At 42.2% G+C, this 144,179-nt stretch overlaps 1 protein-coding gene and 1 long non-coding RNA gene across 3 annotated transcripts; one reads left to right on the top strand and one right to left on the bottom strand.

The window, feature by feature from the left end:
* Positions 1 to 29,932: 29,932 nt before the first annotated feature.
* Positions 29,933 to 47,436, bottom strand: LOC112233189 (sal-like protein 3). Its single transcript, XM_024400645.2, has 4 exons — positions 46,026 to 47,436; positions 32,329 to 35,493; positions 31,793 to 32,136; positions 29,933 to 31,632 (listed from the first exon to the last, which is right to left on the bottom strand). The coding sequence occupies exons 1-4, from the start codon at positions 46,105 to 46,107 to the stop codon at positions 31,192 to 31,194; spliced, it is 4,032 nt and encodes a 1,343-aa protein (XP_024256413.1). The 5' UTR covers positions 46,108 to 47,436; the 3' UTR covers positions 29,933 to 31,191.
* Positions 47,437 to 50,198: 2,762 nt separating this feature from the next.
* LOC112245121 lies at positions 50,199 to 136,905 on the top strand. 2 transcript variants are annotated; one of them, XR_002952686.1, is made up of 4 exons: positions 50,199 to 50,289; positions 50,391 to 50,457; positions 136,000 to 136,047; positions 136,497 to 136,905. It is a non-coding gene; the product is annotated as an uncharacterized LOC112245121 (long non-coding RNA). The 2 variants fall into 2 exon arrangements; XR_002952685.1 differs by having other exon boundaries at positions 136,000 to 136,125.
* The last annotated feature ends 7,274 nt before the right edge of the window (positions 136,906 to 144,179 follow it).

Here is a 144,179-nt window from a genome sequence, read left to right as displayed (position 1 = left end):
GCAGAAATGTTTTGGTAGCCCTTCCCCAGATCTGTGCCTCAACACAATTCTGTCTCGGAGCTCTACAGATGTTAATGCGAGTGTAGCGAAATGCTTGTGCTTCTAGTTCCGACAATGCAGTAATAACCAACGAGTAATCTAACCTAACAATTCCAAAACTACTACCTTATACACACAAGTGTAAAGGGATAAAGAATATGTACATAAAGATATATGAATGAGTGATGGTACAGGCAAGATGCAGTAGATGGTATCGAGTACAGTATCTACGTATGATATGAGTAATGTAGGGTATGTAAACAAAGTTGCAAAGTTTAAAGTGGCTAGTGATACATGTATTACATAAAGATGCAGTAGATTATATAGAGTACAGTATATACAGATACATATGAGATGAGTAATGTAGGGTATGTAAAAATGATATTAATTAAAGTGGTTAGTGATATATTTTACATCAATTTCCATCAATTCCCCTCTGGAGAGCCTTACGGTTGTGGGTGGAGCAGTTGCCGTACCAGGCGGTGACACAACCTGACAGGATGCTCTCGATTGTGCATCTGTAGAAGTTTGTGAGTGCTTTTGGTGACAAGCCGAATTTCTTCAGCCTCCTGAGGTTGAGGAGGCGCTACTGCGCCTTCTTCACAACGCTGGCTGTGTGGGTGGACCAATTCAGTTTGTCCGTGATGTGTACGCCGAGGAACTTAAAACTTACTACCCTCTCCACTACTGTCCCATCGATGTGGATAGGGGGGATGCTCCCTCTGCTGTTTCCTGAAGTCCACAATCATCTCGTTTGTTTTGTTGACGTTGAGTGTGAGGTTATTTTCCTGACACCACACTCCAAGGGCCCTCACATCCTCCCTGTAGGCCATCTCGTCGTTGTTGGTAATCAAGCCTACCACTGTAGTGTCGTCCGCAAACTTGATGATTGAGTTGGAGAACAGGGAGTACAGGAGAGGGCTCAGAACCCACCCTTGTGGGGCCCCAGTGTTGAGGATCAGCGGGGTGGAGATGTTGTTTCCTACCCTCACCACCTGGGGGCGGCCCGTCAGGAAGTCCAGTACCCAGTTGCACAGGGCGGGGTCGAGACAAAGGGTCTCGAGCTTGATGACGAGTTTGGAGGGTACTATGGTGTTAAATGCTGAGTTGTAGTCGATGAACAGCATTCTCACATAGGTATCCCTCTTGTCCAGATGGGTTAGAGCAGTGTGCAGTGTGGTTGCGATTGCGTCGTCTGGGGACCTATTTGGGCGGTAAGCAAATTGGAGTGGGTCTAGGGTGTCAGGTAGGGTGGAGGTGATATGGTCCTTGACTAGTCTCTCAAAGCACTACATGATGATGGAAGTGAGTGCTACGGGGCGGTAGTCGTTTAGCTCAGTTACCTTAGCTTTCTTGGGAACAGGGATAATGGTGGCCCTCTTGAAGCATATGGGAACAGCAGACTGGGATAAGGATTGATTGAATATGTCCGTAAACACACCAGCCAGCTGGTCTGCGCATGCTCTGGGGACGCGGCTGGGGATGCCGTCTGGGCCTGCAGCCCTGCGAGGGTTAACACTTTTAAATGTTTTACTCACGTGGGCTGCAGTGAAGGAGAGTCCACAGGATTTTGGTTGCGGGCCGTGTCAGTGGCACTGTATTGTCCTCAAAGCGGGCATTAAGTTATTTAGTCTGTCTGGGAGCAAGACATCCTGGTCCGTGACGGGACTGGTTTTCTTTTTGTAATCCGTGATTGACAGTAGACCCTGCCACATACCTCTTGTGTCTGAGCCGTTGAATTGCGAATCTACTTTGTCTCTATACTGATGCTTAGCTTGTTTGATTGCGGAGGGAATATCTACACTGTTTGTATTTGGTCATGTTTCCGGTCACCTTGCCCTGGTTAAAAGCAGTGGTTCGCGCTTTCAGTTTCACGCGAATGCTGCCATCAATCCACCGTTTCTGGTTTTGGAATCTTTTAATCGTTGCTATGGGAACGACATTGTCAATGCACTTTCTAATGAACTCGCTCACCGAATCAGCGTATTCGTCAATGTTGTTGTTGGAAGCAATGCGGAACATATCCCAATCCACATGATTGAAGCAGTCTTGAAGCGTGGAATCAGATTGGTCGGACCAGCTTTGAACAGACCTGAGCGCGGGAGCTTCTTGTTTTAGTTTCTGTCTGTAGGAGTCGTGGTCAGCTTTTCCGTAAGGAGGGCGCGGGAGGGCCTTATATGTGTCACAGAAGTTAGAATAGCAATGATCCAGGATTTTACCAGCCCTGGTTGCGCAATCGATATGCTGATACAATTTAGGGAGTCTTGTTTTCAGATTAGCCTTGTTGAAATCCCCAGCTACAATGAATGCAGCCTCAGGATATGTGGTTTCCAGTTTGCAAAGAGTCAAATAAAGTTTGTTCAGGGCCATCGATGTGTCTGCTTGGGGGAATATATACGGCTGTGATTATAATCGAAGAGAATTCCCTTGGTAGATAATGTGGTCGACATTTGATTGTGAGGAATTCTAAGTCAGGTGAACAGAAGAACTTGAGTTCCTGTATGTTGTTATGATCACACCACATCTCGTTAATCATAAGGCATACCCCTCGCCCTTCTTCTTACCAGAAATATGGTTGTTTCTGTCGGCGCGATGCGTGAAGAAACCAGTTGGCTGCACCGACTCCGTTAGCGTCTCTCGAGTGAGCCATGTTTCCGTGAAGCAAAGAACGTTACAGTCTCTGATGTCTCTCTGGAATGCTACCCTTGCTCGGATTTCATCAACCTTGTTGTCAAGAGACTGGAAATTGGCGAGTAGTATGCTAGGGAGTGGCGCACGATGTGCCCGTCTCCGGAGCCTGACCAGAAGACCGCTTCGTTTGCCTCTTTTACAACGTCGTTGTTTTGGGTCGCCGGCTGGGATCCATTCCGTTGTCCTGGGTGGAAGGCAGAACACAGGATCCGCTTCGCGAAAGTCATATTCCTGGTCGTAATGATGGTTAGTTGACGCTGCTCTTATATTCAGTAGTTCTTCCCGACTGTATGTAATGAAACCTAAGATTACCTGGGGTACCAATGTAAGAAATAACACGTAAAAAAAACAAATACTGCATAGTTTCTTAGGAACGCGAAGCAAGGCGGCCATTTCTGTTGGCGCCGGAAGTTCTAGCAAAGGGTCTGAATACACTGTAAATAAGTTATTTCTGTTCTTAAATTTTCTACATTTGAAAAAATGTCTGAAAATCTGTTTTTGCTTTGTTATTATGGGATATTGTGTGCAGATTGACGAGGGAAAATTTGTAGAATAAGGAAGGCTGTAAACGTAACAAAATGTGAAAAATGGAAGTGGTCTGAATATTTTCCCAATGCACTGTATGTATTCCCAGTCGTGAAATCTATAGATTAGGGCCTAATGAATGTATTTCAGTTGACTGATTTCATTATATGAACTGTGACTTGGTAATATCTTTGAAATTGTTGCATGTTGCGTTTATATTTTTGTTCAGCTAGTCCCTCCCTAAACCAGATACATATAGAGTTGTCAATATGCTTTATATGTAGAATTCTCTAAATATAGATGGACACTACCCTCATCAGAAACAATTATCAAGTGACTCAGACACGTCGTGTCAGAATAAAACTGTAGAACATGTCAATAAAAACTAGGTGACCCTGATTTAACCCTAAAGGTTCATCTATTTGCAGGCCCTGTCAATTCCCCCTATTCCACCCCATCTAGCCCTCCTTTTGCCAGCAGACCATCTGCCCAAAACATGATCATATGCAATATGCCCACCCAGGCTGGCACTGATTCACCAGTGCTAGACTCCAATTACACTACCAACATCATGCCAACAAACCAGCAGAAAATGCAAAAGCATCAAGACAGGGCCCACCTGTGCAGGGGTGGAGCAAATGGGGGGTCGTTCTGTATCCAGATGCCACACGTTTCACATGATAACGTACACAGAGTTACACATGTATACATTAACCTACACTACTAGAAAGCCCAGCTCATCCAGCTAGTCCCTGCAGCATGTTGTAACACTGAGGTCAGCTCGCCTCAAATCATCATTCTACATCGTCACACAAATGGATTAGGATTAGGAAATGGATTTTTCACTAACATCCATGCACCATTGCACTTATAGAAAAGGGCTAACGAGGAAAGCTCAAGCAGTTGTTAATGCAACCAAATACAGGCTACGCTAGGCCTTCGCAAATTGAAGAGGCCTGTGTCTTCCAAAGTAGAATACCTCAAAGTGATTGAGCTGGTAGCAGTTAACACTTTCTCCCGTATCTCACTTTTCTCAAAGATTCAATAACTGAGAATCAAACAACATGGCAAAAAAGAGAAAGAGTTATGTGCATGTTGAATAATCAGAGACAAGAGCACATGATGTTTTGGCCCTCATCAGATATTAAGCCTATCAGCTCTCCTGGCTCAACCCTGATCTATCTCCTGGCCGTGTTCCCTTTCTTCATTTTAATTTCTCCTTCTCCTCACTCATGTTAATTCATCCCCCCTCTCCTGTATGAGCGCTGGTCTGGAGGCAGACGAGGTCACTGTCAATTATATCCATTTAATACCCACTTATGTCTGCAACGACATTTTCTTGCCGGGGTCACGGATATCAGTCGAGAGGATTCGCCCTGCACTTTATCCAATAATCTCAGCGAATATGGGCCGGGATATTGTGAAAGATCAATGTCATTAATGAGGCTACGTAGAATGCATTTGATTATGGGAATAATTAAGGTTAAGGCAGGCATGATCCAGGCCTCGTTCCTCTCCGTGCCCAAAGAGCCTAAACCAGATAACCTAAAGAAACTGCTGTGACTTTATGTTAATTCTTCCACAGATGGCCACCACAGTAATAGCTATATACATTTCCTTCCTGTAAGAATTTATGAAAAAGAGAAGACATTTATTTTGATCACATCTCTAAGTCAGACCTAATTCTATGTTTCTGAAATAAGAGTGCATTTTGACAAAGGGAAAGGCGCATGCATTATCTGAATAGACACCTATCAGCCCGGGCAGTCTACTTACCTGTGGCAAAAATAGCAGGCGATCTCATTGGCTGTAGTGTGTGTCTGAGGGCCTGTGAAACGTGACACCGGGGAGACTGCATTAAGAGAATGAGCTTTTAATAATTCTAAGACAGGGTCCGGGGAATATCAGACTGGGGTCACTTTACAGCCCAGCCAAAGACCTTGCTGATGACGTTATCTCTGAGCCATCAGATCACTTTTTCCCCCCAATAGAAACCTGTTAAACTTTTCGAATCGCCGGACACTTTAGGAGGGATATTGTCTACCTGTGATATCTTGCCTAATACATGGTAGGGAGGTCATATGAACCAAACATCATAGTGGTAATAATGGGATGAGTATTCTGTTTTTACCCAATGACCGCTTTTAAAGAGGCTACGGAACTTTGCCTCTGGGAGTGCTCTTGAGCCAAAAGGGGTCCACTGAACGGACAGAGATATTGCCCAGAAATGCCCTCATTGGACAGAAAGGTGGACACCTCCCCATGCCCACAAGAAAAAGCATATAATAAATTGTTATCTTAAAACTAAGGATCATTCCTAATACCAGCATTTGAGGTCAACAATTAGCAACTAAACCTTAATACAGCCCCTTTGATTGCTCACAGAATTAGTCATTTTGAACCAAACCGTGTTTTTATGGTATGCTGGAGAGGAAGTTTGAGTAAATTATTATATGGTTTCAGGAATATACAGGTAATACAAACCTCTTCCCTGGGACCAGTGTCCTTGGAAACCTGTTACGAGGGTTGTGACAAGAACAGCCGAAATGACATGACTGAGGAGCATTTCTGTGGCTTGTATTGGATTGCAGTGCCCTGAAACACAAGCCGTTTGGTAACAGGGTACAGCCACTTAAGATGGCCGGATAGCCACTATGATGGACAGTTACATTTTTTATATACAGTTTTTGACAATTGCTTACACATGTTTTCTGAGCGTATGGCTCCTTTTCTCTACACACAAAACACACACATAGCATGCAAAACGTCACATATCTCTTACAAAACCAAACACTTAATTCAAAACTAATTTAACTCTTCTCAAAATTGTGCTTTTAACTCTATACACAAACCAAACGATTATCTCTTATACATGCCAACTACACACGGATGTGACAATGTAAAACACTACTATCTTGTGTCTTTTGCATGTTCAGTGTGCAGTGGAGTCCACGGCAGTTTGTCATAGCACTCACACGTACATGTATGTGCACAAATATATACAGTATGTATGCATATTCAGTGTACAGTGGCAAGAAAAAGTACGAAAACCCTTTGGAATTACATGGATTTCTGCATAAATCGGTCATCAAATTTATCTGACATTCATCTAAGTCACAACAAGACAATGACAATGTGCTTAATCTAATAACACACAAATTGTATGTTTCTTGTCTATATTGAATACATCACGTAAACATTCACAGTGTAGGTTGGAAAAAGTATGTGAACCTCTAGGCTAATGACTTCTCCAAAAGCTCATTGGAGTCAGGAGTTAGCTAACCTGGAGTCCAATCAATGAGACGAGATTGGAGATGTTGGTAGAGCTGGTTTGACCTATAAAAAACACACAAAATTTGAGTTTGCTATTCACAAGAAGCATTGCCTGATGTGAACCATACCTCGAACAAAAGAGATCTCAGAAAAACCAGGAAAAACATTCAGGAAGATAAAGAGTTTTCTGTACAAAAATAAATAAATAAAAGTGGCTCATTCTTTCAAAACTCTAAACACAAAAAGACAAAAACACATGCAAAATGTAAGAAAAAGACATTAGGCTGCATTCTGCCTCCTATTTGGGTCTGGCGAAAGCACCTCATCTACATCACAAGCGATGTTCTCCCTGGCTAAACAGCGGGGAAAGAATCTTCTGGAGTGACGGATCCAGCCACCAAAAGCCCCCACATCAACTTCACCACATGCATCCTCCATTGCCTGGAGAAGAGGCATGCGTGCGAGGGGAAACTAAAAAAACAAAAATCCTGAACTTGGGGTTTAGGAATGGGGAATATGGTGGGAGGTATAGAACAATATATTGTGGGTGGTCGATGAACCAGTTGCGGACCAGAGCAGCCCGGTGGAAACTCACGCTGTCCCAGATGACAACATACCTGGGCTGCTCTGGTCCACCCCTCTGCTCGGCTGGAATGAGGATGCCATGTAGTGTGTCCAGGAATGTGATGAGGAGGGCGGTGTTGTAGGGACCAAGGTTGGCATAGTGATGGAGGACGCCTTGCTGGCTAATGGCTGCGCACATCGTGATTTTCCAGCTAAGCTGTCCAGGGACATTCACAATGGCACGGTGGCCAATATCGTTCCGTCCCAGTCACCTTCTTTTGGCTAGGTTGAAGCCTCATCAATGTAAGTATAAACGTGCTGAATTGCAGCGGCATCCAGCTCCAAGACTCTCTGAAACAGACAGCAAGATAATATGTGACATAGACCTAGAGCAGTCAATATGGTGAGGCACAATACACTGGGTTAAGGTACTGTGTCTATACAGTGCTGATATGATAGTAAATTCACAGTCTAGTATTTACTTGCACATATTACAGTTTTTTCCAACTGCTTACATACAAAATCTTTTCATGTCACACGATTTTTGAAACCTCTCACTCAAAGTGCAAAACTACACACCAAATGTGAAAAACCACAAGCTATTTCTCAGCCTTTGACTCAGTTGTCAATTGCATGAAACACTTTTTTCAAAATACTACACAAAATTCTCAACCTAAAACACAAAAATCGAACACGAAGTGACTTGCTTTCCTTTTCCAAACACAACCAATCAAAATACTACACTTATTCACCAGGTCACACACACACTCCTCACATGTGCAAACACTAATAGCTTAACTGATCACTAACCAATCACTGCTTTACTGTAGTATAGGCCTATAAATAGGTCAAAGGACAGATTACCTGTTTTGAACAATGGATGCCAACAATGGACAGAGAGCAAGAGGAGTAGGAGGGAGAGGAAGAGGACGAGGGCAAAGAAGAGAAGGAAGGAGAGGCATCTCTAATGAGATTAGGGCAAAATTTGTTGATCATGTGATCAACCACGGTTTGACCATGAGAGAGGCTGGACTGAGAGTCCAGCCCAATTTGAGTCGATTTACAGTGGCGTCCATAATTCGAACCTTCAGAAATGAGAACAGGTATGCAACTATCTAATGACTATTTTAGCATTACAGTAATGTACTATAAAATACGTATGACTTCATAGTATTGCATAAACATTTGTAACTCTAAGCCATCCATTTACTGCACTGCATTGAATGAATAAGGTTGGTTATCATGCTGTACTACATTTTTTTGTACATTGTTTACAGTTCCTATGCTGAACACATACTGTGTTTGAATTCTGTATAGAGTGAAAAGGCAAAGACATCATGGAGGACGAGGATGCTTGTTTACAGATGTACAAGAGACTGCAATTATAAATATGGTCTATGTGGGGACATAGAGGTTGCCTCTGTCCAAGGTTGGATACGCCATGCTAGGAGATTCTTCCCTCGATGTTTGGCAAGAGAAAACCTATCTTGTGATGTGGACGAAGTATCGTGGCCAGACCCAGGCCGGAGAAGAGATGAAGCGTAGCTTAGCACTGGTGACTGCCCCCCCCATACCAATTCCTGGACTGCCCCCGGGACCCTACACACAATTGTGTTCTTTACTGTATTCTAAAGAATATACTTTTGGTTTACATATGTTTATGGTTTTGTTGTATGCTACTGTAATGTTTGGCCTAATAAATATTTTCTGTTTCTACATTGCATTGGTGTTTACAGTGTACTTGTTACCCCTCTCAGCAGATTACTTTCACTGTAGAACATTGTACTGAAATGTAGATATAAGCCTATGAAAGACCAAAGAGCTTTAGATTTAGAACAAAAGTGTTTACATAGTATATCCAAAAATGTACTATTATGAAAGCAGTGTTGGCCATTTGATGCAAACGCTTCATTCTGACATGTGTTTATGGCATTTTGAACGCAGTGTTACATTTTGAAGGAGATGTGAGGCATTTTGCATTTTTTGAAAAAAGGAGACAGTTCTGAAAACGTGTGTAAGCAGTTGGAAAAAACTGCAGTTTAAGCAGACTGTCTATTGTTGTGACCTAGATGAAGATCAGATAACATTTCATGATCAATTTATGCAGAAATCTAGGTATTTCCAAAGGGTTCACATACTTTTTCTTGCCACTGTATATTTACACAATAAACAGAAATGCAAGCGGGGAAAAAATAAAAAGTATTTCTTTCTCAAAACATTGTATTTTCACCCAGATTTCAGGATGAACAGTAACAGACTAAACAAATACAGTAGAAGATAAACAAACAGGCTTGTTACTATCAAGACAAAAAATAGTTAGGGTGCGTCCTGTCTCCTATTTGGGTCTGGCCACAGCACCTCATCAACATCACAAGCGATGTTCTCGCTGGCTAAGCAGCGCATGAAGTAGCGTCGGGAGTGGCGTATCCAACCGTGGCATGCCTCCTCTTCCTTGTCCTCTCACACCCCTTCCTCTAACTCTCTATCCAAAATGGGCCTCCGTTGTTGTCCAAACCAAGAAAGTCAACCTGAAGCCTATTTATACTGCTCAAGCTTTGATTTCTAAGTGAAGAAATGAGCCACAAGTGCTTTCACGCGTGTGTGTGCACTGGGTGTAGGTAATCGGTAAATGAGTGTGGCATTTTGAATGGCAGTGTTTTCCAAAAGAAACACAAGACCTGTTAGTTTTGAATGATGTGTCTAATGTAGAGAACTGTGTTTAGTGTTTTGCAAAAAAATGTGTTTTACAATTGCAAACTGAGTGTAAAGCAGATAATGGGCTTGCAGTTTTGCAGACTTGGTCTGAACATGAGGTACATGAGTTAATGGTTTCACTGAGTGTGCCCAAAGTACCACCTGTGGTGTGTAAGCAATTGTAAAAAACTGTAATCTTTGGGTCATACCATTCATCAGGGGGGAAAGGGGAGATGCAGAGGTCTGAGAACTAGCAATAGAACTTTGTTCTTGAAAAACATTTTGAGACAGAATGAGAAGATCCACTTGATTTGCTCTTACTGAATACATGCCAGGTACAAAGGTAATTAAAAATCTCTACAGCGGTACACATGGTTTGGCACAGTCGGTAACAGTGTCAGACATGAGCTCGTGGAACTGATCATTGTTACAAGTTTTGGTTTTCCCATTTCTGTTTTGAGGTTGGACTTTAGCACGTATAGCACGTTAGCATGTTGGGTGCACCGATTGGTGTCACTTCATTAGTCAGTATGTGTTACACCTGTGCTGGCTTGTCCATCTCATATGTCGGAAGACGTTTCACCCGTGTTGGCCCAGGTGATATTTAATAGTGGCTGGACCGGTGCTCCAGTTATCTTGAGAGAGGTGGAGGATCAACACTTTTAGTTGATTTCTAGAAAAACATTCCTTTATCTGATCTTCCCTGTTTTTGTTTTGCTCCAGTTTTTGGTTTGCTTCCTGGTTCGGGTTTTTCTTTTGTTTGCCACTTAGTGGGAACATTTTGCGGGCACTCATGGTGGCTGTCTTTTAGGTTTCAGTTGCTGTTGCTAGTCAACTTTCAGTGGACACCCCCAGGAGCGTCTTTCAGAACCCCTCCTAAAACTCCACCTGTTTAGTTTTGGTTGTTGTCAGCGACTCTTTGTTATTTTCCCCTTCTGTTTGAGCGACAATATTTGGTCTTCTTGCTGGGGAACATAACATGCCTTGATGTTGCAGTCAGTTGTAACACTAACCAGGTGCACAGATAATGATAGACTCCTGTGTTTGCAAACATTGCCGCACGAGGGCGATGTGCGCAAGTTTTGTGGCAGAACACGGGGGAGTTCTTATAGAATACCAGCAAAAAAAAGAATATTTACATGTTGCTCATGTATCACGTTTCAGGTAAGACCCAGATGCAGACGTCAAAAGAACAGTTTATTATTCAAACAGGGGCAGGCAAAAATCAAGTCAGGAGAAGGCAGAGGTCGGTAATCCAGATAGGTGGGGCAAAGGTCCTGGATGGCAGGCAGGCAGGCTCAGGGCAGGCAGAATGGTCAACCCCGGGAAAACAGGAACAATCGATAGACAGGAGCAGAGGGGAAACACTGGTAGGCTTGACGAAACAAAACAAACTGGCAACAGATAAACAGAGAACACAGGTATAAATACACAGGGGATAATGGGGAATATGGGTGACACCTTGAGGGGTGTGGTGACAATCACAAAGACAGGTGAAACAGATCAGGGTGTGACATGAGTGCATTTCACACTAATTCTGGATTATAATTGGATTTTAAGGTTCGTATGAATGCAGGACTTAATGTTTTCATCATCATTGCAAGTTAAAAAAAACACTTCAACCAGTAAAATGTCTCTTTGGCTAGCTTTTCCTACAGCCTATATCAATGAGTGTTAGCATTCTAGCTAACAACTGCTGTATCCAAAATAGTTATTTTGCAAAGATCACAACCAAAACATAGCGACTGTTCAAACAAGAATCAAAACATCATTGTAAGCGTATGAGATCCCCAAAAAGTGATGATGTTTAGAAGTAATAAAAACATAAGTCTAGGCTATGTTGAATGGGCGCAGATGGTGATGGCTTTTTTACTGCCGCCACATCTGTGCGTGACGTCTGTGTGTCCTGTACTGGAAAGGGCTCTATAGCCATTACACATTTAGACAGAATGCATTTGAAATTTCACTCACAGTAAAACTTGTGTATGACTTAATACAATTATTTTATAGTAGCGGGATAGAAGTTGCTCGTGCATGATAAGCGCTCCCCAGGCAGCATTAACGATAAGTAATAAAATAAAGATGGCACTTCAACAAGCCTATTTCACACCCATAGCCTGACGAATTTTCTAAGTAACTTTTCTTTCATTTTGTTTTCGGCACAAATTGAAAATGTGGCACTGACTCGCCCATGCATTGATGTTTCAGCATTGCCTCAATGACGATTTCAACGATCCTCGATGCCACGTGTGACATGTATGCGCAGTTACAAGCCTGCAAAAGTTAGCGGCAGGCGGATGAGAAATATCCACCGTATACCCCTCTCGATAGTAGGTTGAGACCCCGACTAAGTTCTTAAAAAAAAAAACATCCAGGGGCCCTAAGCGACCGCTTATGTCGCTAAAGCCTGGAACTGGCTCTGGTTTCATCAAATCCTTTCAAGTATTCTTTTTTTATTCAATTGAAGTCCATATGTTCCTTGTAGATTACAGTAATGGAGAAACACACTTGATGGAAAAATGCAGCGAAAAAAAGTGCCTCATAATGTGTAACTGATTTTAGTTTTATTGCAGATTACCAAACCACAGTAAATGAACACGTTGAGACCCATCTCTGTTACCCATCAAGCTGCTGCATAGCCGCTATGTTAAATGTAGGTGGTAAGCTCATATATCTAATTATACAATAGCCAAAGATTTTTTTGTTAATGAAATGGAAGGAGTGTAATTGAAAACTTCAACATAATTATTGCTCGGCTGGCGCTGACTTTGGAAAATTGCACGTGTAGGAAGGTTTCCCAGCAGGGTACCAATGACTTATGAATCACAGCATTTAAAAAATGTTAAACTACACACACACACCAGAGTGGAGACAAACAGAACAGCACATGAGAGAGTAAAGCCTCCTTTTGTTTATGACAGACCCCATAGGCAAAATATATTCCAGTAGGCCACAAAGCCAAGTTTATAGGTGGTATTCTTAAAATAAACCATATTAAAATGTGATCTCAATGTGCTTTCACAACGCAATTGCTCGGACTTAATACAATGTTACTTCAGTTATTACTGTGTGGCTACATAGGTTTAAATGTCAATTTAAGCAAAAGCCTATTAAGTTTTATTTAGCCTCAAGAAGAAAATCAAACACACGTGGAAAAGGGTAAAGAAATAGTGAGGACATGAAATATAACCTGGGCCATCCTCGAGTCCCTTTGTAAAAGCAAATAGAGCAGTATAGACATGTTATACGCCAGGTCCAGTACACGGCAGCACGGCTAACAATGTTTGTCACAACTCCACTGTTTCCAGCCCGAGCCCAAATGAGAGGAAGTCAGAGAAATATGGGATTACCATGAGTTATTTATGACACTGAAAGCTTTCTTTATGAAATCATCTCGGATTGATGGGGTATTCTTTTTTTTCCCCGCCGCGGTGCATCTGATATCACTTCAAATGGGTTAAACATCAAAGTCAACTGTGTAATGTATGAGCAGTGGTGCACACGTTCAATCACAATAGAGATCTGTATCTTGCATCACACTGATTGACATGAGCGGATTGTTGTGTAACAGATACAGAGGCTGTCGTGGTCGTTATGGATTTTTTTTCTGTTTAAGTAGCAAGATTTTTTTTTGATGACGTCACTGCCAGAGGAAATGTGACGGACTGTGAACGTGTGGGCTCAAATTTAAATGGAAAAAAATGGCGCTTGAGAAGGAGAACACTTTCACATTACGCTTGAATACTGTAGTTTCTCAAAGCACAGTGCATGGACAGTGCATGGACACAATATCAATACAAAATATCATGTTTGTCAGAGCTTTTGTTTCTAAGGAGGGACGAGAGAGACTCCATGAGAGGGAATGCTGTTAATTACTAGAATTTTTGTCAAGAAAAATAATCTTATGGAAAAATAAGACTCGTACTTTATATTTTTTTATAAAGCAATAAGCACACTTCTCCCCTCCACCCCTTTCCCATTCTAATGCTAGTCTTGGTATTGCAGAAGGTGTACACCCTATAATCAGTGTGGAAAGCCTACACCAAGCACAGAGACATACAGGGGGATGCAATCAATGGCACTCCATAGTTAATGAACTTTCTGACCTTTAGGAAAATGTACACTGCTTAACCAGATTCGGTGTATTTAATAATTCAGTTGGAGGGAGAGGAGCAACACTGGGCTCAATAAAGTGAAGAATATTCGTCTTGCTAAAGGCGTGCATGTTTGACATTTTATTGCTTTAACCAAAACATTTATATATTTTTTTTATCATTACGGACCCATCTGCTTTAGTGCATTTTAATAAAAAAGACAAAGTGGAACTTGCTTAGCATTAGACTAATGGTAAAAATCTTAGTAGAAAATTAAAACCCCAACGAGGGTCCTGCACATAAGAGAGCATTTCGGATTGTTAGTATGTGGGCCGTGACAAGCTCCCAGAATCTCCAAGTGTGAGAATTACTACTATTGCTACACTTAAACAACAGTCAGAAACATACGGCGTTGCACCACGCTCGATCTGCCATTGAGATCTTCGGAAATGGGAGATCATAGAGTGCATTATTGATGAGTTTCAGTTTTGAGTTGCATCTCTAGAGGAACTGATAAGGTGTAATGCAATGGCCTGCTGTGATCATGGATGGCCGTGTGCCCGGCTCACACACAGGCTGCCAAGCTGCTATCGTGGCTAACTGTTGCTGCTCATACATTCGGAATGACTTTATTTAGACGGTTGTGGTGAGATCAGTACTCAATTTGCAGGCCTCCACCACTACCCATGCTCTGGCCAAAGTCTTCTGTCATTTCATTAAGCTCCACCTATTGCGTGTGGGCAGCAGGTAAACCTACTCTTCAGTTTGTGGTTTCCACGGAAGCAGAGGACGGTTAAAAGGAGGAGCCGCTGTTTTCCCCTGGTGGCGCCAATGTCATGTTACTCGAAGATTATGATGGAGAAAATGAAAAACTGGGCAAACAGCAAAACACTTTAGACCTATGTCAGACACAGTGTATTTGACTGTACCCTAACAAATTCAATCTTTTGTTTTTCTTTCCCATACAGTACACCCCATTTCCTCAAATTGACAAGAAAATATTTCAGAATTGAAATAGCACATCACGCCATTGGTTTGTTGTTATTACACAGTGCTTACATGTTTCTTGGCTGCACGTAGAATCCAAATCTGGAGGCAATTTTAAGCGTGATCAGTTATTATTGCCTGACAGGGGGCTTCTGCATTGATTCCCTCATCATGTCAATCATTGACAGTGACTCTGACATTTCCAGACATCAGGAAGTAATGTGCAATCATTCGGGGAGTGCATTTAGAGCAGTGTGGATTTAAACATAGCAGGTAAACTATAGGAAATACAATGCCATGTCAGGTTGGGGCAACATATTGGTGGTAGATGTGGTGTTATCCAAATACACTGAAAAATGCTGTATGACCCAGTGAAAAACACTCTAAATGCAATTCCTTCTTCATTCAGTCATCTGAAGAAATCAGTCTTTTATCAGGTCTTTACAACCTCAGCACAGGTCAATAAGACCCTTCCTCTTAAAAAGAAAGAGAAAAAAGGAGAAAAAAAAGAAGGAAAAAAAGGAAAACATGAAGTGGTGTTTGTATTGGCCTCCCTAGCACTCCCTTGCCATGTGCCAAATGTTGGCTACTTCCTGAGTCATGGGAGAGATTATTTGCACAAATGAAAATATGTTTAAATAATGGAAATTGGGATCAACGAGTCATTCTGCTTGAATGATTTCTTGTTTTTAATCCCTAAAAACTAAGCACACGGAAAGTAGTGGAAAGCATTAAATTGGTTGGCTGTGAAAAATCCAATTTGTTCATTAGAGGCGAAATCAATATGGCGTTTCATGTGGAGATACTACTGTGATAGTCAAATTGTGGTGAGGCTATTATGCCAATATCATAGTCTAAAGCATTCATTATCAAACCAGTGCATAGGAATAACAAAGACGTGTTAAATGGGAGTTGGATACAAAATATGGAATACATAGCCGGAGTTTGATGATATTACAAAGAACCAGTAGATTTCCAACACATACCGTATGAACTCAAATAGATCAACAACAAAAAATTAGCTTATAGCCATCAAGACATGCAATTACTGGGAACTCTATAGTCCAATACAAACATAACACGGCTAAACTGGCCGATAAAAACTGAGATGAATCGATATGTATCATTCTCTAACTCGATTGTAAAACTCAATTTTCTCATAATGGCCCCTGCTAATGAGGAAGCTCCAGCAGGTCATGTGACTAGAGTGGGCCCTAATCATTGGAGTGTTACAGTAAGTCATGACAGTTTATTGGCGTACAATTCCATAATGGCACCAATCAATAGCCACCGAGGAGGCTTTCACGCCAGCTCCCGGATTTGACATATTTGAATAACTACCACAGAGGGGAGAATAAAGGACGCTATTGAGGTTCATCATCTGTGAGAAAAGAGACGATAGCATCTGATGTGATATTCATGCTCTACCTGCCTGTAGATAGGGCAAAAACAGCTTGAAGTTGACAAATTATGGACTGACATGGGTGAAAGACTTGGACTGAAATCACGAATAAAACAAGAACTGTGACTCCTATTTAGTGTCAAATATAGGTGACCTCTTGAGCCACCTGTACTTATACACCAAGGATTTGTCAGTTTCATCATGAGACAAAAAAACAATGAAGGAATGGAGATTTAATTTCTTCAGGTACAGTACATCTTTTGCATAGTGCCGTTTTTCTAAAGTTTTGTCACGCCGTGACCTTAGTTATCTATGTTTTCTGTATTATTTTGGTCAGGTCAGGGTGTGATGAGGGTGGATATATGTGTTTTTTCCCCTGTCTAGGGGTTTTGTATGTTTATGGGGTTTTTCTGGTCTAGGTGTTTATATGTCTATGGTTGCCTAGATTGGTTCTCAATCAGAGGCAGCTGTTTATCGTTGTCACTGATTGGGGACCATATTTAGGTAGCCATATTCATTGGGTACTTTTGGGGGGTTATTGTCTATGTGTAGTTGCCTGTCAGTACTTGTGTCTCATAGCTTCACGGTCATTTTGTTGTTTTGTGTAGTTTGTTCAGTGTTTATTCTTCATTAAAAGAAGACTGTATTCTTATCACGCTGCGCCTTGGTCTCATCATTACGACGAACGTGACAAGTTTGGGATGCCCATATCACCTTGATGCCCAATGGAGATGGACCATAGACCGAAAGGTTGGGAGAATAACTGATACAATCAAGGTCCCTAACCCCCTCCCTGAGAACCACGAGATCTGTGTGTAGGGAATAATGTAGGGCTGGAGGGAGCCGGTGTGGGAGATAAAAGGCCACATCAGAATGATGATCTCTATTGATCGGCAACCTTGGGCCCGCAGAGGAGGTCCAGCATTCGTCACGTCGAAGCTGAACCCAATAGCTGATCCACGCCGCCTCTGATGGATGGAGCCTGCTCTCCAAGTTTGTTTAATTGATGACATGTTTCTTTTGAGGTGGATCACCACTATGTTCTACTCATTCCATTGATTTTCCAAAACACTTTTTTTCTCTCTTTTCTCACTTTTTTTTCATGACCCAACTGCACAAGATAAACTCCCCACTTTGACAAGCGCCCACACCAAGTGGTGTATCCTTCAAGAGGCCCACGACCAGCCGGTTAGATCCTTGAGCAGCACTGATGAATGTACCTCTTTGTTAGTGCAGAGGCCTGCTCGGTGTTTCGACTTCAAAGTATTATGAGAACTGATTAAAAAGAAAAAAGTTTCCCTCTTCTCATATCGCTATCCCCCAAACATGGATAACTGAGTCACTGATGGTGGGGCACAAGGCTGAGTTGAGATTAATCTGAAGAGTAAACTCACACGCATGCACATGCCACATGTTGCCCTCCCTTGTATTTTCCCTTTGGTTTGCAGTGATCTTTAAGATATTGAGTGCCTTATTTGATACTTTTACATGATTTTCTATGTGTTGCTGTGTTTCTCCCTCTTGTATTCCTATTTGATTTATTGTAGACTCATCTCCCTTGGCTGGTCTCCATGGCCATCTTAACTACCCTGCAGCAGCATGGATGATCTCTGCAACTAAACGTATGGTTGGTGTTAGCCAGACAGTGTTGGGGAGTCGTGAACTACATGTAGTTCAACTAGTAATTTAACTACGTTATGCAGTAGCTTATAGGTAGTTGAACTAAATGAACATCTTGACAGTGTTTTCAGTAGTCAATACATTTAGTGGTGTAGCTTTTGGGGCGTCAGACCTGCCTAATTGTCACTTGAAACGTTGTTTTTGTGTTTAATAGTTTCAATTGCACATTCTGATTCCAGAGTGATCTGTTAATGCAATTTTAAGTCTGACATTTCAGATTTAGATATGATAATATATCACAAAGTAGTTTTTGATGGAGTAACTTTAGTTAGTTTTCTTAAGGGTAGCTTTTGGTGTAGCTTTACTTCTTCCAGTGTGAAGTAATTGGTAGCTTGGTAACCAGACTTCCTTACAGCTGCACTGTGGTCAGACAGGCTTCCTGTTTAGATTAAGACACAGTGGAGCTGGCACGAGATATGGCTCAGAAAACGTACCTCTACCCAGGGATGAGAAACGCATTTCACCACAAATTGTCCTATTATCCCAACTGCTACACCGAGAAGATTGAACGACTGCTCGCTTTGAAGTAAACCGTGGTTTTCGTCCTCATGCTAGCTAGCAGTACCCACAGCAGCCATTATGGAATGACACTTTACGTTGAACATCAAAGGAGCTGAATGGCTGATACTGCCATTCCAAAAGGGCTGCTGTGGCTTCTGCTATCTAGCCCAAAGACAAAAAAGTATGTTTCTGAGCCATATCTCACACCGGCTCCGCTGTGTCTTAATCTAAACAGGAAGTCTGTCCGACCCCAGTGCAGGTGTGAGTCAGCGTAGGGTCGGAATCTAGTATTGCTAAGTTGGTGTGAATGTGTGTGAATGGTTTCCGCTACCCGGGCGGAAAAAAACCTGGACCATTTTTACTCTAACTTCCGCGACGCATACAAAGCCCTGCCCCGCCCTCCTTTTGTAAAATCTGACCACGACTCCATTTTGTTGCTCCCAGCCTATAGACCGAGACTAAAACAGGAAATGCCCGTGCTCAGGTCTGTTCAATGCTGGTCCGACCAATCTGATTCCACGCTTCAAGATTGCTTCGATCACGTGGACTGGGATATGTTCCGTATAGCGTCAGACAATAACATTGACAAATACGCTGATTCGGTGAGCGAGTTTATTAGCAAGTGCATCTGTGATGTTGTACCCACAGCAACTTTTAAAACCTTCCCCAACCAGATGGCACCATTCGTGATAAACTGAAAGCGCGAACCACTGCTTTTAATCAGGGCAAGGCGACCGGAAACATGACCGAATACAAACAGTGTAGCTATTCCCTCCGCAAGGCAATCAAACAAGTTAAGCATCAGTATAGAGACAAAGTAGAGTCGCAATTCAACGGCTCAGACACGAGAGGTATGTGGCAGGGTCTACAGTCAATCACGGACTACAAAAATAAAACCAGCCCCGTCACGGACCACTATGTCCTGCTCCCAGACAGACTAAAAAAACTTCTTTGCTCGCTTTAAGGACAATACAGTGCCAAAGACATGGCTCGCCACCAAAACCTGCTGGCTCTCCTTCACCGCAGCCAACGTGTGTAAAGCATTTAAATGTGTTAACACTGCCGGCCCATCCCTAGCCACGTCCTCAGAGCATGAGCAGACCAGCTGGATGGTGTGTTTACGGACATATTCAATCAATGCTTATCCCAGGCTGCTGTTCCCACATGCTTCAAGAGGTCCACCATTGTTGCAGTTCCCAAGAAAGCTAAGGTAACTGAGCTAAATGACTATCGCCCTGTAGCACTCACCGCCGTCATCATGAAGTGCTTTGAGAAACTAGTCAAGGATCATATCACCTCCACCCTACCTGACACACTAGATCGACTCCAATTTGCTTACCGCCCCAATAGGTCCACAGACGACAAAATCGCAATCACACTGCCTTAACCCATCTGGACAAGAGGAATACCTATGTAAGAATGCTGTTCTACAGCTCAGCATTTAACACCATAGTACCCTCCAAACTCATCATTAAGCTCGAGACCTTTTGGTCTCGACCCCCGCCCTGTCGAACTGGGTCCTGGACTTCCTGACGTGCCGCCCCCAGGTGGTGAGGGTAGGAAACATCATCTCCACCCAGCTGATCCTCAGCACTGGGGCCCCACAAGTGTGCGTTCTCAGCCCTCTCCTGTACACCTGGTTCACCCATGACTGCGTGGCGATGCACCTATCCAACTCATTCATCAAGTTTGCAGACGACACTACAGTGGCAGGATTGATTACCGACAACGACGAGATGGCCTACAGGGAGGAGGTGAGGGCCCTTGGAGTGTGGTGTCAGGAAAATAACCTCACACTCAAAGTCAACAAAACAAAGGAGATGATCGTGGACTTCAGGAAACAGCCCTATTCACATCGACGGGACAGTAGTGGAAAAGGTGGAAAGTTTTTAAGTTCCTCCATACACATCACAGACAAATTGAAATGGTCCACCCACACAGACAGTGTGGTGAAGGCGCAACAGTGCCTCTTCAACCTCAGGAGGTTGAAGAAATTTGTTTTGTCACCGAAAACACTCACAAACTTTTACAGATGCGCAATCGAGTGCATCCTGTCGGGCTGTATCACCGCCTGGTAGGGCAACTGCTCCACCCACAACCATAAGGCTCTCCAGAGGGTAGTGAGGTCTGCACAACGTATCACCAAGGGCAAACTACCTGCTCTCCAGGACACCTACACCACCCGATGTCACAGGAAGGGCAAAAAGATCATCAAGGACAACAACCACCCGAGCCACTGCCTGTTCACCCCGCTATCAACTGGGACCGAGAGACTGAATAACAGCTTCTATCTCAAGGCCATCAACATTGAGTGGCTGTTGCCAAAATACTGACTCAATCTCTAGCCACTTTAATAACTAAAAATTGGATGTAATAAATGAATCACTAGCCACTTTAAACTATGCCAATTTATATAATGTTTACATACCCTACACTACTCATCTCATATGTATATACTGTACTCTATACCATCTACTGCGTCCTGCCTATGCCGTTCGGCCAATGCTCATCCATGTATATTTCTACGTACATATTATTATTTATTCTTTTACACTTGTGTGTATAAGGTAGTTGTTGCTATGAAATTGTTAGATTACTTGTTAGATATTACTGCATGGTTGGAACTAGAAGCACAAGCATTTCGCTACACTCGCATTAATATCTGCTAACCATGTGTATGTGACAAATAAAATGTTGATTTGATAATTAAAAGCCTTTTGAAACCTGTATAACCTTTACTATGTGGTGGCCTGGGATCTCAGAACCAGTTTTTTACACACACACACACACACACACATATACACACACATACACAGTCCCTGTGGAGTATCAGTTTCAGGTGGGGAATACCTCAGCGCAGTGATCGGCAAAAACATGAACTGTTATATTTACACAAAAACTCTCTAATTTGTTCCATTTTAATTCCAAGTATATTTTCCTTTTGAAATAAGGTAATTTACAAACGTATATGTGAAAAGTGTCAATTTCTCAAGCCTTTGAGGCCTCTTGTCCTCCAGCTAGAGTTGAATACTGTTGATTTGTCCACCACAATGAAGGTAAATTAAAGGAGAAGACTTGGTGAAAAAACACCATCACATTATGCTACAGTAAATATGGACATGGTGGACAGAATCTAACCCTTGTGTGATGAAGTAATCCTTACCTGAACACATCGCTGACCACTGTGTAAGTAGACTATGCTATGTGCTCAAAAACGTAAACATTCAAGTGGGAGCAGGTATTAAACAAAACAGTGAATTGTGTTGTGAAACTCCAGAGCAGTTGTCCATCAACTGTTTGGACAGAGAACCCAATATGAGCAGCTAATGTATTGGACCTGTTCAAGAGGCTAAAGTGTAGCCATGCCTAAGAGGTTCTTAACAATCCACACAGGAAAGCATTTGAATTGGTAAACCACACAATCCTATACCAGGGGATCTGGAGTGCGTAACTTTGTCATCTCGAGGGCCGCTGTGAAAACTAACACTTACTGAAGCAGCCAAGCGACCAGTCAAGCGGCAGCCTTTGGCCTTCAGAGGGAAATTCCAGCCTCAGGGGGAGATTCAGAGTTTCCAGAATATTATTCAATGGCATCGTCAGAGAAGGGTAACATTCCCTGGGCAACAATGCCAACCAGAGAGAGAGGGTGGTCTCTGTTTCTGTTGGAACAGGTGATGCAGGCTGATTCAGGCAAATCTAACCATCATTATATCCTCCTGATTTTCTGTTTACAAGCTAAAACTAAAACAGGAAGTACCAGTGGCTCGCTCAATACGGAAGTGGTCAGATGATGCGGATGCTACGCTACAGGACTATTTCGCTGGCACAGACTGGAATAGGTTCTGGGATTCATCCAATGGCATTGAGAAGTATACCACCTCAGTCACCGGCTTCATCAATAGGTGCATCGACAACATTGTCCCCACAGTGACCGTATGTACATATCCCAACCAGAAGCCATGGATTACAGGCAACATCTGCACCAAGCTAAAGGCTAGAGCTGCCGCTTTCAAGGAGCGGTGATGTCTTGCGAGGACCTGCCTTACAACAGGCCTACAAGCCCTCAGTCCAGCCTCTCTCAGCCTATTGCGGACAGTCTGAGCACTGATTGAGGGATTGTGCAGTTGTTGTTGCCATCCTGTACCTGTCCCGCAGGTGTGATGTTTGGCTGTATCGATCCTGTGCAGGTGTTGTTACACGTGGTCTGCCACTGCGAGGACAATCCGCTGTTTGTCCTGTCTCCCTGTAGCGCTGTCTTAGGCGTCTCACAGTATGGATATTGCAATTCATTGCCCTGGCCACATCTACAGTCCTCATGCCTCCTTGCATCATGGCTAAGGCACGTTTACGCAGATGAGCAGGGACCCTGGGCATCTTCCTTTTGGTGTTTTTCAGAGTCAGTAGAAAGGCCTCTTTAGTGTCCAAAGTTTTCATAACTGTGACCTTAATTGCCTACCGTCTGTAAGATGTTAGTGTCTTAACGACCGTTCCACAGGTGCATGTTCATTAATTGTTTATGGTTCATTGAACAAGCATGGGAAACTGCATTTAAACCCTTTACAATGAAGATCTGTGAAGTTATTTGGATTTTTACAAATTATCTTTGAAAGACAGCGTCCTGAAAAAGGAACATTTCTTTTTTAGTTGAGTTTAGTTGTTAAATCTGTGTAACATGTCCAGTGTTGCGAAACCGATTAACTAGCCTACTAATATTGTTGCACTCACAAAGTCTAGGGGTCTTAGGCCTAGTTAACTGGTCTGTAACCTGATTATAAACATGCATCGACGTGAGAAATCAATGTATGTACCTAGGTGTTGAATATACCTAGGGATACAGCAACCGTACCTTGTTCCAGGGTCAGCTCTGTCTTGACCTCTTGGTCAGCCATCTAAGCTGATTATTATTTGTTCAGATGGAGACGACACATAAATATGTACAAAAAGGAAAATACAGAAGGCATGCCCAAACTAAACACTCAAAAACATAATGAAATGTCTCTTGGCCCCCAAACAAAACCAGCCGCCTCATGGCTTGCATACTGGGACACTGACTGACGATCACCTTACCCATGAGGGTCTATGCCCTGTCTAAGTCGTGGGGTTTCTCCTAAGCTATATGGAATTGTTTTAAGAAGGTCATACCAATGATCATTTTTCTATTTGATTTTGAATTTAAAAACCCCTTGAAGGTTAATCTGCTATTAGCCCATCCAAACACATTGAATAACATTTTCACTACACGGAACAATAGACCCCCCTCAAAAAAAAAAAACATTGAAAGGAAGTTTGTTTTGAAGTATCTGTCCTATATCTGAGAGACATCAGGAAAAACATTTTTTTTTTTTTACATGCATTTAACCCCTTATTTGTGTCACTGAACAGTCTCCATAGATACTTCCATATTTTTTTTTGATTGGTACCGGGTGACCTTATGACCTTATGAGGCCTGTGGGCGTTCTTGAGGAAAAACGATATGTACGTGTTCATGAGAGTCTCACCTTTACACAGAGGTGTCATATTAGTGTGTAGCCGAAATTGTTCAGACATGACGGACAAAAGTTGGCAGAATGGCTGTACCGACCTCGGATGAGACGCTTGTCTCATCGTGTTCATGAGAGTCTCGTCTTTCCATAAAGGGGTCATAATAGTTTGTAGGCCAAACCGTTCGGACGCTACAGATGATTTTGTGAGAAGATGTTCTGTCTCGTGTTCTGACCAACATTGACCTTAGGGGGTTAATTGGCAGCACCTGATGTGCTTATCAAATAGGCTCAACACCTCGACCAGTTTGCTGCTGCCCCCTGGGGGAATGGAGTGTGGAAGTGTATCCTAGATAATGTGTTTGCCTATGCCCTGACACGAACTTTGCCCCCATGTCATAACAGCAGTAAAAATCAATTTTAAAAAACAGTCATACTACGAGGGCAAATGGGTTCCCGACTAGGGTTTGGCATCAACAACAAAAGGAAGGGAAATTGTGCAAAACTAAACACACACTTTTTTTCTCTCAATTTAAAGCACCTATCTAAGATCCAAGGGCCCTGAGAATAGGATTGGATTACTGTCGGGCAGATTTACTCGCTTAGCTCTCAACCACTGCATCATCGTAGGGCCCCCTGCCTCTGGATCAATAGGGATATTTACTGCACCTGTTTCAGGGAGACTTTCACAGTGGGCAGGGCATTAAACAAACACAAGACAGGACTCGTCCCAATGACAGGACTGTCTGTCTAATTGTCTGTCTGTCTGTTCTTCTGTCTGTCTACACTGTGTCACGCCCAAAATGTCACGCGCATTCACTTAAACGGGTATTAGACCAGCAGGCCGGAGATGGGAGGGCTCTAGGCTATTATTCCAACACGAGACAGTCGGAAAGAAACAGAGAGCGTTTCACTAATAAAGCAGGCGCATTTCACTCATACCCGCGGACTGATAGAGCGGTCTGTAGCACGGGCGGCTATGGTTTCACTCCACAGTTTGTTCAGGATTTGGTCAAATTGCAGATCGTTTGAGGAGAACCTTATTCTAAAGTGTGATGAACATAGTGACAATAGTGCCATTCTGACACACATTTGCCTAAAACAGTTGTACAGTAACAATGATCGTTTGTTTGTTAACATCAAGTAGTAGCTGGAAAACATTAGGCACAACCAAGTGAAAATGTCCTCTACACATAATGTCACGTTTAGTAAACACTTCTCACTGCGATGACATAGACTTAGATGCATTACCTTAGTAAATCATGTTATGATATTGGGTTTACGGAAGTATCAAATGTATACCGAATTGCCTATTGTGTGTTATCAACCTCTGCCCTGAATCCCTATGTAACCTCCTGCTCTGCAGGCTGGTGCACCATAATTGAAATCACTTGAGGTAAAACGGCCTTCCTTCACAAAGTGCTTTTTATGAAGGTTAAAGCGGCAATCAGCAGTTCAAACCGTAACTGAGCCACTACCCCATCACTGTTTTGGTAAAAAGCTGAGGGATGGGGCTGGAGAAATATAACCACTCTCAAATTCCTTGACCTCTCTCTGGATGCAAGGACTGGCCATCCATGATAATCAAAAATATCGTTTTAACCATATTTTGAGGCTATACTGTGTTTGTTTACATGTACCTTGTCTATAGACTTTGTAGTAAAATGAGCTTATATGTTGGCTTCTGTTCTACAGTTCTAAGTTATATTCTTGAAGAATCAATGGGTATATATCATTCATTTACAAGTTTAAAAAAATGCATGTATCAATCGCAGACTGCGTCTTTAAGCTACAGGCTATTGAATTATATTATAAAATGCCACACAACTGCTACTCCCCAAGAGTTGAACAAAAGTCTTTATATTTTTATGTCCTGTCTGGAAAATGTAGAATTTTCACTTGGTAATTGCCAGCACATGAGCTCAAGGATGTGTGGAATGCTGTACTCAAAAATAAGCACAGCAAAAATGAAATTGTATTAATTTGCCAAGGAATTACTTGAGAAAGCCTCGGTAAGGACACATCTGATTGCAGTGACACAAATTGCAGCTGAGAAATACTTTGTGGCATACATTTCCACATCAGCACCGAAGTGCACCTCAGGGCAAACTCATCTGACAGTCACAAACCGTTGTGTAATACCCCAGTACAACAAATAAGTAAAGTTGAAAAGAAATCCTATTACGTGTAGTAATTATTGTCACGTTGAATGTGGTTGAACTCCTTGTTAACGTGAGGGCTCTGGGTAAGCAGGCTCTCAGCCCCTATACTGTCACTCATCACTAGAGACAAAATATTGCATCCAGTCTCCAAAGGCTGATGTGCTGATTTGTGAACTTGTTTTACAATAGGTAAAAAGAATGTGGGATACCTAGTCAGTTGTACAACTGAATGCATTCAACTGAAATGTGTCTTCCGCATTTAACCCAACCCCTCTGAATCAGAGAGGTGCGGGGGGCTACAATAATCGACATCCATGTCTTCGGCGCCAGGGAACAGTGGGTTAACTGCCTTGCTCAGTGGCAGAAAGACAGATTTGACCTTGTCAGCTCAGGGATTTGATCCAGCAACCTTTTGGTTACTGGCCCAACACTCTAGCCACTAGGCTACCTGCCACTGTAGGTGTTCTACTGTGCTCTGTCCTCACATATTACTTTTTATATGATTACATACATTTTTCTGCCCTGAGGCCCTCTGATTGGATCAAGTCATTATCATGTCTGCAGCTCCGTAGTCATAGCCATCAGCTGCTTAGAGAGAGAGGATGCTGGTAAGGGGGAAGAGACAATTATGGCCAAGACATTAACTTCATTTTCATGGACACTGTGGTGTATACATGAGGGACAATAAAAAAAAAGCTGAAATCAAATAATCATATTTGTCTTTTGGAGCAACTTCAGCGGGTTTTATTTTGGTCTCATGCATCATTTCTTTTCATGTTAAATTGAAAGACGTTCTTTAATAAACCGCAATGGAAAATGTGTTTAAAATAGTGTTAACAATTCACCTAATATTGTATTAAGGAATCAAATATCAAAGGCTACATCATCGTCCATCATATCTGCATGTCCTATTGGCAGAGACAAGGCTATGACAGAGGAACATTTGTTTCTCTTGACATAAGTGCAAATGGAATTTGCTGTTTACAGGTTTAATTCACCAAAAAAATGTTTTATCTAAATGCTCTGTCTGCAAGTGCATGATAATGTTGGGTTTAATTGTATCTCAAATGAGAAAAACATGATAATAAAGTGTTCATGATTGCACATAAGGAAAATAACACCCAGCCTTACCTACAACACAGACATAACTGGATAGGAGGGGTATTTAAAATGAATTAACAACAAAAGTATCTCAACACGGGAGATTCAATCTCACACCAGCACAGGAAATGTTAATTCTTACCAGATGGCCTTTCTGTGTGAACATCAGCAGTGTGTTTGTGCGTGCATCTCTGTGCGTTCGTGTGTCTGTGCATGCATGCAGACCATGTGGGAGGTTTTGTGTGACACTCCAGGGGCGATGCTGGGCGGCCGATCACCAGTGCTCGCTTTCTCTGTCACACACACACACACACACACACACACACACACACACACACACACACACACACACACACACACACACACACACACACACCCACCCCACGGCAATATGAAGGATTGCATCTTGAATGTGATCAAGTAGAGAACTTGTCACTACACTGCTGGTGATAGAGGAACATCATCTTCACATGCAGAATCTTTCCCTCTGGTACAAACAGGGTTTAAATTTTTTTTTTTTAATCACATCTGCCATCGATCATGTGACTTGTCATTGCTGTCATTCCACACTAACGAAGGTATATCCTCTGTGACACAGTGTAATATGTCTGTGAGACGAATCCTCTTTTGGGGCCATGTCATTACTAAAGGGACATGAATCAGTGTCCCACTCCAGCTACATTTGCTAAGGAAGCAGACAATATGCTGTCTGCCAACAGAACTTGCTCAAACAAATCAAATCATTTCTAATGGAAATGATTCAACAACAAAAAATTTGAAACAAGTGTAATATGGAAAATGTTTATATTATTATTATTACCATATATGTGTACCAGAAATACTTTTTTGAGTATTCACTGCAGTACTTTGAAACTTAAAAGTACCTTTTTTATTTGAAAGACTCGAAGTTGCAAAGTACACTACCATGTCTCGTTTCAGTAGTACAGCAAGAACAAAATTGTATTACCTCGTGTCATTGGTAAACCAAACAAGGCACCATCTTTACTTATGATAGGCTACCCCATAATCTAAAGCTATACTAAGTGGGTCATGAGCCAATATCATTTCAAAAATGTTTTTGTACATACTACTGGCTGCACTAAAAGCTCTGAAGGATATTTGCCAACACTAGTGTTAGAAATAAAGTGGATCGGATTTGTAAATATTATAACTTTTCTGCTACATATCATCAGCATGGAACACTGTAGATGTAAACCTGCATTGTATACACATATCCTAACTTCATTTTCCCATTTCCATGAAGTGAGCAGTAGGACAAGCAGTACTTACTATTCCTCAGGTTTGAATAACGTCTATCTTCTAATAGTCACACACACGCACACATACACACTCTGTGATTTGTGACTAAATCATCATAGATATGTTGCCCATGTTATCAAGTGATATAAACAAACCTTTACATCACCAATCTATTATGTTAAGATCCGATCATATCTGTGCAGTGTAAGTGTTCTTTTTTTCCTTCCAGATACAAGACATCCTAGTCAAGGGAAGCTGGGGGACAGATGCTTGCTAATTATGTTCTTTCATTAGATTTTGTCTTTTTTTTTACTCTTCAAGGGAAAAAGAAATGTTCCCAAATTGAACATGTTCCCTCTCAGCCTCTGTCAGGATTCATATATGTGTTATTCGCCATCAATGTCTGGGAATCCAGCTCTTAACTGCTATTCTTCCCCAGAAGGACACTACTATTTATTTTATGTTCCCAAAATAAAGGGGCCATTTCAAAGGGGCCATCAGGAAAATGCTTTTACATAAAACAGAAGTCTTTTTTTTTTTAAAACATCACCTCAAAGCAGAAGTTCTGTATTTTTACTGGGCCTATTGATTTCACAACCGATGCCTTGGGGATGACAACCTACATTAGGGGGAGAATACCTTTGATACTTGTAATGATGTTGGAAAAGCTACATTAACTATTCACTACCCTTACATACCATATTTGGCCTATGCTATTACAATTCAATAACGTGTCTTTTGTTTCTCAAAAGTTAATGTCGGCAGCATAAAGGAAAGAAATCATAGCTGCTGATGAGCATTATTTAAACTCAAAGAAAATATTACAGGAATTACATTTGGAAGCATTTCCTACGACGGCTACTGTGGTTGTTTTGATATGTTGATTGGCTGTGAACAAATAGAGATTAAAGATAGGGGTCTGTTGGGTACACTCCTAGGGGAAAAAAGGTGCTATCTAGAACTTAAAAGGGTTCTTCGGCTGTCTTGTATGTAGAACCCTTTCCACAGAGGGTTTTACATGGAAACCAAAATAGTTCTACCTGGAACCAAAAAGGGTTCTCCTATGGGGACAGCAGCTTCCCCTATGGAGACAGTAATGCTACATGTTTATTACTTTTAAACTTTTAGAAACTTTTTCTGCATCTTTGGGTTTTATAAAAACATTCAGCACCAAACTGTAAATATAAATTGTTGAACTTGAGGTATTGGGCTTCTCTCGAACCCCATGTGACATAAAATGCCCAAACAAGAATTAGGACATTCCTAACTGCTTATTTTGAATGTTATTTCAAATATGTCTTTCTAAGTAAATATACAGTAGAATGAGAAAGAGGTTAAAAAAAAATCACATTTAAAAAAAAGACCTAGACTATACACTTAATATTTTACTTCTTATAATCTCATCACAACCTTCTATCCCCCTTTGAAAGAAACCAGGAATCCAGCCTGAAATTAAATAAATAATAACAACAGCAAATGTAGAGAAGGAGACCAGTCAAACACAAGTGACCTGTTCTCTCTTTTTTTTTATTGGAGAAGGATTTGATTGAGTGGATGAGGTTGTACTCTGATGAGTAGCATAAGATACCGTACCAGAGGGCCAACTCTGCAAATAGTAGGAGTGGTACGCTGAAAACAATCAAAACTACACGTGATAGACAGCTCAGTCAAAGGTTAACGATAAGTCACGGACAAAACGTCTTGTTTAAAAAGTGCATTCACAAACATGACAAATACTCTCAAAGGATGTCTATTTTCATGTGATACAAAATATGCATACCTGTTTTAGAGTTGTCTGTATTTCTATACATATGTATTTCTTTAAAATGACATTTTCCCCCATCTTAAAAAAAAAGAAGGTTAAAATCAGGTTTGTGATAATAGCAGCTTCAGATATCTCAACTTCTTCACTGTGCACCAGACATGTTACACATAGTCTTGGCTAGATATCCAAATAAAACCTTCACAATGTGTCTCTGTCGTACAACTGAAATGACATGTTGTCTTTATTGAAAGAGATATTTATAAGTGAAGTCTGCAGTTTAGAAAAAAAAGGATCAATAAAATGCTGGGGCTATTAAATATATTTTCGTATACCCGCTTTTTTTTGTTGTCAATATCATAAATACTAAAGACACAGGACAATATTATAAGACAATGCTGGGAGACTTAATGTAAAGATTAAAATAGTTTAAACATTTTTTCAAGTGTTCTACTTCATGAGAAAAAAATTGTAGGCGAGCACAGTAACACCATAATTCCAATTTACTTCAGTCCATTGCTCTTTATCTCAGAGCAAACATAAACATCAGCCAAACAGCAGCTAGTCAGTCTATGCACATATAAGAGTTCGCTCAGCTTCATTTTAGTCCTTTCACAATAAGAGGCTTGCCCGTCACAATTGAGTCAAGATATTACTTTTCAAAAATAATCCTTAAAAGCAGTCAAACATACTGATAGAAACCAATAAGTACCATGCAAATCTTGCAAGACGGCATATTCTCAAACAAGAGACAAAGTATTCTTCGTATGAGCGAAATATCAATGAGGAGGGGTGAAAGGGCGAAAGTCAAGACCTCTAATGAATACTAAATATTATATTTCCAAAAACAAACCAAAAAAAAAATGTTTTCTGTACATAATATAGTACATAAGAGTTCAAACTGGATTAGCAGTTTCTTTCCTTTTCGTAAGACTCTTGTCTTTCCTCAGTCGTTTCCTTACTAATAATAAAGTAGTTAATTGATCCCAATCTCTTTATTTTCCTCCATAAATCGAGCGAAGGGGCGTCTAGCCCCAACCTCCAGACCTGTCTTATCCATCCCAGTCATGGGAGGACTGCTGCTGGCATTCACCCGGTTCATATGGTCCATACCTCCAGACATGGCCCTTAGCGAGGTCATACCTCCTCCACCCAGGCTGACAGGCAACTGGGGGATGCCTCCATTCTGGATGACGGAGATCTCGTTGTTCTTCATGGCCAGGCCGTTGGTGATGGCGGCAGCATACTGGTTCCAGAAGCCAGGGTCTACGTTCATGGCCCTCGCCGCCAAGTCCTTCTGAAACATCTCGCTAAACTTCATGGCATCCCCGCCCAGCAAGGCCATGGGGTTCTCCACGGAGAGACGGCGTCCACGACGGGCTGGCGCATTGTTCCACATGTGGGTGCCCATGTGCACCTGCATTCAGTCAACAGGAAACACAAGGAACAGACATTATTATTCAAGAGCCTCTGGTCTTTTTTTCATGTTCTTTATATAACTTTCTTTTTCAGGCAGACAAATGTACCCCTTTTCCTATACTTTTATATGCATTTTATTATTATATTCTCTCTCATACCTTCAGGTTGCCTTTAGTGGTGAAGGCTCTTCCACAGATCGAGCAGCCAAATGGTTTCTCTCCTGTGTGTGTGCGCTCATGGATCTGCAGGGCACTAGCTGAGGAGAAGTTCTTCCCACAGTTGTGGCAGTTGTGCTGCTTGGGTGTGCGACGGGGAGTTGGCGGTGCCAGCATGGGGGTGATACTGGGGCTCATGTTGGTCTGGGGTGCAGAAGCGGGCACTTGGATGCCCACAGGCATGTAAGGACCGTCATTCAGGGACATGGGCTTTCTGTGCCTGTGCCCATTCATCTCCATTTTGATCATGTTGGATGCTGTGTTTAGCAAGCTAGAGTTGCTCAGACCTAGAGAGAAAAAAAGAGGATATGTTTAGTTGGGAGAACGGAGACGTGTGTTATTCAAATGACACGTGGAACACAATGATTTTAGACATTTCAGATATCATTCACGTAAATTGTGATTTGTATTTATTAATTTTCCTAGGAAACAAATTAACAATAAATGAACCATATCAAAGTCAGGATCATTGAATATACCTCTATCTCTGCCCAGGAACATCATGTTGAAGTGGTTCTCCTCCTTGATGAAGTGCCTGCTAGGCTGGGTTATGCTAGCAGTCAGGTCCAATGCCACATTACCTTCAGACACAGGTGCCGGGGATGGGGTGTCTGACTTCTCAGACTTCACTGTAGCCATCCCGTTGTTCTCCTGCCCCTCTGCTGCAGTGCTGCTGCTATGGTTGAGTGTGGCTGGGGACTTGGATCGATGACTCTCAGGGTGACTGTGAGCAGGGGAGAGGGGCTGCATGGACCCTGAGGATTCCGATAGTGCTGGGCTTCCAACACTCTGGCCTTCCAGGTCCCCCGAGGCATACAGCGAGTCATTGTTGAAGAAGTCATTCTCCCCTCCAAACCCGCCACCATTCTGCATGGGCTTCAGCCCAAACGAGCGACTCATATTGACAGAGGAGTCGATCATCTTCATCTGGTTCTCCAGAGCAGCAATGCTGGAGATGACAGAGGTAGGTGGGGAGCGACCAGGGGACATTCCTGAATATGGATGGAGAGGTTTGGATGGGTCCATCATCATCTCTCCTTCTTTCAGCTCTGCTTCGTCCTCCATAGCTGCCTCCATCTCATCCAGTAGCTCGTCATCGTAGTTGCTCATGGCGTCTAAGCTCTTCTCGTCAAAGGAGAGGTCGGTGTCCATCTCCTGAAGACTCTCAGGCAGGGGGGTGTTGGGGATCTGGCCCCCCATGTGCATGCGGATGTGCTGTTGCAGGACTACAGCGTTCGTGAACTTCTTCTGGCAGATGGGGCAGGAGTGTTGGACCCGGAGAGGGGGCTTGGAACGATGGACCCCAAAGTGTGTTTTCAGATTGCCCTTGGTGGTGAACGCTCGGCCGCAGACCTTACATTTGAAAGGCCTTTCCCCTGTGTGAATGCGGTAGTGCATCTTGAGGGCGCTCTGGCAGCTGAGCACACGGTGACAGATGACACACTGGTTGGGGTCGGTCATCTTCTTGTCGATGTTCTCCACCAGCTGCTGCAGCTTTGAGGTCTCGGACGTTTGCATAGAGTCCAGGAGGCCGCCGAACGGAAACTTGGCCTTGAACTGATCAGAGATCATGGGAAGGATTGGATGGGAAACCGAGGAGGGGGCAATGATGGGTTCAGTATAGCTGTTAGTGGATGTGGTCGCGGTGACCGTGGTGGCGAGGACCACTTGAGTAACGGTGGTGGTGGTGGTCGTGTTCTCACCAGGCCTGGAAGTGGGTAGGTTTGGGGGCAGGTGGATGCCCTCTGGTTTAAGAATGGGAGGCATGTCACCCCCTAAGTTGGGCTGTGGAGACTGTGAGGTGGTGATCATGCCTGCTTCAGTGAAGAGGTTAGGTGACCGAGAGGCACACTCACTGGAGGGTGGGGAGGGCCTCTGGGGTGATCTGCTAAGGGGAGTGAGGCTCGGGGAATCACCGTAGCCTCCCATCATGCTGGGGAGAGTTGTGGGGAACTGGAGCCCGACTGAGGTGGGGACTGTGGGGAGAACAGGTTTGCTGTCCAGCCAGGTGGTCACCGGCTTCTCTGGGGGGAAGGACATACCATACGGTATGCCTGAGCTGGTCGGCACGTTATCCAGGTATTCTGGCACGGGATAAGGGTTCATCTGGACGTGCGGGTACTTCTCCTTGTGCCTCTGGAAGTGGACCTTCAGATTGCCCTTGGTGGAGAACCGGTTTCCGCAGATGTTGCACTTGAAGGGCCGTTCGCCGGTGTGAGAGCGCAGGTGGATCTGCAGGGCACTGTCACTGCCAAACACCTTGGCACAGAACCTACACTTATGCTTGAAGAAGGGGTCCTCGGAGCTGGGCTTGGTGTCGAAGACAGACACGTTGGGGGGCTTTCCCTTGCGGTGCCTCATCAGAGCGGAGAGTGGGTCAAGTGCATTGGCCGTGGCAGCTATACTGGCTAGCGGGTTTGGGAAGATGACACTGCTAGATGAACTGTGAGGTATCAGCGGTAGATTGGAGGGACTGGTGCTCAGGAGGCTGCTGTGGCCTAGTGAAAGGGGGCTGCTGGAATTCCTTGGCAGAGCTGTACTGCTGCTGCTCATGCCTCCTCCACCTGTGGATTCAGCTCCACTGCTGCTGCTGTGTGTGATTGAAGCCATGCAGGGAGGCAGTAGAGACGACAGCACATTACCACTGGATGGAGGGAAAGAAGAGTTTGCTGAGGTGGTGTTGGGCATCGAAACATTTGACTGCTGATTGCTACTCTGCTGGGTATGGGAGAAGAGGGGCCCATCTATAGCAGAGGTGAGGGAGGAGGAGGAGGAGCCCAGGCTGTTTAGCGGTGAGGGCAACCTGATGGGTAGCTGGTGGACAGGGGGAGTGATGAAGTTGTGTAACTGCTGGAGTTGACTGGGCACGGCAGGCAGGCTGGAGGATGACGGCCCCTGGGAGCCAGCAACTGTGCTGTGGTGGTGGCGGTGATGGTTCTGGGTTGGCTGGGTGACGGAGGGCTGCCTTTGCATCAACGCCACCTGACTGCGGATCTGTTCGATCAGTTGGAGTTGGTGGATCTGTTGCTGCTGCAGCGCCATCAGCTGGTCCAGGATCATGGGGATGGCCAATGGGGAGACCCCGCTACCGGCCACCGCGGCATGGACACTCTGGGAGAACTGAGCCACTGCCACGCTGGTGCTGTGTAGCGTCTCCAGGGTGACGTTGGTGCTCGGCATGCTGTAGCTCTTCACAGAGGATGGGGCAGGATCGCAAAGCTGAGGTAGAGCACCATCTGGCTGTGGGGAGGTGTCACTCTCTTCGAGGTCCACCGGTTTCTCAAGAGACAGCTCCATGGGCTCGTCCTCCTTGTCCAGGGCACTCATACCCTCCAGGACTATCTCTGCGCCCTCATCGTCCTCACCGGGGCTGTGGCTGCTGCCCTCTCCAGCGTCCTCGCTGTCTGCCTGGTCACTACGACAGCTTGGCGAGGGCGATGGCTCTGCAGGATACTCCCGGGAGGGTTCAGTCTCGTTTTCGTTTACTATGAGCACCAGGGGGTTCTTGATGCAGCTCGTCAGGTGTTCACAGAAATCAGACCACTTGAAGAACTCGGCACAACACTTCTCACACACATGGGTCTCCTCGCTCCCACTGCGGCTCTCATTCCCACTGTCTGCGTCATCCAGCACTTCTCCTGTGGCTGAGGATAGAAGGGGATGGAAGGGGGAGGGAGAAAGACAGAAGGATGGGAGGGAGACAAAAAATGAGAATTAATGAATAAATAATCAATAGAATTTCAACACATATTCTGCAGAGCAGCTCTGCAAAGATTTAACCTTTAATTATTTTTTTCTTTCTTTTAACTTGACCAAAATCAATATTCTTTTCTTTTTTTTTAGTCTGAACAAATTGCCCTAGTTCACCAATTCTCAAGACCCAGTTTTGCGCATTCGAGCCCTCTCAATAGAGCCAGGCTAATAATTTTCTTTGTGCAATCCATCAAATTATGAGGGCCTATCAATTGTGGATACTGCCGCTTAATGAAATTCCATAGAAGCTATTGATTTCCAATATTTCATGCAATTCACAGCTGCCACATCTGTTGGGTACAAATCAGGTCTTTGATGGGCCCATTATGATTCTCCTATGCTATCAAGCCCCGCCATTTCCACCTGAATTTCAAATGCTTGAGCCTCTTCATTTAGCATTGCTAAGGTAATACATAAGCCCTGCATCTAAAGTGAATAAGTGAATAAATAAATTCAACCTTCAGCAACTGCTTGTGACTAGCTGCAATGCAATACGGAGGCCCAGTGTATTCTACTTTGAGAGATATTTATAGAATATGTTTCAAATTAAAATGGTTGAGACTTGTTGTTGCTAATGTTGTTGCTTATTTCTCCCAGAATGTCCTGGGAAATTTGACCCATAATGTAAATGAGGATGTGAGCCCAAAATATATGAATTACCGAAAATTGTGCCCTTATGACAGTACATCTTTTGAAATGAGAACCATTCTCTTTTTAAATTAGTAACATGCAGCTTTTGTTACTCAGTTAGGTTTGTTCATCTTTCCTCCTCTCTCTCCCTTTTTGAAATGAGACTCAACAAATGACATGCTAGTGCCATGGCAGCAGTCTCTGATTAGTTACACATGTTTAATCACAGTTGTAAGAAGCCACTTCCTCTTCCACATACTGCCATCAAGTGCCAAGAAAGCAAGTAGGTTCATCCGAACATGGTCCTAATTCACACCTGATCAAACCATGAATACATGCTCCGTTTATTTTATCTCATGTTCAAGTGGATGCATGGCTGAGTCTTTGTGCGCGTGCGTGTGTGTGTGTGTGTGCGCGTGTGTGGACCATGTGTTAATTATTCCCATAGTGAGAGCTTGCTACTCCTACTCTCCTACATGAAAAACTGCATGACTGCTTTACTTCAGAGACCCCAGCCACTATGACTTGACACCCATAGACGCGTTTTCTAGCTCCTCGGAAACATAATTTGCTTGTTTTGAAGTGCTTAACCTGTGTGTAAATAAAAAATCACAAGGAGAGAAATAGTGGGGGTCGACGTGAAACCTTTGAAAATGGTCAAATGTAAAGACATGGATCACCTTTTAGGTTACTATGGTTCAGTAGTTTCTTTCAGCCTGAAAATGCATTTCAAGACTATTTATTACCAATTAGTATATTATCTCAATCAGTGAATTATGTAATAATTTTATATATATATATATATATATATATATATATATATATATATATATATATATATATATATATGTATATGTATGTGTGTGAAAATAATAATATAACTTTAAATAGTAACATGAATTTTAACTCACTCAAAATAAAAAACATTTTGAATTGTATGATCATTTGCTAAAGAAAATAAATCCAACAGATCCACTAAAAATACTTTTCCACCCAGTACCAGAGAGTGAAGATATTAAGTAGTATTCCCACACTAACCCTAACCCTAGTGCAAGTGTTTTAAAACCTAATTCAAAATGCCATCCCAGGTAGTCATGTTTATATGTGTGTGTGTGTGTGTGTGTGTGTGTGTGTGTGTGTGTGTGTGTGTGTGTGTGTGTGTGTGTGTGTGTGTGTGTGTGTGTGTGTGTGTGTGTGTGTGTGTGTGTGTGTGTGTGTGTGTGTGTGTGTGTGTGTGTGAGAGAGAGATAATAGGGTATTGTAGGTGTTTATGTATGAGCATGTTTGCCTGTGGGGGCAAAGGAACAAACACAGGTGAAACAAAAATCAAAGCAAAACCAAACATGGCACTTCTCCAGGGAACCACTCAGCCACAAGTCAACAAATGGGAGGAACGTACCAGGACACATGCGGTGTTGATGCTTGCAGTTAAGGGTTACATTTAGACTAGTGTGGAGTCTGGTTCGGGTGGCTTTTTGTTGTTGTTGTTGTTCAAATGTACTCTCAAAATGTCAGAACACACATACAACTGTCTTCCACCCCCAATACACCCTCCTTTTTACTATTTAGACAAAAGTGGTGGATGAGGGTGTACTATACAGGTGTACTGGAACACACACACACACACATCAACAACAGGAATACCTTCTCATTTCCATAAATTAATCAATCCAAACGTTTTACATTTTACAGACTACAGTGGTTCATTCAACACGCAGAAAACAGTGAGGGAACGTACGTTGCTCTATGCTTCAGTTCATTTCGAAGGGCACGACATCGCCGACCTGTATCACGGCCTTTGTGACTCCTACGTGTCAGTTTAATGAGTCATTAGTGAAATAATTCATCACTCTTCTTGTAATTTCTGGCCAAGGGGACGACGACACTACACCATCAGGGTCCGGTGTCTTTAACTTAATTAATAATCAACCGAAAGGCCTTCGGAAATGCTATCCGTTCATACCCAGGAACACACTGGGGGCAGAGTGACGCCAGTTGCAGGCATTGTTTGATTTCTTCCTGTGTGGTGTGACACAATGGCATAAATTTAAAATATACAAAATGAAGTTAACGATATGACAACAAACATGACGCACAGTGGGAGCCAGGCATGAAAGAATTGCGTACCATTCAAACAGTATTTTTCATATATTGTGTCTTTAGTGGTGTACATAAAGTAATTTTAGTGGTATAGGCCACACAGCTTCCATTTGCACAAATGTACCTATGTATGCTTCGTGTGAAATGAGTTATTGACTTCACAAGACACCAATACAAAACTATGAAAAGAGCAAGTTATTGGAAATAGAAACGCCATGTGATTGAAGGCAGAAATCCCCTTAGCCGATCAACAGACACAGGGGCTCATTTCCATAATTCAGGGTGAAAGGTCAATAATCTCAATGAGTAGGCATTGTTATAAACCGATTTGTTATTAGCATTTATTATAGCAGTTATTATTGTCAATCTCTAATTTCATTCATACAATTTGCTTTGTAAGTGAGTGCTTTTGTTGGCCTATAAACATTGATCAATTGTGATTTGAGTATTTTAATATCTGTTATCTAGATCTAAGCATTTTGGGGATTTTGCATGTTCAAGATGAATACAAATGAATCTATTGAGAATTCTCACTATAGTGAGATTACTGTAAGTGATTGAATTTGAAGGGCAATTATTTGAGGATGTGTATATCACATACTGTACATTTCATTGCATTCCAACAGAGTTAAGTTGAGGCCCCAATTCTGGCCATGTCCTACTGTTCAGAACATTTATATGAACAAGAATTTGAAATTGAGGTATCACCGCTTTTCAACAATCCCTTTCTTTGCTAAAATGTGTTGGTCCACATACATGTGTCATAGAAACGTATCACCACAATCGTTTATTTACTTAATTGACTTTGTGAACTGATTGAGATCATATGTGAATCATCCATATCCCTATCGCTAAAATAAAAGCAGACGACAGTAGTATAATGCAAATATTCAATATATATATATATATATATATATATATATATTTTGTTTAGTATGCCTACAATCTGGAAGGTACAGTTTGTTACATAGGAATATAATTTCAGGACTAACATTGGGAAGGTTATCGCTGTCTTATTGAGACAACTAGAGACTTCTTTCTGGGAAGATAAGCATTTGATTACGGGGTTGATTTTCTCATTCTGGTGCAAATCTCTGCAAATAAAACAAATACGTGGTAAATGAAACACATTCTTTTTTTTTGAGATGATACAAATGAACTACCTTTTCTAGAGGAAGTATAATACACCAGACAGGTTGTTCTTTAGGTTCTATGCGACTGAGGCTAGATCTTGTTTCGTGTGAATGTGACTTTGTGTGTGTGTGTGTGTGTGAGGGGGGGGGGGTTGTATTGATTCTCTTATAGCATGAGAAAGGAAGGCATTGGAAAATCCAATGTGGTTTTAATTTCTTTAAGAGTCTTCCTTTACTCAAATGCAAATATGAAGCTCAACACAATCAATAGGGGGATTGTAAGACGTTGTATCGTTGTATCCACTATCTTGCTCAGCAATCTTCGGCATGCTAACGGAAACCGCTAATCTCACATGTTACCTCAAAAGAGGTATTCATGCTCTCTACTGATTATGTGACAGCCACTGAGCAATGTATTTAGCAAATTATTAAGCAATTACAAAGTCTCCATTCTTAAAGGTCCAATGTAGCCATTTTTATCTTAACATTGAAGCATTTCTGGGTAACACTTAAGTACCTCACTGTGATTGTTTTCAATAAGAATGGTCAAATATAAACTAAAATAGATTCTTAGCAAAGAGCTATTTTCCAAGCAAGAATTGTTCTAGGACTGTCTGAGTGGTTTGAGTGGGAGGGGAAAACTGAAAACGAGCTGATATTGGCAGAGAGGTTAGGAACTCTCTTTCTTATTGGACGTAACTAATGTACTGCCTGGTGATGTCACCAGGCAGGCCAAATCTCCATCCCACCAAAACAGCCTGAAATTTCAGGTGGTCTTTTCAAAACAGCTCTTACACTAAAAGGGCATTATCACAGTATTATTCCAACCTCATAGTGTGGGAAAATATATACAATCATGTTTTTGACTGCACTGGGCCTTTAACAATTTCCAGATTCACAAACAGCAGGGTAAACGCACACACCACCCCTACACCCCAAACACACACACAGAGATGTGTGAGGTACAGTCATACATGCAAGCACACACACACACACACACACACACACACACTTGCAAGTCATATAAACTCTATAATCATACAAAATAAATAGAAAGCACCCAAAATGTTAGAAAATAATTATTTTATTACACAAGTTACAAAAGCTTTTTACCCGGGAAAATTACATGATTTAATTTAAAAGCTTCTCTTTTGCCTAAACAAACATTGTTTCTTATATCTCATGCTTGATGACATGATAGCATGGCCTGAACCCTCTACCAAACACTTCCACTTAGGTCCGAGTTCAGCCTCAATCACACATCCCCGGGACTCGCCAACTCCTCTTCCCCTTTAAAAAGCATTTTTTCCCTCCAGCATTTAGGAGAGCTTAGGATCCTTAAAAGAGAGATGAATCGCTATAGGTCCAGCCCAAGCTGTGAGAGAGGGGGGTGAGGAGGAGGGATAATAAGGATGCCTGCAGGGTTCAACAATGTTAAAATTCCTGTACAAATTACTTTTTTCCACTGCATTATTTTTCTCACTATCTCCCCCAATTTCCCTGTGTTGCTTTTACATTTCGACTACCCTTTTGTACGACAACCGTCCCGTCAAGATGGCTAAGGAGCAGAGGACATTCCCAAAATGCCACCTCTCCAACACACACACACACAGCGGTGACTATCCCTGCTGCCTCCCTCCAAGACAGAGCCGCTGGTGATGATGTACGTACGCCACGTCTCAAACAGCTCCTCTCTCTCGGATCTCCCCACCAGGACCATCACGCACATCCCCATCCGCACCTGCAGAGCAGTCCCCCACCAGGCAGAGCTCTCTATTTCACAGGCCTGGCCCTCACGCATAGTGGTACAGTAATATCCTATCCTCTCTGACAGAGGGGTCTTTGTCACTGCATGCAGATGTGGCCCCAGCCCAAACATTAGCGATTTGTTTGCCTAAGCGTATGCAATACAGTATTCAATGACAGCCTTCTCTCTGGATGATTGTTTGTCACGACGCTGGCGAGTCCTCTTCATCAAGGGGAATGATAGTTATTGTGTGTTTTTAAGCTCTAGGGGTTGTAATTAAAAGACAGCCATATTGGGGTGCCTTCTTCTTGGAAACATATTTGGCATGGCTGTGTGGGTGGTCCAGAGTCTTCCACTGAAATGATGAGAGAGGATTAAAACAAATGCCAAACAAAGCCTCACTGAATGGCAAGTGGGGTTACAGCCCATGTTGTCACTGCTATCAGGACGTTCCCTCACTATATATCATCTCTCCTTTATCCCTTTTTTAATTCCATCCATCCACTTCAATATGTTTTCCCTCTCTTGCTTCGCTCGTTCACTTGCAAATGTTTCCTAAGTGTTAGCAGACACCCGAACACTGCGTCACTTAAAGAGGTTTGCCATTATGAACGGCTGGAGAGGATTCACTTTAAATAGTTGTATTTTCAGGTGTGTGTGTGTGTGTGTGTGTGTGTGTGTGTGTGTGTGTGTGTGTGTGTGTGTTCTCCCTCACCCCTGGGAAAAGAGCTCTAAAGGGACCTGATGCAGAGGAAGCAGCAGTGAGATGAAAGCTTGTCGCTGTTAACACTGTCTAGGACACGGGTAAGCCGCGCTGCCAAGGTCAATGGCACAGCTGTTCTAATTGTATTATGAGCTTGACATCTAGCCGCAGCCCCTGGCAGGGTGAGGTGGGCAAAGGTTAAGTCAGCCAGCTCTATCATAGCTTTTCTAACCAGCCAACTTCAGGGCAAGTGGCTTGGAGGCCTGGGGGGTGGGAGTAAGGGGGAGTAAGGGAGGGGGGCGAGAGACGCTTGTTGGCACTGCATGCGATTCCACTTTTTCAGGGCCACCACACAATAGGGCCCTAAAGTGCTACATTGGACAACAACGTAAACTCCCCACAAAAGCCCTAAGCACAAAAAAAAGGTCAAATCAAGGCGGGATTGAAATAACTGATAAATCCCAATTAGACGCAGGCAGGAGGTGTAACGCAGCCGAGAGCAACAGCATGATATCAGAATTGCAGAACCCGGAACCCCGAAAAGATATGATATGAAAATAGAAGTCTGAATTCATCCAATAACATTTAGAAAAACGTCTACTATGGTATAGGTATAGCAACTCGTTTCTGTAGGCCTCTGTTCCCTTGCTGTGTCGTGACTGGGAGGTTACACACAATCAGCCAGGTCGGCGACTAACAGAATGGATAATAAGTCCTAACAGTGTACTGAAAGAGAATTGGACCCTCTGAATTCCTTCGTACAACATACGCCATTTTGACTTCAGGCAGAGTAATCAATAGTGTTGTCAGTAGCTGTACTACGGCAGTACGTAAACGGATCACAGTTACATCATACGTTTTGTCTGACATAAAGTGGTATGGTTACTTCAGGTCGTATCGGTGGAAATACGGCATTGTAGGGTATCTTATCGAATGGTCTATCACTGTCTTTTGTCCAAGGCGTGTGAAGGCTTCTCTCAGTGAAGCACAGTCTGTTCTGACAACAAACAAGTCAGTGCATTCTTTCAACATCTGAAAGGATCCTCCGTAGCAATCGACATCAACTTATTAAAATGCTAAGCAGTATGGCGTTGGTAGTTCTCACACAGCCATCTAGTATGGCGTGTGTGTGTGTGTGTGTGTGTGTGTGTGTGTGTGTGTGTGTGTGTGTGTGTGTGTGTGTGTGTGTGTGTGTCTGCATACACATGTCTATGAGTGAGTGTAGCCGTGTGTGCAGACAGGTCACCCGTGACACAAGTCAGTATTGAAATTAGATGTTTGAAAGAACGTCTAACTCTGACGTGAGACTCTGAGAGCTGGTAGCAGCGTGATCCACCGACTACGTTCATCTTCATCTCTTTTCATAAGTCAAGACGTAGAAGACAGAAGGAGAGAGGCATTCCACTCAGATCTATTTGCCTTAAGATGAAAATATCCAAACCAACAGAACTGAAGAGGGCTTTCTCATTGACACAGCTGTTTGATATTTTGATATGAGAGAAGGAGATGTGACTTTTTCTTGAACAGGCCCATGACAGTAGGCTCTTAAGAATGCGTCACATAGAGCACTTCTTTTCTCATATTATTGAATTCATTGGGAAAATATGGATCTCCTTCCTCCTCCTACTCACGTAAAACGCCCTTATAGTTAACGAGGATCATCTTTAAATGAATGCTTTCCTTTATAAGGTCATTATTACCCTCTAAAACACAATAGATGGCATATGACAATCATAACCACGCTGTTTTCAGCATATATGCCTGTAACTAATAGATATATGCCATTTCACTATCCATGGTTCTTGATATATACAAGAGAATGTATTTCTAGCCTGTTATACAGATGATACTTTAACCCAGGCTTTACTCTTGCAATTCATGGCTATAATCAACCTACAAGCAAGGCAAGTGTGATGTATTGTCCAATCAGCTTAGCTAGTTACATGACATTTTTGGGGGGACACTGACTGCCCTATTCATGTGTTACGTCTGGTATGATAAGACAACGCGTAAATAAATGAATCACAACCCATGCTCAGCATTGTGACTCGGTCACCCTAAAATGTTCACAAGGAAATAAGACTGTTATTTGTCCCTAGGGATGACATCACACTTTTATTTTTTTTTTACAGGATCAGTACAAAGGATGTGCAGTGTGTGCTGGTCAGCGATGGTTCAAGATAATGACAGTTGTTTTGTCGAGAATACCACGTAAGCTGTATGGATAGTCAATAAGAAATGCTGACTAACACATGACACTCTTTCTCGATCTAAAGAAGGAAAATAACGTGTTGGTAATTTCAGAATGCTGTTAAAATGACTTGAAAAATCCTTAGGATTGCAATATACATTTTGGAGAGGAAAAACAAAGAGGTATTGTGAAGGTTTTAAATGATAAAATATCGCACTAAACTTAAATATATTTATATTATTTTTAAGGTATATAGGAACTTTTGCAAGCTGCAGATACTTAAATTGTTTTTACAAATAATTATGTAGTTTGATCACGATTCCTGAAATATAAAATAAATAACAAACAAACAATGTAATTAAAATATTGAACGAATCTTTACTCAATAATAAATCGTGCATAATTACCCATGTATGAGTTTACATGTGCATTAAACTACATTATAGACAAATCACCGGGACCTGATGTAAAACGCCATCGAAGATTTGTATTCGATAAAAAAAGGTTTTTCAACATTAATATATGGAGGAATTTTTTAAATCTTTATTTAAAAAAAACGTCCGGATAGGCTATAAAACCAAACTGAGATGCATTTTCGTGTCGTGTGCTTTGGGTGAAGATTTCACTTTAGTTTTCTAATTAAAAGGTTTTACACTCTTCAGGCGCATGCAGCACATATTTTTTAGAAAAGAGTGACCCCTTTCACACGGCTAACCCTGTCAACTGACCGTGTAGACATAGGGAACTACACGAAAACAAACCAAGTGTGATACATGTATGTGAGGGAGTAAACAAAAACATTTCCATGACAAAACATGCTCTGCACTTAATCTGTCGCAGAATATGCAATCCGCTCCTTTGAATGCCAGGATAGGCATCGACACTGGAAAATAACCTACCGTATGCCGAGATAAATAAATCAAAACGACTATGTATTGTCCTCTTTTAGGAAGAAAATGTTATGCAATGTATTGATGTAAATACTTTCTCAAAGTCCGAAGGCATAAATATGATGTAGAGCGTGGTATGTTCAACATAATTACATTGCTCGGTATTTCAAATGTTTACATCTTGCGTGCTGTGTGCTGTGTGCTGTGCTGTGCTGTGTGTGTGTGTGTGTGTGTGTGTGTGTGTGTGTGTGTGTGTGTGAGAGATAGAGAGAGAGAGCCACACCAACTGATGAGGTTGCGTTTAAAGAAAAAACATGTTTGATTAATATAAAATTTGAACTCATATTAAAATAGTTTCAAACTGTTTAGTTTCTTGATACGAAAACTATCGGAGTTTCTTATGAACCATACTCTGAAACAGAGAGCTCACTTGCACTCGTATAACGCAGTAGGAGATCTATTTGCATGTAAAAACTTAGACAGGTATGAAATTGTTGTGGGAGTTATCGAATTAAAACTGTTAAATACCGACTTGAGGCCATTGCATTTGCTTGTGTTATGTTGCTTTGTTACCTAAAAGCACAACCAACAACGGTAGGCTATTAAAAGTGACTTCAAAAGTGTTTTTGATAGTACCTTAAAACGTGCTCTGAATAAAGCTTGAAATGTCACCAAATGACTTTCTTGTAATAAAACAGGTAGGCTAGTTATTGGAGTAAGTAAATAAAGAGTTCCCATCTCATTTGGAGGTTGCGTTGGGTTTCACAACATGATGAAACCGGTGGAAGCGACAAGGAGATCTATGCGTAAAACCATAAGCAAAGTTTCGCAGGGACCGCGACATATAGATACACATTCTATTTTAAGTCATATGACCGATATTTTAAAGTCACTTCTACATAAATACATAGCCTTTCCAACACAAATGATGTCCCGGAAAAGCTTGCATTCGGAGAAAACAATAGGTTTTGTAGACTTGGACATGCGTTTAAAAAGATTGTCCCAACCGCAGATAGAAGCATAACTTACCATTTTCGGATACCACCCCGGCTATTGTGGAATCCTCGTCCGACTTGAGGTGCTGTGGCTTCGCTTGCTTGCGACGGGACATGCTGCTGATACGCTGCGAGATGTTTCTGCTTTTTGCAGATACATCAGCAGCGACCGAATGAAAAAAAAAAATCACAAATAGTCTGGTTGCAAAAATTACGGGAATTAGCTAGTGTTGCTGTTGCGTGGATTGCGCATGTCGGTATATAATTATGATAGTGAATAATGCATTACGATTAATGGTACTGTGTGAGAGGGATTGGCTGAAGTCCAGCGGACACACACTGGATATGGTAATGAGGGACAGACTAAGCAATTAGCTGCTTCACTCTCAGACTATCTGTCTCTCTTCTCTCGCTATCCACCTCCTCCAACAACACACAAAATCTCGCTTGTTACGCCCAGCATTCACGGGGGTCTACGTCGCGGAAGGTCAGCTTTTCTCCTTTTCTGTGGAGCTTTCTTTCACTGGTGCTGGAGATTCATTGATGCAATTCTTTTCTTGCGTGTATCCAATACTTCAGCCATGCTTTTAAGTAGTATTTTCCACTTGGGTTGTGAACTTCTGATAATTTAGATGACGGAATTCGAACAGTTTGTCTCAATGCTCATACTTTCCATCCATCTTTTCTTCCATCTTATTTAGACTAGATAACTTTTGTCCCACGACTGAGTACTTCCTGTGAATGTGGCTGTGTGCATCTGAAAGTGTTTTTAATGTCCCTGAAGTGGTTCAGTCTTTTTTTTTTAAAATCTTCATATAATTGACAGCATCCTCATTCAAATAACCTCCTTGCCGTTGGACATCAGTCGCCGACACCCGCTAGAAGCGGAGGGGACGAATAAAGTTTTTGAGGATGGTTGTGAGTTGTTCCCAGTGCGCCTTGATGATGCAATTCCGTTGTAAAGGGGAATTATAAAAGTTCGGTTTGATTGCCAGCGGACAAGCAAGGAACATACTCGTTCGAATTGCCACTCAAAGTTTGTTTTGCGTCTTCTCAGAATCGGCGCGCCTTGTCGCAGTTATGAAGTATGAAATAGTTCCTTGTCTCTATACGCACCTAATCGTTTGTATAATGAGCGTTTATAAAAAAAATACAAAAATACACCCCAACTGGCGCTGGGTGGCTAGATGTGCTCTTCCCCCTCGTGGTGCTTTGCTCCCGGCTGCGCGTTTGTCTCGAGCTGCTCTCCAAAGTCCTCTCTCTTCCGTCAGTTGCTCGCCAAAGACCCCGGTCCTTTCAAAGGAGCTTTAGAATTTTTTCCGGATCGATCTACGTTCTCATATGTCGAACATGAAAGTCGTCTTCGACTTCACTTGAGGGTTTGTAACAGGAGCACTGCTTGGGAGGTTTGATGTAGCCGTTGTTGCCCTCGCCTTTAGCTCGGTGTGTGGGGACTGTGTTGTGTGTGAGAGAGTTAAACCTTGGGCTAGGTTCAGCCCATTGCGTTGAGCGACCGCTAGGATGTACCACACCGTTACTGTTTAAGTCATAAGCTTCACACTAGGCTCTGGATTCCACGACGAAGCGTATTTGATACCATATAGACATATATTTCCAAATATCAACCATCGGAATAATCAGTTTGTCTAAAGTGTAGTAAATAAATGTATCCAAAAATGGGTCTGTGACTTTATGTATATCTAATTAGATTACGTTTCCCTATAGCTTCCAACATTAATTTATTGCGAACGATGTGCTCTATATTTTATCATATAGCCCTAATTTAAAATTTTGTACATAATGTGGAAGAAAAGATTGGAAACAAAAGTGTTGACACAAAGAGTTCATTTGTATTTCATTGTACATTTGACTTTGGTGATGCTGTGCTGGAGGCCTACTTCACCCCCTTTCGATGCAATATTAATTTTAAAAAGAGCGTTATTATCCACAAAGAGCGTTTATTTGCAGCAGTCAACAATTACATTTTTAGTGTGCAACGTGTTTTAGCTCAGTTTCAGTTCAAGATAGGCTATAACAAACAACCCATAATGTATTTTCATCTGTGAAATAATATGAATGTGTGTTTTTTCTCTTCCTCGGTGTTCTCCTGTGTTAAATAAACATGCCCTGGCTACATTTTCTTGCAAATGGTGATTTACATTGTAGCCTAGTAGCCTAGTTTGCAAGGGTGGGACTTGGGACGATTGGGAGGGGTTCATTCGGGGTTGGACTGTATGAGTGACAAACACCTGTGTTGCCATATTTTGTCAATCCCTGCATGGTTTACGTCAAGCATTTTTTTTTTTTTTTTTTAAAGTCAGATTGTGTTAACCACATAGAAAACGGTAAGTAATAATTAATTTAGTTATTTTTCATATCATAGTAGACTATCAATTTGTTTCTCTTCCCTGATGCAGAAACGAACAGGAATGAGCGTTTCCCCGTCCGTGTATGGATACTATTCTAACACTTGAATATGTCCTTATTGTGAAATTCTGTATAGCCCTTTAAATATATCCCACCCCACCCAAAAAATGAAATGTAATCTTTCAAAAAAATTACATAAATAAAAGTGCACTTTTCCTATTGTCCCCAAATCAAACAGCAGCTTATCAACCAAATGTACATTATCTGATAATGTAGGTTAATACCTTAACATATGTCAGTTAACCTAAGAAATACGATTATAAATTACATTCTTAGTTTATGTTGTTTTATTTCCTATAGTGCACCTTGTTAGAGGATCCTCTGTGTTTGCTATCAAGAGAGGCCTACAGCTGAGTATTTTTCATTGCATTAGGCTGGGTCTTTTCCTCTGTGTCTAACATGTGGTGAGACACATTTTCATTGACAACAAGGTCATCCAATGAGCAAACTTTTTAAAAATTCCATCATCCCCCTAGAAGTTATGTCCAGAAGGATGTTATTATCTGGTATTAATAGATGCAGCCCAGGGAAGACAAAATCAGCTATTGATAATTGCAAGGAGTATACCGCAGCTACTGTATCGATCGGCGTGTCCTCCATTCCCCTGGTATAGAGAGATAAGAAGACAGACTCTTTAGAGCAATATAATTTCTTTTGACCTATCTGCTTGCTACAGACTTATGATGAATAGCTAGAGTGGCTAAAGTCCTTTATCACGAAAGTTACCCCTTGATATAATATTGATTCTTTATAACTAGCTCGCCACACAAAAATCAAACTGTCCACTTGGCCATCATCATCATCAATATCATCACAAAGGCAGAGAAATGAAGATCCCCTGTGCCTTCTAAAGGGAGCTCTCACAATCTCCTCTCTAATCTTTACTTCGCTGATGATGAAAGGAAAAGAAAAGATACAAAATGCCATTTAATCCTGTACACACACACCTTGTGTGAAAGGAAGACACAATTGGATCAGTAGTATTGTCGACTGGAGAGGCTTATGTTGAAATTGTTAATTAATTTGACGTGCTCTTTTTGATGTAGCCTGTGGGCGCACGCGTCTCCATAAACGTCAATCTCCGAAGATTAAAAAAAAAAACTTTATTTAACTAGGCAAGCCGAATAAGAACAAAATCATTTTTACAATAACGGCCTACCGAGGAACAGTGGGTTAACTGCCTTGTTCAGGGGCAGAAGGACAGATTTTTACCTTGTCAGCTCGGGGATTCGATTCAGCAACCTTTTGGTTACTGGCCCAACTCTCTAACCAGTAGGCTACATGCCGCTCCTAAAGATGATAACACTGTTCTAGTTCAAACCTACCGTAACGTTCACCTGCGCGAAACTGGCACTATGGGAGCCACTCATTCATCACGTTAAAATAGTCTTCATACCCTGTTCCTCCCGCCCACTCCTTCACCCAAAACGCCATTCCTGTCACCATTCTTATGATGCAGTTGTGGACAGTTATGGCGTTTTCTTTGGAGTTTGAGTTGGATATTTATTTTAATGGAAAATTAGGATTTGTAAATTAGTAGTTTTGTTGGCATTGGATTAAAAACATATGCAGATTATCAATAACTCGAATAGCCTACCAAACACATGCATAAAATATACGTATAACTATTTTGTGAACCTGATACGGAAATACAACTATTCTGCCTTTTAACACTGTTAGCCTAATGATGACTGTATTAGGCTTACAATAAAATGTTTGTTGCATCTATGCTATTAACCGTGCACTCTGTCTGTATCCGCTCCTTGAGGGAGAGTGCGCTGGTAAAGGGAGGGGGGGAATGAGGCAAACAAGAAACATGTAATCACCCAAACAACCGTTTTAGTCCTTTCCCTCTGGATTTGTGTCGTAAGGTAAGAACAGGGCACTTCTACTGCTAGTACTGTATTGTTAACATAACATGTACCGGCTGACTTGTATTCCATACTCTTTCCAAACACCCTGCGATGAACAGATAGCCTACAGTATCTACTTCAAAGGATACACAGGGGGCCGCGAGACTGTTACAATGGGACTTGAAGGTAAAGTGTTGCTTTTACAGTCCTAGTCGTTGTAAAGGGGATGTAGCCTATTGCATGCATAGGGACGAATAAGCAAATTAAAGTAATCTTCGTCATTTATCCTATGTAGCTGTGTTATAACAGAAACGTGTATGTGTGGGGTGGTCATTTATCTGTTGGAGGTAATACATCATCATTCATCACAGTATTTTGAGGGGAATATCCGCAGTAGTCAATGTTTCGTTATTCATGTCTCAAATTTGCTAAAACACAGAGAGAGTTCCCGTTGCTGCGACTTGTGCTATTGTGATTTCTAATCCGATAGGATGCGTTTTACAAGCCACCTCCCTCACCAATGCGCATAGTTTTGTCTGGGGCTAAACATTTCATCATAGGCCACTGCTCTGAAGTATATTGTCTTGCTGGGCTTTGTTGATTAAATATACTACGAAATCCAGTACATAGATTACCCCAGTGGTCTATTTTATCAAATTATTTTGTATTGGTTTGTCATAGCCCAAAGTCAGGACTAAACCAACAGTGGGTCACATCTCAGAGCAGATGTATTATATAACAGACACACACCAGTTTATGTCATGGAACTCGGAATCTATTTGCTTGATATATTTAAATCTATGGTTATTGTTTCAATTTCAGGACACCACACCACAACCCCAGCTCTCACAGGCACAGCATTAGACATCCATCCCCATGTTTCTCAAAAGTCAAATTTCGAAGTGTTTAAGGTTAAGTTCAGGAATTAAATTCTTAAGGTTCGGCATTTAACTCCGAATGGTGAAGGTAAGGGTCAAGGTTTGGGATAGGGCTTAAAACTAAAATATTTAAAACTAGGTCCTAATCAGAGGCAGATGCTTACACTCACCCACCAACCCCATCCACAAAGCCCTAGCAAAACCAAAATTTACTTGATGGTAACAGTGCTCACTGTTGCCCCTAGGGACCACTTTCCACATCCCCTCCCGAAATGGATGGAAGTCAAATACTTACTTGTAACAAGGGTGACCTGGCTGTGCATGCAAGCGTACACGGACACCGACCCACACATATATACACTAACCGTCAAAGGTTTTAGAACACCTACTTATTCAAGGGTTTTCTTTATTATTTTTTAAACTATTTTCTACATTGTAGAATAATGGTGAAGACATCAAAACTATGAAGTAAGCAAAAAAGTCTTGAACAAATCAAAATATATTTTATATTCTTCAAAGTAGCCACCCTTTGCCTTGATGACAGCTTTGCACACTCTTGGCATTCTCTCAACCAGCTTCTTCTAGCGTCTTGAAGGAGTTCCCACATATGCTGAGCACTTGTTGGCTGCTTTTCCTTCACCCTGTGGTCCAACTCATCCCAAACCATCTCAATTTGATTGAGGTCGGGTGATTGTGGAGACCAGGTCATCTGATGCAGCACTTCATCACTCTCCTTGGTAAAATAGCCCTTACACAGCCTGGAGGTGTGATAGGTCAATGTCCTGTTGAAAAACAAATGATAGTCCCACTAAGCCCAAACCAGATGGGACGGTATATCGCTGGAGAATGCTGTGGTAGCCATTCTGGTTATGTGTGCCTTGAATTCTAAATAAATCACAGACAGTGTAGCCAGCAAAGCACCCCCACACCATAACACCACCTCCTCCATGCTTTACGGTGGGAAATACACATGCAGAGATCATCAGTTCACCCACACCGCATCTCACAAAGACATGACGGTTGGAACCAAAAATCTCCAATTTGGACTCCAGACCAAAGGACAAATTTCCACCGTTCTAATGTCCATTGCTTGTGTTTCTTGGCCCAAGCAAGTCTCTTCTTCTTATTGGAGTACTTTAGTTGTGGTTTCTTTGCAGAAATTTGACCCTGAAGGCCTGATTCACGCAGTCTCCTCTAAACAGTTGATGTTGAGATGTCTGTTACTTGAACTCTGTGAAGCATTTATTTGGGCTGCAATTTCTGAGGCTGGTAAGTCAAATGAACTTGTCCTCTGCAGCAGAGGTAACTCTGGGTCTTTCCAGATTGACTGACCTTCATGTCTTAAAGTAATTATGAACTGTCATTTCTCTTTGCTTATTTGAGCTGTTACCATATAGGTCTATCTTCTGTATCCCACCCCTACTTTGTCACAACACAACTGATTGGCTCAAACGCATTCGAAGGAAAGAAATTCCACACATTTTCTTTTAACAAGGCACACCTGTTAATTGAAATGCATTCCGGGTGACTACCTCAACAAGTTGGTTGAGAGAATGCCAAGAGTGTGCAAAGCTGTCAAAGGCAAAGGGTGGCTAATTTGAAGAATCTAAAATATTTAGTTTAACACTTTTTTGGTTACTATATGATTCCTTATGTGTTATTTCATAGTTTTGAAGTCTTCAGTATTATTCTATATTAGTAAAAATAAAGAAAAAACCCTGGAATGAGTATGTGTGTCAACTTTTGACTGGTACTGTATATATTACACACACACACACACACACACACACACACACACACACACACACACACACACACACACACACACACACACACACACACACACACACACACACACCTGTTGCCAGATCCTTGCAATAGTGTGCAACTGCAGCACGCAATTTGGAGCGTTCCTGTGTCCCCGAGCATCCCATTGGTTCCTGCATGAACCCCCACGAGCAACACATCTGCATGCCTGTGTGACACTTTTTAGTGTGCCCGACAAACGGGGGTGAAGGACATTGTGTACCGGTTGCCCCCGCCTCACTCTAGCACAGCAGGCGGGAAGCTGGTGTGACACTGTGTGCTGGCTAACTAGCTAGCTTGCTAGTTAGCAACACTGTGTGCTAGCTTGCTAGGTATTTGGCTGTATATTTATACTAACAATACTGTCTGATTTACCTATCAGATGTCATAGCATAATCAATATTAAGTGATTTGACACAAAATTGCACGTTGAGTTTATGTTTACACTGTTTCAAATTAGGCAAGATTAACTAAAAAGGAAACAAAGGTCTTGTACCGGAGATGAGTAAAATTTGATCTGACTAGCCCAATCAAGCCTTATTAAAATGAATTGAGTTGACCAATTTAATCTGCTACTGTAATTAAATTTGTAGCTTGGGTGTAATTGGACATTGAGTTGGCACGGGAGACGCAGTGAAATGTTCATCGTTTTCAAGATAGAACAACGTGTCAAATTGGTCGTGATAGGCAGTGTACCAAATGCAACTGGACGCATTGACAGGACCCCTGTGTTACCAGCTCAGCACACAAACAAAACATATTTGGTGGATCTGTCAGTGTCAGACAATATTGTGGCACGTGTGGAGAAACAAGAGATGATCGCCCCTGAAGACAGATACAGTATGAATGAGTTGGCAAAATATCGTTTTTTTTGGGGGGGGTGAAAAGGTTATACTGGACTCTTGCCGTTGTTCTTCCTGTGGCATGTAATGTCACGTAACGCAATGTGTCAGTTTCATCATAGTGTGATTCTGATCCTTGTCCCAGGGGTCAGGGCTATGGCAGATTATAATCGGACCAGGGTTGGTATCTATTCCATTTCAGTTCCAGTCAATTCGGAAGTACACAGAAATTCCAATTCTCTTCAATGCTTTTCAACGAGGAACATTTAGAATTTGAATTTGGCGTACTTTCTGAATTGACCTGAAATGGAATTGACCCCAATCCTGACTCGGACTATACTCTTGACTGAGAAATGGGAGTCGTCAAAGTTCGCTTAGTCAGTGCTAAACTTGAATTAATCCTCCTGGGAGTAGAATGATGGGCCCTACTAGAATCTCTTAGACCTATCTTTACACTCAAAATCATCTTGGATGAACCAATACAGAGCCTGTACCATACTTTAACCTTTCACACTCCAGAACGTTTTGCCATCCTAGTGAACACTGCTCCCTGCTACTGTAGTCTGGATCACTTAGGCCCTATATCCTGTATATTTTCACCACATTCAGAGTGTCATAGATGTGTTCTTATTCTTTCATAATGTAGTTATTTTTATTGCTAAGTTGTACATGTCAAATTCTGGCATTGCTACAGAAAAAAAGATTTCAGTGACGAGTGACTGAATATGAAATAATGCTGTGAGTTTCGCAGGTATGACATCAGGAGCATCTCTTTGAAGATAAAGCAGTTTGTGTATGTGAGAGCGTGTGTTGGGGCAGCTATCTGTGCTCGTGATGTGAAGAGATAACTGTATCAACACGTGTGCACGTGTGTGTGTGTGTGTGTGCATGTGTGCTCATGGACACACGCGCACACACACACACACACACACACACACACGTTCATCCAGGTCCCCATCGGGAGATTACGTGAATAATGGCCATTAGGGGCAAAACATATATAAAAACACTCTAGCAAGCCACGAGTATACATTGCTAGGCACTCATGTTTAGTTTTCTTGTTGTAAAACCTATTCCAAACCAAAGCACTTAACTTACAGGTCACAGGCAAAGGTTTCCCTGTTTTTCCAAACCTTTCTACATACAACATCTAGATACATCATAAAAATGATCTGCAGTAATATAATTGTCAAGGTAGATGTTGTATCCTTGATATAACACACAAAGAGGGACGGCTACCTGTCAACATGCTCTTTTGGAATTGTCACGGCCGTCTTCCTGGAAGGAATAAGTGGACCAAAGTGCAGCTCATAACGAGCGTACATATTCATTTTATTTATAGAAATGTAGCCAATAAAACAAGGCCACGACCGTGAAGCTTAACTTCGGCTATAATGCCTGTAACAAAGTCAACTATCCACAAAACAACAGGGAAAGAAGGCTTCCTAAGTATGATTCCCAATCAGAGACAACGATAGACAGCTGTCCCTGATTGAAAACCATACCTGGCCAAAACAAAGAAATACAAAAACATAGAAAATAGAACATAGAATGCCCACCCAAATCACACCCTGACCAAACCAAAATAGAGACATAAAAAGGCTCTCTAAGTTCAGGGCGTGACAGGAATGCTTGAAAATGATGGTTCAAAGTTATCGGATTTTAGTGCACAATCTGCTCACCTGTTGGATATTGTACTGTTGATAAACAAAATTGGAACTCTATTTCACATTGGACCAGCTATTCCAGTCAGGAATTAATCCGGTGCCAGGATATCAAAATAGTTTTCAATTTTCACTAGTGCTGCACTGTGACATTCTTGTCGGTCGGGTTTATGCAAATTCACCAGGGAAGATCAAGATCATGGATGTTCTTGACTAGCTAAGCCACAGTTGGGATAGCTAATGTTGGGTCCACAGTACACAGAACCTGTCAGAAAGGGACTAGCTAGCTATATATGGTCAAATTTGCTGAATTATTTCCATGTGGTAGTTAGCCATATTTTGGTTAGCTAGTTAGCTTGCTGGCTGCAGCACCAATGGCTAGATGGTTTACTTAGTGGGAAACAATATTTCTAGCTAGCTAGCTAACATTCATTGTACACTGAACAAAATCTGAAGACAACATGCAACAATTTCAAGGATTTTATTGAGTTACAGTTCAAATATGTAAATCAGTCAATTTAAATAAATTCAGTAGGCCCGAATCTATGGATTTCACATGACTGTTAATACAGATATGCATCTGTTAGTCACAGATACCTAAAAAGAAAGGTAGGGCAGTGGATTAAAAAAACTGTCAGTATGTGGTGTGAGCACCATTTGCCTCATGCAGCACGACACACCTCCTTCACATAGAGTTGATCAGGTTGTTGATTGTGGCTTGTGTAATGTTGTCCCACTCCTCTTCAATGGCTGTGCGAAGTTGCTGGATATTTGCGGGAACTGGAACACGCTGTCGTACACGTCGATCCAGAGCATCCCAAACATGCTCTATGGATGACATGTCTGGTGGCAATGCAGGGCAAGGAAGAACTGGGATATTTTCAGCTTCCAGGAATTGTGTACAGATCATTGCGATATGGGGCCGTGCATTATCATGCAGAAACATGAGGTGATGGCGGTGGATGAATGGCACGACAATGGACCTCAGGATCTCGTCGCGGTATCTCCATGAATTCAAATTGCTATCGATAAAATGCAATTGTGTTCATTGTCCGTAGCTTATGCCTGCCCATACCATAACCCCACCGCCACCATGGGAACTCTGTTCACAACGTTGACATCAGCAACCGCTCACCCACACGACATTATACACACTGTCTGCCATTTGTCCGGTCAATTTGAAACTGGAATTCATCTGTGAAGAGCACATTTCTCCAATGTGCAAGTGATCATCGAAGGTGAGCATTTGCCAACTGAAGTCGGTTACAATGCCGATCTGCAGTCAGGTCAAGACCCTGATGAGGACGATGAGTTGACAGGAAAGCTTATCAAGAAGCTGATTAAACAGCATGATCACTACACAGGTGCACCTTGTGGTGGGGACAATAAAAGGCCATTCTAAAATGTGCAGTTTTGTCACACAACACAATGCCACAGATGTCTCAAGTTTTGAGGGAGCACGGAATTGTCATGCTGACTGCAGGAATGTCAACCAGAGCTGTTGCCAGGTCATTGAATGTTCATTTCTCTTACGTAATCATCATTGTTTCAGAGAATTTGGCAGTACGTCCAAATGGCCTCACAACCGCAGACCACGTGTAATCACGTCAGCCCAGGACCTCCACATCCAGTTTTTTTCACCTGCAGGATCTTCTGAGACCAGCCACCCAGGCAGCTGATGAAACTGTGGGTTTGCACAACAGAATAATTATTGCACAAACTGTCAAAAACCGTCATAGGGAGGTGGATGGATTACCTTGGCAAAGGAGAAATGCTCAAAAACAGGGATGTAAAGAAATCTGTGCACGAAATTTGAGAGAAACAAAGCTTTTTGTGCATATGGAACATTTCTGGGACCATTTATTTCAACTCATGAAACATGCGACCAACACTTTACATATTGCGTTTATATTTTAGTTCAGTGTACATCTGTTGTGTTAAAATACACTGTCTGGCTATCAGCTATCTAACTAGCTTGATCATATCTCATTATTTGCAGATGAGTCATTATTATTGACGTACATGTTTATTTCCCAGATATACAAGTGTCTTCTCACATCATATCAGTATCATTTCTTATCCATAAAATGACTCATAAAAGCCTTGTCTGTAGCTTGTGCTCCTTGCAGTAAGCCATTATTCTTTTATTTTTTGCCCTCAAACGATGTAATCCTTGCATTCTATGGCTAGAAAATCTTCACCAAAAAGCAGAAAGTACACCTAAAATGTAGTCAAAGACAAAAATGTTGTTGAGACCTATTTAATGAAGCCTAAATTAGCATTATTATGTAGTGTTGTGTTTTTTTTGTTTTTGTGGAGACCTTTTCCTGCCTTCCGTTAACCATTCAGAAGTCATGCTTAAACTTAACAGTCAAGTCGTTTCTGTTTCAACCCTATCCCAAACCTTAGGCCTTAACTTAACCAGTTAGGGAAAAGACACTAGTGCATAACTGAATTTAATAACTATTTTTCAGCGATTCTCATAATGCATTATCATGAGTTTTTGTGTGTGTGTGTGTGTGTGTGTGTGTGTGCGTGCGTGCGTGCAAGTGGGTGCTTGCATGTGTGTGTACACATCTGTGCGTGTGTGCGTGCGTACGTGTGTATGGAGTATATGTGTGTGGTAGAGGTGGCCGTTAGATATATCCAGCGTTGAGGGAACGTAGCCGGTGTGGAGGAGAGATTGTACAGCAATTACTTTGAGGCCTTGGTCTGGTCAGCTGTGACTCTAATGCCATTTCCAAGAACAATGAGCAGAAAAGGGCTAAAGCCTCAATGATGACACTTAATCGCATTGGAATTCCTTGCCAGGCCTGACCTTGGAAAGATATTAACCACTCGACAAGTGACACCCGGTGCGCGCGTGTGCTTATGTGTGTCTCCCTGCATCTTCGTCTGTGTGTGTCTCTTTCTGTGCGTGCTTTTGTGCGTGCACATGCATCTAAAATAGTTTTGCGCATTTCAGTCTATAATATGTAAGTGTGTTTCAGAAAAAAATGGCACGGACATTGTAAATAATTTTACGTTTGTTTTGTTTAATCGATATTAAGAGATGTGAACTAGTGAAGAGGGCCTTGCGGAAAATGACAGTTGATGCTTTATACACCAACATTCCGCATAGTTTTTAATTTTTTTAAAATTTTACCTTTATTTAACCAGGTAGGCAAGTTGAGAACAAGTTCTCATTCACAATTGCGACCTGGCCAAGATAAAGCAAAGCAGTTCGACAGATACAACGACACAGAGTTACACATGGAGTAAAACAAACATACAGTCAATAATACAGTATAAACAAGTCTATATACAATGTGAGCAAATGAGGTGAGAAGGGAGGTAAAGGCAAAAAAGGCCATGGTGGCAAAGTAAATACAATATAGCAAGTAAAACACTGGAATGGTAGTTTTGCAATGGAAGAATGTGCAAAGTAGAAATAAAAATAATGGGGTGCAAAGGAGCAAAATAAATAAATTCATTAAAATTAAATACAGTTGGGAAAGAGGTAGTTGTTTGGGCTAAATTATAGGTGGGCTATGCACAGGTGCAGTAATAGTGACAATTCCCTGTTCATAATTGTAACGTAAAGTTCACATACAGTATGTGATGCTAAACGTACCCAATTTAAATCGGAGGCGTCTAGAGCGAGAGAGGCATGTTAGCATAAGACATGCACTTAAAGTGGTCGAAGATCGTGAGACAGAGACTGTCTGTGTTGGACAGGAGGCAGACCATTGGGGGATCTGAGGTCTCTAGACCAGTGGTATGTGTGCCACATTGTCTGTTCAATAGAGGCCTTTGAATTTTTAAACAGCATCAGTTACCCCGGACTGTCATTGTTTTGGCACCCTTGGCCTTGGTAAGTGCATATCTGACAGTGTCGGGAGGGACGGATAGTGCTCAGGTGACTTAACTAACCGTGTGTTTTATTAGAAATGAATATCACAACATTAAGGCATTGTTTGTAGAGGGTATGGGCTAACAACGTGTATGTGTGCACACGCTTGCGTGCGTGCGTGCGTGCGTGCGTGCATGCGTGCGTGCATGCACTCGTGGTGTCTGAGAAAGAGTGCGAAAGAGAGAATGAAGGAGAGCGATTGCCCACATAGTTTCTTCACGCATGAGTAGTTAGTTCTTGTTGTAATGAATGCACCAATCCGATAAGGTGGAAAATGTGTGTTTCTGCGAGCTCTCCTCCAATGACTGTTTCCTTTCAATCCACATTACCTTATCCTGCATCAGCCATGTTTAATTGAACTCCCTTGGTCTCTACCACGGAGGTGGGTTTCAATGCGAACAAGTAGGGTCTATTGAAATGCTCGAAACCTCGGCAGCCCTTGGGTGCCCTAAAAGCAGAAGCAAAAAGTCACTTAAGCTGATACTCCTCAATGTGAACAAATGTGTTGTCTGGAAGTTGTCTGGAAGCCACTGAATAGAGAGAGAAAAGGGTGTTGCTCACCAAAGTTAAATGCTAAAGGCCATGGGACTAATCCACATAAATCATTGAACACTGCAATGATCTTAGATGGAGAAAATTGGTAGTTCATTTAAAAAAAATGTTTTTTAATGTAACCTTTATTTAACTAGGCATGTCAGTTAAGAACTAATTCTTATTTACATTGACAGCCTACCAGGGAACAGTGGGTTAACTGCCTTGTTCAGGGGTAGAACAACATATTTTTTACCTTGTCAGCTCAGGAATTTGATCCAGCGACATTTTGGTTTTTGGCTCAACACTCTAACCACTAGGCTACCTGCCGCCCCAAGTTTAACAGAATTTGTTTCTTCAATTTCTCCTTTTTACTGATTTGCATCTACCTCTCCCAGAGTCAGATCCAACCGAGAAAAATGAAATAGTTGTAGTCAGTACAAGCATGAGACAGCATAATTATCGAGTATAATATAATATAATACAAAAAAAGAAACCGAGCTGGATTCAGAAATCTCACAGAGAGAACAAAACTGTCTCTTTTCAAAAAAGCGCCCCCTCTAATATGGACAGTTGTGTGTCTGACATTCATATGGGCAGCATGCAATAACAAAAAACAACAACTAAAAAGAGCCGCAGACAGCACTGTGGGTTCTGCATGTGAAAAGGCAGAGTAGAGCATTACCATGATAAAGAGACAGCATCAATTAGAACAACGTGGTGTATATGAATCAAAAGGCTTATTAAAATGATGGCGCTAAAGCCCAGGTCACTGAGGCTACAGCTGGAAACAGCTTTGTGTAAGTAGTCCTTGACTTGTTGAATTCATGTCTGGGTTTGCCAGGTCCCCAGTCTGCTATCTCTCTGTCTCTCTCTCTCTGTCTCTCTCTCTCTCTTTCTCTCTCTCTCTCTCTCTCCTTACACTTGGCTGTGGAATCCTCGTCTTTCGAATCTATAGTAACGTTAATTCCTCACGGAAGCGTGCAGCGTTTGCCATTTTGTTTTCTAAGAACGTAGAGACACCGGTCTCGTATTTCACAGGGACACTTCACAATGTCATGAGATATTCTGACAAGTTAGAACACTGACATGGAAATGTATCAATCGCATCCGAGGGTGTTTCAGAAACAGGGTTACTCATGCAGTGTATGTGTCGGTGTGTTAATGTTCCATGTTCCTATCTGTCTGCCTTGTGTTTTGGAGGCCTGCCAGATTGAAGAGGAAGAGCACCTATTTTGCTGAGAGGTAATTGCTACACAGAAGCCTCTGATTGCCAGGATCTTTCACTGGGAACAGTCCCCGGCTCCCCTTTCCACCTACACCCACCAACAACCTGATTACAAATCAACTTATTGATTTGATGAGTGCAAGATGTTTGCTAATAACTGCTCTCATACCATCTGTTAATCTTTGTTGTGATTAAAGAGGTAATCCCAATACCCATTATTCCCAATGACAGAGGCCAGGATCTTTCTCTTACGCAAGGGAGAGCAGCTCCAAGGATATCGGTGATCTCCGACTGCGATTGAGAAATCGTCTCCCGCCTCCCACACAACAAATGTGATACAAACAAGAATTACAACCCTCACTAAAAGTCCATTACCTCTTATAATCACACAAAATGATTTTTCTTAAATATGATAATAAATCACAGGGCGGATCAATAGCCCGAGGACCAACTGCTATGCACTGATAACGTATCAATCAATATTTAGTATTTCGATTTGAATTAATACCCGACCAGCGTCTAGAGGCCTGTTAACAGAGACAAAATATTATCTCTATAACGAGAGACAATAAATAAATAGATGAAAAGAATAGAACCCTGTTAGCATGCTCAAGTTGCTCCTCATATCTGTCATGGATCAGTTAGTGGCTTAGCTGTGGTTAAGGTGCTAGGAAATTATTTAAAAGAGTGGTTGTGTGTATGTGTGTGTGTGTGTGTGTGTGTGTGTGTGTGTGTGTGTGTGTGTGTGTGTGTGTGTGTGTGTGTGGTGGGAGGGGACAGGCAATGTCAGCATCTACAGAGGGCCATGTCTCCAGAGCATGCTGGGTATTGATGAGGGAAAAGCATCACTAAACTCCTGCAGCCAGGATACAAAAACATCCCTACACACACACACACACACACACACACACACACACACACACACACACACACACACACACACACACACACACATTCTAAAACATCCTTCTTATTGATAGGATTACTATAATCAAATGTACACATGGAAAACCTGTCTTTTTTATGAACACATTAGCATCCAGTAAGATCATGGATCACATTGTATTCCAGTTCTTGAGTCTAGTCATTCACATAATTAACATACAACATATATTGCTGAGCCATTCAATTGAGTTCATTATAGTTATACTTAATTTACAGTATACTCCACAGTCTAAATCACACAGACCTAAGGCTTGTCTAAATCACACAGACCTAAGGCTTAGCATTAATTGAAGTTCATTTCCTGAACTGCTTTGCACCGTACAGTAAAACCCACAATTAATTTGCCATCGCATGTCTGTACAGAAACACTTAAGGAAATAGTTTCAGAGGATTTAGTCATTACATCCTGAGCATGTTGCATGCACGCTTTAAAGAAGGGGTGAACGGGGTAATCTTTCCTTAAGGTTTTAACTGGTAAATCACTGCTTAAACATAGGACTGCCAACTGTTTTCAATTGGATTGCCACCACTGACATTTGCAATTGCAATCCTTTTTCTTGATAAAGAGATTCAAATAGATAAATATTGTACAGCGTTGAGCGTGGTGTATGGTTGCCACAGGCTGAATATACAGTGGATTCGGAAAGTATTCAGACCCCTTCCCTTTTTCCACATTTTGTTATGTTACAGCCTTAATCTAAAATGGATTATATTCCAAAAAAAATCCTCATCAATCTACACACAACATCCTATGATGACAAATAGAAAACCATTTTTTATACAGAAAAAAACAGAAACCTTATTTACATAAGAATTCAGACCCTTTGTTATGAATGAGACTTGAAAATTTGCTCAGGTGCATCCTGTTTCCAATGATCATCCTTGAGATGTTTCGACAACTTGATTGAAGTCCACATGTGGTAAATTCAATTGATTGGACATGATTTGGAAAGCTACACACCTGTCTATATAAGGTCCTACAGTTGACTGTGCACGTCAGAGAAAAAAACCAAGCCATGAGGTCGAAGGAATTGCTCGTAGAGCTCCGAGACAGGATGGTGTCGAGGCACAGATCTGGGGAAGGGTACCAAAAAATGTCTGCAGCATTGAAGTTTGGAACCACCGAGATTCTTCCTAGAGCTGGTCTCCTGGACAAACTGAGAAATCGTGGTAGAAGGGCCTTGATCAGGGAGGTGACCAAGAACCCTATGGTCACTCTGACAGAGCTCCAGAGTTCCTCTGTGGAGATGGGAGAACCTTCTAGAAGGACAACTGTCTCTGCAGCACTCCACCAATCAGGCCTTTATGGTAGAGTGGCCAGACGGAAGCCATTCCTCAGTAAAAGGCACATGACAGCTTGCTTGCCAAAAGGTACCTAAAGGACTCTGTGTCACACCCTGACCTTAGAGCTATTTATGTCTCTATTTTGGTTTGGTCAGGGTGTGATTTGGGTGGGCATTCTATGTTATTTTTTCTATGTTTTTGTATTTCTTTGTTTTGGCTGTGTATGGTTCTCAATCAGGGACAGCTGTCTATCATTGTCTCTGATTGGGAACCATACTTAGGTAGCTTTTTACCACATGGTTTTTGTGGGTAGTTAATTTCTGTTTAGTGTTTTGCACCTTACAGGACTGTTTCGGCTTCGGTTATTCTCTTTGTTATTTTTGTTATAGTGTTCAGTTAAAATAAAAAGCATGAACACTTACCACGCTGCGCTTTGGTCCGATGATTCCTCTTCCTCTTCTTCAGACGACGAAAACCGTGACACTCAGACCATGAGAAACAAGATTCTCTGTTCTGATGAAACCAAGATTGAACTCTTTGTCCTGAACGCTCTGTGTCATGTCTGGAGGAAACCTGGCACCATCCCTACGGTGAAGCCTGGCGGTGGCAGCATCATGCTGTTGGAATGTTTTTTTAGTGGCAAGGACTGGGAGACTAGTCAGGATTGAGGGAAAGATGAACAGAGCAACGTACAGAGAGATCCTTGAAGAAAACCTGCTCCAGAGTGGTCAGGACCTCAGACTGGGTCAAAGGTTCACCTTCCAACAGGACAACGACCCAAAGCACACAGCGAAGGCAACGCCAAAGTGGATTCGGGACAAGTCTCTGAATGTCCTTAAGTGGCCGACCCAGAGCCCGGACTTGATCCCAATCAAACATCTCTGGAGAGACCTGAAAATAGTTGTGCAGTGACGCTCCCCATCCAACCTTATATAAGAATGGGAGAAACTCCCCAAATAGAGGTGTGCCAAGCTTGTAGCATCATATCCGAGAAGAATCAAGGCTGTAATCACTGCAAAGGTGCTTCAACAAAGTACTGAGTAAATGGTATTTACTTATGTAAATCCAATATTTCCGTTTTAGTTTCTTAATAACATTTCTGAAAACCTGTTTTTGCTTTGTAATTTCAAGGTATTGTGTTACAATTGATTTAATCAATTTTAGAATAAGGCTGTAACCTAACAAAATGTGGAAAAAGTTAAGGGATCCAAATACTTTCCAAATGCACTGTAAGAGCTACTGAAGGACAACATTTGTCTGAAGCTGGCTATATACAGTACCAGCAAAAGTTTGGACACACCTACTGGTTCCATTCCATTTAAAAAAAACTATTTTCTATGTTGTAGAAGAATAGTGAAGACATCAAAACTATGAAATAACACATATGGAATCATGTAGTAACCAAAAAATTGTTAAACAAATCTTCAAAGTAGCCAACATTTGCCATAAATCTTCTTCAGGATTGATGTGTCCTCTGCTGGATGGTTGAGGTAACGTAGGCTAATGCGATTAGCATGAGGTTGTAAGTACCAAAAACGTTTCCCAGGACATAGACATATCTGATATTGTCAGAAAGCTTAAATTATTGTTAATCTAACTGCACTGTCCAGTTTACAGTAGCTATTACAGTGAAATCATACCATGCTATTGTTTGAGGAGAGTGCACAGTTTTGAACATGAAAATGTATTAATAAACAAATTAGGCACATTTGGGCAGTCTTGATACAAAATTTGGAACAGAAATGCAATGATTCATTGGATCACACTAATACTTTGCACGTACACTGCTGCCATCTAGTGGTCACTATCTAAATTGCACCTGGGTTGGAATAATACGTTATGGCCTTTCTCTTGCATTTCAAAGATGATGGGACAAATAAAATACAAATAAATGGTTGGTTTTTTCTTTGTATTATCTTTATCCAGGTCGAATGTGCTATATTCTCCTACATTCCTTTCACATTTCCACAAACTCAAAGTGTTTCCTTTCAAATGGTACCAAGAAAATGCATATCCTTGCTTCAGGGCCTGAGCAACAGGCAGTTCGATTTGGGTATGTCATTTTAGGAGAACATTTACAAAAGGGGCCAATCCTTAAGAGGCAGTTTTTCACATTCTTGGCATTCTCTCAACCAGCTTCATGGGGTAGTCACCTGGAATGCATTTCAATGCATTTCAATTAGCAGGTGTGCATGTTAATTTGTGGAATTTCTTTCCTTCTTAATGCGTTTGAGCCAGTCAGTTGTTTTGTGACAAGGTAGGGGTGGATAGCCCTATTTGGTAAAACACTAAGTCAATATTATGGCAAGAACAGCTCAAATAAGCAAAGAGAAACGACAGTCCATCATTACTTTAACCTCTCTGGGATAGGGGGCAGTATTTTCACATCCGGAAGAAAAGCGTTCCCAAAGTAAACTGCTTGCTACTCAGGCCCAAAAGCTAGTATATGCATAGTATTAGTAGATTTGCATAGAAAACACTGAAGTTTGGGTAATGTCTGTGGGTATAACAGAACTGATTTGGCAGGCGAAACTCAGAGCACAATCCATCCAGGGAAATCTGTTTTCCATTAGATTTCTATGGCAAGCCCATTTTAATAGAAATATGCTTGCAGTTCCTATGGCTTCCACTAGATGTCAACAGTCTATAGAAATTGGTTGATGTTTTTCATTTGAGTATTGAAGAAGTAGCCCTTTCCTTTCTGGTAGTCGAGCCAAGTGGACTCTTGTTTGGGGCGCGCGACCTGAAGCTCGCTCCACTTTGATTTTATCCGCTATTGAACACCGTTTATCCCATCTTAAATTTGATCGATTATTTACATTTTAAAATACCTAAAGATGGATTAGGAAAGTTGTTTGAAATGTTTGGACCGGAGTTGGAACCGGTGTTTTACTGAATCAAATGTGCCAAGTAAATGGACATTTTGGGAATATAACGACGGAATTAATCGAACAAAAGGACCATTTGTGATGTTTATTGGACATATTGGAGTGCCAACAGAAGAAGATCTTCAAAGGTAAGGCATGAATTATATCATTATTTCTGACTTCCTGGCGGATTGAAATATGATTGTCATGTGTTTGTTTTATGGGGTGCTGTCCTCAGATAATAGCATGGTTTGCTTTCGCCGTAAAGCCTTTTTGAAATCTAACATGGTGGCTGGATTAACAAGAAGTTACGCTTTATTTTGGTGTATTGCACTTGTGATTGTATGAAAGTTAAATATTTCTAATAATTTAATTTGAATTTGGCGCTCTGCCATTTAACCGGAATTTGTCAAATCGATCCCGTTAACGGGATTTGATCCATAAGAAGTTTTTAAGACGTGAAGGTCAGTCAATCTGGAAAATGTCAAGAACTTTAAAAGGTTCTTCCAGTGCAGTCACAAAAACCATCAAGCGCTATGATTAAACTGGCTCTCAAGAGGACCAACACATGAAGATTCTCAAATATAACATATTTTTGGATCTGATTAAAACTTTTTGGGTTATTACATGATTCCATATGTGTTATTTTGTGTTTTTCATGTCTTCACTATTATTATACAATGTAGAAAATAGTAAAAATAAAGAAAAACCTTTGGATGACTTGGTGTCCAAACTTTTGACTGGTACTGTATGTCTGGGCTTCCTTGGATTTATTTTATGTTTTTTTATGTAGACTTAAAAAAAATGTTTTACAGTTTTATTCTGACATTAATGACACATGGCATGTCTGAGTAATTTGTGTTTCTGATGAGTGTAGTGTCAATCTACACTACCGTTCAAATGTTTGGGGTCACTTAGAAATGTCCTTGTTTTTGAAAGAAAAGCTCATTTGTTGTCCATTAAAATAACATCAATTTGATCAGAAATACAGTGTAGACATTGTTACTATTGTAGCTGGAAACGGCAGATTTTTAAAGACTTTCTTTTAAAATTCGTCAGTCTATTCTTGTTCTGAGAAATGAAGGCTATTCCATGCGAGAAATTGCCAAGAAACTGAAGATTTTGTACAGCGCTGTATACTACTCCCTTCACAGAACAGCACAAACTGTCTCTAACTAGAATAGAAAGAGGAGTGGGAGGCCCCGGTGCACAACTGACGCCTCCCTGGTCCTCAACTGGCAGCTTCATTAAATAGTACCCACAAAACACCAGTCTCAATATCAACAGTGAAGAGGAAACTCCGGGATGCTGGCCTACTAGGCAGAGTTGCAAAGAAAAAGCCATATTTCAGACTGGCCAATAAAAAGAAAAGATTAAGATGGACAAAAGAACGCAGACACTGGACAGAGGAACTTTGCCTAGTAGGCCAGCATCCCGGAGTCGCCTCTTCACTGTTGATGTTGAGACTGGTGTTTTGTGGGAATTGCCAATTGAGGACCAGTGAGGCGTCTGTTTCCATATGGACAATGTCTGGGATGTTTTATTATAGCTCATTAAATGCGGGGCCAACACTTTATATGTTGTGTTGTCATTTTTGTTCAGTAAATATTTAATTTTATTTCTGTATAGCAGCAATTAATATTTTACACTGTAAATGAAATGTAAATCAGTGTGCAAATTATAGGCTAAATATGATAAACTAATTATTCAATTTAAATGATACAAATTCCAACATGCCAGGGCATTAAACAATTGACATTGTTTATTAAACACTTTTTTAAAACAACATTATAAAGTAAAATAACATATTGTACAGTCACACTTTATTTGGATAGTCCGGATAGTCCGTCTATGCTCTGTCATACTATCAACACACTATCTGTTGATAAGCAACTGCTTTCTAAGATTATGGTTAGGTTTAGGGTTAGGTTTAGAGTAAGGGTTAGAGTAGGGGTTAAAGTTAGGGTTAGGGCTAGGATTAGTGTTAATAGATAGTTAATTTAAATGTTACTGATAGTCTGTAGACTACAGATGGACAATCCAAAATAAGTGCTATTGTCACATATTGAGTGATGTGTATTGAGAGATCACAGCAGAGTTGTGAGTTAGAGGTGTTCAGATGTGGACAGAGGAGCCGGGTTGGTGGCTGGGTGGGTGTGTGGGGACTGGAGCTGGGGGCTGTAGGAGTGGCAGCTTGGCCAGGACATGACCCCTCTCCCTGGGAAGGCAGGGAGGTTGGTCTGGGCTAAGCGGAGAGACTGCAGGGCGCTTGGGGTTACCGCTGGGTTTAAGCGTCTCAAGGCTGTCTGACCTTTTGTAGGTCAGCTGGCTATTAGGCCATAACTAGTGCAGGCTGCACACACACACACACACACACCAAAGCACGCAACCACCAAGGCACACACACACACACAGACACCCTCTCTCTCTCTCCCCCTACCCCACAGTCCTAACACCCAAGTAGGGGCAGTAAAGGGTAATCTACAAACAGGCCTCCACATCACAGCTCACGATCATCAAAACATAGATGAAGGCGATCAAAAGTACACAACATGTTATGTGGAATCGTATAGCCTGAACATGGCGCCTACTACTAAAAACGACTTGGAATAATATGGGTTGTTGCTGTTGAGAGACAAAGAAGGAGCACAGCCACTGTGTTTTCTTGTAAAGCTCCATCACCTAGAGACTAGAGCTGATTGGTCAATCCTTATTAATCCCTACTCACTATTCTCAGGACAGAATGCCAAGGGTCGCTGCAAGGGGTTGGCCTCCTTAGCCTTATGAGTCAGCTGTCTACAGCATTACTGTAATTGATTAATTGCATTTTGTAAGACAACTCATGAAAGCCCAGCGCACTATTCAGTTATGCTAAAAAAAATATTGAATCAATTTTAGAATAAGACTGTAACGTAACAAAATGTGGAAAAAGTTAAGGAATCTGAATACTTTCCAAATGTACTTTCATTTAAGAGCTACTGAAGGCCACCATTTGTCCAAAGCTGGCAATATACAGTACCAGTCAAAAGTATGGACACACCTACTGGTTCCATTCCATTAAAAAAAATATATTTTCTACATTGTAGAAGAGTAGTGAAGACATCAAAACTATGAAATAACACATGGAATCATGTAGTAACCAAAAAATTGTTAAACAAATCAAAATATAGTTAATATTTGAGATTCTTCAAAGTAGCCACATTTTGCCTTAATGATAGCTTTGCACACTATTGGCATTCTCTCAACCAGCTTCATGAGGTAGTCACCTGGAATGCATTTCAATTAGCAGGTGGGCCTGTTAATTGGTGGAATTTCTTTCCTTTTTAATGTGTTTGAGCCAGTCAGTTGTGTTAAGATGGGTGGTATACAGAAGATAGCCCTATTTGATAAAAGACCAAGTCAATATTATGGCAAGAACATCTCAAATAAGCAAAGAGGACGACAGTCCATCATTACTTTAAGACATGAAGGTCAGTCAATCTGGAAAATGTCAAGAACTTTGAAAGTTTCTTCAAGTGTAGTCACAAAAATGATCAAGCGCTATGATGATACTGGCTCTCATGAGGACCGCCACAGGAAAGGAAGTTATCCCCAGAGTTATCTCTACTGCAGAGGATAAGTGCATTAGAGTTACCAGCCTCAGAAATTGCAGCCCAAGTAATGCTTCAAAGAGGAGACTGCGTGAATCAGGCATTCATTGTCAAATCAAGTCAAATCAAATTGTATTCGTCACATGCGCCGAATACAACAGGTATAGACCTTACAGTGAAATGCTTACTTACAAGCCCTTTAAAAAAAAGTTTTATTTAACCCCTCCACCGCCACTCTTTGAAGGACAAATATCTTAGTTTTTTTTACAGATTTTTTGCTACATATACAGCACATACATATTACCTACAGTGAGGGAAAAAAGTATTTGATCCCCTGCTGATTTTGTACGTTTGCCCACTGAAAAAGAAATGATCAATCTATAATTTTAATTGTAGGTTTATTTGAACAGTGAGAGACAGAATAACAACAAAAAAATCCAGAAAAACGCATGTCAAAAATGTTATAAATTGATTTGCATTTTTATGAGGGAAATAAGTATTTGACCTCCTCTCAATCAGAAAGATTTCTGGCTCCCAGGTGTCTTTTATACAGGTAACGAGCTGAGATTAGGAGCACACTCTTAAAGGGAGTGCTCCTAATCTCAGTTTGTTACCTGTATAAAAGACACCTGTCCACAGAAGCAATCAATCAATCAGATTCCAAACTCTCCATCATGGCCAAGACCAAAGAGCTCTCTAAGGATGTCAGGGACAAGATTGTAGACCTGCACAAGGCTGGAATGGGCTACAAGACCATCACAAGCAGCTTGGTGAGAAGGTGACAACAGTTGGTGCGATTATTCATAAATGGAAGAAACACAAAAGAACTGTCAATCTTCCTCAGCCTTGGGCTCCATTCAAGATCTCACCTCGTGGAGTTGCAATGATCAGGAGAACGGTGAGGAATCAGCCCAGAACTACACGGGAGGATCTTGTCAATGATCTCAAGGCAGCTGGGGACCATAGTAACCAAGCAAACAATTGGTAACACAATACGCCATGAAGGACTGAAATCCTGCAGTGCCCGCAAGGTCCCCCTGCTCAAGAAAGCACATATACACGCCCGTCTGAAGTTTGCCAATCAACATCTGAATGATTCAGAGGACAACTGGGTGAAAGTGTTGTGGTCAGATGAGACCAAAATGGAGCTCTTTGGCATCAACTCAACCGTGTTTGGAGGAGGAGGAATGCTGCCTATGACCCCAAGAATACCATCCCCAACGTCAAACATGGACTTTGACTAGGACCTTCCAAGACATTTAAATGTTTCCCCTTAAACAACTGGAGTGTTGCTTTAGCAGTATGTTTAGGGTCACTGTCCTGCTGGAAGGTAAAACTCCGTCCCAGTCTCAAATCTCTTGAAGACTTAAACAGGTTTCCCTCAAGAATTTCCCTGTATTTAGCGCCATCCATCATTCCTTCAATTCTGACCAGTTTCCCAGTCCCTGCCTAGGAAAAACATACCCACAACATGATGCTGCCACTATCATGCTTCACTGTGGGGATGTTGTTCTCGGGGTGATGAGAGGTGTTGAGTTTGCACTAGACATAGAGTTTTCCTTGATGGCCAAAAGCTCAATTTTAGTCTCATCTAACCAGAGTACCTTCTTCCATATGTTTGGGGAGTCTCCAACATGCCTTTTGGCAAACACCAAATGTGTTTGCTTATTTTTTTCCTTTAAGCAATGGCTTTTTTTCTGGCCACTTCTGTAAAGCCCAGCTCTGTGGAGTGTACAGCATAAAGTGGTCCGCTGTGGAGCTTTGCTGGTCCTTCAGGTTTATCTTTGGTCTCTTTGTTGCCTCTCTGATTAATGCCCTCCTTGCCTGATCTGTGAGTTTTGATGGGCGGCCCACTCTTGGCAGGTTTGTTGTGGTGCCACATTCTTTCTATTATTTAATAATGGATTTAATGGTGCTCCGTGGGATGTTCAAAATGTCTGATCTTTTTTTATAACCCATCCCTGATCTGTACATCTCCAGAACTTCAGAACGCGTCTCCTTCCTGAGCGGTATGACGGCTGCGTGGTCCCATGGTGTTTATACTTGCGTACTATTGTTTGTACATATGAACATGGTACCTTCAGGTGTTTTGAAATTGCTCCCAAGCATGAACCCGACTTGTGGAGGTCTACAATTGTTTTGCTTGGCTGATTTCTTTTGATTATCCCATGTTGTCAAGCAATGTCAAGCACTGAGTTTGAAGGTAGGCCTTGAAATGCATCCACAGGTACACCGCCAATTGACTCAAATGATGTCAATTAGCCTATCAGAAGATTCTAAAGCCATGACATAATTTTCTGGAATTTTCCAAGCTGTTTAAAGGCACAGTCAACTTGGTGTATGTAAACCTCTGACCCACTGGAATTGTGAATCGGTGAAATAATCTGTCTGTAAACAATTGTTGAAAAAATTACTTGTGTCATGTACAAAGTAGATATCCTAACCAACTTGCAAAAAATATAGTTTATTAACAAGAAATTTGTGGAGTGGTTGAAAAATGAGTTTTAATGACGCCAACCTAAGTGTATGTAAACTTCTGACTTCAACTGTAGGTGTTCCTTTTGTCCAGGTGGGAAAGGGCAGTGTTGAGTGCAATAGAGATTGCATCACCTGTGGATCTGTTGTGTCGGTGTGCAAATTGGAGTGGGTCTTGGGTTTCTGGGATAATGGTGTTGATATGAGTCATGACAAGCCTTTCAAAGCGCTTGGCGGCTACAGATATGAGTGCTACAGGTCGGTAGTCATTTAGGCAGGTTACCTCAGTGTTCTTGGGCACAGGGACTATGGTGGTCTGCTTAAAACATTTTGGTATTACAGACTCAGACAGGAAGAGGTTGAAAATGTCAGTGAAGACACTTGCCAGTCGGTCAGCGCATGCTCAGAGTACACATACTGGTAAGCAGTCTGGCCCCGCGGACTTGTGAATTTCGACCTGTTTAAAGGTCTTGCTCACATCAGCTAAAGAGAGCTTGATCACACAGTCATCTGGAACAGCTGATGCTCTCATGCATGCTTCGGTGTTTCTTGCCTTGAAGTGAGCATAGAAGTAATTTAGCTCGTCTGGTAGTTTCGAGTCGCTGGGCAACTCACGGCTGTACTTCCCTTTTGTAGTCTGTAATAGTTCTCAAGCCCTGCCACATCCGACGAGCCTCGGAGCCGGTGTAGTACAATTCAATCTTAGTCCTATATTGACACTTAGCCTGTTTGATGGTTCATCGGAGGGCATAGCAGGGTTTCTTATCAGCGTCCGGGTTAGAGTCCCACTCCTTGAATGCGGCAGCTCTACCCTTTAGCTCAGTGCGGATGTTGCCTGTAATCCATGGCTTCTGGTTGGGGTATGTACGTACGGTCACAGTGGGGACATCACCGATGCACTTGTTGATGAAGCCAGTGACTGATATGGTGTACTCCTCAATGACTTCGGAAGAATCCTGGAACATATTCCAGTCTCTACTTGCAAAACAGTCCTGTAGCTTAGCATAAATCGGATTTAAGTTTCCCTACATTAAAGTCCATGGCCAGTAGAAGTGCCACCCCTGGATGAGCATTTTCCTGTTTGCTTATAGCCATATACAGCTCATTGAGTGCAGACTTCGTGCCAGCATCGGTTTGTGGTGGTAAAAAGACATCTACGAAAAATATAGATTAAAATTCCCTTGGTTAATAATGTGGTCTACATCTTATCATGAGATACTCTACCTCAGGCGAGCAAAACCTTGAGACTTCCTTACTATTAGATTTCGTGCACCAGCTGTGATTTACAAATATACATAGACCGCCACCTCTTGTCTTACTGGAGGCAGCTGTTCTATCTTGCCGATGCAGCATAAAACCCACCAACTTTATTTTATCCATGTCGTCATTCAGCCACGACTCGGTGAAATGTAAGATATTACAGTTTTTAATGTCCTGTTGGTAGGATATTCGTGATCGTAGCTCGTCTATTTTGTTATCCTGTTAATGTATGTTGGCTAATAGTACTGATGGTAGAGGCAGATTAACCATTCGCCGTCAGATCCTTACAAGACATCCCGGCCTCCTTCCCCGATATCTCTGTCTCTTTCTCCTGCGAATGACTGGGATGTTGTCCTTGTCGGGTGTCTGAAGTATATTGTTTGTCCGACTCATTAAAGAAAACATCTTCTTCCAATACGAGGTGGGTCGCTGTCCTGATATCCAGAAGCTCTTTTCAGTCATTAGAGACAGAGGCAGAAAGATTATGTACAAAATCAGTTACAAATAACAAAGAAAAAAAACCACACACAATAGCACAATTGGTTAAGAGACCGTAAAACGGCAGCCGGTGCCATTCAAAAAAAAAATGCTGCAAAGAAGCCACTACCAAAGGACACCAATAAGAAAAAGACTTACTTGGGCCAAGAAACACGAGCAATGGACATTAGACCGGTGGAAATCTGTCCTTTGGTCTGATGAGTCCAAAGATTTTTGGTTCCAACAGCCGTGTCTTTGTGAGATGCAGAGTAGGGGAACGGATGATCTCTGCATGTGGGGTTCCCACTGTGAAACAAGGAGGAGGAGGTGTTATGGTGTGGGGGTGCATTGCTCGTGACACTGTCTGTGAAATCATTTTGAATTCAAGGCACACCTAACCAGCATGGCTTCCACAGCATTCTGCAGCGATACGCCATCCCATCTTGGTTGCGCTTAGTGGGACTATCATTTGTTTTTCAACAGGATGTAGAAAATAGTACAAATAAAGAAAAAGCCTTGAATGAGTAGGTGTGGTCAAACTTTTGACTGATACTGTATATGGGTCAGGGTTAGGGTCATGCCTCTGTTTGAGGATTTTACATATTTTGTACATACATAACATTTACTTAGTCAGTCACCTGGACAAAAAAGAATTTGCTAGGATTGTTATACTTCTGCTTTCACGTCCATATTGGGAGGAGAATGTAGCCATGGTTGCTGAAACAATTTGGGACTATAAATCATTGAAATCTTCAGGAAATGCCAACTTTTTTTCTACAAAATCTATTCATGTGAACCATTACGGTACATGTTCTTTGTAAGTGTTGTGCTTTCAAAAATAGTTCTTCAGATAAGTGCTTTTACAGTGGGTGTGTCATCTTTTCCCAAACACTATGGAGAATCTGTTGTTTTGTGAAGGTCAAATACTATCATATGATCCAAGCATAGCTCCTCTCTGAGAACATGGCACTGGCTTTGGACACTGTCCATGTCAGGCTACTGTAGGTCAAAGAAATCAAATACATTCATGGAACGGGCCAGGTAACACCTCACTTCCAAACCCACAGCTCTTAAAGGGAAATCACACCCAACCAGCACTCTCATGAAACTAATACCTGTTTGTGGTGTGTGTGTGTGTGTGTGCACGTGTGCGTTTGTGTATCTGTGTGTGTGCCTGTGTATGTGTGTGCATGCTTGTATACGTGTGTGAAGGCACCTGCCACCATGAATACTCAGGAGCCAAAAGGCTAAGACACTGCTAAAATTGAAATACAGTAAGGGGTGGAAGGAAAGAGAGAGAGAGAAAAAAAGGATAGTGAAAGTAAGAAAATACAGAAATAAAGGTGAGGGGGGAGAGAGAAAAGACAGTGGGGAGAGGTTGGGTGACAGGCAGCTGTGGAGACAGGGTTGTTAGTTTATGTAGGCTGCGGGCTGAGTCGACTGGAAAATTTTGATCACTTTAATTTACTATATCCAGCGCAGCCACTCTCCCTGTCCAGTGCTTTTATCAAGCCCGGTGAGCTGCTATTGATTTTTTTATTTTCTGCTCAGGATAAGAAGACAGAGAGTTAGGGAGCTCTAGTGAATGGAGAACTTTCCTCAGATTGCTGCTATTCTCCAGCTTATTGCATCCTGTCGTTTGTAGTTTCAGATGATGTCCAGTACGGCACGGCTGCTCCAGCCAATAAACAAGGTGACTAACAATGGAAGTGGACCAGGAATGAAGAGAGGGAGACAGGGTATAACCTCACAACACACAGCAGGGAGAAGGGGGGTGCAACGTGTATCAAATACAAATTGTTTTATGCATCTGTAGTCTATTTTGGAAGGATTAACATGTTGTGTAGTTCTGTGGACATCAATTTGATCTGACCATAAGAGGATATTAGATTGTTTTAAAGAAATATTCTTGGGAATATCAAAGTGACATTCATTTAACAGATATAACAAATTAGTTGATTTTAATATACAAAATGGACGAGGCAGGATAATGGAAATGATTTATTTCCCAGGAGGAAGTTTCACAAGTCCCATGATAGAATTAAATGATTTTAGGACTGAAGGCAAAAAGACTATTGAACTTTTATGTGTGTATGTATATTGGTGTGCCTCTTTGTGTGTCTGTGTGTCTCCTTGAGCAAAATTCATTATCACCTTTGCCCCACAGAAAATGCAATTAATTGTGGAAATAATGATTTTCTCCAAACTGAAATTAGACTTTTATTTCTTTCCCCAATTCATGGCTTATTGAGAACCTTGATATTAAAATTGTTGTACATTTCTATCGAATGCAAATTCTTGAGTGTTTGTGTGCACGTTAGAGAAAGGAGGAGCAAGAGAGAGAGAGAGAGAGAGAGAGAGACAGCGATAGGGTGAGAGAAGCACAAGGATAGGGAGAGAGCGAAAGCAAGAGATGGAGGGAGAGAGAGGCAGAGAGAGAGAGAGAGAGGAAGAGAATGAAAGAAAGAGCGAGCGAGAGCAAGCGAGGGGGAGAGAGAGTGAGAACAAATCTCAGCTGAAAGAGAGGAGGTTAGTGACAGTCTGATAAAAGATGTCTCCAAAATACTAATTAAAATTGAATACCCCTGCAAATGCAACGCAACATGCAATCTCCAGGTAATTCATTTAGAGCAGCTATCTCAGTGTGAAGCTTTATTTTTTTATCACTGGTTCTTTATTGCAACAAAAAAAAGTGCCTTATACTTTTTATTTTATTTTTCACACTTTATCTTCTGCCGCCGTCTCTCTCAATCCTCTTAGGAGCTCTCTTTTCTTTGTGCTGCCCTTGATGTCACCCGCAAAGGGAAAATAAAATCAAACCAATTAACCCAAAGTGGGTCCTTTTTCCAAAACACTTCAGAGGCTCGGTTCATATTTTTTATTTAAAAAATAAAAAAATTAAACACTCCCTAATGTAACTAACTCTAAAGTCACAATCAAGATCCCATTACTGCTGGATCCAGACTGGATGTCTTCAGTGGAAGAATGCCGGTCTTGCTCTATGACTTAACCAGTGTTTACATTGTCAAGGTTTTATATTTTTCCCAAGTGGAGGATCATGACGTAAAAGAGGTTGATTGTACAGTGTGGTGTGCTTTCGTACCCGAGAGCACTTGAATGATTTAGTCACGTACTACTGTAGGAGACGGTCCACTTTAGCCACATGGTAAGGCGATTCTTTGTAAATTCGATCATGTTTAGAATGCAAGATGTGAAATGAAATAAACGACACACACAAGACAACACAACGCACTGAAAACATCTCATCCTAACGATTGTCTGTTGAAGATTGCTGCTTTCATAAGGTTACTTCCCCTTTGCTAACATTTATATTCATTATGTGTTTTTTTGGCAAACATTAATGTTGACCTTGGCAGGAACATAACATGATACATCTTGTGAACAATACTATTTGCAAAACAGGACAATAATAATATGAATATAATGTGAATCAGTGGAGGCTGCTGAGGGGAGGACGGCTCATAAGAATGGCTGGAACAGAGCAAACAGAACGACATTAAACACATGGAAACCCTGTGGTTGATGTATTTGATACCATTCCACCCATTCCGCTCCAGTCATTACCACCAGCCCGTCCTCCCCAATGAAGGTGCCACCAACCTCCTGTGACGTGAATTTAATATGAACTGTGTAAATAAAGAATTGGTAAGTTGGTGCATAAATATTTGGGATGTTCTAGGTAGAAATAGGCCCAATACATTTCCCTAATTGGTGCCTTAATGATTGGCGGACTCTATCAATGTGTTTACCTCTCTCGTCATGGGAAGCTCTACAATTGGTTTAGATCAGTCCAATCATGTCCTGTGAGGTTGCTAGCCTATCAGTCCAACTCCCGTAGTCCAACCTAAGCATTAGGGGAACTGGAGGAAGGAATGTTTTGGTGTGAGGATATCCTGACCGCACTCATCTAATTGTGTAATTGTACACTTTTCTTTCTTAAACTTGAAGTATAAGAGAGAAAATAAGTAAGTATGTGCTGTCTGGTTACACACACACTAAACAAAAATGAGGACTGTAATCGATCGCTCTTGCACATAATTACTGCTACTATTTTGATGTTTTTCCCAACCATCTTTAGCCATTACACCTTTTCAAAGTGGATGAACTGAGGAGAGCAGAGTGCAATGTGTCTACAACGGTATCCATTCTATTGCTCAGTATTCTGCATTTATTTTAGTATAGATAAATGAACCGAAAACAGAAAGATTTGTGGGATGAAAGTTGAGAGATGTGTACGAAATATTACAAATAAACAAGCAAATGATGGTTAAAAGTGATGGATAAAAGTGATCTCCTCCACAGACAACTTCTTCACATGTAATAATAGCCAGGTTTCCTTTCACTAGCTTACTATCCCAGGTTACAACGCATCACTTCCCCTTTTAACTGGGGGTTGGAGGGCACCGGAGGCTGTGTTGTGGCAGCAGTAGCACTTTCACTTCCTGTTGTCTGGGTTAGGAGTACCAGCCATGTGTCCATGTGATCTCACTTCACAGGAATTCACACAGCCCTCCGAGACCGGAGTCATAACACCATGCAGCCACCGCTTCCTTTAATAAAGCACATACGCTTCACAAGAAATATAATTTTTCCAATATTTTCTTCAAACCATTTCAGCTTGTGTATCTCACTTGAAATGAGGGAGAAGGGACCGCAACCTCATCACTGCATATGTCTGGTTTCAATTATAGTTTAGTCATGAAGACATGGCCGCTTTCTGTGGATACGCTGTCCATTTGGGTTAAGCCATGCCCCTGACTCATTTTACTGTATGCATTTCTCGGCAACCTTTCCCAGAAAGAAAGACAAATCATATGACTAACAACATAATCACTCTGTAGGGCATACCATTTTGTGCATGTACGGAGGAGCTTTTTCAGAGAATACTTTAGTGACTAATCGACTTAAATGCCTTGTTTATTCTCAGCTCCCCCTGAGGATTTTGATACATTATTAATAGCAATACCAAATATTTTCTTGTTATTGTCGCAGTTTCTCATCGTCATAGTCCCCAGTTACTATTTGATTCACAGAGGCATCGTGATGCTAATGATTAGCTCTCCTAGCCCCTCAGGAGATGGAAATAACCACCTCTTCATCCATCCTCCATTGATTATTGTTATCATTAATATGTCTAACAAGGACATACGTTGACAATTTTGCCAAGTCCGTGAGGTGTGACAGTGCCATGTCCTACAAAACATGGCTTCTTCCCTCTGAAATCAATACGTAGACAGAGGACAATGCCAGCGTGAGTCCGTGTGGATATATAGGTCCTTGGCAGTGTTATTGATGTACTGTATCTCACATGATGAAATATAGGCTGTATGTGTGGTGCCTAAGAGATTGAGGAGTGATCAAGATCAATGAAGTAGCGTGAGCATTAATATACTACAACTTCATCCCTTGAACACCCCAGGTAATTTCTGCACTTACGCCCAACATAGACACACATGGACGTGCCTCAGTGCGCACTGGGAGAATTAGATTTTTCTGTTGGTGTTACAATCCAATATCTATCATTGAATGGGTTCTTTTCACAGCAATGGCCAAAAGGTCTCCCATTTTAGCATCAGCGAAGGGCCCCATTGGTACTGAAAATCAAATTGTTTGTGTGTTTTTAAACCAGTTAGGTCTATCTGCTTAAAAATGGTACTTTAGTTTGTAATGTTTGTACCTGGGTGACCTTTGTGAACTGCATGTTCTCACTGAAAGCTGCAGTCAGTAATGTGACATTTACTGTATTTGATGGTGGTCATTTGAGCACAAGCCCTTCATATGGATGAATGTACAGTCTTTAAAAAAAATGTATTAAATCATAATTATTGTGGTATCTAATTTGTATTTATAAACTGAACACAAATATGAACTCAACATGTAAAGTTTTGGTCCCGTGTTTCATGAGCTGGAATAAAAGATCCCAGAAATGTTCCATATGCACAAGAAACGTATTTCTTTCAACTTTTGTGCACACATTTGTTTACAACTCTGTTAGTGAGCATTTATCCTTTGCCAAGATAATCCTTCCACCTGACAGCAGTCACATTTCAAGAAGCTGATTAAACGGCATGATCATTACACAGGTGCACCTTGTGCTTGGGACAATACAAGGCCACTCTAAAATGTGTGCAATGCAGCAGATGTCTCAAGTTTTGAGGGAGCATGCAATTGAAATGCGGACTGCAGGAATGTCCACCAGAGCTGTTGCCAGAGATTTGAATATTAATTTCTCTACCATAACCCGTTCCAATGTCGTTTTAGAAAATTTGGCAGGCCTCACAACCACAGACCACGTATATGGCGTAGTGTGGGCGAGCAGTTTGCTGATATCAACGTTGTGAACAGAGTGCCCCATGGTGGTGTTGAGGTTATGGTATGGGCAGGCTTAAGCAATTGCATTTTATCAATGGCAATTTGAATGCACAGAGATACCGTGACGAGATCCTGAGGCCCATTGTCGTGCCCTTCATCTGTCACCAGCACCTCATGCCTCAGCATGATAATGCATGGTCTCATGTCGCAAGTATCTGTACACAATTCCTGGAAGCTGAACATGTCCCAGTTCTTCCATGGCCTGCATACTCACCAGACATGTCACCAATTTAGCATGTTTGGGATGTTCTGGATCGACGTGTATGACAGCGTGTTCCAGATCCTGCCAATATCCAGCAACTTCGAACAGCCATTGATGAGGAGTGGGTCGCACAAAATATTGACTGGTTTCCTGATCCACGCCGCTTCGTTTTTTTTTTAAGGTATCTGTGACCAACAGATGCATATCTGTGTTCCCAGTCATGTGAAATCCATAGATTAGGGTCTAATTAATTTATTTCAATTGACTGACTTCCTTACGTAAACTGTAACTCAGTAAAATCTTGTAAATTGATGCATGTTGCATTGATATTTTTGTTCGGTGTAGTAAAAATCTTCCATCAAACAACAGTTCAAGGACTCAAGACCCTCTTGAATGACTCAGTAAAGTTGTTAGAATAGTATAACTAAATTTGGGATCCTATTTTCAGACTCATATTACAACCATGCATTATCCTCCACTGGCCAGTATAAGTTGTTAGTTGAATAGGTCTGTTAGTGAGAGACAACAGAGGGGTTTTGTCAACCAGCTGACCTTTGAAGTGCACATGAAGGACGAGAATGAAGGGGAGAGAGAGGGGGTGGAAGGAAAACTTGGGCCAAGGTCAAGAAAGCTAATTTGTTTCCTCTGTCCCCTGCAGTCCCTAAGAGACAGACCACACGCTGTCCATACAAGTGTCTTTATTGTTAGAAAAAATCATTGCATGAGGGTGGCGTCATTAGCTAGTGCATCTTTAGATCCTGCAGAGTAAGTCATATTTTATCTAATAGAAAAAGTAGAGGACTGATCACTAACATATTGAAGTTGCTGATACTGCATTCAGAGTGGATCAACGTTTTTCCTGACTAGTTATGTTTGTCAATGTACAGATGGATGTCTAGCCAGTCAAAAAACAATGCAAATGCAAACCTCAGTTACAGTAGGTCAAACAGTCTTGATAAAAGATCCAGTAGATCTGAAAATGATTATGCTATTACAGGCCAGTTCCCTTACTTCTGTTGCTCAGCGTCTGACTGAGATTCCAGACAGACAGAGAGAGAGAGAGAGAGAGAGAGAGAGAGAGAGAGATGTTTGAGAGAGAGAGAGAGAGAGAGAGAGATGTTTGAGAGAGAGAGAGAGAGAGAGAGAGAGAGGGGGAAAGAGAGAGAGAGGGAGAGAGAGATGTTTGAGAGAGAGAGAGAGAGGGGGGAAAGAGAGAGAGAGGGAGAGATAGAGAGATGTTTGAGAGAGAGAGAGAGAGATGTTTGAGAGAGAGAGAGAGAGGGGAAAGAGAGAGAGAGGGAGAGAGAGAGATGTTTGAGAGAGAGAGAGAGAGAGAGAGAGAGAGAGAGAGAGAGAGAGGGGGAAAGAGAGAGAGAGGGAGACAGAACTTCCTAAGACATTATTTCCTCCATGACTAATCACATTCCCATAAGACACTGCCTGCTTGAAGGGATGGTATTTAATACCTCATATCTAGGATCATACTGTATGTGGTAGTGTGAAAAAAATCATTGGCTGCTCAATAAAACCTTTAGTTGCTGACATAGTAACCCACAGTTGGCTACTTCAAACAGTTGAAGACAAAGAGGAAGTTATTCCTTATGGTTGCCACCTCTAGGGCACACATGGCAGCCCAGCACAAGCAGCAAAGCAGTGGCTAAATCACAGCCTGTACATTGCTGTACAGCCTAAAGTGGGAAAAAAGCATTATATAATTAGGAGAGACATTTCAATTGCCAACCCCTCAGGTTTGTCAAAGACCAGACCCTATAACTCACTGTACACTGCATTAGTTGACGGCTCTTCTTTTGGAAATAAAAGGAACCATTTGTGAGCACATTTACCTTGGCAAACACAGCACCAAAACACATCACCAGTCATCAAGCAGGAGAAATGTCTGATAGGTGTGCAACTATAGAACCAATTTGTAGACTTGATAATATATTCACTGCATCACACCCCTACTACCAGTGGGGACAAAGGGGTTTTTAACATTAATTTCATTTTTTTATTTTTTTATAACAAATTACTTCATCCATTTATCTGCCATAAAAAAAATACTAATGACAAGTCATCAGAGTCAGAAAAAGATAAATATAGATAAATAAATAGAAGTTATATAAAACTTTTTATTTTTTTAATTAGCACCTGTGAGCTGCTTCCCATTAACACTGTGCACATTAAAAATCTCCCTGCTTTTCTAATTAAGTAAAGTGGAAACAGATTAGATCGCCTCTTTGAACAAAGGTCAGCTATTGCATCTCGGATCGTTCCTCTGTTTGTTTGTTTGCCTGACACTATAGAGAGTTCCTCGACTTCCTCGACTGAATGTCACTTCAGAATGGGTGTTTGTTTTGGAAAAAAAAACTTTTTCTCCTCTCCATCTTGACTCCATCGTTTACTTTCTCCCCTCTTTCCTCGAATGTGATCGATAGATAAAGACCTTTGCTTGCCTCTCGGAACAGTTCTGTGGTGATTATTCTAGATTCAGTATAAATATCCTGTTTTAATGATACACTGTATTTATACACGTTTATGTCAAATAGATTTAGTTCATATGAGTCATAAGACAAGTCAAATGGCAGATTAAAGCTGGACTGATGAAAGATGAGCATCAATCAAAAGGTCCCTGGAGACTCTCAAAGACATGACATGGTTGTCAAGGAGAGAGGGGAAGTGCAGCGACTCACTCCCCTAGCCTTCCATTGATTGGTCTTTCATAACCATTAGTCCTGCTTTCAGAGCCCGTCTAACGAATGGCCAGTCTATCGATGTGATTTAAGACCTGACTCCTTTCTCAGAAAGAACTAATTCAACGGAAACATTGCTATGAATTGTGTAACAGAGAGTTTAAATGCGTGAGAAATGCATCCATTTCGATCACGAGAGAATTTAATTTGAATCTCCACTTTCAATCGATCCGCTGTGGCATTAGTCTCAGAATTTGATGAGGAAATATGCGTCTGTCACCTTCTGCTGTTTCCAATAAAACATTGTTTTTACGAACTCAATACTCGACAGCCATTATTTATTGTAGAAAGTTAAATATTGTACATTGATTAAACAGGTAATTTCATACAATGCTATGACTTTTTAAAAACTTTTCTAAACAGCAAATTCAGTGTAAAATTTGGTCAATGCTTCCACCCTGGACTCTCCTAAGTTTTGTTTTCTAAGTAAGATGGTCTAGCTGGCACACAGTGGTATGACCACCAGCATCACATTCTTTTCAGCTTGACCCCCCTCTTCCCTCTAAAAATATGTGAGTTACGCATGAGAAGCAGCTGACAAAGGGGGCCAGACGGGAAGGAGAGCGACAGAATTTAATAAAGTTCAACAAGGCAGAAAGGATTGCGCAAGTAGTGAAAAGCAACTCTGCTTTTTTTCTTTACAACTTCTGCCTACTTAAACATTTTTACACCCCAAGCTTTTATCTGTGTCTGCATGCATTGACAGAGAAATAGAGGGATGGATAGAAAGAAGAGAGAGAGAGAGAGAGACGCTCATTCCGTTTTTATTGGAATGTTGACCGAGGATGGTCACCATCTGTGCAAACGGTCCAATTCCTCCACTCTCTCTGTGGCCTCTTCGCATCTGAAGTCATAAATATTGGAGGAAGCCTCACTTCTGAGATAATCCAGAGAATATAATTGATATTGTTTCTGTTTTTCCCCACTGAATTCATTTCCCTATGCCTTATTTGTTTCTTTGTCTCTTTTTTTTCCTACTTTGAAAAAAAACCCATTTAGGCCTATTTGCTATTTAACACGTTTTTTAAATAATTGCTTTTTGGGCCTTTTCCCTTTCCAGTATTCACTATGACATCTGGTCCTTTTGTTTTACTTGTTTGGTGTCATAAATCTGACCTCTTTATTCCTCCGGAATGCCTCCCTACACTTATGTGTTGAGCCTGCTGTAGTGGGTTTCAATCATACGAAAGCTTCCACCTGGTGAATACTGAAAAGAGAGTCAATTGCATTGTTTTTAGTGGTAGAGATGCATTTTTTTTTAAATGACAAAATGATGGAAGAATGTTTATATCAATAACCCCCTCCGGTCCTACCGTAAAGAAATAAGCTAGTGATTCTGTGCCAGTAATACATTTATGAGTAGAAGTGCCTTCTTCAGCACAGTAGGGATACCCATTACAAGTGAGCATGGGGAAAATAATTGTGATATGCAGATAGAATACACTTCAGCATGGCGATCCTGCTGAGGAATTGTTTAGAGAGCTGTAATTTCCCACTAAAAAGGGACACATGGTCACAGGCTCCCTGGCTCATTCACGCAAAGTCCGTTTTTCGTGTGTCCATTTCAAATCCATTTTTTTTTTTGTAGTACATCGTTGAATTCGTTAGATCGATAGTTCATCCCAAATCCCTTTTATCCACCCAAATACATACTAAACCTGTTGATATATAGCGTTTTGTCGCTGGCTAAGGTGGTTCATATATCGAAAAATTTACCGTATTTCTTGTAGAAAAGGCGAGCTTTACTAAACATTAACCAGCTGTTTATATGTTAGTCTAGTAGACCATTATAACCATGGTTCTTGACAAACTCAAAACAGGTTTTGTAGAGACAGAAAGAGTGGTAATGTCAGCCTAAAGCAACTCCTAAATTGCATTAACATGAATATGACCTGTTCACACAGCACCTGTTCTTTCCAGGTACAAATGCAAATGTCCTCCGGAAACGTGATATCTCTCAGTTTACAATTCATGATTTTTGCACAGAGACGCCTGTTCCACATTACTGCCATCTGATAAGAGTGCCACTCCCCTAGAAACACCTTTTTAAGGGTCGTAACATTTCATAGATATGCTGCTCGGTATCGGTGATGCTCCTGATTGACCCCTTTCAGATTGCGCTTGCGTTTACACACACAGAACATGGAACGCGGGATGGAAAGAGGAGTGCACAACAAACGCCAAAAAGCCTAAAAATGGCCTTACTGAAACACTTAGGGAAAGATGACGCCTGACAAATATACTGGTATCACGTTGCTCAGTCTCCTCCCTCTATGGACCAATGAATAAGTCCTGTATTTTACTGGATTTTTATACATTTAAGAAGGGAGGAAAAGATATAGACTAAGAGATAGTGAGAGAGCCATGCTTTGGTGTTTTGTCCCAGTAATAAAATGTCTAGACACCAATTAACATCAATTTCCCTCAAGAATTTGTGTCATCAGTGTGAGAGCTTTTCTCGTTACTATGGGCACCAGTTTAAATATATCCTCTCATCAATCAATGCTTTCTTCTTCTATTTTAATTGAACTTTGTTTTCTTTTGTCAAGACCTTTCTTCTGGAGAACATGTCTCCTTGTCCTCACTGTAAAAAGCCAGACCAGATCAATCCGTCTAACTTTGTTTCCTCCTTATGTCCTTTCACATCCTGCGGGTTTGACTCACGCTGGAGCCCTTTTCAAAATGCTGTGTCGTCCAGCGGTCCCCCTGTCCCTGTGACATTAGACTGGCCCGTTGGTTATTTCATCATGAGCATTCTTTATTTGATAATGATACAAAACAAACTGTTTTATTATAGGCGTGCACATAAAATAAGGTCCAAAGAGAGATCGTTAAACTTACAAGGCAGGTTTGTGTGTTGCTTCAACCGGACAGCGGCATTCTGAGGACATGGAACCGACAGGAACATCAAAGTATCTGCTTCACTGCGGTGATTAATTACTCAGGCATTATGCTGAAGTATTCTAATTGGAAACACAAAGGTGCCAATGTCAGAGAAGAAACCTAAAAGCAGGGAAGGAAGCAGTTGGCAGTGTGTTGACAGTGCAATGAGAAGGAGTCTCGTTCTTCACCGAGGAGAAACATCTACTGTACCTGAGGTGATTTGAACTATTCAGCACATGCCAACGAACATGTTCCTCATGTTCATCTGGGTATCTTTATGACTGGGGATGGCGGTATGGCCACTTGGCAGTTAAGAAAACACGTTTTTTTTGTGTGTCTGATAAATGTAACTCAGCAGCTTATGTGTGTTCCATCCACCTACTCTGTCTATTTATTTTCAACGTTTTATGTTTTTTTTTGTACATTTCTTGCTTCGTCTTTCTTAGCTTTTGGGAGTATTGGCACCTGAATCGGAGAGAGGTTTGTGCAGAGCGTCCCCATCCATCACGACAACTGTGTTTCCAAGGTGACGTTATTGAGATTGTAAATAAGAAGAGGCAGACATCATAGAACATGAAGGATATGGGACACAGACAGCAAACGTATAATTAGAGCAGTATGGTACGAAGTGAGTTCTTTCCAACCATACCGTTCATTGTCTCCTACCACAGCAGTTTTGTATTTTCGTCTTCCATTGTCTTTTACGTATACATAAAAGTAGATTTTGTTGGCTGTTTGCTGAAATCTATGAAAACACAATTTCAACGAGGTCCACAATTTCATTTTATGTATTAGATTTTTTGTCCTTTTTAAGATGTCTGTCTTAGACTATACCTGATTGCCTTTATTTAATAAGATTGACAGATTCTTCCATTTCCCCTTGAGATAAAAGCCTACTGTACCTCCTTTAAAGCCAGTCTATGACCGAGATAATACAACATTGTATAACATGTTGTGCAAAGTGAGATCTTTACGATCTAATATAATATGGTCTTGTCTCAATGTTTGATAGTCACAACAGTATTTGCAAGAGAAAAGGGGTTTGCTAGGCGTTGTACCCACAGTTTCATCAGCACTATTATTGACGTACAGTGTGTCCCCGAATTTGTAGATATTATATATTAGAGATAAGTTTGAAAAACATCAACGGGATTCAAAGGATGACAGAAAGGACACAAGATCAGTGGGACTATCTTTCTTTATATGCAATTAGTGAAAACATGACCATGTTTATCTCTCAATACCACAAGGATGACACAAGTTAAGTTAAGTTGAGTGCTATAGGTTGGTGATCTTTGAATGCCGCAGGTAATCATTCTTGAAGTCAGTACTTAATCTATTGACTTTATATACTAATTCTGGGGTCAATTTGACTAATGGTTTATGTTAAGATATGTAAAATATTTTCACCATTATTTTCACGATATTTGACATTGTTCATCTGCATAATTTAAATCTAACATTCATTTGCATGAGACAAGGTCCTCTTGATAAATAGTTAATTCTCTAGTATCATATAGTGCCACTGGTGCCAATGCCATTTATAGTGCCACCAATTGGTCTGGTGCAGCCATCTAAGGTTGCAGGGACTTTATATTCACACAGCTTCTAAGGACATACATAAGGTTTACATACCATACCATGACCCCATGTCCATCGGTTCAGTTCTTATAACCCTGGTGAAACATGATGCCGTCTACAGAAATGGTGCAGTGTGGACGACTTTAAATTCTCAAATTCATTAGAGGCTAATTCATTGAGTCTGTATACCAAATCTGGATTAAATCAGATGTATTGTTAATGAGAAGATTTTTAAAGTATTTTTTTTTAGAATATCTGCTAACGTGCATCTATAGGTACAGTGCTGGAATCTTTGAATACAGAAACAATTCTTTCTCCAAACCATCCAAGAGTGATGTAATGAGTCTACATACAACATCTGGAGTGAATCTGACATATGGTTGATGAGGAGAAGATGATTGCAGATGATTTTGAGCATTAGCATTACATATGCAAAGATTGAGTTGTTAATAGTTACCTTGTTTTGGAGATATCAATGCCAAATTAAGTGTGGTTCATCTTAGGGACATCCCACGATAGCGAGTTCACATTTCAAGTTGATAGGCCCATGTGGAGCGGATTTTAAATGAACATGTAAAATGAAAATTTTTCTTGAATCTTTTGACCAATCCCTTAGCTTTTCTCAAACTAAGTTAAGACATGCACCATGGGCCTACATTCCAAAGTTGGTGCCATTTGGTCCTATGGATTATGAAAATATATATATTTTTTAAATGTTTGCGCATTTTAGCATATTAGCATATGTGGTAATATGCATCTACTTGTGTAGTGTGGCCATCTTTGAATGCATCAATGTTATATTATCAAACTCTTCAGGGACTATTATGATGAGTCCAAAGACTACATTTGGAGTGAATCTGACCTTTAGTCCATGAGAAGAATATTTTTTGTAATTATTTTTAGCATTAGTGTTACATAGTCAAAAGAGTGAATTCTTAATAGCTTCCCCCAAAAAATGGGTCATTTTAGTAATGTCTTTTATGACCTTAAAACGTTTCAAGTTGATAGGCCATTATTAAGTGGATTTACAAAGGATTTAAATGGACATGTAAAATCAGCCATCTTTTAACCAATCCATTACCCTTCTCATACTAAGTTAAGAGATATACCATGGGCCTACATACAGAGTATGTGTGTTATTTGGACTTGTGATTCACGGGAATACGCTTTTCATAGGTTTTCTAAAATGTCCAAGCTGGAGGATAATCTCTCCCGATGGGACCTTATGGATCCTTGAGGCACATTTATTCAACACGAAGAAAGACACCTACATACAAAGTTTCAAGTCTCTAGGTCAAATGGGGTGACAGATATGAGTGTTGAAGTAAGGCTGCTTATAGTACCGCCCCTATAGGCCAATCGGTGCCATTGTTTTTGACCAATTTACTCATGGCCTCTAAATTCTGTGTGGGGAGAGACTAGTGCCCAAAACTGATGACGTATGTCGTGCAGTGAGAGTTGTGAGAGAGTGGGGACGGTTCAGTCTGTCTCCTTATGAGCACTCCCCAGCTAGCTAGATGACGGTTCAGTCTGTCTCCTTATGAGCACTCCCCAGCTAGCTAGGTGACGGTTCAGTCTGTCTCCTTATGAGCACTCCCCAGCTAGCTAGGGGACGGTTCAGTCTGTCTCCTTATGAGCACTCCCCAGCTAGCTAGGGGACGGTTCAGTCTGTCTCCTTATGAGCACTCCCCAGCTAGCTAGTTTATGCTTGTGGAGTGAAATTTCAAAAAGAATTTGAAACTTTGCTGCCGAAGTTGGGACTTGGGAAAGTGTTCAGAATGATTATTTATTTTCTTAAACAAAAATGTCGACGTTAATGGCGTAGTTGTACATTTTCGGTGAAAATTACCACAATAAATGTGCTGTAGCTGTCATCCTGGCCTGATATGGGTTACACTATCTAGCTACTTCCCTCTCCTCACTGCAGGACAGAAGTGCTCGGCATTATTCGGCAAAGCAGGAACGAAGGAGACACTGTTGTTGTGTTGTCAGCTCGCTGTGCAAACAGGGTGACACCCAGATGGTTACTACCAATATTACAAGTTACTATATTTTTTTATTTTTATTTTTATTTATTTTACCTTTATTTAACTAGGCAAGTCAGTTAAGAACAAATTCCTATTTTCAATGACAGCCTAGGAACAGTGGGTTAACTGCCTGTTCAGGGGTAGAATGACAGATTTATACCTTGTCAGCTCTGGGATTTGAACTTGTAACCTTCTGGTCTAACCACTAGGCTACCCTTACTCGAAGTACAATCAAGTGGAATGGAACAAATTGCCCATGTTAGCTACCGCCACCGACATGTGATGCAGCTGCTGGATAAAGCAACTACTGCCCAGTGGGAAGCATCTCAATGCAACACCATTGCACTGGTCATTCATACCACCGGGTTACGTTGTCTAATTGGCATGTCACGGTGACATCCAGATGGTGACCAATTCTGCAAGTTATTTCTCCCTCGCCCATCGAAATAAACATTGCTTTCTTTTAGTTTGAATGAGAGCCACGCCGCCGTCTGGTTGTGTGCAGGCTCTTTTTCTAGCCGGTAGCTATGTCCGCTAGATCCAGCTGTGGAATGTCATGTGAAAGCATCTGCTCTGTTTCTGAGCTTCCGTTTGCTTGGTCATTATGGACAATTACCGGTTTAAAATTTGATATTGATGTTCACTTTCAGACACTCAGACACTCTGATGCAGTTTGAAAGGATATTTACTTATATATATTTGTTTTTTATTATACTCTTGTTTGTGACATTTACCATGATGAAAATGGTAGGAGGGTGTGACTGTCATGCCGACGTTCAAGGTTATGTGGGGACATATTGCGGTTCCAACATGGAGACCTTATCAAGCTTACATGATCTTAGTATCATATATCCTCCTCTTATTTATTACTTCTACCTTCATTATATAATTGTATATCCTAACATCATAGTCTTCTTTCACTGGATTCTTCTCCTCCTTGCGTTCCATTTGTTTGTGTAGGTCCGCTCTCAACGAACTATTGTCCCCAAAAAATTGAGAGAAAGAGAGAGAAAGAGAGGGAGAAAGAATGGCACACCGAGAGAGGAGGAGAGAGGGACGAGAGAGGAACGAGAGAGGAACGGAGGTTAAAAGACAGTCAAAACAGTTGGATGTATGAGTTTCAGGCCCAGCGCCAGGAAGTGATGCATTGGTGTGATCTAGACTGTGAGAATGCCACTTTTATGTCACCCCTCACAAGCCTCTCAATGGCATGGCAAGCTGCCCCGGTTGTCATGGGAATGTGTGATTCAGAAGGCACATTCATCAAGGGGATTTACGTTTCTCTTTTTCTGTTTTCTTCTACATTTTCAAAAGGACACGTCACCCCTTGTAAATTAGAAATCAGGAAAAGAAGCCAATTAATGACGTTCGATATCTCAGTGCGCAGATCATGGGACATGTCTCGTTAAGATAACAGTTTACGAATGAGGAGAAAGAGGAATGCTGTGTTGGTTTGATGTGTATTGTTTACTTATTTGTGTTCGGTAGCAAATTAGACACACCGCCAGTCTGAAGCAGCGTTGTGTCGACTGTAAGAGGACAGTAACACAATAGAGTGCATGAATGTCAAAATGTAAATGTTAGAGACATCTCACCAGTTTTGGAGGCAACGTTATGTTTGCTAGTGAAGAGCAGTGCAGTAGCTAACTGTTTTTGACCCACTGTCAAGTTAGTGAAGTCCTACACTACCCACTAGGCACAGATATCAGTTCAATGTCTAGTTTTGATTTACAGTCAGTTGAGTTAACTAACGTGGATTCAACGTGAAATCAACAAACACATTCACCATGTCATTGGATTTAGGTTAAAAGTTTTAAAAAACGCAAAAAAAACCTTATGTTGATTACTTTTTGCAAATGCAATCAGTTTCCCACAATTGATTCAACGTCATCACATGACATGGTTTTTGTTGACGTGACTTGGAAACAGCGTTGATTAAACATACCGTTTGGGTTATTTTGCTAGGTATTTTAAACACTGTTGTGCCAAAAACAATTACACGGTGTCTCCAATTGTAGGAGGTTGAGTGAAGAGCAGAAGACATGTCCATGACTTGTGGAACAATTTGTTTCCCTTGACACACAAAAAAAACAGTGATTTTAGGTACAGCTTGGTTTTCTGTCTTTTGCGGGCACAGGGACCTCCAAGTATCTCTCTCTATGATTTGAATTGAGTTTTATGTTACCATAAGGCGCCAGAACATCCTAGTAGCTCAGCATCCTCTATCTCTTTACAGAGATGGTTTACAGAGGTTTACAGAGATGTCCAATCAAAGAGCAGCTTCCTTGACCAATCCAAGAGCAGCTTCCTTGACCAATCCAAGAGCAGCTTCCTTGACCAATCCAAGAGCAGCTTCCTTGACCAATCCAAGAGCAGCTTCCTCCCATCATAAAAATGCCTTGATATAAAATGTTGCACATGTAAAAAAAATACATTATTGAATTTAGATAAGACATTCATGTCTCTGCATGACTATAAATGAAGGTACTTATGATGAAAAACATTGCGCCCAGGGATCTTTCTGGAAGGTTGGCACAAACGGAGTTGTTTGACTCATGAAAGGGTAAAAAAATCAATGGAAAATATCTGAGTATTTGGAAAAGTTTAAACTGAGTTATTTATATTAAATATGTAATATTATTGATCATTCAGAAAGTTGGGCATCAAAAATTATTCAGGGTACTATCCCCAGGGTACTATCCTGACAGAAGGAGAGAGAGGGAAGGAAGGAGAGAGTAGATTGATGATGGGGTTACAGAGTGACATTGCATTCTGGGAACTGTAACTGTGACCATAAATCTCTGTTGTGATTCTGAACAGCATTACAACGACCCACTGTCTGACCATCACAGGCTAGGAGGTGGTCTGCCTAGCATCCTGGTTCTCTCTTAATGTACAGTGATTATGCTTTCATTAAAGGGGGAACAATCTATACATGTAAAAAATTAAATGATCCTATAATAATTAAATGTGACAATGAGACAATGATAAACCAAATGAAAAATAAATACAACATTAGACATTTCCCACACTCCTTCAACCATATCCTGCTATGATTCCGTTCGAGGAGATCTGTCAAACCATTGTCTCTGCAGTATTAAAAAACAAATAAAAACACTTGGACAAATAAACACTCTAGGTTTCTTTTTTTCGGCCTTGGTGAACCAGCTGTGCTGTGACTGCAACTTAACTCAGCTCTCAGCACCCTCCCGGAGTCCTGGTGTGTATTTGCTTACTTCTCTCTGGTGTGTGTCGATGAGAAACGCCTGGAGCTCTGTGTGTGTGTGTGTGTGTGTGTGGTGTGTGTGTGTGTGTGTGTGTGTGTGTGTGTGTGTGTGTGTGTGTGTGTGTGTGTGTGTGTGTGTGTGTGTGTGTGTGTGTGTGTGTGTGCGTGCGTGTGCGTGTGCGTGCGCGTGCGCGTGCGCGTGCGCGTGTGTGTGTGTGTGTGTGTGTGTGTGTGTGCGTGTGTGTGTGTGTGTGTGCGTGTGTGTGTGTGTGTGTGTGCGTGCGCGTGCGCGTGTGCGTGTCTGTTTCTTTGTGTGAGGTATTCTTCTTTGGGGTGTGTGAGACAGAGTAAGCAGCGTCTTGGTGGATAATCTCACATCCGTTTCATCCCTGGCATTTCATCCAAATTTGCTAAAGATGTTTGTTGACGGCATTACATGATTTACATGATTGACATAATCCAGCCTGCTCTCACTCCTCGCATCATCTGTGGAAAACCTATGACAAGAGTATGCTTTTGTCGCACTAATTACAACAGGAACAGTGTGCATGTTTCTTCGAATGAGGCGAAGCAGGTATGTGTAGTATTGTTGAAAGGAGAAGTAAACGAGGTCTACCAGCTTGTTGTATAAAATCTCTCCTCTCCTTAGCCAACGGAGGAAACCAGCAGGGACACCTGAACACTAGCTATGGCCTACCTACCGATCACGCCTGTTGGGCTTGTCATCTCCCTTGTGGCAGTTTGGATTCTCAAATTTTCGGTTAATTAATCAAAAATGATTTATTTTCTCATTAGGTATGCAGTTGGTTTGCAATCTGCAAAATCAATGTTTTACAGATGTTTCCCTGGCTTTTGTTTTTCGAGACGGCGCTGATTTTTATTGGGTATGGATTTAAGAGGGTGCTGAGGGAATCTCGCTGGCGTCTGAGCTAACCCAGAACAAACACACGCGCACACACACACACACACACACACACACACACACACACACACACACACACACACACACACACACACACACACACACACACACACACACACTAAGCTTCCACTGACTAGAGTCATGCATTCATTACGGTAAGGACAGATGTGCTGTCCTTACCGTAACCCTAATCTCTACACTATAAACATTTTCTTCTAAACAATGGCTTTGTGTCATGATTATTTATTTATTGTGTCTGTGTCTGATAATAACAGTGTATCGAAATCTTACTAACATACAATATATTGATCATGTTTTTCTCCAGAACCCTCTTCAGATTGGTGACTTTTACATTAGTTGTACTCGCCAGATTAGAGTTATGATTCTTTGACCAGTATATATTCTGCAATATGCTTTATATGTATCCCACAATACTGTATTTTGCCTCTCATACTGCTGGTACTAAGCTGATTTGGTTATTCTAGTCAATCACAGCCAAATCTATTGGGGTTGAACCACCACACACACTCTGGGTAGCACTCTTAAATCACATAACAGCTTCTGGTTCCAGTTCCTGTTGGTTGTAAACAAATGTAATTTTGCATTTCCTGTAGTCTAGACACAAGAACAAAAACTGGCAGTGCCAGAAAGGGGAGCACTTGTGGTTCCCGAGGAGTGGTTGGCACAGCTCAGCACCAAACTCTAGTCCTTAAGAGAGAGAGAGAGAGAGTTAAACAACAGTTAAACTCAAAACGTTGTCAGATATGTTCTGGTAATTATATGAGCTGGCTAGCCAGCTAGATAATAGTGGAACTGACAGCATTTGAACTACTTTGCAGATATGAAAAGAACAGACAGTCATAATATCAGTCAAAGATATCAAATGAATTCCCAGTTTGTGCTTCAAAACCAACTTTATTAGAGGGTTTAAAAATAGGTTCTATTTGACATGATGTACACTATGGCAAAAGTAGATGGATGCAGTGCAATGCATGATTCATATAATTCACCAATACATTTCTTGGTAGTCCAAAAAAAAGTTGCTACCAGGGAGCAAATCATTGCTGGCCAGGTACATTATTTGCTACCTCCACCAATTTGGGGTGATGCACTTTTTCAGTTTCAACGACTCAATATTTTGAACAAAAACGGATGATTGTAACTAAGGCTGAGAATGGCAATACAATCAAACTAGCCATGGAAATGATCACAAGTCAGTCATAACATGGGTAATAGGCTAGCGCATGTGTCAAACATAAGGCATGACAGATTTCTATCCAGCCCGCGCAATGATTTGGGTTGTCAAATCATTTTGGCCCCCTACCATACCACCCACGTTGGGCTGCGCTACAAGTCACAGCAAGCACTGCCCGCCAAACGGCAGTGCTTTGCCACACACACAACCCTCCTCCCAGAGCCACACACACAAGCCAGCCAGTGTACTGTATTATATCATCAAATCAAATGACATGTTATTAGTCACATGCGCCGAATACAACAGGTGTAGACCTTACAGTGAAATGCTTACTTACAAGCCCTTAACCAACAATGCAGTTTCAAACAATATGGATAAGAATAAGAGATAAAAGTAACAAGTAATTAAAGAGCAGCAGTAAAACAACAATAGCGAGACTATATACAGGGGAGTACCGATACAGAGTCAATGTGCCGGGGCACCGGTTAGTTTAGGTAGTATGCACATGTAGGTAGAGTTATTGAAGTGACTATACATAGATGACAACAACAGAGAGTAGCAGCGGTGTAAAGAGGGGGGTGGGGGGTGGGGGCAAGGCAAATAGTCTGGGTAGCCATTTTATTATATGTTCAGGAGTCTTATGGCTTGGGGGTAGAAGCTGTTTAGAAGCCTCTTGGACCTAGACTTGGTGCTCGACCGCTTCTCGTGCGTTAGAAGAGAGAACAGTCTACAGTCTAGGATGGCTGGAGTCTTTGACATTTTTTAGGGCCTTCCACTGACACCGCCTGGTATAGAGGTCCTGGATGGCAGGAAGCTTAGACCCAGTCATGTACTGGGCCGTTTGCACTATCCACTGTAGTGTCTTGCGGTCGGAGGCCGAGCAGTTGCAACCCGTCAGGATGCTCTCGATGGTGCAGCTGTAGAACCTTTTGAGGAGCTGAGGACCCATGCCAAATCTTTTCAGTCTCCTGATGGGAATAGGTTTTGTCATGCCCTCTTCACAACTCTTGGTGTGATTGGACCATGTTAGTTTGTTGGTGATGTGGACACCAAAGAACTTGAAGCTCTCAACCTGCTCCACTGCAGCTCCGTCAATGAGAATTTTGGCGTGCTCCGTCCTCTTTTTCCTGTACTCCACAATCATCTCCTTTGTCTTGATCACATTGAGGGAGAGGTTGTTGTCCTGGCACCACACGGCCAGGTCTCTGAACTCTTCCCTATATGCTGTCTCGTCGTTGTCGGTGATCAGGCCTACCACTGTTTTGCCATCAGCAAATCTAATGATGGTGTTGGAGTCGTGCCTGGCCGTGCAGTCATGAGTGAAGAGAGAGTACAGGAGGGAACTGAGCACTCACCCCTGAGGGGCCCCCGTGTTGAGGATCAGCGTGGCGGATGTGTTGTTACCTAACCTTACCAGCTGGGAGAGGCCCCACAGGAAGTCTGGGATCCAGTTGCAGAGGGAGGTGTTTAGTCCCAGGGTCCTTAGCTTAGTGATGAGCTTTGAGGGCACTATGGTGTTGAACGCTGAGCTGTAGTCAATGAATAGCATTCTCACATAGGTGTTCCTTTTGTCCAGTTGGGAAAGGGCAGTGTGGAGTGCAATAGAGATTGCATCATCTATGGATCTGTTGGGGCGGTATGCAAATTGGAGTGGGTCCAGGGTTTCTGGGATAATGGTGTTGATGTTGTAGCCTACAGATAATGTCATCTTGGTTGTTAAAAAGTTATAAGATAAAGGATTCATACGTTTGTATAAATTACTGCTAAAGGACAATAGGCAACAGGACACACAAGCAAGTATAAATGAGTCAACAGTTGAGTTATCTACTTTATGAAATTACAGCCTGATGTGCTGGAATCGATGAATTCAACTTAAATTGCGCTCTTTTTGTGTGTCCCGTTTACAGCTCGCAGCGAAGGGACAGTGTATAGGCATGTCACAGTCCTAGCTAGGCTACTAAAATGTTGCAGTTTGGCTTTGGTTTTTAAGCCTTGACCATGAATAACCCAACAAAAACTAAACCTGAATCAGAACGCCTTGCAAAGGAGAAACATGTAGGCCTATTTACAGCAGCAATTGAGGAGTAGCCTCGACTGGCTACTCAACTACAGGAGTAGCCTCGACTGGCTACTCAACTACAGGAGTAGCCTCGACTGGCTACTCAACTACAGGAGTAGCCTCGACTGGCTACTCAACTGCAGGAGTAGCCTCGACTGGCTACTCAACTACAGTACAATACCTTTTGAGTGCACCATATAGCAATGCTGCATTCATTGTTTACTTACCAAGCTACAAACACAGAGCCTAATGTTAGATAGCTAGCTACTAGGAGGATGTCATGTCATTGGGGGAGTGGGTGAGCGACCGACTTTTTCCCCTCATATCATTTTTCCGTGGCTACAGCTAGAGATGTACGGTAGGTGTCATTAGATAGTAAGAAATGTGAATCGCTTTGCTAGCTAATGAGCTATTCTGAACTTGAATGACTGCTATCCATAGTTAGCATATCTCTTGTTAGCGATTCAAATGTATTTAGCATCGATCAAATGGGCGGTAGGCAGGCAAGTTCCCATTCAGCTGTCGAAACGTGGGTTGGGACATAAGCATGCATTTGCAGGCAAGTGGCAGAAGGATGAGCAGGCTACTGCCATTTTATGAATGATGGCAGGCCCATGTGGAAAATGGCTTATTTGCATGTAGGCCAACTGTAGCAATTGTCTGCGTAGACTCTGGACCTGGACAAGACAGATGTTTTTATTAGGTTTTATTTACTGCAGTGCATATCAATTGTGCAAACGCACGGCCACTTTCCCACTCTATATTGCTATAGAATTTTCACAAATGCCTTACTATACATCATTCCCAAACATTCAATGAATTTATGAAAATGTAAAATTGACCATATTTAGATGCTCGCTTGTCAGAAAATATATATGTTTTGTTATATTCTTCCTGGGGGTGTATATGATCAAATTTAAATAAGATTTCCTGTTGCCAAAAAGTTGTCAGTTTCACTTTAACTAACAAGCTAACAACAAACCAAAACAATGTCTAGAAAGTTGCATTTATTTGCCTGGCTTGCTAGATTTATATACCCTACAGTGGAAGTCGGAAGTTTACATACACTTGGAGTCATTTAAAACTCGTTTTTCAACCACTCCACGAATTTCTTGTTAACAAACTGTAGTTTTGGTAAGTCGGTTAGGACATCTACTTTGTGCATGACACAAGAAATTGTTTACATTTCATGACACGTGAAATTGTTTACATTTCACTTAAAATTCACTGTATCACAATTTCAGTGGGTCAGAAATTTACATAAGGTAAATTGACTGTGCCTTTAAACAGCTTGGAAAATTCCAGAAAATGATGTCATAGCTTTAGAAGCTTCTGACATCATTTAAGTAAATTGGAGGTGTACCTGTGGATGTATTTCAAGGCCTGCCTTCAAACTCAGTGCCTCTTTGCTTGCCGTCATTGGAAAATCAAAAGAAATCAGCCAAGACCTCAGGAAACAAATTGTAGACCTCCACAAGTCTGGTTCATCCTTGGGAACAATTTCTAAATGGCGGAAGGTACCACATTCATCTCTGCAAACAATAGTTTTCAAATTATAAACACCATGGGACCCCACAGTCATCATACCGCTCAGGAGGGAGACGCATTCTGTCCCCTAGAGATGAACGTACTTTGGTGTGAGAAGTGCAAATCAATCCCAGAACAACAGCAAAGGATCTTGTGAAGATGCTGGAGGAAACCAATACAAAAGTATCTATATCCAGAGTAAAACGAGTCCTATATTGACATAACCTGAAAGGCCGGTCAGCAAGGAAGAAGCCACTGCTCCAAAACATATTTATTTATCTGTTATTTTCCCAGGTAAGTTGACTGAGAACACGTTCTCATTTGCAGCAAGGACCTTGGGAATAGTTACAGGGGAGAGGAATTAATGAGTCAATTGTAAACTGGGGATTATTAGGTGACCGTGATGGTTTGAGGGCCCGATTGGGAATTTAGCCAGGACACCGGGGTTAACACCCCTACGATAAGTGCTATGGGATCTTTAATGACACCCGTTTAACATCCCCCTACACAGGGCAGTGTCCCCAATCACTGCCCTGGGGAATTGGGATATCTTCTTAGACCAGAGGAAAGAGTACTCCCTACTGGCCCTCCAACACCACTTCCAGCAGCATCTGGTCTCCCATCCAGGAACTGACCAGGACCAAGCCTGCTTAGCTTCAGAAGCAAGCCAGCAGTGGTATGCAGGGTGGTATGCTGCTGGCAAAACAACCATAAAAAGGCAGACTACGTTTTGCAACTGCACATGGGGACAAAGATGGTACTTTTTGGAGAAATGTCCTCTGGTCTGATGAAACAAAAATAGAACTGTTTGGCCATAAAGACCATCGTTACTTTTAGAGGAAAAAGAGGGAGGCTTGCAAGCTGAAGAACAACATCCCAACCGTGAAGCACAGGGGTGGCAGCATCATGTTGTGGGGGTGCTGTGCTGCAGGAGGGACTGGTGCACTTCACAAAATAGATAGCATCATGAGGCAGGAAAATGATGTGGATATATTGAAGCAACATCTCAAGACATCAGTAAGGAAGTTAAAGCTTTGTTGCATTTTTTTTAATTATAAAAAATATATTTTACCGTTATTTTACCAGGTAAGTTGACTAAGAACACATTCTCATTTACAGCAACCACCTGGGGAATAGTTACAGGGGAGAGGAGGGGGATGGACGAGCCAATTGTAAGCTGGGTCTTCCAAATGGACAATGACCCCAAGCATACTTACAAAGTTGTGGCAAAATGGCTTGAGGACAACAAAGTCAAGGTATTGGAGTGGCCATCACAAAGCCCTGACCTCAATCCCATAGAAATTGTGTGGGCAGAACTGAAAAAGTGTGTGTGAGCAAGGAGGCCTACAAACCTGACTCAGTTACACCAGCTCTGTCAGGAGGAACGGGCCAACATTCACCCAACTTATTGTGGGAAGCTTGTGGAAGGCTACCTGAAACATTTGACCCAAGTTAAACCATTTAAAGGCAATGCTACCAAAAACGAATTGAGTGAATGTAAACTTCTCACTGGGAATGTGATGAAAGAAATAAAAGCTTAAATAAATCATTCTTCTCTACAATTATTCTGACATTTCACATTCTTAAAATTAATTGGTGATCCTAACTGACTTAAGACAGGAATGCTTTTACTAGGATTAAATGTCATGAATTGTGAAAAACGGAGTTTAAATGTATTTGGCTGAGGTATATGTAAACTTCTGACTTCAACGGTATATACATTTTGAAACGGATGCTTTTTTTTGTTGTTGCAAAAAAAAAAAATAGAAATAGAGATAGAGCAGGAAACATTGCTTTTTGGACCCAAGCCAATATGATGAAAGGGTGACATTTATACTGAGGGGTTGGCGGGACTTTTATACGTATTACAGAAATCAAGACTAGGTTGGTTGGCTTTGTTGCCAGCAATACCTTTTTCAAATACAAAGAAAAGTTGGCGGCATGCTACAGTTGGCGGGAAAAAGGTCTTCGGTTGAAAGGTGTATGATTGGAATTTTGACCAATCAGATCAGATGTGAGAAGGCCTGACGTAATTAGTCGAAAGACCAATTAGTGGGAAAACAAATATCAGGATTGGGCTGCCTGATTAAACGAAGCCTTAAGGCGCGTTCCTTTGCTCAGGTGTTGCTGATGCCTGCCAGGTCTTACAATGCCTGGATAAATATTGTACGTATCAGCTAGTCATATCATATGTTATACCAATCTGTCAGTCAATGACACAGTAGATGAAGTGGCACGCGACCATTGGTTGATGCACGCAACGTTCTGAGCAGGGGAACGTGACCTTAGGCATATGGTTGATCTGTGTCACTAAGGACTATCCACAAGGCAAAGGCAAAACATCAAAATATAATAAACATCACATTTTCACTGAGTTTTCAACTAGAAATTAACCAGGTACATTGAAATATTGTCTTTAATAGAATGTAAAATCAACATTTCACATTTGGACCAGGTCCAAACCATTACCTGACAGTCACTTCTTAAATCCGGTGCTTTGTCAGACTGAATATTCATTTAGTCACTTTAGAGTTATAAAGATCTTCATTACTTTAAGGGCAAATCAATTTGTTTTGGTTCAGAGTAACTGTTCAAATTGTCATATAAAACATTTCCTTTCTGTCCAAACCATCTGTTTTTGGAGTTGTTCTAGCACTGTTGATGTTTACAGATTCCCCCTGTTTGAATTGTACAGCCTTGTGGTTTGTTCGTGTGTGTGTGTGTGTTTGTGTGTGTGTGTGTGTAATTTCCCTGGCCGTTCCGCTCAGCTACAGAGAAAAAATAATATGAAGCAGAGGAGCCAAGGAGCCCAAACATAAATTATTATTGATTTAATCACATAATCAGCCGCAAACACTTCAAGCCAAGATAGCAAATCCATAATAGCCTCCCCACATAACCACCCTTACAAATTTACCATCAAACCCCTCCATGCGCGGACAGCAAACAGAGGAGCCAAGGGTCACCTTCAGTCGCCGGCAAAATATTGACGTTCCTAATGCTTAAATATGTTTTTGAGTTAAGCGTTATCAATCACCGATAAGGGCCTGCCGACTGTAAAATCTGATCTAGCACATCTATCAGAGGACAGCGGGAGCATGACATCAATTGTGCTGAAGACAGACATGTCCCTTTGTGGCAGGTTTAGCCATCTGTGGTACAGACAGCAATGTTGTCTCCCCTTCTTTAAGACTCAAACGCTTATGCTTTTTGCTCTCCTCAGAACACAAACAGACCAATCAATGTGTGTGTGTGTGTGTGTGTGTGTGTGTCTTTGTGAACATACACTCATACAAAACATTAGGAACACCTGCTCTTTCCATGACATATAGATGACCAGGTGAAGGCCATGATCCCTTATTGTCACTTGTTAAATCCACTTCAATCAGTGTAGATGAAGGGGAGGAGACAGGTTAAGAAGGATTTTTAAACTTTGAGACAATTGAGACATGGCTTGTGTGTGTGTGCCATTTAGAGGGTGAATGGGCAAGACAAAAAATGTAAGTGCCTTTGAATGGGATATGGTAGTAGGTGCCAGGCGCACCGGTTTGTGTCAAGAACTGCAACGCTGCTGGGTTTTTCATGCTCAACAGTTTCCTGTGTGTACCAAGAATGGTCCACCACCGAAGGGACATCCAGTCAACTTGACACAACTGTGGGAAGCATTGGAGTCAACATGGGCCAGCATCCCTGTGGAAAGCTTTCAACACTTTGTAGAGTCCATGCCCCGGGTGGGTGCAACTCAGTATTAGGAAGGTTGTTTGGCATACTCAGTGCATATTACAATTATAAAGATATTATTTTAACATCACATATCGGCATTATTCAGTGCTAGCAGTGAAACTTAAGAATATATAATTAAAATAAATAACATTTTACTTGAGTCTTTGTTAGATTACAGTGCACAGGAAAAAGGTTATCTTCAATAAGAATATACAAGGTGACTGTCACACCCTGACCATAGTTTGCTTTGTATGTTTCTATGATTTGGTTGGTCAGGGTGTGATCTGAGTGGGCATTCTATGTTGGATGTCTTGTTTGTCTATTTTTATGTCTGGCCTGACATGGTTCTCAATCAGAGGCAGGTGTTAGTCATTGTCTCTGATTGGGAACCATATTTAGGTAGCCTGGGTTTCACTGTGTGTTTGTGGGTGATTGTTCCTGTCTCTGTGTTTTGCACCAGATAGGACTGTTTTAGGTTTTCACACGTTTGTTGTTTTGTTAGTTTATTTGTGTACAGTTTCTTTATTAAAGTACAATGAATAACAACCACGCTGCATTTTGGTCCGCCTCTACTTCACCTAAAGAAAACCGTTACAGTGACAAAATCATTTCACACTGAAATAAGCTGTTTTTTAAAATACTTACATTGTCTTTATTTCTCTCATAATTTGATAGTATATCGACAAAACCCTCATGAAACTTCCTGAAGCTCCTGAAGTCGGCTTTCTTTGTGACCTTGGGAGCAGGCGCAAGGTCAAATTGTGCGCTTACCTTTTCCAAAAAGTTTTTCATATAGAGACTGGGCTTGGTTGGTGAATCGGAAACAGGTGCGTGACACAGTAAGCTGCTCTCTGACCCGTGGAGGAAACCCTGAATGGCATTTGCTCTATTGGTACAGTGTTCATTCTCAGCCCTGAGAAAGATAGCTATCATAGCAGAGTTGATATACAGTAAGACTAACACAGAAAATGTACCTTCGATTTGTCAAAACCAGACCTTTCTGAATTGGTTGGAATTAATATTGATGTGTCTCACCATGCATTCACTAATGTGAACTGCCTTACTAATACAAGAGGCTCTCAAGTCATACACAGTAATGGAAAATGGAAATGACGGCCATCTTATTTCACACGGATATTGAAAAATGAATCAGATGCAGTTTGTAACTCGGCTTCGACGCCTAGCTATGCGTCCATTCAATTGCCCATCCCTGTCCACATTGCCTTGAGCTATGCAAGCCTAATTGTTTACCAAAGGGTTGCGGCTCATTTGCTCCTGGAGATTGGGCCTAATTAACACTAAGTTGTCTGAACACGGAGGAGCGCTGTCCACTCCACTTTAATCTAATCTGTAGTCTTTCAAAAAAAAAGAATGAGATCATTTACACCTCATTAACGAGGGAATGTAATGTCTGGGCATTCATCATAATGATTGCTTATCATTTCACTTTGCAATATTATCTCCTCTAATGAAACGGTTCACACAACTGCCAAGAGGGTCTTAATTGGTCGTGTGAAATCACAGAGCACCCGGCAGCTTGCCACTACGTGTGTGAAGTTCTAATTTGCAAGGGGGGAGGGGTTCAGTGGTAGCAGTTGATGACAACACTCACACTCAATGTGTAGATAAATACCCTCACACCCGTGGATAGTGAAGTATGGACCTACATAGAAATAGAGCCGAGAACATAGAATCACATAAACAGGTTGAGTTAATCGCTCAGTGACATTCACTGGAATCACTGGAGTGAAGAAAACACCTGTGCTTTAAGTTAAAAGCCTTGTTTAGAAAACACAAATACTTTATAATTAGGGCATAGCAAAGGTGAGCATTGACATGTCCTCTCCTGTGGACAGTGGTAGTTCTCAACTATCTTGCTGTGCCTGGGTCTGTCCATGATACTCCTAATGTTTGACTGTGGTGCTCCTCCCTGTCACTAGTGTACTAGCAGGTCTAGGACCAGGGATGAATGTGATTAGCCTGGTGGACATGGCTTTCACACTGATCCCAGCTTTGCTCTCCCGACGGGAAGCATGACAGGAAAAACATCCTGCCAATATTCCACTTTTGCATGATGTACACTCATATTATCCCATTGCCCAGCCACCAAGAACTCTCATTTCCTTGGTAGAGTTCTTTAATAGAGGATGAAATGCATCCTTGCCAGGCTGTGGTCCACCTTAAGAGAGTCCATGCTTGACTAGGGAGAGGGATGCAAGCACTCTGCTCACTACCCTGGCTCTGCTGGCTTAGAGGAGCTTAGAAGGAGATGTCATTTTGCGCTCTCGCCCCGGTCAGAGTGGTTAGGCGTTAATTGTGGCCCCTGGTCTGTGAGTGGAGCAAACTTATGTGTAACTGAGGAGCAAAGACTTCCCTAAATTGAAATCTGAGCAGCGTGTCTGATAGCCCGGGCTATTTTCACACCACTGTGCAGTTTTGAGACGCGCTAATAAATCGGCAGCTCATTTTTAATCAGCCATTGAAAAGTTTTTGGGGAATTGGACGTTTTTTTACTGCAGTCCCCTGAGCCCTATGCACTCCTCTCTCAACCTTTGCATTTCTTTCCAGATATCAGTCACCATCGCTATCTATCCCTCATCCTTCCCTATCCCACCACTCTTTATTTTGCTAATTGTCAAAATGCACAACAACTTTCTCTGCAGATGTCTTTTCAACCTCTTCTTACACCTGCTCTCTCCCCGACTTTTCTCACGCTTGAGTTATTTTCTACTCCGTCCTCTGTATTCTTCCCCTTCTCCTCCCGTTCTCCCTCTCTTTCCCTCGCCACAGAAGCCGACTCATAACCCTGTCCAGTGTTATTAAATACCCCTCTTAACATCTCCTCTGCGGAGGCAAACGGCCGCCCTGCCTGCCATAACCGCTTGCTGATATGATTCATTCGGTCCCAGCGGAGCGGTCTAATGAACAGAGATGTATGCTCGGTCGCCTTGTACATGTAACCCCGGCGTGTTCCGAGGGGCGGCCGCCGCTGTAATATGATAAGTGCCCTGTCGATAGGCTGTATGATATGCTAATCATACTAACACACAGAGCCCGGGGCACTCTAGCGTTTATTTATGAAGGCTTGACCTGAGGGAGAGCAATAATTGGCTTTTCTCTGAACTCTCTAACCCAGAGAGCCAAGGGAACCGCCAATCACACACATCTGAGTCGTAGAATTCCCCACACTGCTCTCCCCGCGAATGAAATGGCAGATTTATGTAAACATCCCAGTGTCTACATTTCCCTCGCTCCTGTTTGTCACCGGGGTCCATGTCGACAGTGGAATTATTAGACTAATTATGAAACTACACTGAAGGAAACACATACATTGATCTGCTATATTGCATGTGCTGTCTAGCGACCTCACATGTTTCTTTGGTTGGATGTTTTCTGTTAATTCACAGTATGTTCATGTGTTACTACGCTCTTACAAAAAAGGGTTGTCCCCATAGGAGAACCCTTTTTGGCTGCAGGTAAAACCCTTTTGGGGTCCGTGTAAAGCCCTTTGTTTCACATGGAACCCAAAAGGGTTTTTACCTGGTACCAAAATGGTTCTACCTGGAACCAAATAGGTTTCTTCAAATGCTTCTCCTATGGGGACAGCCAAAGAACCATTTTAGGTTCTAGACAGCACCTTTTTTTCTAAGAGTGTAATTGTCATAAAAGTTATCTATATTCACTATCCGGCCTAAGGCACACACTCCACTTATCAGGTATGCGCTTAAAAGGTTATTTCATTAGGCGATAATTGAGCTTTTTTAAAGTGTTCCGTTCAGCGTGTAACAGAAAACACACAGTCGAGATAATCAGGGGATTGTATTTTGCTGGTACTTGAGGTTTCTTGGCAGCAGGAGATGGGTGGGTGGTCGGCGGAAGATGGGTGGGTGGTCGGCGGAAGTCAGCTGGGCTCTTCATTTGTGCTGTGGGAGGGACATGAATAATCGCCTCCGTCAAAAGCCCCAGCCTCACACAGGGGGAGGCTGATCTGATCTGTTTGTCAATTTCTCCTTGAACCTTGTCTCTTAGAAACAACTTGCATTTGGCTTTGGATGTTTGCATTTCATTTCATTGGATTGAGCGATCATGAGCAATCCTACAGGTAAATCACACAGCCACCAAGAATAAGCTCCATGTGACCTTTGAATTGTAGTTTACCAGATGGGGTGTGTTTAAGGAAGCTAAAAGGGAATGATAATCTGTCTCACACTGTCATAGGCTCAAAACCCTGCTATCCAATTTGCTATCCAATCAGTGTACAGTTATGCTACCTGTAGTGATGAGAAAATAGCCAAACAGCTCTCTTCTGTTAATATTAGTCAGGTTTGGTGTTTTGAAGAGTATGAAGGCAGATACAGTATGTGTATTTTCCTCTCACAAAGTTTTTTAAGATGGAAATTCAACTTTTAATTTAATTCATGATGTGATGGTGATAATGTGATCATAATAGGAATACTTTTTAACTATTGCTTTCAATTTGTATATATTCAATATATTACACTTCTTATTTATTTGGTAATTTTATTTGTTAATAAAATTGGTTGATTTTTTTTTTTTTGTAGCATCAAGTAACCTGTCAAGAAACGATGAAAGCTGTTTAAATCTCCAAAGATTATAGGGAGCATTGAATCTGAAAGTATTAGCTCGTTTTATTTTTCTTTGTACAGTCTTGTGTTTTACTCAAAACAAAAAGTGCAAATGTGTGTTGGGGGCGGAGCGAGAGCTAGTGCCTAGGCCTTGCATCTGTGAGCTGGGGGAAACAAAGGTTTGTTTGTGTGCCTCAATCACTCTTGCTCATGAAAGCAGACACTTACTTGGAGAAAAAAAAGTCTCCTTTTTTCAGGGAAACACTCTAAAACCAACATCCTGGGTATAAATTTGCAAAACGCAATACAGGCCTTATTGTGTGTGGTGGATGTGGGACGCATACGAATAGCCCCCCTGCCCCCTTCTCTTCTCCTCCTCCAAATAGTCCTGCCTCAGTCCCCCAACCCCCTGCTCTCCATACAACCTAGTGGCTAATGTACAAGAAATCAACAAAAGAGGGTCTCGGAGCCACTGTTATTTTATCTTCTTCTTTTTTTCCCTTTTTTTTACAGTATTGAATTCTAAGTTTTCTCTTTGCTTCTTCTCACTGACACTCTAAACCAGAATTCAACTTACTCCGAGCCTAATCTAAGAAGAGATTGATAAGATGATTTCTCGTCCCTTTATCTTTTAGAGAGAGATCATTTTGTGTGTGTGGGGGGGGAATAAAGTTACAAGTGTGCTGCTAGGGCGGCGGCGCTCGACAGTATCTGAGGAGCGAATGAGACGGCAGGCAGGAGGCTGAATGGAGCAGCCAGTTAGGCCAGAGGAAGGGAAGGCTGGGAAAAAGAAGCCTTGGCAGTGATACCAGGTCAGCTCCAAGCCCCCACCATAGCCCAGCCCACGGCACCAGGTGTCCTCTGAATTCAAATGATACTCTTATTCATAGACTGAACTGACTGAGTATTAAAACTCAAAAATTTGCAAGTGAATGCTGATATAATCCCAGGAAATATGTCTCCATTAAAGGGGGTGTCCCATTAAAGGAACAAGGCGGTCTTTGTGCGAGACTTTATGTATATTTATCAAGGTTTAAAAAGGAGGCAGGGGTGAGTGTGGGGTGGGGGTGGTGAGGAAGGCATTTCCAACTGTTTACATGTTAATTCCAAACTTAACAGCCCTTGTCCTGGAACTATTTATACTTAAAATGCTAATCATTTTTTTCTTTTTTCTTTTCTCCTGTTTTGCAACTTAAACTCTTGACTGTAGACGTGCTAATGCAAATGTCTGTATGGAAACTAGCTTTGAAATGTAAACACTTTACGAACAGAGATTTTCGTGCTATGATCATTTTGTCGGTTAGTCAGCATCCGGAACGACACAACGTCAAGATGATAACGTTTGAGTTGCTTCATTTGACCTACGTCATATTTAGTATTATTTGCACTGTGAGGCAAGAGTCTGGTTTGATTTTTAAAATGGTGAATAATAATTTCAGAATGATTTAGTGTTTGTCAAGGCTCAGGAGAAGACCCAGATGCAGACCATTTCAAAGCAACAAAAGTTTATTACAAAAACAGGGGGGCAGGTAAATGACAGGGCAGGCAGAGGTCAGTAATCCAGAGCAGAGTCCGCAAGGTACAGAACGGCAGGCAGGCTCAGGGTCAGGGCAGGCAGAGGTCAGTAATCCAGGGTGGTGTGACAAGGTACAGAACAACAGGCAGGCTCATGGTCAGGGCAGGCAGAATGGTCCAAAAAAAGAAAGCTAGAAAACACGGAACAAGAGACAGAAAGGAGCACGGCAAAACCGCTGGTAGGCTTGACAAAACAAAACGACCTGGCAAAAGAGAAACAGAGAACACAGGTATAAATACACTGGGGGTAATGAGGAAGATGGGCAACACCTGGAGGGGGTTGGAGACAAGCACAACGACAGGTGAAACAGATCAGGGTGTGACAAGCGTTGATCCAGGAAATCCTCTTTCTGTTTGGTGCATACTGTACGCTCGGCCCAAAGGTTATTTATAACTCTGGGAACTTCAATGGTGATTGCATGCAAACACCAAGAAAAATGTACTTTATGAGTAGTGCAGTGGAAGACAGAGAGAAAGGGAAGAAAGAGAAAGGAGAGAGAGGAAAAGAGGAAGAAAGCATGAGAGAGGTTATGAATGTGGTCAGCTCTAGCGCCATGGCAACTGGTCAAGAGACCGCAGAAAAGGAACGTGGGTAATGAAATGCTACAACCTCTCATACAGTCTATGGGTTGGCGTTGGACATTCATGTTCAGTCTGGTTGATTTTCTGTTTGATTTGGTATGCTTTCGGTTGACTTTCTTTTGGTTGGCTTACTTTAAGCTGACTTTGTTTGGTATATGTTGTGATTTGTTTGGATGAATTCGAGCAGGGATACATTGAATTAAGTTTGTTGCTCGTCCCAATGTCGCGCCAGCCAGGGTTATTTGTTAAGTGCTGCTTTTTGGCAATTAAAATGTGTGACGGTAAAGCATCAATTCACTATTGAATGTGTCACCACGGCCTTCCTTGCTTGATACTTTTGTATATGCATAAAGACACTCAAATTACATTTCATATACCCTGAATAGAACATTGGATCTAGCCCAGTCACTTTAAATCATTAAGTATGAGCACAGACCTTGCAATATAAGTTAAGTTCCATAAAGTGCCAAGTTCATGCAGTCTTTGCAAACTCAAGCTGAAAGCTTTGAATATGCTGTCGGGCAAATTGGTTTGCACCCATTTTAAGGGTGAATACAGTCTTTACATGTGAGCAATTTCAAACTTCCAAGCTACGAGAACTGTCACGTAAACTTTGTAAAAGTGTAGGCCTAGAGTTGGTGGTCAGCGCTATGGCTGCGTGAGATAGTTACGCTGGATTTAAGGGCGATGCATTCTGAATCGAGAGCTTTTATGACTACTGATAATGACGCTGTGTGTTTCAGTTTTCCTGTATAATTATCTTGCACACAAAATGGTTTGATAACAAACATTTAACATGCAAATTCCCGATTTGGACTGGATCCTCATCAAACACCAGTAACTGATACCTCGTCTAGAATTCAGGCCTCCACACTCTGCACTTCGGCAAATCTGCATGAATCGCAACACTCTCTTTCTTTCAGTCTAATTATGATGCTAATATTAGCACTCTGAACAAAGAAGCAATTCCAGTGACAGAAATGAGAAACGAGAATGCTCTCCTTATACAAAAGAGGAAGTACAGGGGTATTGTCTGTGCTACAAGACCGCAGGCTCCAAAAAGGCTCAGAAGCCCATGTCTACAACAAGGTTGTGTTAGCCTGCTTACATGATCACCTGAAATTATGCACAGCCCATTGTGATCAAATATCATAAATGGATGCATGAATACCCACAGAACCACCCCTCATCAAATGCGGGCCAAATGACTATTTCTATAACGGCCAGAGCTGTGGAGTAGACAATTAGTCATATTTGTCTGCTGAAATTAATTGACAGAGATGCGGGAGACAGAAAGAGAGAACAAAGGAAGCTTTTTGTCAGTTCTTCCATCTGACAGGGATAATTAGATATATGAAATTGAAATTCCTCTGTGGGGGGTCCTGTTTACAACCCCAGTTTCCATTCCACTCCTCTCTCCTCTCCTTTTGTGTTCCTGTTTACGCTAATGTGGCTTCAGTGCTTCTCCCTCTGTGCTAAAAGCAGGGTCCTCTAGCCTGGCCATGGGAGAAGGCAGTAGGCACACCACTCACTCACTCACTCACACAGCATTCAACCTCTTCATTTTTCACCTGAGACAAATGTTCAGAATTTATTAGGACAGTGTTGATTTTGTTTCTAGAATTTGTACACTACCGGTCAAAAGTTTTAGAACACCTACTCATTCAAGGGTTTTTCTTTATTTTTTACTATGTTCTACATTGTAGAATAATAGTGAAGATATCAAAACAATGAAATAACACATATGGAATCATGTACAGTAGTAACCAAAAAAGTGTTAAACAAATGTTATATTTGAGATTCTTCAAATTAGCCACCCTTTGCCTTGATGACAGCTTTGCACACGCTTGGCATTCTCTCAACCAGCTTTACCTGGAATGCTTTTACAAATAGTCTTGAAGGAGTTCACAAATATGCTGAGCACTTGTTGGCTGCTTTTCTTTCACTCTGTGGCCCGACTCATCCCAAACCATCTTAATTTGGTTGAGATCGGGGTGATTGTGGAGGCCAGGTTGTCTGATGCAGCACTCCATCACTCTCCTTCTTGGTAAAACAGCCCTTACACAGCCTGGAGGTGTGTTGGGTCATTGTCCTGTTGAAAAACAAATGATAGTCCCACTAAGCAAAAAAAAGATGGGATGGCGTATCGCTGCAGAATGCTGTGGTAGCCGTGCTGGTTAATTGTGCCTTGAATTCTAAATAAATCACAGACCGTGTCACCAGCAAAGCACCCCCACATCATAATACCTCCTCCTCCATGCTTTACGGTGGGAAATACAGATGCAGAGATCATCCGTTCACCCACACCGCGTCTCACAAAGACATTTATTTGGGCTGCAATTTCTGAGGCTGGTAACTCTAATGAACTTATCTTCTGCAGCAGAGGTAAATCTGGGTCTTCCATTCCTGTGGCAGTCCTCATGAGAGCCACTTTCATCATAACGCTTGATGGTTTTTGCGACTGCACTTGAAGAAACTTTCAAAGTTCTTGAAATGTTTCGTATTGACTGACATTTATGTATTAAAGTAATTATGGACTGTCGTTTGTCTTTGCTTATTTGAGCTGTTCTTTCCAGACTTGGTCTTTTACCAAATAGGGCTATCTTCTGTATACCCCCCTACCTTGTCACAACCCAACTGATTGGCTCAAACGCATTAAGAAGGAAATAAATTCCACAAATTAACTTTTAAGAAGGCCCACCTGTTAATTGAAATGGATTCCAGGTGACTACCTAATGAAGCTTGTTGAGAGAATGCTAAGAGTGTGCAAAGCTGTCATCAAAGCAAAGGGTGGCTATTTGAAGAATCTCAAATATAAAATCTATTTGTTTAACACTTTTTTGGTTACTACATGATTCCATGTGTTATTTCATCGTTTTGATATCTTCACTATTAAATAGTAAAAATAAAGAAAAATCCTTCATTTAGTAGGTGTTCTAAAATGTTTGACCGGTTGGTGCATGTGTGCATATAATTTTAAGTATAATCGTAAGTATAATTTTGACAAACTATTTTTGAAGTGATGATGCTAGTGCTACTCTATGTTCTGGAAGACAGACTATAAAGGTCAGGGAGTGACTTCCGATGAAAGGCCAATGTGGTTTGAATGGAATTATGGGTAATGTCACCGTTCACCACAAAACAAGAAAGGCCTCATGATAGTTTCCCTCTTAAATGATGAGAAACATAGAATGTCATTTTTCTCACGGCCCAGACATCGAAGTGTACAAGACGATCCAGATGTCAAATATGAAATTTTAATTGTGTCATTCAACCGTCCAAGGATATCTTGCCACGCTTGTGTACAATTGCATGTAAAAATAATAATAATAATAAATAAATAAAGAGAAAAAAAAGACAATGAACTATGAACTATCAACCAGTCATTTTTTTTTCAACACAGGCACCCGCAGATAGAAAGGAAATGTCACAAAATGTCACCTGCTTGACCATCTTTCCAGTGCAGCGTTAATTATAATGTTCTGATCTGATCAGTACAGGAACAGGTCAGGGATATTGGGTCCAGCAATTGACACAGTTACAGTAAGTGTTCTTTTGGATGTAGTCACATCTGAACATGGGCAAACTCTTACCTCAATGGACTAGATCTATTCCATATCTCACTTCTGTTTATTCTGTAGCTTCTGTGGCAAAATGTCAGTCGACGGTTACATCTCTGTCACATAGACTGACTGACCAAAGAAATGTTTAGGAAATGACACAGGACATCTTCATTGGTGAGTTGTTGTGCTTTTGATGTAACTGGGCTTAAGGGAGACGACGTAATAACAAGTTAGCTTGGGCTTACAAATTAAAATCATACATTTTTGTTATGTACAGTATAGTAACATTCGATGACCCCCTACTGTCTTTCACCAAAATAGACCTCCGTCAAGGCGACAAAACTCGAGCCAAAGTGATCGCTAATGGTTCGTCCGAGAGCAGAAAGAAGAAAAGGGGTCAAGAAAACAAAGGAGAAAAGACAGAAGTAACTCCCAACGGAAAGAAGGAAGGCCAGGATGCAGATATGATTTGAACCCGGAAAGAGCTTTGTGTCTAATGCTTGCCACATTCGCTCTTGAACGAAGGTCTAATTACCCATTGGTATTTGGTGCCAGCGTTCCCATGTCCCAGACCCAGCCTCTGGGCTCTACAGCCCCATTGCAGTGCTGCGTCCTGGGCCAGCTGCCTCCCAAACACTTGCAGGTACGGCCGGGCTAATGGTCCGACCACAAGGGAGGCAGATGAAAGAGCAGGAAACTGCTGAACCCCTGAAACGGTTTATAGTGAAGAGAGTAGAGTGAGAGAAGAATAAAACGAGAGAGAGAGAGAAACAGTGAGTGGGTGAGAGAGAAATAGAAAGAGAGAAGGAGAAGGATGGAAAATAGAATATAGAGCATTATAAAAAACAGAGAATAAAAATGCTAAGTGATGTCCAAATCCTCCAGCACACAGTGATTTGAACCATGGAGACCAAGATGGGTCTTCTTTTTGTTGTTTTTGGAAGGACTATTGTGGTGAAACTGGGATACTTGAACCAACAATTATTGCCTTAATCAATAAACACGTTCAACATCTGATTAATCCAGCCATATTCCGTGAGGCATATTGAAAATGCATCTGTCTGTGTGGGGAAAACATATCTTGTTTTGAAACACACTGACATTCAAATAAAATAAAAATACATTCCAAGCATTCCAAAGGATTTCAGTTCTATAACTACTCAACTTTGCAAGTGTAATGATTAGGGGTGGCCTTCATATCCTGGTGTCAACGGAGGTGATAAAGTGAAAAATGAAGGTGTGGTCTAAGTGACACAGTATTTCCAGAGCTCAGTCTCGGTGACTCCATACACTCCAGAAACAGGAATTCCCACAAGTTGGATAAACATGTACAAGTGTTTAAGGGGAAAAAGCCATGAGATAATCTATCTGTCGTTCTTTAGCATGAACATGCTCAGGCTTATGGGTATATCTTATCATAGACATGTGTTTGAGCCTTTCGTTTAGGTGTGGATGTGTTTGTCGGCTATGTGATAAGACATCCCTTAGACACTGGCTCTCATTTGAACATATTATTGTATTACATTATGGAATGTTCTATTGTCATAGGAGTTGATTGGGGAAATGTGTGTGTTTTTGAGGGGGTGGGGGGAGAGAAGAAGAAGAAGAGAGAAACAGAGAGAGAACTCTGGTGTGTCAAGTGGAAGGGAGGGAGGGGGAGAACAGGGACGAGAGAGCGCTGGGCCAGACATTTTATGACTTTCGGTATTACTTCAGTTTGTTTTCATAGAGGGGTGACTGTCACAATGAGATGGCTCAGGAAAGGCAGTAATAACATGTCAGTGTTTCTGAGGAGATAACTCGAACTGTGTTGATCCTAATAGATTTAGGCAGCTGGCTTGATGAATAATGGGCTAAATGGAACAAGCAAACATTTGCGTTTCTTTTCTTCTTTTTTGTTGTGTTGATTTTGTTCCACATTGCCACTATTTCACTTTGCATAGCTGAGGGTATAAATCTTAGGACTGTGTTTGAAATATGGGGCCCGTCATTGGACTGTGTTACTATGCTACAGCCTCTCCCTTTCGGCTCAAACAAAGTCTGGTTGGCTTATCATTGTGTGTGTGTGTTTTTGCATGGATGTGTGTGCGTGCGTGTGCTTTTGCATGGATGTGTGTGCGTGCACATTTGTGGATGACTGTGTATCTATCACATGTATGTGTTTGAGAGAGAGAGAGAGAGAGAGAGAGAGAGAGAGAGGGAGAGAGAGAGAGAGAGAGAGAGATCACCCCTGTCCACTGTTGTGCTGGTGGGGCAAGTCACTAAAACGCTCCAGTGACGGAGAATGAAAAGCTGTAATTCCTGCAGTGAAGTGAAGTCTGACTTGCTGGCGTGAAGGACTTCCTATCCATTGTTCTGGTGTCAAAGGGAACTAAAGGAAAGGGTCAGATATGGCTGGTAATAAGGACACAGTATAATGAGCAGGTGAACATTTAACAGATGCTCAGGGAGAGGGACTATGACAACCAAATCAAGCCTAGCAAAACCTTAGCATGGCAACTGGTGGGCAGCAGAAATACAGCAGCTCTGCTGCCCATACATACAATACCAGGCTGATGGAAGACCTGGATTTGACGTTCACTGTCAGCCAATAGTCCCAGTCATGGTCAATAACCAGGCCTTGTCCCCTCAGGATCCTGCGAAGGGATTCCACTAGCTACCAAAGGCTGATTGGTATTTTTCCTGGATGGATGTGATCAGCTCTCATATTGATAAGCAAAAGGAAGGAAGGGGGGCAGAAATCAATCAGCTAATGAAACAAAGCAATACAATAGATCTGCAGGGGAAAAAGTGAAGTCATTCATTTGCAGAGACGGGATGATCCCCACCAACCACATGCATTGATTAGAAATGAGGTCTTTGTGGAAACCCTTGTGGGGGTATCATATTAGGAGAGGAGAACAATGGACGGGGGTCATATACTCTTTGGAGAATTTGTGCTTTACTGTGGCAAGAATGTAGGTTGACTGGATCAATCCTTAACCAAATCTCCTTTGACATTCCAAAGGCCTTGTCTCGTGGATTGTGACCAGTATGGCTGCAGGTGTGACCTTTACCTTATATTTTTATGAATAACATCCGATAGATTTTCCCCAGCAAATTTACTCGAGCGTGACTATGATATTGAATACGCCATAGCGTACAAAAAAGGTCCTGGGCAAGGGTCAGAGGTGCGGGCTAATGTTCCATTTCTATCAATACTGCTATTGTTAATCATGATTTGTAATCAATTGCACTGCTGTGAGTTGTCTTCAGTGGTGCCTGTTAGAATGCATTTTGCCTGGCTGAGAGCTATGGAGTTTGGTGAGGTACATGGGGGGGGGTGTATTACAATCTGTGTCTGTACGCAGATGAGCTCAGGTCTAGCTCTCTCCCTCTCAGCTTTAAAGGTTTTAGGTTGAACCCAACACAGCCAATCCTATTCCTAGAAATACACAGTCCTCTCATCACCTCGCTCCTGGAGGACAGGACATGTTGTACTTCTCGAATCATTTCATATACAGAGAATTACTATTATTGCCATGACATGCAATATTATGTGTTCTAACGACCCCGGGCCCACCGTTTCATTACAGTATGCATGGTGTACGTTATAACGAAAAAAGGGGATGATCTCCTCTTGCCTGTCTTTTTCTCCTGAGCTATCTTTGATGGTTCGCACACACAACCGAAACGTTCAGCGCGTTTGAGTCGAAACCGAAAGGTGAAAAGCAGCGATACTCTGCCCCAGTCAGGTCTCATCCGAGCTGTGGACACTGCATGCCTTTTCTGTAACCATTTGGAGGGGGGGGGGAAGCGGGTGATGTGAGATTGACGACTTAAATACTTCATCAATCAATGCTGAGGCCAATGTGTTGTTTTGTGATTGGTGGAGAATTCCGGCAATCCATCTTTTTCTACCAGGGAACTGGCCACTCAGGATTCCTCTCAGGTGCTCCCCATGTTATTCCTCTCTTTCGTGATTTCCCGGGTTAACCTGTGTTGTGGGTGTGGAGGGCCTGTGGAAAGGGCCACATGCACCATGCCTTCACCTGTCATTAGTGTCTCTGTGACATGCATGCTGCCACCACAGGTCTATGTGTCCACTACTGCACACTGCAAAACACAAAACTCCAACACTCAACATTCCACTCTGCTCATGGGAGAGTTTGTGGGCATGAACTCAACAGAGGTGACACAGCAGTGTCCTGGTGATCGAGTGCCAAAATGAGTCAATGGGCAGGGAACTAGGCTGGACAACTAGTTAGATGTTCAGACTTCTTAGAAACCACCTTGCCTTTGATGAGGGGTTGAAGAGCCTCGAGAAACAACTGGCACGAGATCTGTTAGATTTAAAAAAAAATATATATATATATATATATATTTAAATGTTAATTCAATTCATCAATGTAGGAAATACAGCATGCCTCTAATAGCACAATATGGCTCTTTCTCTCTCACGCCTCCCTCGCTCTCTCTCTCCCCTCCCTCCCTCTCTCTCTCTCCCCTCCCTCTCTCTCTGTCTCCCTTTCATTCCCGTCTCCAGTTTCCTGTGGTTATAGTATTACTGAAGCCCCTGGGTTTGGTCAATTAAAATACATCCCTTTTTCTGCTCCCCCAGAGTCCTGTGATAGAATAACTGTGCAAGGGGTTAGCTTTATTTAGCTCCTTGAGGAGATAGCCAATGTTGTGTCAGGCAGCCACTCACAGCTAAATCAACAAAAACCCAGAAAAGAGGGTGAGAGAGGGGAGTGAAAAAACAAAATCCCACATCATGTAAGCGAACGGCGCTCACTGCAGCACCGCAGCCCATGCTAAGCTCGGAGCTTGAACTGAAATCCTCTCACTTATCTCGAAATCCACAATGAAATACTGTTAGATGTGCTGTGATCCCTGGAGTTGGGTGGGGGACTGACAAGGGGACTGACAAGCATGTGGAGGGGAGATGAGTGTTACTGAGGGGATGAGAGGATGTGGGGACTGGACACAATGATATATCAGCAGCGTTGTGAGTGTGATTGACTGTTATCTGTGTGAGTAGTACCTATATGCCGTGATTTATTTGTGTGATTGTGTGAGTATGGTAGAATAAGTATAAAACAAAAGTTTTATAAATATTGGGTATTTGCAGTTTTGTCTGAATAGTTTGTACTGTTCATTTGTGCTTATGTGCCTGTGTAACGTGTCATTTAGTTTTTTCTGTGCGGTTTTGTATGTGTGCATGTTTATATTTGCGCTCATATGTGTGTGTCTGTGATTTGGTGCTCTAATGTTTTATGAGGGGGGGGATGATGATATTGGGAGTGTAGACGTTCTTCATCTATACATAGCTGTAAGGCAAAGAGCAGGAAATAGAGTCATAGCGTTTTGTTGTGCTTCGCTGCACCTTCTTATTAGAGGGGAACAAAATATAAAATAATGACTGGAAAATTGTAAACTTGGTTCCATTATAATTAGGGAGATCACAGGATGCAAAAATCCAATTATTTTTTACTTAAAAGCGAGCATAGGAATGTATTAGAGGATGTACAAACTCACACCCCGTACAAGAACACACTTTGGAAGCACTGTGGCTGTAGTTGTAAAATGTATATATAGCCAGGACAAAAACACACACACACACACACACACACACACACACACACACACACACACACACACACACACACACACACACACACACACACACACACACACACACACACACACACACACACACACTGACTCAGGCGTACACAGATGTACAAACCCCATTTGGACACAGATGCACACACACACACCACACACTAACTCACATTACAACAACATACAAATAATTGAGAAGAATTTGCTGCTACATTAAGTTTAATGTGCTTGACATTCAAGGGGAAACGGTACACAGGGAGATCAGAGGAGAGCATCCCTGCTGTATATCTCTGTCATCAAAGCAGCGCAGGAGCCCATTTTAAGACCCAAAACCAGGGCCCTTAACAGTAATTAGCAGTCGCAAATGGACACAGGTCTGAGCTCTCAGCCGAATGGCCCACAGAGGGGTCACTAAAGGTCAACCCTCCCGTATGGAATGATATAAACAATCATCTATAGACCACAAAATCAATCAATCCCTTTTAACACTATCCACTTCCTGCTTGGACGCCCCTAAGGGTAAGAGGTCAGCAGACAGAGAGAGAGAGAAAGTGTAGGGGGCCAGAGAGACCGGATATTGTTCAGGCACTGGAAACACCCGGTCACTTACATCTATGAGGTTGGTATCTTCTCTCTAAAACTCACAGTTTGTTGTGAGCAAGACATGGAATCATGAACTGGAACGTTTGGAAATGTCACAATGACAATTTGTACAGTGGATTTATTATGTTTTCATACGTTTTCAGCAAGCAGGGAAAGAGAAGTGAAAGTATGAGGCTGAGACAGTTATGACTATGAATGCTTCTACATACAACAGGAAACTAGTAAAAAGAGACCAAACCAACATCCACAGGAGATGCCTCTGTTTATTTATTCCTCTGAGGCAGTACAATGGGAGTGGAGAGCATGAAGCTGCTACCTAGCTGGATTTGAACCTCCATCAACCAATGAACAAACTACACACCGTAAATTCATTCTGACACCATGGCAACCCTTTTCTGGTTATTGTGGAGAACAGTGTCTGAACAGGAATATAACTTTATCACGTGTTCAAATCACTTCTCTCTCAAATCCTTATGTCTGAAATATCTTCGAAATCAAAAAGTATTACCTCAGCCAGTAAATATGCAAACATAATTGCCATATCGATTGCTTTTTTTCTTTCACTATTTTACATGTATTGTGTTGATACATGGTGTTGTCAATAAAACATTCAAAATAACAAATTCTCTCAACATTATTCATATCTTGTTGTTTGGTAATGTGGTAAACCAAGAATGCCAGACATTTTTCGTCCAGGGACACCTGTCTTTGTCCAAATGATCTTTAATTAGCTAGATAGAAGAGAGTGAAGAGACAGTGAAGAGAGAGGAGGACAGAAAGAGAGAAGGAATTATAGAAACAAAGGCTTGAGGAATTGAATTACCAGACCCTTTTCTCATTATCAGTTATAGCCCCACCAGTAAGAGATAACGTTCCCATGACCCTGCCCAATACAGAGACATATTATTCAATCCTGGCTTCTATGAAATTCCTGCAAATAAAACCTTTGTCCTGGGCAACGGCTAATTATTTGACAGATTGCTCCCCCGCTGGCTAAGGTTACAGTGTGGAGTGCCCATGTTTTAGGCCCCCGCACCCCCACCAGCCCCCACCCCACCGAGGGGCCACTTTGAGAAAATCCCAGAGGGCCTCATTCTTTTCAGGAGATCAGTCCCCCCCTGCCTCCCCCTTCCATCTATCCATCCAAAATCAGGGGAGCGTGTGTTTGTCTGTGTTTGTGTGTGTGTGTGTGTGTGTGTGTGTGTGTGTGTGTGTGTGTGTGTGTGTGTGTGCGTGCGTGTGCGCGTGTGTGTGTGCATCCTAGCATGCTCATGTGCGTTGTTCCGTGTGCATGTGTGTGTGCACGTGTGTGTGTGTTGTAAGGTGGGGGTGGGGGGTAGCAGGGCGGTATGTGTGTCAGTGACGGCAGTCATTTCATATTTTAAAGGGTGTTCTCAAGCAGAAATATGTATTCTTCCCAAGGAAATAAGGTTGATGGGGGAGGGCGAAAAGAAAGCACTTTTTTCACCCTTTAGAATTGCCCAATAAAATATAAATTTTATAAAATAAATTATTATTGTATACATCAAGTTGTATTATGCCTATGATCATCCAATATTTGATATATAATGCTGAATGGGACACAAAGAGATACTACAGTATTGTATTGCTATAAGCTTGAGCTCCATTTGAAACCAAGATATGAAACATGACGTGTTGAACATCAGCAGATGAAGGGATTGGCTTTCACAGTGTGACATCAGTGTTGGACCAGATGATCTAAAGAAATGGTTTTTGTTTTGAATTTTCTTCCCAAATGTCCAAACGTTACATTCTGCACTGCTTGACTGGTGGATGAATGACAACTTTGACCAAATTACAGGAATGATTACCCATCAATTGTCTCAACGTAATGATACTTTTAACAGTCATTTCTACATAGCAATATGCTTGCTTTGCACATCAGTGTGGTTCAACACAATTCCACTTGAATGCAGAGAGAAAGGGAACACATATATGTGTCTGGTTGAAAATACAACAATATAGATGTTTTTTTTTTACTTTGCAGCTTGGCCATATAGTGGGTTCCAAATAAACAATTTTAGCTGCCATTTTGGGACCAACAGTAGTTGTTTGTGTCTGTGCTGTGTGGTGGCGTGGTTCTTTCCGAGGCTGTGCTCACCTGGCATGAACCCAACCAAACAGAGCCTGGAGTATTCAGTGCTCAACCTGAGTGAAGGTCACACCAGACCAGCCTTTCCCACTCACCCTCCCCAATGAGCAAACATATGGCCACGGAGCACCTTGAACAAGTTTGGTTGGCCAGACACACTACTCCAGCCTGTAGAGAGAGATAGAGACTAAAGCAAAGGGCTCTCACTAGCTAGCGAGAGCAGGACAAGGAAAATAGGTGTTATATCAGGTCATCGTTAATGTGTTTGCCGTCCACAGGACCTGCTCTCACCTTAACCAAAACTTACCCAGGCCCACATAGTGGCAGACAAAGAGTGGTACACAACGTTGCCGTCTCTCTCTCTGTCTAGTTTATATATATATATATATATATATATATATATATATATATATATATATATATATATATATAAGTGGGTGTAATCATAAGGTACAGTATCACCCCCTTGTTCAAACACCCTCAGTAATAGCTTCCATGCTTCCTCTGTGCTAAGCTCATTAGGGATTGACCCCAAGGCATTAAGGGAAAAAAAGAGAGACAAAATATTTTGGATAATGGATGCGTGCTGTTTGGAGAGACAGTAAAAATAAACAGGTCTGCTTTGATAGTGAATATGCTCTAAAGTTGAGCCCTGCAGAGTGTGAGTTCATCACACAGGTTTAGTCTAGTTCATAACTCAATGTGGTGTGTCTTTGTGTGTTTGTGTGTGTTTGTGTGAGTGTGTGTGCATATGTGTAAACATTCGGGGGGTGGGGGGGATGATGACACACTGTTACATACTTTGTGAATGGGATCAGAGAGAGAGAGAGGGAACTCTGGTGTGTCAGTGTCCAGCTCACGCTTATGGAAGGCCGACTTCATTAGTCTCAAAGAGGAAACAAAGGAAGATGCTTCCTGAAAAAGTACCATCCCTCATCTGTGAGGCCACCTCCTAACACATTAGGAATCTGTATGCTCAATTAACCACTGGCAGGCTCATTTCTCTCTCTCTCTCGCTCTCTCTCTCTCTCTCTCTCTCTCTCTCTCTCTCTCTCTCTCTCTCTCTGTCGCTCTCTCTCCCCAGCTAGCAGATTTGGTTCCTTGGAAGTTGTGGGAACATTTGTTTTTGGTTTCAAGAACTTTGAACGTTTCTTCAAGTGCAGTCGCAAAAACCATCAAGCGGGGTCTCCCGAGTGGCGCAGTGGTCCAAGGCCCTGCATCTCAGTGCTAGCTGTGCCACTAGAGATCCTGGTTTGTGTCCAGGCTCTGTTACAGCCAGCCGCGACCAGGAGATCCATGGGGCGGCTCACAATTGGCCCAGCATCATTCATTAAAAATAATAAAACCATCAAGCGCTATGTTGAAGCTGGCGCTCATGAGGACCGCCAAAGGAAAGGAAGACCCAGAGTTACCTCTGCTGCAGAGGATAAGTTCCTTAGAGTTACCAGCCAAAATAAATTATTAACAGAGGTCACAGTCACCTCTCTCAGAGGAGACTATAGGAATCAGGCCTTCATGGTCGAAATGCTGCAAAGAAACCATTACTAAAGGACATCAATAATAAGAAGAGACTTGCTTGGGCCAAGAAACACAAGCAATGGACATTCGACCAGTGGAAATCTGTCTTTTGGTCTGATGAGTCCAATTTTGCAACTTTTGGTTCCAACTGCAGAGTAGGTAAACGGATGATCTTCGCATGTGTGGTTCCCACCGTGAAGCATGGAGGAGGATATGTGATTGTGTGGGGGTGCTATGCTGGTGACACGGTCAGTGATTTATTTAGAATTCAAAGCACACCTAACCAGCATGGCTATCACAGCATTCTGCAGCGATACGCCATCCCATCTAGTTTGTACTTAGTGGGGCTATCATTTGCTTTTCAATAGGACAATGACCCAACACACCTCCAGGCTGTGTAAGGACTATTTGACCAAAGAGAAGAGAGCTGCATCAGATGACCTGGCCTCCACAATCAGCCGAACTCAACTCAATTGAGATGGTTTGGGATGAGTTGGACTGCAGAGTGAAGGAAAAGCAGCCAACAAGTGCTCAGCATATGTGGGAACTCCTTCAAGACTGTGAGTAAAACATTTCAGGTGAAGCTGGTTGAGAGAATTCCAAGAGTGTGCAAAGCTGTCATCAAGCCAAAGGGTGGCTACTTTGAAGAATCTAAAAGTTAAAATATATTTTGATTTGTTTAACACTTTTTTGCATACTATATGATTCCATATGTGTTATTTCATAGTTTTGATGTCTTCACTATTATTCTACAACAATGTAAATAAAGAAAATCCCTTGATTGAGTAGGTGTGTCCAAACTTTTGACTGGTACTGTAAGTATTCAGACCTTTCCTAAGACTCGAAATTGATCTCAGGTGCATTCTGTTTCCATTGATCATCCTTGAGATGTTTCTACAACTTTATTGGAGTCCAACTGTAGTAAATTATTGAATGAACATGATTTGGAAAGGCACACAACTATAAGGTCCAACAGAGGACAGTACATGTTAGAGCAAATACCAAGCCATGAGGTCAAAGGAATTGTCCATAGAGCTCAGAGACAGGATTGTGCAGAGGCACAGGTCTGGGGAAGGGTACAACATCATTTTGGCAGCATTGAAAGTCCCAAAGATCACAGTAGCGTCCATCATTCTTAAATGGAAGAAGTTTGGAACCACCAAAACTCTTCCTAGAGCTGGCCGCCTGGCCAAACTGAGCAATCAAGACCAAGAACCCGATGGTCACTCTGACAAAGCTACAGAGTTCCTCTGTGGAGATGAGAGAACCTTCCAGAAGGACAACCATCTCTGCAGCACTCCACCAATCAGATCTTTATGGTTGAGTGGCCAGACTGAAGCCACTCTTCAGTAACAGAAACATGACAGCCCGCTTGGAGTTTGCCAAAAGGCTCTTAAAGACTCTCAGACCATGACAAACAAGATTCACTGCTATTGAAACCAAAATTGAACTCTTTGGCCTGAATGCCAAACGCACCGTCTGGTGGAAACCTAGCACCATCCCTACGGTGAAGCATGGTGGTGGCAGCATCATGCTATGGGGATGTTTTTAGTGTCAGGGATTGGGAGACTAGTCAGGATCGAGGGAAAGCTGAACGGAGCAAAGTACAGAGATATCCTTAATGAAAACCTGCTCCAGAGCACTCAGGACCTCAGACTGTGGTGAAGGTTCACCTTCCAACAGGAGTGTCATCGGGACAAGTCTCTGAATGTCCTTGAGTGCCCCAGCCAGAGCCCGGACTTGAACCCAGTCAAACATCTCTGGAAACACCTGAAAATAGCTGAGCATCAATGCTCCCGATCCAAAGTGACAGAACTTGAGGGTCTGCAGAGAAGGATTTGAGAAATTCCCCAAATGCATGTGTGCCAAGCTTGTAGCGTCATACCCAAGAAGACTCAATGCTGTAATCACTGTCAAAGTACTGAGTAAACGGTCTGAAAAATTATGTAAATTAAAACCTGTAGGAATCGTTATGCTGAAGTACTGAAATTCCCACAGAATGACGTCGTTTCTTTATGTTCTCTAAACTATTTGAGAATATTCCCAGTGTCAAACCAGATGTTCCTCGAACATTACCAAATTTGAAATGAAATGTAACCTTGTTTGAACTATCAGGAAACGTTCAGTAAAAGAAATGAAATACCAAGAAAATATGTTTTTTTGTTGTTGTCAAGTTCTTAAATGTACTGAGAATGTTCGAAAGCCAAGCAACTATCCTGCACCATTCCCAGAAATGTGTGTGAAGGTTGTATGCAAAAATACATATGGTACTCAGAACATTATGTGCTAACTGGGTCTATTTTGCTCTCTCTTTTCTCTACACACTCTCTTGCTCTCTGTCTCTCTGTCTCTTTCTGTCTCTCTCTCTTAATTTTTTCTCTCCCCCAGTCTGTTTCTTTTCCCTTCAAAAAGCGTTTCCTCTCAGTGTCAGTTAGTTTGTCTCATAAGCTTGACGGACACTACGTTTTGCTACTTAAATATTTCTTATCAGGTTGGTGATTGGTGGAGTGATTCTCATCCTGTAAGTAATATTTTGTAATTCAACTGTGGATCTGGGTGGTCAATGATTAAAGTTGGAAACCGAGACACAGACCATGGCCATGTCCCTTCAATTCCCTCAACTCTCTCTCTCTCTCTCTCTCTCTCTCTCTCTCTCTCTCTCTCTCTCTCTCTCTCTCTCTCTCTCTCTCTCCACACACACACTACCCTCCCCCGCCCCTACCCACACACGCACACTCATCCCTCCCTGCCCATTTCCCCTGTTGAGCCAGCCTGTCAACTGGGGATCCTTATCTCCCCATGAGTGACTGTGAAAAATGACAAGTGTGAGGAGGACACACGGATGATGGTGGCGGTGATACGCACCGCCGTCTGATTAGCAAGGTGAAGTGCCGCTCTTTAAAAATGCAGGGGTCAGAGGTATGAGACCTCCATCCAACACTTCACCACACTTCACACGCCCAACTTTTTTTATGGCCTTTTGCTCTCTCTCTCTCTCTCTCTCTCTCTCTCTCTCTCTCTCTCTCTCTCGTGGCGTGCAGCAGGCTGAGCACTTCCTTCTTCCTGTGGGGTCAGCAGTTCACTGTGCTGGTAGAGACCCTGACATGTCCATTAATTAATAAGACTAGAGCCCTCACATGATGGGAGACATGACGTCTGCATTCTGGCTACATCACCCTCTCCTCTCCTCTCCTCTCCTCTCCTCTCCTCTCCTCTCCTCTCCTCTCTCTCTCCTCTCCTCTCCTCTCCTCTCCTCTCCTCTCCTCTCCTCTCCTCTCCTCTCCTCTCCTCTCCTCTCCTCTCCTCTCCTCTCCTCTCCTCTCCTCTCCTCTCCTCTCCTCTCCTCTCCTCTCCTCTCCTCTCTGTCATTTAGCCTAGATCATTTCCCTGTCACACTTTAGCGTGTTACCTCCACCCCAGGATAAATTATATAACAATAGTCTCAACATTTTCTGATGTTCATTGCTTCGTGCAATCTGGTCAACAACATGTTGTTTGTGTGTGTGTGGGGTAAAACACAGAATGACAGACTGGTCCAATCTGGTCAGAACTAGAATGGGCCCAAAGAGAGGTGCTAATCATAACTCTGAGCTGGTCTTGTTGTGCTGCTGGCTAATTACCGCCATTATGTAGATGCAGAGTGCTGCTGATCAGTGTAGCTTGTTGTGTGTTTATGTATGTGTGTATGTGCATGTGCGCGTTTGTGTGCGTGTGTGTTTTTTTGTGTGCCGTGGTGGCAGGGCCGATTAAGAGGGAGATTAGCTGGCCGTCCCGAGGAGGGGGGCGGCCTAGGGGGGTGAGAGGGGGGGTAGCGAGGGGCGTCCCTCTCCTGGAGACGAGCCCTGACCTTCTCATTTCATCCTCATTAGTATCTCATGTCAACAGAGCAGCCGCTCCTTAATCATCTGCTATCATCCCTGCACACACTCAGAAGCACTCATACACACAGACACGTGCACACACACACACATGCTCAACAAAAATCCCATTCACGCAAAAACAGACACAGATACATACACACATGTAAACAACCAATGCCGAGACACAAACTAAAAGATTTATACCATATTCACACACCTTTTATTGTATGTGTGTGTGACCTTTATTTAACTAGGCAAGTCAGTTAAGAGCGAATTCTTATTTACAAGGACGGCCTAGACTGGCCAAACCCAGACGACACTGGGGAAATTGTGCGTTGTCCTATGTGACTCTCAGTCATGGCTGGTTGTGATACAGCTTGGATTCGAACCAGGGTGTCTGTAGTGACACCTCTAGCACTGAAATGCAGTGCCTTAGACCACTGCACCACTCAGGAGCCCATATCTGTATGTCATGAGAAGACAATGTATATAAGACAATGTATATAAGACAATGTATATGAGGATAATAACAACCTGTTATTTCATTATAATTTATTTTTAACGAACAACAATAAATAGAGTTCACATTCTGCCTTGGGCCAAGCATATATGTCTATTTATTGAATAAATAAGTGATTCTCTCCTTTTGATGTTGTTTTCTGCTCTATGTCAGAGACTGGGCTTGTCTGTCTGGGTCGGCCTGTGTGCCACAGTGGAGCCCAGTGCAGGGTGAGGGGGTTAGGGGACAAACAGGGCCCAGGCAGGGGCGAGGAGGGTGAGGGGACTGGGGGCTCGTGGTGCCAGCACAAATGAGCCCCATTCATTTCCCCACGTCGGCATATGGTGGCCCATTGTCCTCGGCCACAGAGGCAGAAGTGATGCAATTTGTTGGCATGTCCTGTCATGTCATAAACTGCCCATCCCACTGAGGCCCCGGCAGGACAGCAGAAGGGCAGCTTGTTTCACCGAGTTTCACAGCTTCACATGTGTCCTCTGAAAACAGCAGTGGCTCAGACACGCACGTGCACGCATACGCACGAATGCAAAACGTGCGCACGCACAAAGACACCGACATGGACATATCTGTAATGCTTACCCAGCACTTGCTATAAATATTTTGACATCAAAATGATTCTCCTCAAAGAATAACATGTATTTGAATCAGAGAGCAAATCTTGCGGAGGATTATAGCATATCTATGTCAATCTCCGTTCTCCATGTTATCTCAATGGAGGGGTTTTGCTGTAGTTACAGATGGGGTCACCCAGAGTATTAAGATTTTATCATCATCTTTATTTACATGATCCTGTTCTTATGAGTCAGTGTCCTGAAATTAAACTGTACATGGCTCACAACAACAACCACAACAACCACAACAACATAACCAAAAACAACGGTAAGAATCAATTAAGACTATGAGCCACTTCACTCTTGAACCCCATGTCGTTTCATTACTTCACCATGCCAAGCAACTCACAGCAAGCTACTCTCTGTCTGACAGGGGAGGGAACGAGCCTTGTGGAACTTCCTTTAAAAAAGGAACTTTTTTTTGAGAGAGGTGCACAATATATGCAGCGAAAACTGTGAGAGAAGTGTCTAGACGGTAGCACGTTCAGCTCAGACAGAGGAAAGCATGCGATCGCACAGTCACGCACATAGATAGGGCTGATGTGTTGAAAGAAGCTTGGGTGGCACAGGTCAAGTGTCACTGAACCCATTTCACACTTACATTGTGTGTGTGTGTGTGTGTGTGGGGGGGATCTGTGTGTGCATGCGCCGCCGTGTCAAACAGAGATTTGGATCTTATTGTCCACACAGCTTGCTCTCCTACCTTCCTCTCTGAAAGACAGCGGGGTCTCCCGGAGTCAACACAGAGGAGAAATTAGTCCGAAAAATACCCAAACACACCAAGAAAACTTGGCCAACTCCCCAACTGTAGAGATGAATGACTTGTCTGAAGCGTTGAACACTTTTTTCAATGGTGTGAGGAACAAGTAGTCCATAGAGACTGTTACAAGTGCATTACAAGAGCAGGGAGTGACATCAGTCATTTTGGATCAATTGTAGTACTGAAGCAACAGAGTGGGTATCTTTGTCTTAGATAGACTTCATCTAAGATGATACAGTAAACAGCTGTAATGCAAAAGCATAATATCATAGGTATACCTATGACCTATTACGCGGTGGGTTTAGTTGCATTTAGTAATTGGGCAGACGCTCATTTCCAAGACAAAGTCAAATCAAATCAAAATCAAATCCCAATGTGTTTTATAAAGTCTTCACAGACGCGGTTGTTTGGGTGGTCAAAAATCCCACGAGAGACGCTCAAGAGATGATAGATGACTTCGACGGTGAAGAGGTGATCTCCTTTTTTGTCCCCCCACATGGTGGACCTGTCCCCCCTGTCCCCCTCGACCCCCAGACCCCCGATCTACCCCCATACCCAGCCAAGCCACAAGCCCCAGCCACCAGTCCAGGCCTGTCACTGGCCTGCTCCCCATGTCTATCACTGGATGATGGATGGGGTGGGAGGTCTTGACCTCAACTCCCCAGAGTTCACAGATCTCATCAGCGCTGCAGACACCTCCAACCGCCGAAAGACAATGTCCCAAAATCATGTCTTTAAAGTGGGAAAATCTGAAGAAGAAATTAACACATTAGACACCGGTCTTCATCTACATGTGGGGATAGTACAAGCGTTGAGGTCATGTTTTTACAATATGCATATTAAACAAATAATTCAGCAAAATGACATAATGAAATATCTGTTTCCTTATCTTGGAAGCAGTCTACAGACGACAAGGCCTACTAAATCTATGGGAGAGACTGCAATCCACACATAAACTAGCCACTGCCACCAAATGCTAATATTAGGTGTGCGGCCATTTTTGTAATTCATTTGATGTATCATATAATCTCACATTTAGAAGGAGCATAGCCTGGGTGAGCTATAATCCTGGAGGTCTGGGAACATTTAAGACTAAAACACATATTTCCAGCCATACAACTGGCCCACCAGGTAAGATGGGGTGTCTAAAAGTAGACTCCTATAAGTCTTATAAGCTACAAGAAGTGAGAGAACCTACATCTACAACCGCCACCAATCTGACCATGTTTCAGCCAGAGGAGGAATCTCCGCTTCTCCCTTCGGCCCTGCGTTACTACGACAGTGAGATAGATTGATCTGCTAAAAATACACAGAGAAATATAAATAAATAAATAAACCATGCAGAATGGTGTCAAGTTACAACCCACTGACACCGGGCATAGCTCACTGTTATTTCCCGCTTTTGCAAAAATATCTAATTCCCCTTATTTAATCAAGAGACTCCTTCGCCTTAGACCGAGAACCACTGCGCCTGTTCGTCCCGCTCGCCACCTCTCAGCCGTGATTTACGACGCCCGCTGCCTTTATGAGTACCTGTTTCATTTTCTTGTCGCTGCTCTGACACCTAAAGTGATAGGAATTTTATGCTTTTGATAACTATATGAGTTTCGCTTTGGCCTGGGATTCATGGCCCTGTCAGCAGTCGATAAATAACGGCTAGCGCTAGCATGACTTCCAGAGGAGACATCCACTATATGGGATTTGGCTGTGGAGGCAGGGAGGAGCAGGGAGGGACACACATGGGGCTATGGAGAGAAGAGGATGGGAGAGAGGATGGAGAGAGGATGGGAAGAAAAATGTGTCAAATGAGCCTGGATCATTCTAAAGGTCACGTCAACATGAGCGGAAGTGCATATGTTGTCTTGTGTCATCTCTTCGGAATTCATAACCGGGCCTTTTGAGAATGTCATAGAGTGATGTCATGCGCTGACACAGTGTGATGCAACACAAGAGGCACACTGAGAACTGACGCGCAGGTCACACAGCACATGCACTGCATCCACATACAAATGTGCAGAGAAACTGAGAGTTTTGCTCAGGAGGTTTTATGTTTATTTCATGAAACTATACCTTCCTTGAACTAATGTTTATGGACAAATGCCATCGGAGCAGTGCTTGACTTGGCCTGAAATAGGTGCCGCTACTCATTTTGGGTGCTGCTACTGATTATATTTAGGTGCAGGAGCTCCACAATACTTTTTAGTTCAAATTCATTAAGAGGTGCAGGAGATCAAGCAGAATAAAATGTGAGTTGCCGGTACTCAACTCTGGTGAGCTCCTGCCTAAGTCAAGCACTGAATTGATGTAAGATTTGACCATGACTGGTCTTGTCGTCATATGAATGTTGTATTATACTCTATATATATATATATATATAAAAAATTTAAAAATCCTTCGGAAAGTGTATGTGCCTTTAAGAAAAATGTGGTCATAACAATGTGTACAATACAGTCATGACTGAGCCAGCAAACTTCCTGTCTGTGTTTATTTGTGGTTTAGGACAATACTAACGTGTATCTTTCGGAGTGATCACAGGTTAGATCATGTCTAGATAATAGCAGTTAAAAGTGGAACTGAAAATTGGGATTTCAGAAAATACAGGCAGTGCATGGCGCCCCGGGTGGATTTGAAAGTGTCTTGCAAAGAGAGTTGCGTAAATTCCCTCCAAACCTATTCTTACCCCTGTCCCTCCCTCACAAACGTCCTCCGCTCTACCCTCACCCGCTCCCCTTCCCGCGACCCCTCGGGAACCTCATTTCAATCTGTCCCGGCTATAAAATGTGTGAGAACATAATACACTAAAAATCCTCATATGCATATGAAAAATCATCCTGTGAAAGGGAGCCTGGGATTAGGACAGGATAGATTTATACTAAGCTTTACACATTCCATTGACACATTTGCAGTTTCTGCATTGTTGCCTAAGACCTCCTGGTTACTTAGGCGATGACATTAAACTGGGTGAAAATGGCTTATTATGTGCGATAAATTCAAACAAAGTTGACGCACTGTACCCAGCGAGTACATCTAAAGAGTGGGGAGGAAATGTCAAGCATTTCAAAAGGAACCTTCTGTAAATTGTGTTTATGGAGACTATAACGAATCTCTCCATGGCAAAAGGTCTTTGTTCGAAACCCTGCTGGTCCTCACTGAGTGAATATTATGAGGAGTTGGGTTGAAAAGAGGGAGGGAGCTGGTGTGTGTGTGTGTGTGTGTGTGTGTGTGTGTGTGTGTGTGTGTGTGTGTGTGTGTGTGTGTGTGTGTGTGTGTGTGTGTGCATGTGTGTGCATGTGCGTGTGTGTGTGTGTGTGTGTGTGTGTGTGTGTGTGTGTGTGTGTGTGTGTGTGTGTGCATGTGTGCATGTGTGTGCATGTGTGTGTGTGTGTGTGTGTGTGTGTGTGTGTGTGTGTGTGTGTGTGTGTGTGTGTGTGTGTGTGTGTGTGTGTGTGTGCATGTGCGTGTGTGTGCATGCTTGAGTGCGTGCATGCGAGTGTGTTTGTGTGTCTATGCGTGTGAGTGTGTTGTGTCACGATGGGGATTCAAAATGAAAAAGAAAAGAGAAGGTTGAGACAAGAATTCACTGCTAAAGGGGTGTGAACTGGCACTGCCACTTGGCTTGAGCACAATGCATGGAGGGCTGGCATGGCCCAAAGGCCCTCTGACACAAGCAGCCCACACCACAGAGGTGCCACAGAGAGAGAAGGGTGGGAGGAAATCACAGGAACCAAGGGGAAATTGAGACAGACTTGTCTTGCAGGTGTTGAGATAATAGACTAACAAATGATGTAATTGTTGTAGCATTTGGGGAGGAGGGGTCTCCCTCAGATGGGGGAAGTGTGGATCAGAAATCTGGAGGGACACACTCAAACACAAACACACTTGGTGAGATGCAAACACACACACACAAACAAACTTGGTGAGATGCACACACACACAAACACTGGGGGAGACACATACAGGCACACACAAGCACAACCACACACACAAACACACTTGGTGAGATGCACACACACAGACAGACGGACAGACGGACAGACGGACAGACGGACAGACGGACAGACGGACAGACGGACAGACGGACAGACGGACAGACGGACAGACAGACAGACAGACAGACAGACAGACAGACAGACAGACAGACAGACAGACAGACAGACAGACAGACAGACAGACAGACAGACAGACAGACAGACAGACAGACAGACAGACAGACAGACAGACAGACAGACAGACAGACAGATTTACACTCAGTGATTCAGAAACATGAGTGGGGCCTAACAATATTCTCCAATGAGAGTGTGTGGAGGATATTTTTGGAACATCACACTTTTAAAAGCATGAGCTTGAACTCCCCTGGGTCATTTTCTGCTCTGGTCTTAATTGAGAGTGTTCTGGAAAAATCATTACTATATTAATGATTTAACACAAAGTAACTACCTGCTTTTTCCAAGAGGAAAGGGAGATTTGCTTCCAGTCAATACCCCATGCACACTCATTATAAGGGGAAAGTTATAGTAATTAGGCAGACACCAATAACTTTTAATGATCTTTGTTTTTAATTGCATATTATCGGGTTGCACAGTCTCTGTGTTTATGCCCAAATGTGAGATAATAATGAAGGGAGGAGCAGATTAAAGAGAAGTGGCACCTGCATCGTATTTACCGTAGCAACAAAAGTAGCATGGCTGATTTTCTCTACTGTGCAACCAAGAGGCTAGATGCATTAGCCTGTCATTATAGCCACTCTTATTTCTACCTTTCCCTCGACTCTCTTTCCTTCTCCCTCGTTTGCCCGCTCTCTTTCTAATGATGTTTCTAGTGTCTATACTGGCACTTAGTGGCGCTCTCACTTTTGTGGAACTATGCACTTCTTTGTATCGCGTTGGAAGGAACGGGAAAACAACAACATCGACAACAACACAAGGTATGTCTGAAACGTATTACAAAATACCAAAATACTGACTGGGGACTGATCGGATCATTTTCAATCTCCAACTATTGCTCAAATAACAGGCAGAATAAAAAAACACTTTTGATAGACCTATTCAAAGTTTTGTAGCACCACAATAAGAACTAAAGAGCCAAAACAACCCCCCAATCACCCCCGAATCATCACCGACTCTCAGAGACAGCCCGTCTTTGTCTGTTAGAGAGGAGTAGAGAGGTGTCCCCCCCCGAAATGAAAGAGAAATATGAATATGAATGAAAATCTATCTAAAATGAAGGACTGATGAATTGCCATCTGTTAGCTCGTTCAGGGGAAGTGGACTATCCAAAGCAAAGCAGTGCAGGGAGCGAGTGACAGAGAGTCTGAGAGTCGGGGGGATAGAGAGAGTCCAGGAATGCCAGACTGGCACTCCAGTGCCACTCTGAAAAAGTGAGCCAAGAGCCCTCCTCCTGATGCCCCGCATCCTCTCCTCCCTCCCCTCTTCCTCTCCTCTCTCGCCCCTTATATCTCCTCTGCTCTCAGAGAGACACTGTGGCAGATTGTAGACTCAATCACTCCCCTGTCAGGTGATTATCCGAGTGGTCTTCGTAATGTAATCGTCCGTTCACACGTACCATATTTAAATTACGGCCGCCATAGCGAAACAAGCTGCGTATTCAAATCACCCAATCACCTCGTCGTCGCCGTCTTCCCTGAACAATGTCAACTGTAAAAGAACCGACCGCCAGCTGAAGGCAATTATGCCATGTTGTCAGAGCCAATTATGATGGCTCTCTCGGCGGCGGTTATGCCACGAGCAGGGGAGTGTTCAGGAATATTTTAATGACAATATGCTTGCGGTCCATTATAGCGTGCCACCCGCAGCCACCCCCTCCCTTTAATGCCATCTCAGAGTGAGTCCACGGTGGGGACCATTAAACCTGATAGGAGCACATTATGGCCCCTCTCAAGGGCCACACTGAGAGGACTGGGAGAGTCTCACTGGGAGATGCGGGGCAGAGCAGAGCGGGGATGGCAGGATGGCAGGATGGCAGTCATCTCCCCCACATGTTCTTCTAGCTGCAGCCTGGCAAGAAGGAGGGAGAGCTGGGCTCAGTGGGCTGGTCCTCCTAACAACCTCACTGCACAGGGGACATACCCATGCTGCCACAAGCCTCAGAGAGAAAGAGAGCGAGAGAGAGCGTAAGAGCGAGAGAGGGAGAGAGAAATATAGATAGAGAGAGAGAGAGAGAGAGAGAAAAAAAGAAATACAGTAGAGGGAGGGGAAGGGCATGTTCTGTGTCTCGTTTCCAACTTCAGTCAATGACTCTTCCCAGTGTTGAATGCATTCCCTTTGTTGTGTAAAATAATTATCCCAAGCATAGTCTTTTGACATATTTGTTTAGACAGCAAAGACAAGCACTGCAAGACGGTGTCTTAATTTTTTTTTATGTGGTAAAGGTAACTTGATTGTCACGCCCTGACCATAGTAAGCTGTTTTTTCTCTGTTGGTTGGGGCGTGATAGTGACTTGGGTGGGTGATCTAGGTGATATTGTATTTCTATGGTGGCCTGATATGGTTCCCAATCAGAGGCAGCTGTTTATCGTTGTCTCTGATTGGGGATCATATTTAGGTAGCCATTTCCTCATTCGTGTTTGTGGGATCTTGTCTACATTTAGTTTCCTGAGTGCACACCAGTAGCTTCAAGTTTCGTTTGTGCTTTTTTGTTTTGTTTTTGGTGAGTTTCTGTTTACTAAAATATGTGGGACTCTACTCAAGCTGCGCCTTGGTCTACTCCTTTCAACAAACGTGTCATTGATACATATGTTTTGCCCCTATTATACAACAATATTAGACACATTATACAGGCCTTCTGTATTGGATGTGCCTGTTAAATAGATTTTAAATTTGAATATATGGCATACCTATGAATATACATGTTTTGCTTCCATATACATAACCCAGTTACTGATTTAAAACCACCTATTCTTCAACACCATAATGCAGGTTAGAAAGGCTCCCTCCATCTGTCCTTGGGGATATACATGTATGTATCAAACATGCCTTTCTCAGGGGTAGGTAGAGGTTGACAGGAGAAGACATCACCACAGTTCCTGTGAGATTGCTAATCCGACCACATATATTAATGCATCACAGCCCAGAGGACAAAAAGCATGTTTTAAATGGTGTTGTGTTGTATCGGGTGTCTGGCTGAGAGAGAGAGAATGTCGACCGGATTATAAGGCCTGTGGTGGTGAGAGATGAGGGATGGCCGTCTCGTAAACAAGTGACAAGCGTCCTGGATGACAATTCCTAATCCATCATAGTGCTGTCACTGCTGTGACCGGAGAGGTGACGAACAGGACCTGGGAGAGAAGGACAGGGGGAGGGATTGAGGAGGGGGACAGCTGCTGTGTGTTAATCCACATCATCATTTGAGAAGCTGTCCCACATGGCTCCCGGACATGGGCGAAAAGGGAAAGAAACACTTATTGAAAACATTGAGGGTACAAAATATAGCCTTGGAACACTAAAGTGACACCCCTCCAAGGACACTTTGTGAAATTGAGCTGTTGAATACCGTACAAAATGTAGAAGTAAACCCTTGATTCATGTTTGTTGGACACCATACCTGAAAAGCATAAAGCAGTCTGAGTGATATTGTTCTCTATTATTTGCAGGCAACAAACTCATCAAAGGTCCACCCCCCAGCCTCTCAGCACATAGTGGTAATGACCCCAAGAACTATATGACATTATGGGGCATGCTGTCTTATGAGTTGGAGTACGCTGGCTCTTCTAATATAAGTATGTGCTTCTCTCTGTGGAACAGTTTTAGGCACACTGTAAAGCTGTCATTCACGTCTGCTCGTTCTCTCTCTCTCTCTCTCTCTCTCTTTCTCTCTCTCCCTCTCCCTCTCCCCCCCCTCTCTCTCTCTCTCTCGTTCCCATTTGTCTAACTCCGCATTTTTTTATTTTTGCAATTACTAAAAACAAAAACGATGTGATAGTATAAATTTCGTTCTTCTCTGCACGGCTCACTGGTTTAGTAAGATCTACATGTTGGGTAAGGGCCCCCTCGTTTTACTCTCCTTCTCTCCTTTTCTCTCTTAATGCCCTGCTTCCCTGCCAAACCGGGGTTTCCGATTGGGCTTCAATAACACCTTTGATGTGGACAGCGGCCCAGAGTGTCGGAGTGAAAGGCAGGGTGCGGTGGAACAAACACAATGGGCTGACCTTCAGCCTGCATCTGCTCAGAGAACACACTAAATGGTCACATTGATGCTCATGTTTAGCTCTTTGCTAAGGGGCCTGATGGAGCCGACAGCGATCGGAGACACAGTGAGGGTCTGGGCCTCTGCCAGCTAGCTAACCCAGGGACAAATTGATTTAATCAAAGCCAGCTACAATTACATTCATCCTAACCTTGCATTGCTGTAAGCATTTATGAAATCCTATGAACTTCATCTGAATGTAGTATGTATGGTTTATGAATGCATTATGAAGCATTTATGTAGGTACCCTTCAAAATAAAGTGTCAGCATGAACGCTCTTTGCTGTCGTTTTTCTTTTATTCTGTTTAGTGGTTGTCAAGTGCTGTACTTGTGCTTAGCAATAACGTGTTTGAATTGAATTAATTCCAATATTTTCTCCATAAAGATGAGTAAGTAGTGATGAATGGTGCTTATATTAAACATAATTACATTGACTAATCTTGTTGCTTCACATTGTTAATGCCAATAGACTTGAGTCATTCACATGATGGCCTTCAGTCCAGTCAGCTCTCGCTTTGTTTATACACATACACACAGAGACTGCATCAATGTTGCAAGCGGCGTCATTTGTGTTGTCTTATAAAAGTGATTACCTACCTACCCCAGCTGCAGTTTCAGGTGGATCAGGACAAGATTCAGCCCTCCGAACAGCTTTCACAAGCGCTGCAGAGGCTGCTGTGCTGGGCCGGCGCTCCCTTCTTTGAATGTGTGGGGTTACAAGTGACTTTCCCAGCTGCTCCAGGAACACCCTCCTCTTGTTCCGCTTATCAGGCATTCAGGTAGGTTGATCTTGTTCCATATCATGAAGGCATTGTATAATGACACATCAATGATGTTATGGAACATGACCAGGGTCCAGCGGGCAGTCATCCTCCTGCAGCTGTAAGTTCCAATCACCTTGTCCAGGTTGTTCATGCCTCCTTTGTTGTAGTTCAGGATGATGGCTGGCTGGCTTCCTGTCCTCATGATCACTGATCTCAGCTGTTTTGTACAGTGTGTTCAGGAGGACCACATTCTTGTTCCTCCTTGGGAAGTAAGAAACTAGAGTGGTGGTGGGGGTGAAGGCAAACTTTGATGAGAAGGCCTTTCTTCCCCTTGTTGTGAGGAGTGCAGGGGGGAGCTCAGGCTTGTTCTTTCTATCTGTGCCAACCATGGTGATCTTCCTCTTCAGGAGCTGCTGGCTGAGTTCAGAGGTGAAGAAATTGTCACAAATGACATTGTGCCCCCTCAATCCATCTGTCACATCAAGCAGAACCCGCATCTCCTGGTTCTTCTCCGGGCCTCCACTGGTCGGCTTCCCTGTGCAGGCTTGCATCTTCCAAACGTAGCTGGATTGTGCATCACAGGCAACCCATATCTTGATGCCATACTTTGCTGGCTTGCTGGGCATATACTGCCGGAAAGGACAGCAACCTTTTGACAAAATATATTACTATCAGTAATAAGTATCAGTGTCAGAGAAAACAATCACATAAATCAATGATATTACAGCAATACATGATAATATGAACAGTGAAAACCACTTGTGAAAATAAAAATGTACCTCTGAATGGAACCAGTTGCTCATACACTGTTACTTCAGTCCCAGGGTTGTAGAGGTATGGCAGATGCTCTATTCACTTCTCCCAGACCTCTCTTATGGCTTCCAGTTTGTCTCTCACACGTCTTGCAGCTCTTGGCTCACAGTTATCAAACCGTAGTATCCTTGAGAAATTGTGAAAGACTTCAGTGGCATCGTGGCATGGAAATTGCCTATCCACTCTCTGCATCCCAGAGACTACATGTAGCCTCGCCTCGGGACCTACACACACCCGCTAAGATTAGCAGCCCTATGTAGGCACACAGGTCAATCTCATCCATCATTTTCCAGCTGTCTCCATATTTATAGAAACCCTCCAAATTTGTCATCTCCAGGATGATTTTTTGGCGTGATAAACATGTAGAAAGTGCTGGTGTGATGAACATGTAGAATGTTAAGGTGATGTCCTGGGCATGGGCAACTGCATGTCCTGTGGGCCCTGGGGTCATCCTTAAGACATTTTGTGCTGCCATCCTGCCCTGCTTGTCATATGGTGACAAGGACCATGTTATTTGTCTGCTCTTTGACAAAAATGTCTCTCTTTCAGCTTGGGGGACTTCTTCTTCATCTGAAGATGATGCATCGTGCTCTGGGTTATATTCTTCCCCATCTTCTTCTTCAGATACCTCCTCCTCTTCTAAATCATTGTTCTCTTGTTCCTCCTGGACATCTGAAAAAATCAGATCTACGACCTGTTGGACACCGAAACGTGCGCTCGTGGCTTCAGCAAAGAGAGAACTGGGGGGACTGTCATCTGCAGCACCTTTATAGCCTCTGACTGCATTCCCCCATTAGTAAACAATACTTTCAATAACTTTTTATTTTCTCTGTGAACTTTGAATCATGTGTGGTGTCGTGGAGGGGAGATGCTGCACATGCACAATAACGTTTTTTTTTTAGTTTTATCTGATTTTAATCAGTAGCACACAATCTCAATTTCTCATTGTCTGTGTGTGTGTCTTTGTGGTTTCTGTGGTGTGTGAATGATTTTATAACTGTCGGGTCAAAAATGACCCCAAGACAATCTTTGTACCCTGGTGGCGTACAGCTTTCATGGAAATATGAACAAAGGCGACGTTTCACTTTTTCGGGGTCACTCACTAGGAAAAGTCATCAAATGTCAAGTTGAAAAAAATATCATGTAGGGGGTTTTCTCTGCTGTTAAACATAGTGGTGGGTAATTTTTGACCCTTAAGACAGCACAAGGGTTAACCTGCCACCTTCTGGTTGCACAGTGTATGCTTGGTGTCCGTATGCCGCACTGCCCACTGGTGCTTAATTTAGTGCAAATATTTCCTCTGAGAGCGCTTTCAACTTCTCCCCCCCTTCCCCCACCCCCCATCCTCCCAGGATGCCCCCACCACCCTCTCCCACCCCACCAGCAGCACATCGCTGTCCTAGGCGTACATAAGGTCATCAGGAACTAGGAGTGAGGAGAAACAGGGGCGTAAAAGGCAAAATGGTTTTATGTCGATTTAAGCAAGAGGGTAATAAGAGGAGGGAAAAAAATCAATAGCAGCATAAAATTGATTTAGTGCGTGTCATAAAACATAAGTAAGTGCTCTGAGATGGAGAAAACCCGAGTCTCAATTTAATCTGCACAAAAGCTGCACTGTACAGATGAAGTGATCTGAGGAGAGAGAGAGAGAGAGAGAGAGAGAGAGAGAGAGAGAGAGAGGTAGGGTACAGAGAAGATAGAGAGAGAGAGAGGGAGAGATACAATAAAATCTGAAGACAGACACTTAATTGTCATATTAAAGACTCTCTCCGGTGCTCACTGGAGTGGAAGGTTAGATCCCCATTCATCATCTGGCTAACGGCCACAACACAGAATGAAATCACAATTAAAATCTGCTCAATACTGTCTCGGAGATGTTTTGCGAGCATTAATTTTTTCCCATTGATTCACCACCCCATAAATCAGAAATGTTGCGGCGCATGTAATGGTTTATGGAGAAAGGATTATGGTTTTATGAAGCTAATGCAGCAGAACCATCTCATTTACACAGGCCCTCAGCCTCCTTGGCTGGCCTTTATTTCTCACTGGGGAGAGAGTTATTACAGAGTGCCACAGACAAGCAGAGCAGAGCTATGGCTACTGTACAAAGGCTACATCTAGATTAGTAGATATTCACGTCAAAATGAACACGCCTCTATGATGCACATTTATCAATAATAACATTTTTATTGATTTAAACTGACTCTGCTCCCAAAATGGAAGTCTATTTTTATGAAAATGTCCCTCCGTACACCATTAGTTTGGGGAAATTATATCCCCTTGTTAGAGTCTTTACTAGACGATAGGTCTTAGTTATGAAGTTGTAAAGTGAAATGGATGAATGGTAGAGGGAGAGGTTCAGAGCTGCTTCTCACCATGGAGACAAGGCTATTTCCCCGTGGCTGTAGCCCAGCAGCTCTGGCTGTCATAGCTCATTGTGGTGGTGGAGCGGGGTGGAGAGGGGGACCTAGTGCCAAGCGTCAAATCATCATCACACAAAACACTCCTGACACCAGCTAAAAAGGGAGATGGATCATCTGGTTTTGTGGGGCAGGAGATGTTTGTCCCCTGATAGTAGCTACTCTTATCCACAAACCTCCCCTCTCCACACACTCACACACACACATCCTGCTTGCCTGCCCGACCGACCAACAAAGAGGTCATTCCACCCGTGGGGGTCAACGTCTTAACAAGGCCAGACTAGCCAACACTTCTCTTTGCAAATGTGTGTGTTTGAGTGCTGCATGTGCGTGTGTGTGTGTGTGTGGGGGCATGTGTGTAGCCTTTATCTATGCGTGTGTGTGGGGGGGGCATGTGTGTAGCCTTTATCTGTGCGTGTGTGTGGGGGGCATGTGTGTAGCCTTTATCTGTGCGTGTCACCTGTACGCCTGTACTGGTGAGTTGTTAACTGAGAAAACTGATGCGTGTGCAACTCTGGGGCAAAACAGATGAGGTTGGCTCAAAATTAAAGGATTATTGATAACATGTAAACTATATTTTGCCTCCAACTCTATTGAAAACATACATATATTTGGACAATAAGCACTTGTCTCTCAAATGCACAGCTGTTGGTTAGCTGGCTAGCAATAGTTTTCTTCTCCATATTAGCATAGACATGACATAAGTCAAAACACCCCAAAACAAAACATGGTGTCAAGAAGACCTGGTCAGAAAATAGGTGTATTTTGTAGTTTATTTTAAAGTACCAACTTTTCAAATCCTTGTGGTAGTCGATTGTACTGTAGCTCATGTAGAGTTCCACCTAGAAGGCAACTTTTTTCTTTGATATTCAAATACAGGTCTGAATACGTCTCAGAAAATCAACTCATATCTGAAGGTATTTGAATACAGTGGCTTCAGAAAGTATTCACAACCCTTGACATTTTCCACATGTTGTTGTGTTACAGCCTGAATTTAAAATGGATTCATTAGAGATGGTTTGTCACTGGCCTAGACACAATATCCCATAATGTCAAAGTGGAATTATGTGTTTCAAAGTGTTTACAAATTTAAAAAAATGAAAAGCTGAAATGTCTTGAGTCAATAAGTATTCAACCCCTTTGTCATGGCAAGCCTAGATACATTGAGGTAAAAACAAGTCAAAGTCACATAATAAGTTGCTTGACAAGTCACATAATAAGTTGCATGGACTCACTCTGTGTGCAATAATCAAATCAAATGTATTTATAAAGCCCTTCTTACATCAGCTGATATCTCAAAGTGCTGTACAGAAACCCAGCCTAAAACCCCAAACAGCAAGCAATGCAGGTGTAGTCTTAACATGATTTTTGAATGACTGCCTCATCTCTGTACCCCACACAAACAATTATCTCAGTAGAGCAGTGAATTTCAAACACAGATTCAACCAGAAAAACCAGGGATGTTTTCCAATGCTTCGCAAAGAAGGGTTGCTAAATGGGTAAAAAAAAACAGACATTGAATATCCCTTTGAGCATGGCGAAGTTATTAATTACACATTGGATGGTGTATCAATACACCCAGTCACTACAAAAATACAGGCGTCCTTCCTAACTCAGTTGCCGGAGAGGAAGGAGACTGCTCAAGGATTTTACCATGAGGCCAATGGTGACTTTAAAACAGCTACAGAGTTTAGTGACGGTGATAGGATAAAAATGAAGATGAATCAACATTGTAGTTACTCAACAGTAGTAACCTAACTGACAGAGTGAAAAGAATGAACACTGTAGAGAATAAAAATATTCCAAAACATGCATCCTGTTTTCAACAAAGCACTAAAGTAATACTGCAAAAAATGTGGCAAAGCAATTAACGTTTTCTCCTGAATACAAAGTGTTATGTTTGGGGCAAATCCAAAACAGCACATTACTGAGTAACACTCTCCAAATAGTACAAATCTGGATTCAAATAGTTGTAGTCACCTCCATAGTAATTATTTGTTTCACCGAAAATGATTTTACTTCCCACAAAGCAGAGTTAAAACCATAGTTATCCCAGGTCTGGTATCTAGAACATGATACAACTAGCTGAAACAAGCCACCTCCGATTCCCCAGTTCAGCTTCCTTTCATTGTTGCTACACTCTTAGAAATCAAAGGATCCCAAAAGGGTTCTTCTGCTGTCCCCATGGGAGAACCCTTTTTGGTTCCAGGTAGAACTTTTTTGAACCAAAAAGGCTTCTCCAAAGGGTTCTCCTAGGAGGACAGCCATATAACCGTTTTGTGTTCGAGATAAGACTTTTATTTTTATTTCTAAGAGTGTAGCTATTTGACCATTTGAAGATAATAACACACAGCTCTTAGCCTCACCGTAACTTGATATCTTGAGAATATTTAATATAATACAAGCAAGGTAGTGACTGGGGCCAACCAATCCTTCTTCCCCCTATCGTTTCACTATTAACATGTAAAGTAATCTGTCTTTCTGTGGCTCCGGCTTTGTAGCAGGTACATATAAACATGATGAATGGAAAGAAAAATATGTATAAGTGCTTCTCCACTGCTATTGCCTGTATTTATGTGTTGTACAGACCTGGCTTTGAGAGAGAGAGAGAGAGAGAGAGAGAGAGAGAGAGAGAGAGAGAGAGAGAGAGAGAGAGAGAGAGAGAGAGAGAGAGAGAGAGAGAGAGAGAGAGAGAGAGAGAGAGAGAGAGAGAGAGAGAGAGAAAGAGAGCAGACGGGAATGACAGCTTTACAGTGTGCATAAAACTGTTCCACAGAGAGAAGCACATACTTATATTAGAAGAGCCAGCGTACTCCAACTCATAAGACAGCATGCCCCATAATGTCATATAGTTCTTGGGGTCATTACCACTATGTGCTGAGAGGCTGGGGGGTGGACCTTTGATGAGTTTGCTGCCTGCAAGTAGTACAGAACAATATCACTCAGACTGCTTTATGCTTTTCAGGTATGGTGTCCAACATCTAATCACATGAATTTTGCACGGTATTCAACAGCTCAATTTAACGAAGTGTCCTTGGAGGGGTGTCACTTTAGTGCTTCCCCTGTTCCAAGGCTATATTTTGTACACCCTCAATGTTTTCCATGGTGATGCCATCCCATTTTATTGGGTAGGTAATGTGTTTTATCACGATTTCCACCATATTGTAACTGATATATAGGAGTCAGGTACAGATAGGCCTATCTCAGGGGTAGTGCATTATTCAGTCTAAGATTTTAAAAAAAAATACAAATCATGTGGATATACATGTTAACTTAACATCACAATTGAATGAAATGTGATCACATGATAATAAACGCTGTTGATAAGGAGATCAGGGATTTACAGTTCCAAGGGGACAGGCACGATAGAAGGGAAATAAATGCCATCCTTAGCATGGCTCTGTAATTCAATCTTTGACTAAGATCTTTACGGTACTGCTGAGGCTTTCACCATGTAAACGCCAGAGCGTGACGCAGACAGTGGCGGCGTCTCCCAGATAAATCCCCATGACAGTCGGCGCAACGGTTCCATAACCGGTGACAAGGGATGATTTTCTGCCTCTGACAAGCCCTTGTATTGAGTATGATAA

This window comes from Oncorhynchus tshawytscha, linkage group LG03 (assembly GCF_018296145.1).
Source record: "Oncorhynchus tshawytscha isolate Ot180627B linkage group LG03, Otsh_v2.0, whole genome shotgun sequence".
NCBI lineage: Eukaryota > Metazoa > Chordata > Actinopteri > Salmoniformes > Salmonidae > Oncorhynchus > Oncorhynchus tshawytscha.
The sequence above is the reverse complement of the archived record's forward strand: the minus strand, read 5'-3'. Positions and strand labels throughout refer to the sequence as shown.

Coding starts and splice junctions, on each gene's coding strand:
- LOC112233189 (XM_024400645.2), bottom strand. CDS start 46,107: ATGTCCCGTCGCAAGCAAGCGAAGCCACAGCACCTCAAGTCGGACGAG. Junction 35,494..46,025: donor CGGGGTGGTATCCGAAAATG/GTAAGTTATGCT, acceptor TTCTATCCTCAG/CCACAGGAGAAGTGCTGGAT. Junction 32,137..32,328: donor GTTCCTGGGCAGAGATAGAG/GTATATTCAATG, acceptor TTTTCTCTCTAG/GTCTGAGCAACTCTAGCTTG.